This window comes from Calliopsis andreniformis, chromosome 3, assembly GCF_051401765.1.
Source record: "Calliopsis andreniformis isolate RMS-2024a chromosome 3, iyCalAndr_principal, whole genome shotgun sequence".
NCBI classification, from domain to species: domain Eukaryota; kingdom Metazoa; phylum Arthropoda; class Insecta; order Hymenoptera; family Andrenidae; genus Calliopsis; species Calliopsis andreniformis.
The window spans coordinates 2,148,747-2,292,925 of NC_135064.1; the positions used below are offsets into that span (position 1 = coordinate 2,148,747).

Here is a 144,179-nt window from a genome sequence, read left to right on the forward strand (position 1 = left end):
TAAACTTTGGGAGAGAGCCATATATTTATGGAACCTGGCAATATTTGTACGTTATCCAAATGCTCGATCGAAGAACAAAAACTTATAACTTATAACCAAATCTAAATCTAGAATTGAAGATAATCTTAATACAGGCCCAAACCTGATCCTAAACAAAAACCTGAAATAATTGTTAAACCTAAAGCTGACCTCAAACTTGGGCTAAATCATAAACATAGACACGTTAGAAAAATAAAAGAAATAATGTATCCCGTCACGAGATTCTGGGGTAAGTACCGTGGGGTTCATCGCAATCCTCTTACCAAAAGACATAGCCTTTCCAATTCCGTGGCTAGATGTTCCAAGAACAGAGTCCCTATTCTTTAACAATATAGTGTCGGGCTACTTGCCATCTCCAAACACAATTTCCAAACATAGACAATCAATGCAACGACATTCGATGTCGACCGAACGTGGTCACCAGCCGTCGTCTGCTGCCAGGGCTGTTTAGTCTCTATTATTTTCCAAAAGCCACGTGTAGACTAACTTCCTATCATAAATTCATCAAAGACCAGACATCGTTCAGGCATCTGTCCCAAACTCTCTCAAATACGTTAACGCTAATAGGCATAAGCATAGTGTAACGATCTGACTTCGTCGTACATAGAATGTTTACGGATAGCGCGGCTTACTCGTGAACAGGGAGTAGGATTCGTGTTGCGTGCGGTTAAGAAATAAATTTTATAGACTAGGATTTCTCTCAAATTAACATATAACATAATTTATTAAACTAAAATCTCTACAGTTGATAGCTAAACTTAAGATAATTAATTCTAGTATTATCGCTAATTCAATCTTTAGATCAATAGCAAACAAAAAGGAACAATAGTCTGTTATGTATTTTCAAACTTATTTGGTAACTAGCAATGCTTATTTACCGACCGAATACTTTTCGGTTTAAGATGACTTATGAAATCTGATTCGGGCAGATGGCAGTGTTGAATTATGGACGATAGGAATCAAGGATAAGTCAAAGAGATGGTTAAAGCTGTCTTGATGTTGAGGATCCAACGAGCTGGTTTAAGTTGCCTCGAAGTGGTAATCAAGGAGCTGGTTAAAGCTGTTTCGATATGGAGGAACCAAGGAGCTGCTTAAAGTTGTCTTGATGTAAAGGAACCAAGGAGCTGGTTGAAGCTGCCTCGGAATAGTTTAGAATTAGTGGGACTGCATGATCTTCAGAATCTCGATCTCCAAAACCAGCTGCTGTCATTGGCAACGTCGTATTTATCTTCGCAGATTGTCTTCTTCCTTTGAACCCAGTGATTCCCCTCAATGGAGGAAAAGTGTTGTATTGCACATGCGTGCTCGAGAACCGTTGCAGGATACTCGCGCCTAATAGGCTACAATGCTTAGCGCATGCGTATGATAATGCTCTCGCATGCGTACCGAGAGGCTTGCTTGCTAATAGATCCATGGTGCCATCATCCTGTTGCCATCCTGTCGTCAGGGCATGGGAAGAAGTACGCCATAGGATATTGCTTGGATGATGTCCTGATGTACGTATGCGTGGATGGAAGAGTTCTATCATTTGTGCGCATGCATGTTGCGCGTCGCTGGCGCGATTGTTGGAATTAAGTAATTGAGGTTAGGGTATGATTCTAGGTTAGGGTTACTGCCAACTATACATATCTATTCTAGTACTTATTTTATTCTTAATACTTTCAATGGAAATTGTCTATATAACTAATTAGAGTTTGAGATTATTGGCAAAATCGTCGCTGGTTGTTACAATAGCATAAACGTAGACATAAACATAGACATAAACAAAACATAAACATATTTGTAAACTTAAAGGTAAATTTAAACATAAACATAAACGTAACCCTACACCTGAGCCTACCTGAACTTAAGCCTACATTTAAACAGAAACGTACACATACATGTATGCATAAACCTAAACCTACACCTATCTTTAAACATAAACCTAAATCGACATTTACATCTAAACATAAATCTAATTATGAATCTATGAATTCGGTCAAATGTGTATTCAGGCAAATGTGCATTCGGTCAAATGTGTATTCAGTCAATTGTATGTTCCGTCAAATATGTATTTTGGACAAATTCGGCCAAATTTGTTCGATTAAACGTGTTTCGATCACTTAAAGCAGTAACAAGTAACCTTTGTTCCACAAAGTGCTAAAATTGAAAATCTATAATTCCACGCGGACTGCATCACAAGCATAACATCAAATACTTAAATATATCAATAAAACAATATAATTCATAGGGTGGTTATTGGTTATTTTCAGTGAAATTTCAATGAAACTCTTTTTTTAGTTTGATTTATTTCTTTTAATAATATTTTTAATATCTACATACACAGGTATATGTACATATGTGTATTTTATTTATTGAAACACACTGAATGTGTAGCCGCTGCTTTACTACAGAGACATTTGGTTTTATTTCTCACAAACAAACTTCCTAATATTTAGAGATACATTTGAAACTGCAACTATAATGCAGTTTTTCAATCGTTCATCATCCAGGCGATTTCGACGACCATTTTTGAGAATTTTTATTTTGTTCAACAGTTGTTCACATAAATATGTGCTATCGAATAAACACATTATTTGTTTGGAGTAGTTTTGGAGCAATGGAAATGTAATCGGAAAATAACTCTTATAAGAATCAATACATAACACTAACATTTTGGAAATTTTTATGTATATTCTCCAGTAGTAGTTCCCTTTAATGGGACTAAAGGTGCTAATTTTTCTGCGATGTTGAAACTAGAATGCGTTCCTCTCAAAAAGACGGCAAGTTGTGCCGTGTCACTGATATCACAACTGTCGTCCATAACCAAAGAAATCCACTCTAACTTGGAAGTATGCCCCTGCAAATTTTCCTGAATACTTTGCAAAAAATCATCAATCCCTTTTGCGATTGTAAATCGCGATAAACTAATTATCCTAATCATATCCTTTTTATCAGGGAAATCTGTTATTGTCGGTAAATTTTTCTTTTACTATTTCTCTATCACAGAATAGTTTCTGTTTAGTTTCTAATCATAATTGTACAGCCAGCCAACATCTGGTTTGGCTTAGCCACGTAAACTTAAGGACAAACACTCTTTATAGCGCGACGCGTTAATAACTGCTATAAAACAGGACCCCTCGAATGGTCGTGCCGCTCGGACTTTCCGTTAGGTCAAATTTTTTCATCCGCCATCAACCTACCGATTACCTTTTAAGGGTGCAAAAATCATTGGTAGCAGCACACCAATAGGAAAATTTCTGTTTTCTGATTGGTTACCGAAAAACTTCGCCAACAAGTATAAAGGACGACAAACTTTGTGCAGACAAGAGAACTCAATAAACTCTCGCAAGGAACGAAACTCTGTTTAACTTTTTTTTCGTCGGCACAATTTGTGCATCACACATTCCGTGCAAATCTTTTTGGGAGCACAAACCGTGCAACGTTGGTCCTTCGAGGCATCGTCGGTACATTACGTGCAAACTTACAAAGCTTGAACGATATTTGGATCAATCACAAGCCCAACCAGTGTCATTCTTTTTGGTAAAATTTGACTAATGAAGCAACTCTGAATATATTCTACTATTATTTCAAATCTTTTTGTATTCGATTCAGCTTTTCCTTTCGCAACTGTCTTAGAAAACTGTCAAATTTTGAAGAATGTTTAGTTTTATAATGCCTCTTAATATTATATTCCTTAAGAACAGATATTCTTTCGTAACATATGTTACTATCTTTTATGTAAGATAGTATGATACATATGATACTATCTTTTATGATAATATATGATATTATCTTTATGTAAGTAAAAAAATAGTCGTGTCCATTTTTCGTTAAACTAACGACATTCCTCTTCAACTTTGTGTTTCCTAGATTTTGAATTCATGATTAGACATAAGGGATGACGCAAATTTCTGTTCGCTTTCTTCAGTTTATCTCTCCTTTCACACTTTTAATTACATACTATACTCAGAATCTCTTTCTCTCGAATTCAACTCCATTACCGTATTGTCAAACTGATTCACACTGTTTCTTTAATTTGCTCTCGATCATTCCTCGATTATCAAATTTTCTGTGGTTTTTTCTCTCACTCTCAGTCACTCACTCTTTCTCTTTCGTTCGTTCGCTATGTTGCCTTCGCTACTCATACATGCTTTGACATATTGTTTCATATCCATGGCAATTTTTGTTCGACATTCTATCATCTTTCTGCTCTTTTTCTTCTATCTTTCGTTCGCTCCTGCAACATTTTGCTTAAGTTTTGAGGGAATTCGTATCGAATATATCTTTCACTAAGATTTTTACATTTTAATCAAATGAAGTGTCAACGTGTCGACAGACCGCAGGTAAGTAATTAGTGGGCCGCGGGTTGCTCATCACTACCTTAAAGTACTGAAACGTATACATGTTACACCCTGTACATGCTAAAATAAGAGGATAATGAAGATAAATGAAATCGCACGTCGGGCTTCATTTTCGAGTTATTAAGTGTTGAGAGAAAACATAAAGTATGTGTGAAATGTATCTGATTCGGGACTTATACTACTGATTTCACTGTGTCTGTTCTCACTAATGCACATCGGCCAATACATAAGTTCCAAGTCAGGCACATTGCATGCGAATTTTGGATGTTTTTGCAGCAATTAAAAATTCTGAACTAAAGCTGCAAACGCAATTTCTTCATTATTGATTTTTGCTCTATTTTGACATGTTGAATCACCTCTTAAAATTTCTATCACTTGTCGTACACCCTGTATACACGTAGGAAAGAGAGGGGACAAAAGCAATATTTTTTACATTTGGTTTAGCTGTCAATTGTCAATTACATTTTAAAGTTATAAAAACAAAATGTATGTCTTAAGAAAGTATATTTATTGGTCTATCATTTGACCTATGTTCTAGCCTCATGTGATAAGCAGTCAAAGAGCTATGGCAGTTTGTCCTAGTTACAATCATTGTTACTTTCATCCTGGAGGGTGGGGACGAAAGTAACTCTAATTGTTTTGTCGTTGAAAAATATGCAATCGCTTCATTTACACCATTTCGGTACACACAATAATTTATGAGATATGCTAAATATGTTTTCCACCCCCAACTTTGAGAAAGGTTTTCATCCCTTTGACAAGAATACAATTGATAAAAGAATTACATGTCTAATATTTTTGGCTACCTTGCAAGCATGCCAAATTTTATTAAAATCGGACGTTTACACTTCGGAATGTTCCCTTGTAAGAATTAGAAAGTACTGTATATTTCACAACACATGTATTCATTAAAGACGAAAGGGAAAAAGAAAAGCATTCGCAGTGAGGCGTGATTTAATTCAAAGGCAAACAGTCACGTACATATTTTTAGCACAATGGCAGCTTCGACTAAGGACAATGAAGTATAATTCAAAATGGAGATCTATAGGATAGAGGTCTCGGTGTCCCCTTCAATCCCTGACCAGCGTCAACAATGGTTGAAGAAACGTATTAATAAGGTGATGCGTCGTACACAATGAATAACGTCGCTCCTCTTCGATGTAATTAACGTCACAAGAGTCCAATAATCATTTCATGAACAGCAATTACGAAGACAATGACGGCTCGCGATTAAACACAGGTCATCAATATTCTCTGCATTTCAAAATAATTAGCTAGTATCGAGATAGTAAGTGTTGCTCGTACATCTCTAAAAAAATTGACTTGAAAACTTTCTTCACCTCGTGGACTAAAAGCTGGAAAACATTGATAATATTTGAAACATACTACATTTTTTTGTTAAATTGAGATATACATTTGTGGAAAAGATGCCTATTTATTGAATTATAGAAAAGTTACCACACAGTAGTGATAATTTAGTCATATTTAGTAATAATCCAATTTAACGTAAGATTTACTACCAGTAACGAAAAATATTTTGTAATTATACAGATTAAAGCACACCACACTGTTTCCAATGATCTTGAACTCTTTCTAGGGTCAGTATCCCTAGTAATTTCATTATAGGATAATAGGTGTATACAACCACCACTCGGCCTTATTTTCAAAAATACATACACAAAAATAGTTTCTGTATGGTCGTATTTTTAAAATTTAGTAAAACATTGAAATAGTTTTCAGGCATGTCTGGATTAGATGGGTCTGGATCAGGTCTGGCTAAAGTCTGATTCAGGTTTAGATTAGGTTTGCATGTCCGTGTACATTGAAAAGAAACACGATTTAGAGTGAGTTTGAGTCAGATGTCTTGAAGAGATTTGTTCATATTTCAACCGCTACAGCAACTACCACAAGTTGACCTTCCGGATAGAAAGGACTCTGCAACTTCTTATGGAAAAACGGTTTCTGCCAAATGTACTGTTTTTCATATGTTGCTGCTTTCATGATACTGATCAAAAGTTTCCATGCATATGACCTTAAAAAAGCTCCACCTTTTTAGTTATAGAGCTTTAGACTACACAAATTTGGTACTTATTTAACAGAAATCATGTTTTTCAGTATAACACCACTCACAGATATCCGCATATAGGAAGACACATATATCGTATCTGTGTGTGTGTATGCTCAAAAGTGCGTTTCAGCATCCTATGTCAACGACATAGAAAAAGTTAATCGGCGACAATATCCAAGAATTACCAAAATCACCAAACTTTAAATGATAAGTACTTCTTCGTTGTTCCTTATTAAGATATCAATCAACGAGACTTCTTTAGCGATTTTTAGCGTTATAGCATATTATACTAGTAATACATTTAGTTAAGCAAAGAATGCATACTGTTCAGAGCTGGTAAACTCGTGTCTGGAAAGTATGCGGGTCTAATTGGTCGCAGTAGATAATCCCCGGCTGATCTCACTTGTACTTTCAGCTGAATAGTAGTGTTATTGATCGAAGTGGTCAAAACATCTGAGAAAAGGCGAGGTCAATTGGTGCTAGCGAGGGATCCATCTTGCCCTTACCGAATGCAAATTTACCAACTTTGAACTCTACCTTGGTCTCAAACACAAATGTATAGTCAATTCAACTAATCACAGAAGTATTAAATACGTACAGAATCAGTTATAATACATTATTGGTAATGTATTTGTATAGAGCGCAAAATATTTTTTAATTGATCGTATGCATCAAATATTTAAATATGAAGTAAATGTACATACTGCGTACCGTCGTTTGTAATTTTTAATAAATTGTGTATTTTTAGCCCAGTGACATAATCTTAATCATTTCGCATAATGTATAATGTAAAAGTATACAATCAGTTTTCATCAAGAAGTTTAGGTGCATGCAACAGTCTAATAATACACATCTAAACATTTACATGTATGTTAGTGTAAGGACTAAAATACGTTTTACTTAAAGAAATATTATGTGAACTAAATAATATACATGTGTTTTTCATTTGATTTTATTCAATCAACATTGTATAAAAATTATCTGACTTCTGTTTCTGGTATAGCTGTATCCAAACAAGTGAAGTTATGACATAAAACAAATTTAGACTTTATTCATTTACTTACTTCAATATCAGATTAGCTAATATCAAATAGTACATTCTAGGGAGTGGCAAAAATACAAGTTACGACATTGCTCTAAAACTTAGATTCTAAAAGCTGACAGAGACCATTAAATTAGGATTTCGCATCGATCAACAGTACAGTAAAATGGAGTTGTGCAACGATTCATTACGTTACATTGCGATTATTGCCTGCATGCTGATATGCAGTTACCCGTTTTTCTCAGAAATAGATACTTGGGATGAATAAATTGCAAACCTTGCATCATAATGTTCAAAGGCATTGCTGGCATCATAAGTATTAATACTTAATAATCTGCTTATTAACGGTACGTGTTTGTGCGAACACTATAAATGGACTGCATCGATATATTCATTATCTCCTAAATGGTGTTCAAATACATTTCATTGCGAAACTTTATTTATAAGCGTTAAAATAAGTTTTAATTAATTGACTAAACTAAAGTAGTTTTAACGAATGATCTTTGACTACTTACAATTAGTCGTGGGTCCTTTCTGACCTTCACTTATTTATCTCTATCTACCATTTATCGGTTTTCTTTCTCAGCGGAGATACCTAACGCTATTTTCAGTGCAGTTAACAAGAATGTTGGATCGAGAGAAAATAGCAGTAGTTGTCTAACGTTCTTCACTACAAAACGTGAATTTGGAAGGCTTGGGTTGTTTTCAGAAAAAGTTGAATTAGTTGCGTTCTCTGCAAAAGGGTACGTTCCCTTTGTCACTTATTGTTAGTCATTGGAGAAAGAGCCTTTCCCTTCTTGATAAAGTAGGGAAGAAATATACAACCGTTTAAATAGTTCTCAATTAGAGGGTGATCAGCTAGGGCGTCTTGTTGAAGTCGCGGTTTATGATTGTATTGTTCTCTGAGTCGGCGATGGACAATGGTAGGTACGACTCGGTTGGAAGTTATCCTGTATTCTACTTGCCGAGGGAGTAGTACATAAATTAACTTACAGCGAATGAAGCTAAAGCAAATTCATGAAGAAGGTAGGTTTCCGATTGTCTTCGAAAAATACGGAAAATACGGTAGAACCTCAATTAATGAAACTCAGAATATTAAAAATTTCTGCCATTTAAGGTCGCCCATACTGAATGTAATAATAATAAGAGTACAATAGAACATCAATTAAGGCTCAACAATGAAATAATAGTAGTCAATCGAAAAAAATAAAGCTAGTTATCAAAAGAATGCTTCGGATAATAAAGATCTTACTGTACATGATCAGAAAAAAAAAAACGATCTCCAAAACCTCGGAGAAATTGATTGCTATATCTAAATCTTGGATTATCTTCGCTCTTGATCTTATGTTTATTCTACGAGACGAAACAAATTGTTACTTAAAAAGTGTTTACTTTTGTTAAAAAACAATAAGTACAGTATGAATGATTGTGTTAGACAAAATTATCGGAATATAAAAGATGTATGATTATAAATCGCATTATGGGATACGTAACTCTGGATTACAATTTTAAAAATTTTTCAATAATAACTGTTATTATTTCTTCATTGATCATGGTATCGTATAAATAAGAATTTGTAATGGGATTGCAATATTTTCTTAACACCAGACAAGTAGATACCTACTTGTAGATACCTACTTGTCTGGTCATTATAAGAACCCAAACACAAAACGAGAACCACAAATTTTTTGTTCTTGATGTTGGGGGCAGTAAATGAAAAAATATACTATACATATATATATGTGTCAATACAATTTTTAATAATTAGCTTGTAACACGACGGGACGTGAGCAGCGCGAGGTCGGTGAAAATCCAAAGAATACAGTAATTGAGGTGTTACTTGGTATACAAACGAAGCTGATGCAAGGTCAGTGAGCCGTTGGGATTATTGTAGATGAGGACGAAACTGATGTAAAATCAGGAAGCCTCTGAATGGATATGCTTGCGGACGAAACTGACCGCAATCGGGTGAGTTTCGTGAACGCACCTGATGCGAAATCAGGGAGTCACTAGGATAAGTTTCACAGATGAACTCGAAATACATTGAGGTGTTGTTGAGGAGGTTGGCGAATTCAAACAGCCGAACCTGATGCAAAATCAGGGTGCTGTAAGGAAGTTGGATAATATATAGACGAGCGGTGTTATCAAGTAGCTGTAAGAAACAGACGAATCTGATGTAAAATCAAGTAGTTGGTGGATGGGTTAGTTTTCGTGGACGAACTCAAATAATCGAGGAGCCACGGGCTTGGATATAGTTTCTTTGGAAGTAAGGACATACGGATGAATCTGATGGGGAATCACAGAGCCGCAGGAAGTGTTAGTAAGCCTCGTAATTTGTTAATTTTCGCGAATTCTAGGAGGTTAAACTGTAAACTTAAAGGGAAACGTTAGCCCGATCTAACTAAATAGCAACCAACTCTGACGAACTTAACTATCAACGTGACAGTACTGTTCTGAATCTGTTAAGGCTAAAATCTTGGGGTTTATATAGGCCGAAAAATGAGTGGGGATTCGTCAGAAGTTTCCTTATATGGAAATATAACAACCCTGCAACTGGTGCAGGGTCATGGTTGCTACCCGGCTGTTCAGAGTCACGCTCCCATTAAGATAAACGGAAAAAACGAGTGATAAGGCGTTTTCTTTTAACGAACGGAGACTCAAATGTTTGGTAGAGTAACGGAAAATATTCTCCGTATATAACAAGGTAAAAACTTGTAAGAGTAAAATTTTCTGTAACTTTAACCCGTTTTAAGATATGATTTCAGTACTCCTATATCTCCTTTTCTCGTTGAAGAATTTTTTTGAAAATTAAATAGCATCAATGTTCTATATACAGACGGTAGTATGTATGTACCTACACTAATAAGGGAACTACCCAAAGTAATAATTTCTGATTTTGATGGAATTTGGCAGGTTTGTAGACTAGCCGAAAATATTGGACGTATAATTTTTTTTATATCAGCTTATATTTATGTTAAGGGGACGAAAATCGCCCCCAAAGTGAAAAGTGGAAGCCATATTTCGCCTAAAACCTTGAAAGCCATTCGATATAAAAGAATACCTCGAACTCATGTGTGTAAATGATTTTTGAAACCATTTTAAACAAATAGATAATTTAACAAACTGTTTGCACATATGGATTCGATGTTCAAAAATACACAATCAAGTGATTTAAAGTTTTTTGTTTTACATCCAATGGCTCTCGAAATATTAGGCGAAAGATGGTTTTCACCTCTAACTTGGGGGGGAGGGGGGGGGGGGGGGCGGGGGGGGCGGTTTTCACCTCCTTGACGTAGATATGAACTGGTATGAATAAGTATACGTCGAATATTTTCGGCTGCTCTACAAACCCACCAAGTTTCATTAAAGTCGAAAACTATCACTTTGGACAGTGCCTTTGTCAACTTTATGAAATATCGATAACCAAATCCAAAGATATAAGGCAAAATAGACGTCAATACTCACACAGAATTTAGTCATTGGTTTTTAGTATTTTTGGGTCCAGGGAATATCAGAACGTCCAGAAACTCAAAACGACAGTAGGGGGAGAGGTTAAAATTTGACTGATAACAACGCTTTTCCTCCCCTTATTCGTATTCCATACAACAGTCAGGAAAATAAAACTGTGGTGTATACTGTTAATACGATGTCTAATTTGTGAAGCGAAAAAGAATGTATCAAATATTAAATTTTTCAAATGTGATGTTTTAACTACTGTATGAACTGTTACTATATACGTAGAGTGAATTGTTAATAGTAATAACAGTAATTCATACCGTTGGTTTATGAAATAAAAATTTATTAAACCATGATTAAGTTTAATATTCATCAAAAACTATTAAACTCGCAGGTAGTTAAATTATTAATTAACGTTGCGAAAATTGTTCTTCCACGGATAGAAAGAAATGTTAATGCGAATCTTTTAGGTTGAAAGAACATAGCGTTACGCGATGAAATTAATCAAATACCATAGCATTGATGTAATCGTTTTATCGAGTGAAACGAGTTTAGATTAGGACACCAGAGCTTTGATTCTGAGGAATTTATGCACGTTATACAAATGTTCCGGAGTTCCCCCACCCTCGGTTTTATTGTAGACTACTAAATAACGATGTAGCAACTTATACATGTTAATTATGCCGAGTAGCTTATACATAATACACGATTGTTAATTAGACCGCAACCGCTGTAATTATAGTATGCTATTTGCAATGATTTGATGATAAGCAAGATAGTATTTAAAGCTTATTATGGTATCCTCACACAATGATCCTTACATAAATGTTAAACATGAATAGTTTGTCGATGTGGTCAAAATTTGAAGGCACTGAAATTTACAGAATTATATCATATCATAAATATGTATATCCTAATAATATGTAATACTGATTTATCCGGAATACTGATTTCCTATAGGCAGCGTTTGGATTAGTCGAAATTTGGTATCACTAGCTTTCCCTCCTTCGATCGGTGAAATTCGTTAAAATTTTTCAAATAGTTCAGTACTATCTGTCCAAGAGCAAAGAAATAAGACATACCTACTCTCAACATTTTTGATAATTATTGTGAATTTTGTGATACTAATAAAAGAATAGGCGAGTGGATTTAAGACACTGATTAATATTAGAGAAGTTAAAATAATTAACACTAAATAAAAATTTTTTACGAAATTTAGCTCTTTTCTTTTACTTTAAGTACAAAATACAAGGAAAACTCTATCTTGAAAAAGTTAGTGAATGTTAGAAGATGCTATTCAAATGTTAGATGTAAGTGTAAGTAGGTGGTTTTAATAGATTTCTGGATGTTTTTAGATGATTTTATAATAGTTGAATTAGATTATAGGTACATTGGCAAGGTTTCCAAGAATATTTGAACCTTTTTATCAACCATGGCCTAAGGCTAGAGTTTTGTGAGAAACTTTCTAAAAGCTACTAAAAGAAAAAGACAACATTTTAAATATCACCTGCCAACAACGCAAAGACTCTTCGTACAATCGATCCATATAACATAAATTTTATTTTTTTAGAATCAATTCTACAATTTTTCCCACTTAAAAATCTAAAGATTAAGATACTCCTAATAACTTCCATATCGGATCAATTACTGCAATTAAGACTCTTAAAATAGCGCTAGTAGCAATAAATTAATACTACTCAGCAAAGAAAGAGGTCGATCCTCTGAAGAGGGTTAACCTTTTGGAAAATCCAGTTAGAGTATGGTTGGATACTCAGAGTAATTGTGAGAGAAGGAACAATGTGTTTGCCTGATAATAGGAGTTTATTTTTACCAAAATTTTATATAAAAAAGACGTTTACATAAAATATTTCTTATTTATTTACAGTATTTTAAAAACTGAAAATTCAATTGGCAACATTATTTATTGAAAGCTTAATATTTCCTAAACATCTTGAGTGTAGAGCCACGTAACATACAACCTGTCAACCATTACAATGTAATAGGAAAACAGTTTGAGTATCCTTACTTTCATTTTGTACTCTATTTTTCCCACCTCTGATTAGCCATTAGAACGCAAAAACACGTAGGATCTTTGTTATGCAATGGAAACGCGTCCGCGCAATCACTATATTTACAATTCAACATTACTCAGGCTGGATGAGAGAAAAATCGGCGGAAGAGCGTGGAAGAGGGCGCAGCGGGAAATCTCGCACGGAACCGGAAGCGTGTATGCGCTGCCGCGGGAAAAGTATCCTCCGGAAGTCGAATAGAAAGGGAGTGAAGAGAAAAGGCTCGAGAGGATCCTCATAGACCTTTCCTCATACCTTCCTCCCCGCGAGTCTGCGCGATACAGTTTATTTGAAGCAGTCGAAGTGGGGATACGAACGGCGCTGAGTCCGCGGTGCGTCTTCGCGGATGGCGCGAGCCTTAGTCGCACGATCTCGTTCAGAGCGTCGTGGTACTCCGCGTCGCGCTCGAAGTAAACCCTGAGTCGATCGATGAATCGATCGGGCCGCGTCTCTCCTCTGAGATATCGATCGTTCGAGTGCAATCGAACTGTGAACGCGGCCAGGATCGTCCTTTGCCAGTGAAAGTTCGCCAGGAAAACCCGATCGCGGTCATGGTTGCGAGTTCGGTGCAGGTGAGCCGCGTGCGTGTACGCGCGTTCCGTGGATTCCGAGATATCACTGGCAGCTGCAAGGATCAGTGAAAAAGGTGGGTGCGCGTGAATACGCAGCTGTGTGCTTGTTTTTATACCCTTAGTCATTGATGCAATCGATTTGGAAACCATAACGTGGTGCCACCATAACGTGCGATTTAACGAGCCTTGGTTCCCTGTTGGGACTGCAATCAGTGGTATTCGCTGTTCGCGTTGGTAAGGTAAGGGACCTATTTCGATGAATGTGTGGGTTTGTCAAGGTAAATTCGAAGATTGCGTTCATACTGATCTATCATTCAAGTGATTTCGCCAAAAAAGTGTTATCGTTTTTACAGTGAGATGATGGTAAATATTCGAGTTGAGTTGACAGGAGAACTGGAGTAGTTCCTGTAATTACAAAAGTATTTGTTATAATGTAGACTTGAAAGATAATAAAGACTGAAAGAATTTTACAGTGCAGTGATGTGTATCTATCAGGAAATTGTAAAGGAAATTGATGTGATTCTTAATTTGAATAAAGATTTGTGTTTCCGTATGAATAGTGTCTGGCATTTAAACTGAGAATAAAAGGATAGGGATATGAGACAAAGTAAAACTCATTGTGTACTTTACTAATAAGAGAAAAAAATAAGATAAGTATAATCCACGAAGGATAATGCGTAAAGGAATGAACGTAAAAAAAGCGGAACGAAGTTGAAAACCGAAACAAGTGAAGAATACTAATGAGGATAAATGGAAGGGTCGTTTAAGGATCCATTATGACTACGATGCATTGGTGAAAAATTAGCAATGCTTGTCGGTAAAAGAAAAGTAAACAAGTAACTCTGTGTGTATATTTATATACAAGAAAAATGTTGCACGACAGCTTTCAACTCCACAGCCCAGGAAAACGAGTTAAGTCATCCTTTACGAGAACCGCTTGAAGTTTGCACTTTTATGAGGGTAACAGTTTACCAAAGCCTGTTGTAGAGTCTATTTTGAATTGCTTGGTTTTGTAGAATAAAGCCAAGGAGTGTTTGGCATAATATCAATTTCGAAAAATACTCTAGATTGTGTGATAATATCTTTTATTTGGTTACAATTATGCTAATGATAATGTGACCATTATTTAAATGTTGTTCCAGTAGAAAATTATACACAACTCAGTTTATAAATTAATCTTTTTTACATTCGACATGCTAAATTTAGTCGCTAATTTTCTTGTATAAATAGCTAGTTATTATTTTGATTTGTCTCATGTTTTGAAAAGATTAAAATTAAATAATTTGGAATTTTAAATTTAAATCAAATTATTTAAATTAATTAACAATATTGTATTCACGCTAAAGATCAATCGCGTGTTTTTGTAATTTACATTCATTACCAGTTTAAAAATAAATTTAGGCTAAGCTTTAAGAAGCGTTTGGATAAATTCTGATGCTCTATAAATTAGGTAGTTTATATTTCTTTTTTTTTCTTTACTTCAAATTTTATACAATTTTTTATTGCAACTCCTTCACCAATTTAATTTTTAAAAACTACATATTGGCAACTACTACGCATATGAAATAAGGAATGTATTTACTTGAGTTGTTCCTAAACATCAGTTTAGATAGAATACACGTTTATTTGCATTGATGTATGTATAATTTTAGATTTCTTCTTATAAAAATATACTTTATCTTTTATAGTTCTTAATTTACATACATTCTGGGAAAAGTCACTAAAACTCCTTATTTTTAACATTTAATTGTAAAATAGTAAAAAAATCTTTAAGTGTACATAAAACCTTATTCAAAAAACTTAAACAATCTTGAGATTAGGATATCAACCTTTTGCTTATTGTTTCTAAATTTCAAGCAACTTAGAATAATACTAAATATATCATTGTAACAAGTATTCCGCAAATGAAGTACAAATTCAGTTATTTGTGCTAATTAATGGATATTTTGATGGATTTGCTTAAAATAACAAGACACATACTATAATTAAAAATTGCATACAATTCATTTAAACGATTACTTCAATAAACGTCTACGTTACATAAGTATTGTTTGAACTTTTTGGCCTTGTTTTATTATAACCATTGTATTTCTGCCTTTGATAAGAGGAAAATAACTCATTAATGCAAAAATTAGCTTCAGCAAAATGCTAATTATTTTTGTACGGTTGTTAAATTCTTTAGAAATGTTGATGTCTATGGGAATGTGAAGAGTTAAAACCCCTGTTAACGTAAGAAATGTAAAAAAGAGTGGCAGTAATAGCAAACTCAGCTGATTGTGAGTCCTGTGTGTAGGCTGCGCCCGCGATCGGTTGGTCTTGTTCTCACGGAACTGGTTGCAAAATACTGAACGCATCGCAATCATAAATTCAGACATACTCAAGCCCTAAAAATAACGTACCGTTTTCTTTCACGCTCGTTAATTACATTTGCTCGCGACTTGCAAGAAAGTAAGACGCTGAGTGTCGAGTTTCCTGTGCTTAATTAAATCCGCTCGAGCGTTCCGCGTGGTTCTGCGCGGACGCGTTCCACGTCAAATTACGTCAGGGACGCAATGGAATACATACCGTCACGCGGAAAGCATCGAGCGTTTCCAGGCCGCTGTGTGCGCCACTAATGGGCAAATTGCTAAATCTGGAACTTTCACTTCACTCGATCTATTATGTGCTTGCCGTTGCAGAACCCTTTTTCTCATCGACGGAGTTAAGTATCGAAAATGTTTGATAATTTGATATCGTACATTTGATACGATATATAATACTTATGGGATTATGACATTTCCGTTGTACTTTTGTTTATTTATAACTATTCAATTATTAAGGGCGATACAGGAAAGACATAATGGCTGCAACAATCCGTGGTCTATTTAATGGATAAGGCGACAGTTGATATGTAAAATTTTGGACAATTGTATTCCATACTGTTAGTACTGACCTATATGTCGCATTAGACGCTATTAGGTACTAAAGTTATAGATAATCACGAATTGCGATACATTCAGAAATATAAAATGCTGTTAAAAATTGTAATAAAAACAATCAATTGCATTGTTTGAATTTATACGGATTAAAATTAAACTAATTTGCATTATTTGGAATTTAAAATCGTACTGAACTTTTAACAGTGAATAGAGATATTTGGACTTATATCTTTAAATACTTCTTATATCCCCAACTCCCAAGAGGTTGAACATGAGCTGGGCACGGGATTAATAGTTAGGGGTGTGCGGGCATCTGAAGTGTGAGATTCTGGTTGATCAGGTCTTGGGATCGTCTCAAGTCCCGAAAGTTCACAAATTCCGAGTACCCGTCAAATTGGGTAGCTGAAAGTGTAGTCGAGTCAGAATGTACACTCAGGATATACACTACTAATAACGCATTTGATGTTTGAATAGGTAAATTTTTCCAAATCGTATTTTGATGTAAACCAAGAACTGTTTATTTTGGAGTATTTTATAATTATTAATGTTTTATGCCACAGAAAAGATGTTAGAATACTCTTATAACAATTTCTATTGTTGAGGTTTTGGGATATCTTCCTGGAAAAGGTATCCCATGTTTCGTAACCTTTATAGCTAGCGTTGCCAATGGTTAAGTGATATATAATACATATAAAGTGAGTGTATCCATATACTCGATAATTAAAAATATTTTTAATTGATCAGTTGAACAGTTCCTCATTAATGAAAATTGCCTCAATGTAAGAATGATATGATACCGATCTGGAAACCCTTAAACCCTTCAAATCTTAGCCACATTGTATGTAACATCTGGAAACTACAGTGATGCCTTGAAAATTATCCGGGATTTTGTCTTTAGAATTAACTGTCGCTATCTCCACCAGGTTTTGGAACTTGCTTCATGGAGTGAGGTTGCAGCGTTATGTATCTAAAATATACATACAAGTGTGCCTAAGGCTTATTATTTCACAGCCGAAAATGTTGATTTCAACAAATTACTGTGATTTCAACAAACTGTGTATTTTACTATCACCTATAAGACGTCTAAGATTCCTCTCTATTTTAGCCGTACCTAATAGAGAAAAAACAAACTCGGCATTTCTTAAAGGATCTACCACACTTCAAAATTGGCCAGATACGTTACAGAGTCTTAGTCAATTTCGAAGGCAGTACTGTATTTAGGCTTGTCAAGCAATGGAACTAAGAATCGTTCGCTCCGATTCTTGCCGCTAGAGACGTAGAACAATACAGTCATGAAAGTCTTACCTTTAGGAAACTCCTGAAAAATCAAGCGAGATGACGTGCCTGAAGGAGAGGCTACTACACCATTGCGACATAGCACATCTTAAGTCGTTCCTTTTCTTTTTTATGTCACAAACCAATACTTACAACGTACTAAATTCAGAAGGAACACGTAAACGTCCCGAGAAGGGAGAGAGAGAATCATGACAGTATTCGGGAAATCAGATTCATACGAGTATTCCTAGTAGTGAGGTGATAGGCAGTGCAAATGATGAAGCAGAATTAGTATCAAAGTATCAACACTCAATTTATTAACAAGTAGAAGAATCGAAACATGTACATAAAATGGATATGACTCATTCGACGATTCCAGCGTAAGTGACTTCTATGCGCGTTTTTTCAATAAAAAAGAAATAGGAAAGAGAAGAGGAGAAGACGAAGAAAGCGGAAAATCAGAAAAGTATAGAGAAAGTTTTAGCGAACGAGGATTGTTCTCAGGACTGCTCGGCTCAGATTGTCAAATGTGTCTGACGTTTACCTTTACCCATACAAGCCTTGAGAACAGTAAAGAAAAGACAGGAAATTGGAAAAGTGAAAGTTAGAAGAAGGAAAGTCAGGGTACAGAATAGATAGAAATGTAAGACACTGAAAGCATAAGGAATAAGAAAGAAAACGAATATCGAAACAACAAAGGCATGGTGGCAGTGTTATATGGCTGCAGTAGAATTGTTCAAACTTTTAAAAATATTCAACATTTGGAACACCACATAGAATATTATAATGCTCATTACACTCAGTGCTGAACCATCCACTAATTTGTAGCCAACTTCTCTGATTCAGCTGAATTTTTTTTAACTGACTTTAAAAAAGTATGAAATTCTCATTTCCATGCCTTATTTGTCCAATAATTCATCCAAATAAAAATTGATGGCATAGTAAGCTAACGAGAGAAATTATAGGTTATTAAAGATGTTCTAAAGTTTTCGCTTCATTTATCCTTAATGGCAAAGAAGTGTCATAAATAGCAGAATTTCTAACGGACAAATTAGATAAGTTTAATGACCCTAGGAATCAATATGTAACACACAGATTTGCAATATGAACGTGAACGAATTAAAGAACGTACACATACATATAGTGTCACATTACATTGCCTCACTAGTGTTAATTGCCGGTGAATGGACGTCCACATGCAATTAATTTTTTTTGAGCTTCATGGCAATTTCGTCGTATAAAGTGGCACACGCGCACTAGCGATTACGCGTGTTACGGATGACAGAGGACGGCCGATTATACTGGTCTTGGCGGTACTAAAAAAGGAATGAGTTGGAAAGTGAAATGACTCGTACCAGGGCGATTTCGCGAGAACGAAAGCGTTTCGAAAGTTTTGTCTGTCTCTCGAATTTTGCTTGTTATTTCAACGAAAAGGGATTCGTTAGGTGTGCTGAACTTTAAACCACTGTTGTCTTTTAAAAGTTACGCAACTGGAACTAAAGTTAGACAGATATTTCCCAAAGTGACAGGAGCCCTATAATTCGATTAACAATTAAGTTGTTTTATCTCCAGTGAGAAAATTTATCTCTAGTAAGAAAAATTCAATTTTTAAAAGATAATAAAAGTATAATATACATATAACCAAAGCATTTTATCTTTTTATATTTTGTTTTCTTGTTTAAGAAAATCTTATTTAAGACTGGTTTAAGACAGAACGACATGAAATAACATTTCAAGTATTCCACCATGATATAAAACGAGTACTAGATGTCCATTTAGTTCAAATAATAACAAATTTGCTCTTACAATTATCTATTTTGATAGCTAAATAGTGTTGTACATTTGGCATTAGATCGAATGAAACTTTTAAAATCTTCAATTACTTATAAAATAAATTCTTTTCTATTCGAATCAAACGATTATAAAATAAAATACATACATTTATTGCTATTTTTATTTTATAAATTTGTGTACAACAGGGAAATCTTTATTTTCTTGGAAGTAAAAAAGAATTCCAGTTAAACAGGAACAACTTTCTTATTTCTGGCGAACACTTTCCTGTGATGAGGCATATATAGGTTTGATACTGAAACCTTGAAATGAGTTTTTCTTTAAACTAAGCCATTTGTTCATTTGTCATCTTGTAATATTTCGTTTTATGCATAGTGAAAATATTATTCTTTTCATCTGTTGTTTTTGAAGTCCACATGCAATGTTTAAAGTACACCCAGTTTAGACGAATCTAGCTGCATTGATAGTCTCTATCTCTTTTTTACATGGGAGTCATTGAACAAGAGCGAGAGCGAGAGCGAGAACGAGAGAGAGAGAGAGAGAGAGAGAGAGAATCATTCGGTTTGGCCGCACTTGTTTGACATTAAAAAAAATGTTAATAAAATGTTTTTATATATCGCATATGTACTTCAAAAGTGACACAACTTCAACAGCTATGGGGGGGGGGGGGGGGGGGGGGGGGGGGGCAAAAAACTATGAGTATGGGAGAAAGTTATTTACCAAATATATAATACTGACATAAAGAATAGTTTTACTTAATAAAAGTTGTCTTGAATAATTAGTCGGAAAAATAGTTACTTGTTACATGCATTGAATGATTTTCTTATTACTATTTAAGTAATTAATAATTTATGTTTCGAGAATTCTGTAAATACCTCGTGTAATTTTTATGTTGAACTAATAACCTTTGTGTAATGAATGCAGATGTATTTACCAAACTAATTTATAACAACAATTAAGAAATCACGGTCTCTGAGTTGTTGCTTTTGAAGTACACGTGCGATATGCATACAGGAGGATCGTTCAGTGCTAACCCCTCGGTTTTCTGTAATTTTTTGAACTTGAATCGGTAGAATTTACATTTTCAAAAAGTAATTTGTCGTACTGGTAGAATTTAATGGAAAGAGAGAAAAGGATTTTCTGAAATTTATTAATAAGATTTGATAATTCGCGAAATAAAAAAGTTATTTGTAGGGAACGAAAAGTTGTCTTGCAGTATCGACCAGCTATTGAATTAGTTTTGTAGGTCTAAGTAATTAATAATATTAATAAAGAGACATTTAAATGTTATAATAGCATTCAAGCTTTATTTTTATATATGATACAAATAAAATAATGTTTTCTTGGTTGATGCAGTTAACTTGTGCATGATCCACTGCAACCAATTTCGATCAAACAATTTCTTAGAAATAATACATTGGCTAACTTCTTCATTGCAGTCTAATTTCGTGTTTGTTTTATTATCACACCTTTTTTATGTATATCTCTCCCTAATTTCTTTCTTTTGTTTTTTGACATTTTCTTATCTGTCTCTCAACTTTTCTATTTTCTCCTCGTTTTTTCGTTTCTTTCATTTTTCCTTAATTCTCTCTCAGCTTCGCTTTAATTTGTATCTGCCTTCTTGGCTTCAATCAGTTTCTGTTTTTCTTCAAATTCATCTTTAAGTGCTGTTGAAATTAAAATTTCAGATTGGTGTCTTCGTTTGTTCCTTTTTTGTCTTCACTTTTAGAATCTCATTTGTAGGAAATTAAAGGACCATCCTGAATATTAATTTCAGTTACCAATAGATTGAACTTACAGATAAAAAACAATTTGATGTATATTAAGCAACAATCAGTTGGTCGATACTGTACGACAAACAAGTGGAAACATTTTAAATCATGATGTATTAATATACAAAGAAAATTGAAAAGAAAAAGCAATTTATTGTACTCAATATATCTACTATTAGTAGGTATATATTAAATTATTAAAGAACAAAATCATCTGTTTACCTGAGATATGCAAGATGAAGTCTAAAAAATAACATTCGACACGCTAAATATTATTGTAAACGTTTGATGTCTCACAAAATAGAGACCAATCAAGTCAACAATATGGCCACGAACTATGTTCACTATATCGGCTAAATGTATATTTATCTTTTTCTTTAAACTTTTTTCTTGTGTTCACTTCTTCTCTGTGCAATCTATCAATAAAAGAAGATATTAAGCACTGACTTTGTTATACTTGGTATGACATTGAATGTGCACAGCGCCTAGTGGCGTGTCACAAATCGTTGCAGTTGTATAACCTAGTTTATTTTAGTTTCTCTAAACGAAAATGCTATTCTCTGTTGAAAAAAAAAACGATAGTTAATTTTGATCGGTATGTATTATAATCATATAAAGTTTGAAAATACTATGATATTTTGATACGGTATTAAATTATACTGTCAACAAAGTTAAAAAGTACGTATCTATATTAGCGAAAAAAGTTAACATTTTCGCTAGGGATATTTCTGAAAATACATATAGGTAACTTTTCAACTTACTTTTAGTTAGCTGTTACTCCTCCATGCACAAATTCCTCTATAATATTATAATTGGTGTTTTCACATATTCGCATATCTACTTAAACTTCATGAGTATAGAAATATGATATTAAAGTACTTGCTTCTCCGCTACGTATATTCGCTGGAATTGCTACGTATCATTGTCTTTAACATTGGTATATTATCATTACTGAAAGTACATGTGGGAATAACTGTAGCTATTACCGCAATGGTAATGTATGTTATAAATTTATAGAAAAAGTAATTATTGTTACCATACAAAACAGAAACTATTACGATTTGACGCACTGTTGAAGTTATGACCTGGAGTTTGATATTGTTCTACATATATCTACTGCTGTTTTGTTAGCTTTTCAAATATCTACCAAGGGAACATCATGAAAAAAGACCTCAAAATTGGGGGTGGAAAACATATTTCGTTTAATATCTCGAAAACTATTGCATGTAGCAAAATAGTGTAAGTGGGGCGATTGCGTATTTTTGAACGACGAATCCATCTGTGTAAACAATTTTTGAAAATATCAATTTACTATCAATAAACCATCTTGTTCAGATTTCCGTCTGTGCAAGGGTCACTGACTCTAGACGAGTGCGAGACGTTGTGAGTACTTATTATCGACGTATTATTTATACATTTAGTGAACAAAAAGTAACGTGTATGATAATATAATGACGAAACCATTATAAGGATATGTTTTTCTTAAAGCCACTCGTTTCAATTTTAGGGAAAATATAATCTAACTAGGAATGTCATTATTTTGTTTATAACGTTAAAATACAGCATTCTATTTTATACATATTTTGTGTTTTGGTTCATAGTATTCATATACAAATTTATGAAAAGATAGATCAATATTTAGTCAGTGAAAACAACGAAAATATACTATTTCTTAATATATTTTTTAGATAAATTAATATTTTTAAAAATTGTTTACATAGATGGATTCGTCGTTCAAGAAGACGCAATCGCTCAATTTACACTATTTTCCTGTACGCAATAGTTCTTGAGATATTAAACGAAGTATGTTTTCCATTCCCATCTTGGACGTGGTTTTTACCCGCTTAATATGAATTAGAGCTGATAAAAAAATACGTGTCACATACTTTGGGCTACTCTACCATCCTGCTAAGTTTCATAAAAATCGGAAATTTACACTTCGCGATGTTCTTTGTAAGGTAAAGTTTCTAGAAAATTTGTATACAATTCTTTGTTTTCATTAACATTTACGAAAAAACTACGTTATGAGTTTTATAGAAATTAATAAGTGTATTCACTTCATAACATTTCGATATAATTCTATGCTAATTTTGGTAAGGTTTAAAAAAAGTAGGAAAGAACCTGTTTTCTTTTGATTCCGACTCTATATGTTACGATGTTAAAATGTATTAACTTTTATTAAAGCCTGCTTCAGATTACTCAAGTTTCTTGAATTCAAATGAGTTGAATGCAAATGATTTGAGGCAATTTTGACCAATATAAACGTGTTATTTTACTTAAGTTGAAATATCCTTCGAAGCTTCAAGTGAAGTTCAGATTCCTTTAACCCTTTGCACTCCGAGGTTCTTATTTTCCATTCATTTTGTCCCCTTAGAAGGGACAACGGAGTGCAAAGGGTTAACTTTTCTTTGCTTCAAAATACAGATTGATTGATGTGTATTGTACTAAGTAGCAGTAGAAATTTCAAGCAAATCGACTAACATGTGAATGTTGAGGAAACTGTCGAAAGTGCATGTTTGGTTTGAGAAATACGTAATTAAATAACCATTTAATAGCACATAAATATTAAATAGCACTTTGAATACAAATTACTTTTGGATTTAAACCACTTGAATGCAAGTAATTCGAGCCATTTGAACGAGACTTTGATAACTATGAATAAATTGATTCTATATTCTGCACAAGGGTTACTTGTGTTCAAAATTAGTTATATTCATAATTTGTACAAAGTCTTAGATTTTGACGTTTAGCTAAGAAGAGAAAATCTGATCTTTTTGACATATAATAATGTATTAAGTTCGCATATGTTTACTAGTTCGGATATTTCTTACATTTTTTACAAATGTGATTGTTTGTGTCACATCTATGCACCTTAACCTTTTCGCTGCTCACTATAAAATCGAAAAACGGTTAAAAAATGTTTGACTTCTTCTGTGATGGAAACGACTTCTATTTGTGATAGAAAAACTAAAAAAAAGTTTTACTTGTGTAATCAAATACAAGCATCGCTCTTTGCATTGCCCGCACGTCGCGTCGTATGGACTAAATAGAAACCGAGTTACAATTTTTAACTTAAAACTAGCTTATTTCAGTTTGTTAAGAAAAAGAGACCAGTCATTGCTCTTGATGAACCATGGGATGTTTCACCTTCCGAAACGAAAAGTAATATATGTACATAAGCATTTCACTGTATCGTCAAGAAAAGTAATACCTACCTACGTGTTAAGTCCTTACGACGAAAATCATTTATTTCCACAAAGAATAACAGACATGGACATTTATAGCAAAAATTAGTACATTATATTAACTATTAAAAGTATTACCGCTAATAAGAGTATAAAATTGTCCAAGTAATGTTTGGACGAAGATAGCTACAAGTGAATTGTATTACTTTCTATTGAAAATTATTGGAATGTATTAGTTTTCGTAACGTAACTGGAAATATATTTCTTTGTAGTTAAACATCTAAATGTGCTTTTCTTAGCAGAGAAAAATAAAACATGAGACTTTTCTAACAAAGGATGAAAGTATAGTTTTTAATATATACGAATGCAGAGATGGATATATTTAAAAATGAGGAATGTTCAATTTACAATTAAATCACTTTCATAATTTTTGGTTTTATACACACCATGTTCTACAGAATTATATTGTGTCACTTGAATTTGAACATAAGTAATGTTTCTCTCTCGAATACTACCGTTTCATATGAGTAATAATATTTAAAACAAAATAAACGGATAATTGTTTGGGATGCAAAACATTCAATAAACAATAAAAATATTACTCATATAAAGTAATGTGAAATTCTACATTATATTATTCATTCTTCTGAATAAACCAGGCGGAGCAAAAACAGCATAGCCTTGTAATTAAGGCAAAAGTATTGACTTATAATATAATAAATAAAAAAACCCAATACACTCTCTTTAAATTATTAAAAGAATTTCTACAACTGATTCTGGTCGAGGGCATGTGGAAAAATGAAAGGATGACTATTTGGAAAAATGTTACCTGGATTTATATTTCCTAGATCTAAAATACCCTACGCAAACATTTCCCATATTAACAATTTTCAGCTTTTCATTAAATATTAATAATCGCACTACTGAATCTAATCTAAATTCCAACGAAACAGCTTCGAATATGCTTCTCGCACGAAAACGCTAAATTTCCCTAGGTGACTTGCACCTGTAGCATCCTTCAACGACGCGTTCACAGCAACACATCGCCCGCATCGCATACGAATGACAAGAATTAATATTCCAGCTGTGTAAGATATGATGTGCAGAGACTCCGGGCATTATCTACGGTTCCGGTCATGAATACGCATACGCACTGGCCTTTTTCTCTTCCCTTTTCCTCGTAAAACCCAACAGAGAGGCCTCTGCCTCCGACTTCGACCCCCTCGATTGCTCGCCTTGGAACTCCTGCAATTGCAGCGTGACGCGCGTTTAATTGCCTTCGACCAAGGTAGCCGCAAACGTATCGCGAATTAGTGCAAGCAGAATACTGTAGCTCCGAGTTTACCGCTTATATTTCACTGCGTTGTACTTTAATACATTCACGCCAGCGTGTACCACCGGTGGCTCACACTTAAATATCCCATCGGGCGGCGTGTACTATCAATCGATAAAGCAAAGCGTTCTTAAAGCAGCCGCCCATTGACGAGAAATTCGAATTGCAGCGCCGGTGTGAACGTGTTAAACGATTCTGCAGAAGTCCAGGCTTTGTTAAGAGTTTCTTATGATTTGGTATGCCGTTTGGGTACGTCTAAACGGCTTGGTAGTCTGTTAAGGAAGGCAAACTTCATTCTCTCATACGAGATTCTTTGTTTGAAAAATTTAAGTTTTGTGTTTATGCTTTGTACTTGTAGTACTGTATCTCTGAATGTATTCAACTCTATTTTAAGAAAGTGTAGGAGTTTGTAAGGTGGTACAATCTACACTGGGATAAGAAAATGGCAGCAAATTTATGAAAGCATATTTAACAGCAGTAACGTTCTATGATAACCTAAAGTACTCATAGATAAATTTGAGTCAATATTTCATTTCAATCTTATACACAAGTGTTTTCTGAATCTCCTTTTACGGACTACAATATCATAACTTTTACGATGGAACAATGGTAGTTCAAAATGTTTTCAACTAATTAAGGTCTCTTTGTTTAAGGAGGGAAAACTCCGTGACGGCTAAAAACAAGACTACTTTTAGGAATTTTTTTCGGGCTTTAAAGTTTTTTCTGAAAAGTCTTTAATACTTTTATAAAGTGCATTTCTTGAGCTACTTTTTTTAAATTTTAGAGCTCTTCAAAAATTTATTGAAAGTGAGCGGACATGTAACTTTTCACCGGAAGTTTTAAAAAAGAAATCATTTCATTTTCTTAAGCTATAAGGTAGTTGCTTCAGTTGCACGAACAGATTAGAAAAAATTTGTTATAAAATGGTAAAGCTTTGAAGATAAAATTTCGAAAAAGTGTGAAAGGTCAGCATTGCTTTTATTTTATTTAATATAGAATATTATTAATATATTATAATTTAAAAAGTTGAAATTGTTAGTTTTATATCAAATAACTTTAAATATTTAAGAATCTCTATTTATGGAAAGAAAACGAATGTGTTCACAAGAAGGGCACTACAATTTCCATTTATCTAAGGCGAAGACAACATTCGCACCGTGCATGATACTTTTTGACCAACTCTCGGTACAAAGCTAACAATTTAGGGTTAAATACCATACGTTATTGCAAGATAATTGGGTCAGAACAGTGAAAATGTCGCCTATACGCCGTTAAGACGACGTTTGTTCCTGCTCCAATGGCTTTTCAAGATCACTTTAGAGGTAAAAATATTAGAGAGAAGTGAGGAAGATTTAGGAAAGTGTATGCAGGTTGTAAAAAGCTCTGCAACAAAAAAGAAAAGGAACAGGTTCAACAAGAGGAAAGAGAATTAAAGGATATAAGAACGGAACAAGTATGGGCATAAACGAATAAATTTAGAAGGAGGGAAGTGATAAGTAAGAACATCTTTACGCAGGAGTAGTGAATGAAAGATTAATAACAGACCTCGAGGGAAGGAAGGATTAAAAGGGTCGCAAACGGAATTTAGGACAGGAAAAGGAACGATAGACTATATGTGCAATATTTTGAATCATGTGATACAGAAGAAGTTAAGCAAAGAGAGGAGAAAAACTTAATGTGACATTCGTAGATCTAACAGCAATGTTCATCGGCTAAATAGGAAAGAGTTATGGAAATCAATGGAAAAAGTAGGAACAAAGGACACAATGATAGAGAGAATCAAAAGGATAATATAGATAGTTTGTATTGTTATTGCATAAGTAATAAATGAGAGTTCATTAAACATTTCTTTATTCTGGATTTTCTTCTAATTTTGACGTTCAATGTCTCACCTTAAATTTTTGCACATTTATAGTTATCAACACACTATAATAATGTTATACGTTATACAAACGGCTACAATTATTTTTTTTTCATGAAAATTCCAGTTTAACAAATATGTAAAAGTAAATGATGGAAATAAGTTTGATAAAATAGTTCGATACATGAAAAGTGATCATTAGCGTCGTCTCCCATTCTTTTACGTAAGGTGTCAAGAAAAATTCCTTCCTTTCAGACGCTTGCTGTCAAGCAAGATGAAATATTACGTGGTGATGTGCGTCAAATTGACAAGTAATATGGGGCTTGATTTATAACTACATACTTTAAAACTCACATGGTAAATTATTGTATTGTTGAGACGTCGAGACAAAAATCTTATTTGCCAGGACGAAGCATAAATCGGAAGATGTAATTTGTACTATTTTTTTGTCATTTAAGGAGGAAAAGGAGTAGAACAAATTATACTTCTCTTATTTTCTCTTTGAATTTATGCGAATAAAATTTATCTATTTTACGTAGAAAAGTTTCTACAAAAAAGAAAGAAATAAATTATTTTTAGTGTGTCTAGAGTAGGTATATAATTTTTTAATGTATGTATTATAAAAAGTAGAAATTAATGTCAATGCTTTGAATATTTACTCGAATTATTGATGGTTTCTTTTAATGTTATACATAATCAAAATTATACTTTCTAATTTTCCCACGTGTGACATAACTTCATAAGTGAATTTCTGTACAATATAGAAAGGTAATTAGAGATTCTAATTTGTATTTGTCGCTACCTGAATTGGTTCTTCAATTATGATTAATTCACGACAAATTTCTAGATATGTTTTATTTTATATTATATTGTTTTACTTTATGAATTTCAAATAGAAATTCAGATCTTTGTAATCAAATACTTACGGAAGTCAGTTAAACTGATGTAAATATGTGTTAACTTGCGGACATTTTTTAAATTGAATTTTAAAGCTAAATTTTCCTCGTATATTTCGTACTTAAGAATAACGAGTTTGTTCTGATAACTTGGCTTGCTTTTGGTTGAATAATTATCCTGGTTTCTTCGAAAAAAAGGTACTCTTTAAACAATTAATATTAAGTGATATCTTTCTGCAAATTTATTTATTTACTGTACAGGATGTTCAATGATAGATGCTAAATATTTTACGAGGTGTTTCTACCTGTTAAAATAGGATCAAAATCATGAATGACAAAATTACGATTGGGACTTCATTTCCGAGTTGTTAATTGTTGAGAAAACGTTTACAATTCGAGTGGAATGTGTCTGACTTGGGATTTATTTTAATCAAGTACGTGTACATATTACTCAAATCAGACGCAGCAAAATCAAAAGGATAAGTTCTTAGTCAGATACATTTCACATGCATTTTCTAGGCGCTCTTTAAATAACTAATAACTTGAAAATGAAGCTTGAAATGCACTTTCGTCCATGTTTATTTTCACCTTACTTTAGTATATGGAATCATCCCTTCAAATTTATAATACCTGTTATCGAACATCTTGTGTGTATACAGATCGTTTAATTAATGTTAAGAGTAAAAGAAGCTTGTAAATACCAAAAAATTCAAATAGTTTTCAAAACTTCAGAAGACATCGCTATCTAAACACGTGTAAGAAACAAGTTGAAAGCTTCAATGTGATTTCGCTTTCGGTTTTAAAGTAGCTTTAATTGTGCACAGTTAATCTTAACCAATTAGCCTTAATTTGTCAATGAAGGATCGCTTTGCTCGAAAAACTTATTCCACCGTTTTACGTTTTTTTACGCGACTGCCTCTACAACTGAAGGGTGAACACCGGTGGCGATACAGCGATACACCACCAGAGATAATCATCGTCATAAATTCATCATCATCACCATCATCGTCAAGCCGGTCTGGGGCATAATCAGTCGTTAGTTGAGGCGCGTTCTGCCGCAAGCGAATCACTGTCAAGGCTGCCACGCTTCGTAGAGTAACAAATTCTAGGGAGAAGAATTCCATCGTTTCGCACATCTCCCTGATATTGTTCAATTCAAAATACAGGGTTTTCCCACTTCGGTAGAACTCATATTAGAATTAACGCTTCGTCAACAATAATTTTGTACTAATACTGTCACCAATCTGGGTTGTTGAATCTACCAACGATTTCTTTTAGTTGTTCTAAACTTTTAAAAAATCCACAAAAATTCCGTGTTACTTCTCAATATCTTTATAATATCATCTAGTAGTGTTTTGTCCGTGAATGTTACACAGTTGTTTAGTTTCTTTTTAGTTTCCATGAAGAACTTCGAGAGAGTAATAAGGCATGTGCATTAAAATACTCAGATTGCTGACGAAAAGTTAAATAAACACACATGACATAATATTTCCAACAACAGTTTTAACGCAATTTTAACTCTATAAAGTTTGTATGTTAGTCAAAATATTTAGTGGAAAGGGCTTTGAAACCAAATAGTTAAAAGACAGTGTTCCTAATACATAATATTGACCCATGTGCTGCATTTCACTATCTTTTCGTTTCAAGCAACATGTCGTTTGACATTTCGAATCCTAAATTAGTTATTGTTTTATGATCAACATTGATAATGACATGGTATTCTAAAACATCTGACCTAATATTGATATATTGTATATTTCTATACATACACGGTATAACATAATATATGAGGTCTACGTTAGAAGTTGATTGTACATTCGAAAAAAAATGAAAGAAGTTTATATAAACACATATCCTATTTGTCCTTGCTTTTAACGAATTTTAAATTTTGTCAATTATCTAATTACCCTCACAGAAGTTGCTTAAAATGACCACTTATTATTCAAAATCAAGAGATTTTATGCATCACATCGGGTATTTCTAAAATAGAGCAGCACTCCATTATCACTATCAGTTGTCACGAAATGTTAATTATTAACTATGTATACTCGACAATTCGGATTACGATTATTTTAATCCTTGAGGCATAAACTTTTTATCAAAATATGACACAATATGACACCATGTGTTCGTTATCCTTATAATTAAAGCAGAGTCGATTTTGTTAATAAAATGAATTGAATTTATTTATAGTGTATTATGATAAAATTTACAAAATTATCAAATTATTATAGAAATGACGTCAAACACTACGTAAACAGAGCAATTTCTCGCTTATCTGACATGCCGTTTTTTACGGAGATTTCCGCTCTGTTGTACCAAGCTCGTTATTATATCTCATAAACTAGGATAAATAGAAGATGCGTGTACATCAACCTTTTTCATTACTTTCGAGTGTAGAATTAACTCCTGAAGTGTGTTCCACATACTACGTTACGTCCCGTATAATAAATATATAAAGCCTTTAATATGGAGGATGTTCGACAATAAATGTTAGAAGTCTTAAGGGATGATTGTACATGCCAAAATGAGGCGAAAATCAAGGCAGACGAAGTTGCGTTTCAAGCTTCGTTCTCGAGCTATTAATTGCAGAGGAGACACTTCACGAGAACTTTAGACATTTTTGGAATAATTAATAATTTTGAAACCGAAGTTCGAAATGCAATTTCATCACTCTTGATTTTCATTATATTTTGACATATAGAATCACCCTTTAAAATTTCTGACATCTGTTGCTGAACATGTATTGCGTAGCAAAACCAGCACACTAGGCTACTCTAGTAATTAGATATAACAAAGGAATACGCATTCAAGACGTGCCTTAATATTAACTTTATTTTATTACATTAATCAAATTTATAAATCGAAAGATAAAGTTCTTTTATAATTAAATTATGTACTTCAATGTTTTGTATTGTTTCAGGACGAAGAAATTCCCGTGGATGGAACGCAAACCGTGTCGTTCATCATTGTCAATCGCGAAAAGTGTCAATGAAACCGTGAAAGCTAGGTCGTACGTAACGATGTCGTCGAGTGGTGAATTTTCAACATTATCGAGTGGCGAAGCGATTGGAACTGGTGATGATTCGTTACCTAGTTCCAGAGAGGCAACCGCGGAAGCCGCGAATTCTGGGGGTGGATTCATGCCGCTACGCGAATTCTTAGATCGATTTTCATTACCCAGGGTTGTTAGGGTGGAAGGTGCCGGTGGAAGACCTATACTATTATATAAACAGCAACAGAGATCTCTTAGAGTGACAGCCACCTTGCTGATGCACCGTTACCGTCACGACGTCAAGGTTGGCCCAGAAATTGTGATCCCAGAGGGGTACCCTGGTGAGTGTCAAGTTATACTGTCTTTTTATTGATAAATCCTATGTCTCAAATTTGAATGAATGCGGAGAAAGCATAGAACATACATCGATTAAATTTAAGTAACACGGAAACTATTTAGTTGGTCTTATTTTAATTCTTACTAATAATTTTTATTCACAAATATTGTAGATTAATCTCACGTAGCCTTCATATGTACCTATGTATCGTCATACGATATACATAGTTATCTTTATTTATATTACGTAGAGTTCAAATTATTACGAATGACATTTTCTCTCATTTTGAATAAGAGAAAATTAAGGATGGAAAGGATAAACAAAACCGTATTAATTTGTGACACAACTTAAAAGCGTAAACGATTTGTGAAGACCTAGTCATTTCTGCAGTCCTGAAATATACTGGATGTAAACAGTATATCAAACGCTTTGAATGTCGAAGTGTACAAATTTTCCGTTCCTGACGCAACATAATTGGCTAATATCCTTTCTCGAATATCACTCCAATTACTGCATAAAAATTCGTCGTGAGTGATAGTCGCCTTTCAAGTATAAAGGGTTAAGACGAGCGTAACAGATAATGGGGGTGTGAGAAATGATGTAAGAGTTAGCAAATGTGGAAAGAGAAAGGAGAAAAAAGGAGAGAAAAGCGTGCTGGGCCTGCTAATGAACTTTGCCTTAGGGGTAGGGAGAGTCAGGTTGTTAACTTAACAGAATCAAACTAACCAGGAATACTCTTACAGTTTTTCTTTGATCGACCAAAGTCGTGATCGTATCCTGTTCTGTCCAACGTAATGTGTTTCTTTATTAATTATGTTCTTGGTCTACCGAAGGTTGACTCCTCCTATTGAAATTTTAAGTTTTTTGACATTTTTGGAGGCTCGATATTTATACCAATATCAAGGAGTTATGTCGTATGTATACGTTGCAACCAAAGTCAAAGTTCTTGTGTATCTCAATATTTGTGTCGGTTATGTCGATTTGTGAGATTGGACTATGTGAGATTCTTGAAAGATTTCAAAATAACTGCAAAACTTTTGTTCTATATTGGTTACATATAATGCCCAACGCAAATTCACTGCATTCAACTTCAGGTAAATCGGCACACATGCGGTGCTCGTGTTCTTAGGACGAGGAAAGTCCGAGTAACGGTACCGATGTACGACTCGAGTTAATACGGGGTTTTATGATATGTCCATTAGCTATTGAGAGACCAGAAGAAACTCCGAATTCTCCGTCATTTAAGAGAGTTTAATGCTCTCTTGGTAATAAATAAACGTTATGGAAGTAAACTACTAAACGCGTACGTCCATTTCATCTCTTGAAGCCAGTCAGTATATTTTAACTTTGCTCAAAATCCTTTAGCGTTGTCGCAATTAAAATCTTTGTTAGTCCTCCATCGAGACTATACAAACTATGCACGAATTTAATTTACTATTCCTATTGGGGAAATATTCTATCTGTGTCATCAGAATAAACCACTGACTCACAGATAGCCTTAATATGTATTCGCGTTCGGGCGCAAATTGACAAAATTTTGTTAAAGAAGCTGCATTTCACAGAGAATGTGTTTTCTTGTCGCAATAACTTCATTTCCTTGTATAGAATTTGAACCAGCATTTGGCTATACGAAACGTCCGACGAATTTACGCCTATTGCACCATCTTCACTGCTTCTGGTTTTTGTGCCTTGAGTTGATCGAGAAATAGACCCTTCTAGGAAACTAAACAACTTGGCTACTATAGTTTTGCCTTCGCTCCCATTGCAGTCAGTTCAGCTCATTCACCAACTACTTCGGTAATAGTCTTCATAGCGATAATAAATCCGTATGGCGAATGTTAATATGTACACTTAAGCAATTATAGCATCTTTAATAAATACACATGCCGATTGTTAATTTTCAACCACTTGAATAACATAAATAATTTACTAAAACATGTAACTTATATAAACTGACTACCTGACTACCAGGTTACCCGAGTTCGCTAATGTCCCTAATTTGCACTAATGTAAATTTGCACTCAACACGATTTCGCACATTTTTACACAGAACATATAAAATTCTAATCTCTGTATAAACCATAATTGTATTCCACGACATAAGGTACCTTATCTCAATTCTGAGATTGTAAGAGGTTCAAGAATTCTGGATCGTTTTCAGCAAAAGTAAACTTTATTGACACGTTTATACGGCACGCGAAATACAAGAGAGGACAATGTTATCTTTTTTACTATAACTTCAAATTGTAGTAAGTATGAGTTTAGATGTTCGGTATACAAGGTTAGATCTAAGATGCCCAAGTAGCTTCGATGCGAGTGCGAGCGCCCGAATATGCCCTCGAGCGTTTACGAGTTCACTCAAGGTCATCTGACTTCGGCCATAGAGTAGGGTGCAGCTGAGACAGTGTAAGCGGGTTATTTGTGTGTGTAATACATTACAACAGCTGCGAAGATACGACTTGCTCTGACAGAATAATGCTGATATACAGTCCCAAGTAGATTTTACAACCTGACATACAGCTTGACATACAGCCTGACATACAAGATGACAGACAGTCTGACAGGCAAACTATTTGATATTCGCCCCCTGATTATTTTATAGAGGTTTGTAATATCCATATCCATGTTTAATTTGTTTTATATAATTCTTTCTCCATCTGAGTCGAAGGTATTAAATAAAAATTAGTTTTTTCCAGAAAGTAAAACCTCCTTTTATGTATATTTTTGGCAAAATCATAACTATTTCTTTTATTGTGCATATTTTGCATATTTATGAATGATTTCTAAGTAATAGTGTCTTGTCTCGAGCATCGCAGGGCGTCAGCAGGTACAGTTATTGAACATCCCTGAGTTAAACTAATCCAAGCCTATCCCCAGGGATTTATCTGTAGGTGCAGCAAAGTCTTTGCTGTTGCTCTCACTCTAAGAGCAGAAGGATGAGGAAATCTGTGAATGTAGATTGTAGGTAGTTCTATCTACTTACAAAACACTACATTTCACGATCCCACTCTTTTACGGCTGCTATAGCAGCGGTCGCATCGGCTGTTGTTCGCGGCCAATGACCACCTAAAGTTGCCCTTTGCAATAGAAGCAATTTTTGGACCATTTTGTAGTAGGTATGTGAAGTTAATGATCAGACTTTGTTTCTCTTAAAAGGTATTTAAAACTGTACGGTGATACACTCGTATCCCATAAAAACTCAAACTTGAATTTCGCAAAAGACAAAGGGTGGTATCAGAACATTGTACTCTGTCACATACACAAATTCTTTTTTATGTAGACCTAGGTACTATCTTACTCTAGGGTTTTCAACTTTTTGATGTTTCTGTTTGTATCGCTAGTTCTTAAACACCTTGTATATCTGTGATTATCAGGCAAAGCAGCATAGGTCATATATCCTTATTTTCGAAATATTGGCATTCGAAGTTTAGAACTTGAATTCTTCACTGTGGATTTATATTTGATTATATTTTTGTTTGTTAATAGAAAAGTTCCTTTAATTCAACTTTTAGCTAAAAATACAAACTTATCCTTATTGTTTAGGCTCATGGCATAAATTGAAATTGATGAGAAATATGACTTATATTGTTATGTATAAACTATTGTCGTTCTATCTCTAAATACGTTATTAAATACAAGTGTTTACAAAATAAGTGCACTATAGACTGAATCTTATTAATTGTACGTTATAATTCATTATACTTAACTAATTGAACCTGTATGAAAATGCTTCATTTTTTCCCACAATTTTTTCAAAATTTTTCTCACAACATTCTGTTTTACAATTTTGTACATGTTCGTGGACAAAATTGAGTAGATATAACAATAATTTTAAAAAATTCTCTGTTTCATTATGATGTACATAGATTTCAAATTTTCAGTATAAGATATATTTTTAGATATTTGTAAGCATTTATTTAGCACATAAAGTATAACAATTTCATTTCTATAAATATACATATATGTCTATTTACTGACTTAGGTAGCATTTAGATGTTGGTCAGAATTGAGTGGACAAACAGAGAAGTCTGCATTGAGAGCTAAATGTTGTTTACAAACGTTTACCTCTTTGATGTATGATATTATTGTGTATTTAGTGGACGTTGAGCTTTTGTTTACGTAAGACTTACAAATGTGAACAAACATGTCCAATAAAAGGAAATAGTTTTCTATTCAAGTGTGAAATCTTATCACTTCGAACTGCAAGAATAAGGAAAATTATCGTGAAATAGCGGAAAAATGTAAAGTATCGAAAACCGTAGTTTCTAAAATTTATGAAAAATATTTGCAACATAATATTGTAAAAAATTTAATTAATGAAGAATAGAAATAAAGCGCAGATACTTACGATAACCGAACAGTTAGAGAAGTTCGACGTAAACCATCTATAACATCTCGAAACATTGTTGTACAAGTAAAATTAAACGGTCTTCTAGAACTGTGAGAGGAAGATTTAAAAAAGTAAATTTACGGAGTTGTGCAGCTAGCCGCAAACCGCACATTAGTAAAGTGCATAAAAAGGAACGATTAAATTTTGCAAAAAAAAGTATATTAATAAATCCTTCTGGAAAATTATTATTTGAAGTGATGAAAGTAAATTTGAGTTATTAAATAAAAAGAAGAGAATACGTGTGTAGAGGAAGCCGAATGAGGCTTTGAAAAGACAGTATGTTTTGCCTACTGTCAAATATGGAGGGGGCTCCATAATGACATGGGCTTGCTTTTCATGGTATGGAGTCCGAAATTTAGTACCTATAGATGGAATTATGGCGACAGATAAATTTATTGATATCTTAAATGAAATTTTAAAAGAATCGACTTTAAAAATGGATCTTGATGATAAATGGAAACAAATCAATAACAATCCTAAACACACTGCCAAGAAAACAAAACAATTTTTACAAAATTGTAACATAGAAGTTCTTGAATGGCCTTCACAAAGTGCGGATCTTAATCTCGTAGAAAAGTGGAGTTTATGGGATGCAGAAATTTCTTTAGAAAAGCGCTATAGTAAAGCAGAATTTTTATCTGAATTAAAATTTGAACAAATGTACAAAAACTATTTTGAAAAACTTATAAAAAGTATGCCACGACATTTGGAAGCGGTAATAAAAGCAAGAGGTTACAATACCAAGTAGTAAAAATTATTTATTTGGTAAATATTTATAGCGTCCACTTAATTATGACCACGTATAATTTTGTGTTATTAAGGTGTGGATCTACTGAGGTGACAACAAGCAACATTTTGTCGCGTCTTGTTGCTGTATATTCTAGAAGGTTTCCAGCTAACTGTAACTTAAGGGGAAATTTTTTGCTCACACTGGAGCAACACAATCTGAACATTTGCATTTCCTAGGCTACATTTGTTGCCTAAAAAAGTTGTTCACATACAAGTCAGCTTGTTACAAGCTGTAAACGATGACTGAAGAAAACTTACTTCTTGTGGCTGCAGCATTTATCGTTATCAGTGCTAAAGTAAAGAAGAAATGAAAAGTGTGGGTTTCACGATTTCATGATGACATATGTACTAACAGATGGGCGACACCTTCAGAACATTTTACGCTTATCAAATGTGGATCTAGAATATCTCCTGTAGAACGCTGATCTTATTATAAGTAAAGTGACAAAACATACAGATTGAAGGAACATTTATTTGTGTTGCGACTGGAAACCATTTCAAATGGAAACAAGCAACGAGATTGTCACCAGTAACAGAAACATGAAGAAATTACAGCAAAAAGTGGCGACTTTCTTAAGAAACACGGAACGGCAACAGAATGTTGCTCCTTATTGTCTCAGTGAAGATGCACCTTTATGATTAAATTTAGAAAAAAAAAAATAGTTTATTATTTGTTACAATTGTTTTTCTTATATATTTGACGAAACGATATTTTGTTAATATACATATGCAATCAAGTTTAAATCTTCATGCTTGTCATCGATAAATTAAATTGATTTCTTTTATTACACTTGTTCACTTAAATTTGTTTACGACTATATGTAGGTAGATCTACCTATCCCCTACATTGATTGACTTTTCTAATCCTAGTTCGAACTTGATTCGACATAAAAGATTCTACGATTTGATGACAAAAATATATTTGTTTATGTACGACATTTAGATCACATCAAAATATTGCTCAGTTAGTCGGTGTCATAAAATAAAAATTTGTAATTAACTTTACAACAAATATATGAGGAATTACAAGAAAATTAAATTGAAATCACAAGGAAACATTTTCGGAACACATGTTATCTTATATGTTAGTCTAAATGAAGTTGTAAAAACTCAGAAATAACGTTCCAGTGTGTAATAGCATAGAAACATGTACTTTTTGCATCCCGCTTTCTCATGCTATGAAATTCATTAGCAGTTACTATTTATTAGCATACAGATTCATCATTAACTAAAATTTAGGTATAACCTACAAAATTTTTTCTCAAGTCATATCAACGTTTCAGAATTTTGTGGTAACGTGTCTTAAATACAGAATTAAATTGAAATCGCTCCGGCGCAGTATAGAAATGCATAAACTATACCCTATAAGATGTTTTCAAGTAACATCGAAGATCGAATAAAAAGATATCGCAACACTTAATGCTTGACCTGAACGTTATCGGTGAAATTATACACTTAGAGTTAAAAATGATAGTCGTGCGTACGTAATATATCGATATGTAAAGACTATACAAGTTAATATGCACGGTCTATAAATAATAAGAGCAACAAGAAAAAGTACTTAAAGAGATTCGTATCGTCCTCTCAAATTGCACCTCCATGCTTTAATATTCGAGGTAGCTGGAACTTTTCTCCGACCGATAAATCAAGTCAAGGAGAACCGTCGAAACGCCGTGTGAGAGAAAAAGCGAAAGCCAATGATTGTGTAGTCAGAAATTCATTAAACTACAGCGCGCTGGCCGGTGACGTTTAATGGACCGAAAGGTATCCGTAACTGCATAGAATTGACCAACCGTACGTAATGTCGATATATCGATCACGCCGATGCCGATGATCGATCGAGCGCGTGAAACCTATCGGGAATTTGATCTTGGATTAAAGGCATTGAAGTTGCTTGCACAAGATCGCGTCCAAGAAAGTGGCCGATTAATAAGCCGCTCCTTTGATCGATGAAAACGTTTACATTTTCTTCTTTTTTCTTCCTTAACGAGTTGACAAACTTCGTTGCAGATATCTGATATCTCGAAACTTGTTTTCCTGAGTTGCCACGATCTCTCGAACTAGTTGTTAACTTATTTGAAAACAAAGGAAAGTTGAAACTTGCAGCGAGTATTGGACCTCGCTTTGCTTGGTCTTTATTGGTGCAGTTATGTGAGATACGTTACTTGAAATTCACAGTACTATTCTTTTCTAGTTGTATGCCGTTTTATATAACAAAAATTCGATACTCATTTTTTATAGGAGGAGTAATTGGTAGCAGGTAATTTTAAATTTTTAATCTATGGGATATCATAGACCTTATTTAGTGTATTAGTTAATAGGTTTAATATGGTTCCTCAGTCTTTGTATTTTAATCAGTAAAACCAAACCAAAACTTATCTAGCCATATCCTACAAAACTACAATTAATGTTAGTTTTATCATCGTAAAACACTGCTTAGAATTGATCTGTTCTTTTCCTTCATCAACAATTATTCTTTGAAGTGTATTTAGAATATAAACTGAAGGAGGAATGTAAGACTTGTGCAATTCTGAGAAAAAGTTAGTTAGTCCACGAGTATGTAGCTCGCGTTCAAAGCAACCAGGTTTATCATTGTTGTAACAATAATGTCTATTTAATAAATTATTATCTAACTGTATTGTCTTTTACTTACATTTTAATAAACATGTTTTTTTTAAACATTTTTTAAACTTTTGTGTAGTTTTTTTGTTTGTAGAACGAGGAGCGTATTTCTATTGTAGTGTTACAATCTTGTCTGTACATGTGCATATCAATGAAATACTCGGTTGTAAAAATAGTCTGTCGTGTGAAAGATAAATTGGATGTTAAGATTATGACTCTTGTTTAAATTAATAGATACTACCAGTTCAGTGAACTGTACTAGAAATATGCTTTTATAGAAATACTGTGCATTAGTGTTATAAATAAAATATAATAAATTGTTCTAGTAATATTTTTTCGGTTTATCCTCCAATAATTAGATGACAGTTTCTACTAAATTAACAGACTTTTCATTTTAGGTACCTATACATTGTACTGTATATCATAAAGTTTTATTTATGGTCCTTTTAAATGACTAAGCAATGATAAATCTGTTGATTTATTGATTGAATACTAAATGATAAACTAAAGGAAAATGATTTTAATTTTGTAAGAATATTCGAGTGTATCACAAATGTATGTCACAAAACTAAAGTAAATATTTTTCATAGGAGGACCAAAGAACATCGATAAACACTAAAGAAAAATGATAAAATTGTTTCACAGAGAAACAAGAAACAGCGTCTATCACTAACAAAAAATAATTGTTAACAATTCAAAGTGTAAGTTATTCATAAAAATCAAAATATTCATTTGCATTTATAATAATTAATATTTGTATATTAACATAAAATAATTATTAAATTGTTATACATACAAACAAGGACTATGTGTGTCGAATTAGTGAATTGGAGTAGGTATATATATGTTTTATTATGAGTTTACATGCATATCAAGTCACGCTAATGTTAGAGTGAGAAAGTATATCTTATTCTGTTCTTTTTTCCGATAAATGATGCTGCGGCGGAACCGAGTGAAATTTATGACTTGTACATAGCTGTCAAAACCTTCTTGCTCGCTCCGTACACTTCTGTCTCGTGGCGGTAAACTACAAAGAAAGCGATGGCAGACAGCGACGATCTTCTTTAGAAGTATCCAAATGATTTTTGTTGGAGACAATATTATATTTAATTTGTTAGGTGTGTAAGAGTTACTATTACTATATAATATTGATTGTTTAAGTCTTTTAACTAATCCTTGATTAAACCTAGATAACTACCTAATTACCTTTTAATCCTTCGCCATTTTAAGGCATATGCCTTTGTTACTCTGTTGAAGTTCTCCATGGAAACTATACTGAAACTATAAGAAACGGTGTAACATTCACGAATGAAACTTATTAGACGATATTTTGGAGATATTGAAAAATAGCATAGAATTTTTCTAGATTTCTTCAAAGCCTAGGACATAAAAAAGTCTTTGGTGGACATAAACAACCCAGATTGCTGACAGTGTTAGTAAAAAAGACGATTGCTGATAAAGAGGTAGATACGATAATATGAAATAAAAAATGTTAAATAACATGTTCTTGAAATAAAATATTTACATTTGCATAGGACCTTTACCGAAATTTCAATCTCCTGCAGATAATATTTAGAAATTATAGATAAAATTATACAGGCTGTTCTAGAAAATTAGTACAAAACTTCAGGAGTATACAGGGTGTAACAAAAATGTCGCAGTTCCTTAAAAGGGGTGATTCAGGGGGTGATTTGAAACAACTTTTTCCTTAGCGAAAATGTAAGATGAGGCTTCGTTAACGAGTTATTAATGAAAAACACCGGCCAATGAGAGCGCGAGTTTGCCGTTCGAGCGACTGCGGTAGCGTTGGGTACGTGCTGGGCACTACGGTTGTACTCCGAACAAGAAAGTCGACATGCGTCGAAGGAAATAGCATTAGTGTGAAAATATTTGCATAACGTATAAACGAAAAAGCAATGCAACAAAAGAAATGAACGGAGAATTGGAGAATTAACGTTGAAGATAGAAACGTTGAAAGTAGTCTGCGTTAGATTTAAAAAATAATAATCATTAATGAATTAAATGCAATTCATCTGTAGTTTGTAAATCTGTGTCACTGGGTCACTGTACCGATACTGGTCATCGACCTTTGGAGTGGTTTATGGCAGGGTAGAATTTTTCCAAAGAAGCTCCTTGTACCCCCCACGTAGTTTAAGCACCTCAGACCTTCTTTGTTCGGACACTCCGAGATCATGTCTTCTTCGAAACCAAAGCAATAAAGCCATAAATTACCTAAACGCGTGCCCTAGCATAAACCATTTCGACAGTCGATGACCAGGATCGGTACAGTGACCCAGTGACACAGGTTTACAAACTACAGGTGAAGTTTGTTCTCTTCTTCCTTTATTTTTCGTTGTATTGCTTTTTCGTTTATACGTTATGCGAATAAGAGATTTACATATTCGTATTTTTACGTTGCACGTAGTTTTCCTCGATTTTAAGTAATTATTCACTTCAAGTGATAAACAAAAAAAGGACTCGGTGTTATTTATTATGTCGCTTTCAGTTTTCATACTAATGCTATTTTCTTCGATGTATGACGACTTTCTTGTTCGGAGTACAACTGTAGCATCTAGCGCGCGTACCCAACGCTACCGCGGTCGCTCGGGCGGCAAACTCGCGCTCTCATTGGCCGGTGTTTTTCGTTAATAACTCGTTAACGAAGCCTCATCTTACATTTTCGCTAAGGAAAAAGTTGTTTCAAATCACCCCCTAAATCACCCCTTTTAAGGAACTGCGACATTTTTGTTACACCCTGTATAGTATTTATCAATACTACTACGTAGGTCTAAGTTGGTTTCGAAGTTATGAGATGTTTTCTACTTCGAGTTCTGAACAGTATAAGAGACTATTATTGCAAGTCTATCTACAAATTATTCAGTAAATTGTTAGATCAAGCAAAGTAAACGTAATGCACACTAGTGCTACGTAGTTACCCTAATTTTACCCATTATTTGAACTGTTACAATTCTTAACTGTAGATATTTTCTTTACCTTCTTTCTTACCTCTCGAAAATTATTTTGTGATTTGTGTTATCACTACATAAGAACTAGAAAAAATGTTGAATACAATGTTAGTAAATAATTTACAATTAGGCACATTTCGGGTGTGTTTCGTCAAAGATCGAAAATTTTTCACAAGGGAACATCGCGAGGTGTAAATCTCCGATTTTGATGCAACTTGGCAGGATTGTAAAATAGCCGAAAATATTCGACACGTATTTTTTTATCGGCTCTAATTCATGTTAAGGACATGAAAACCACTCCTAAAGTGGGAGTGGAAAACATATTTTGCTTAATATCTCGAAAACTATTGTGTGCAGCAAAATTATGTAAATGGGGCGATTGCGTATTTTTAAATGACGAATCCACCTATGTAAATAGTTTTCAAGAATATCAATTTATTTAACAAAATATTAAAAATAGTATATTTTCGTTGTTTTCACTGATTGAATGTCGATCGATCGTTTCATAAATTTGTATGTGAATAGAATGGACCAAAATACAAAATACGAATAGAATAGAATTTTGAATTTTTACGATATAAACAAAATAATAACGTTCCTAATTAAATAACATTTGAGCCCTCAAACGCGTGGCCTTAAGAAAAACATATATCCTAAATAGTATTTTCGTCATTATATTATGATACATGTTGTTTATTGGGTACTAAATGTTTAATAACATCGCTAATGAATACATTTCGCACTCGTTACGAACAGTACGAGAGGTTCAATGTCAGTGATCATGATCCTTCCATAGATGAAAATGTAGCCAATAAAGATGGTTTATAAATCATTTTCCATTAATAATTATTATTTACTACATGCAAACAATTGTAGTTCCTCCTGAAGAGGAATTATACAAGAAATTCCGATAGTCATATTTATTACATATTACATATTACATATTGAAATATTACATACTTACATAGAAGTAAACACCGTGTACATATGTTATTGTTTATGTTAAAGTAATTATTATTAGTAACTGTAATAATTAATATTAAAACTCAATACGAGGCATATAACAGCGATTTAAATTAGAGCGTATTTCGCAAATATACTCCTCTGCATGGACAGTGAAAGTAAAGGTCAGAGTGAGCAGAATTATCTTAATTCTGACTCTTTTCTGACATGGGATATCCGGGCTGCGCTAAACGAAATTTATGATTTGTCACTTGTTACTCTCTCGGGTTGATGGTCAAGGTTCTGTTTATCTGTGATGACCAGAAACAGAGTGGTAAGGATTACTTAATAGTGGTGGCTACTGAAGACAGATATCACAGTACTTGGCATTAGGTTGGAAATAGACATTGCCTAGCGATGGAGCGAATGCTTTATGCCTCCCTGCAACGTTCATTGCAAAAGTCATTCTCTCTTCCTTTATCATCCTCTGAATAAATCATTATTCTTATAAAATTTATATTCGAGATGACTGGATAATTGTGAAAAGATTTAAGAATTGATTAAATTGTTTATGTATTTATCGAGACGTTTTCAAAACACAGTCTATACATATTTTTAGGTGCTTAGAACCAAAGAGACGCAAGTGAAATTTTTTAGTCCAAGAGAAATGATTAGTTAAATCGTTGTGTAAAGGTATCATTTAAAGACCAAAAAAATTAACTGATAAGCAAATTATAAAAATAAGTTGACAAAGAAGTAATGCAAGTAATTTATTATCTCTTATGCTGTACAATGATTACCAATTTAACCACACAAAATAGCTCGTGTTACCAAAACCATTGTAGACGATAATGAAAATTTTTCTTAAATGCAATAAGTAAACATAAATTGAATATAGTTTTTATAATATTTTTAGCTTCTTGGTATTCATGATAAAAGCATTTACTAACATTAACATGTCTTTACAATATGACGTTGTATTTCTTTTCATTTTTTTACCATTAATTATAACTTGAGGGTACGTGAGAAATTCGGTCTATTTGTTTGGAATTTATGGCAAACCCTACAGTACTACTATTCAATGAGTGAAAAAGATAACTCCTCAAAATTATTCATTGAAACTGATTGCTGAAATTATCTTATACAAAGTTATACTGTGCTAACTCTATAACAAAGCTTTTACTATTGAAATTACTAAAAATTTCATTCATATGGGTATACATGCATCAAATTGTGTAAGTAAAGGTTTGCGGAAGATACGACGCAAATTTTCCCCTGAGGGGAATGGGTGCGAAATTACGCACGTAATATAAAACGTTTAAGACATCGTTCGTTCGAAGGAATTTCACTTGAAAAGCGATTCCTTCTGCCAGGAAGGCACTCCCACAGTTTCGTAGAGTCACGAGCGCACTTTCACGCGATACCTATACAGCCGTTCTTCTAAAGGTGGGCCTTTCTTCTCGCCTTCTACCAAGAACATCGCTGCATTACATAGACACGCCGACCGTGCTTGAGGTTGATAACTTTTTGTGGGCACCAAAGAATGTGGTACCATGCAGCTTCCTCGAAAAAGGAGCGTGGGTATCACAATGTAAGTACTGTCACGAGCTAAGATGATATTAATGAGTCTGACTGGCTTCACAGAAAAATATAACGATAGAATACACGCATTTTTTTTATTGGCCGAATTGATCACATCTACGTATTTCTAGCGAGACGAGCAATCCTCTTGCCCCTGTGCCGTCCGACTGACATTTTTTGAGTTTTCAACAGTACGCAGAGCAATCACAATTGAGTAATCTACTGCAAACTCGTTTTACATAAACGAACTTTTGCAATACCATAACAAGTTTCTATTGTAAGCTTCTAGCACAGACTACAACTGGAAAGTTCCTGTCGTGTACAGGCTGTAGATTTAAAATAATCAATCTGAAAGAACTGAATTTATGAATATGTCAAACACATATCTAGTAAAAGAAATACAGTACAAAGGAATGAATTAAATTTTTTTAGAATTACGAGCGGGAAGGGGGTGACTCTACATGAAAAAATGAGACGAAAATGTTTTGATATTATGCTCTGTTTTCGAGAAAATTGACTTTGAATTTTAACCGAATGCAAATCTACTGGAGTACGAGTTTAGGTATTTGAGGTAGGGATGGTATTTGGTCTCAAAATCGAAATTCATTTTGATTTTACTATACTTTTTTAAATAGAACGTATTTAACTCGGTCTTTCTTTATGATGCCGTTTTAAAAACCTTATTTACTGCTTTTACAGAGCGGTCTCATTTTAAAAACCGAAATGCTTTTCAGTTTCTTAACTCATGTCTTAAAAGATAACCAAATTAAATTTCAGTTTTATAAATATCATCGAAATAGATGTTATTTGGCCCTGAAATCGAAGTTGTTTTTAGGTCCGGGAACTTTCTTTACATATGGGAAATTCGGAAATTCTTTACATATGGGGGGTAATAAGTATACGTTTCAATATTCTAAGAGGTGGTAGGATAACTCAATTACATCATAAAATATCCTATAATAATATCCTGTATCCTATAATGTCCTATAATATATCCTATAATGTCCAATCTGTTTTCGTTTTTCGGTAATGATGCCTTAAAGTTAGCACTATGTTCTGAAATGAAGAATAGCTCGTGCATTTCGGTGAAATAAACATACCGAAAGAGTTCGTTGACCTAGAGAATTCAGTTGCTTGAGAAGATTGTGTTGGTTTCGGAAGGTCCTAAACATGTGTTAGTTTCGGAAGGTCCTAAACATGTGTTGAGACCCTCATAGACCAAAGTCCTTCAATGGGTTTCCTATTGCAAACTATCCTTAGGAACCGAATACCATCGCTGATAATAATTTTGATTTCACATAGAAACCCAAAATAAATTTCATGTGCTTAATGAGAGCAAAAATAATTCTTCATTTCGGTTCTAATTTAGTTACTTAATATTAAGAACCGTATTTTATCCGTACCTATTATTCAATTCGGTATCAAAATAAATATGTTGCCGAATTCACAAAAAATTCGGTTTCGAGACCGAATACCACCCCTAATTTGAGGGATAAACGAGTAAGGGCAGCGTTTCTAGTACACCGTAGAGACAGTCAATTGTCAGGCTGAGAGTGTTCCTCTTACCCCGTATAGCCTTCAAGCATCCAAACCTGGACATTCGTACGTTTATACCTGATCATAATTTAAACTCAATTTCTCGAAAACGAAGCACGATATCAAACAAATTTGTTCTGTATTTTCGACTTATTTTGTCATGCAATATCACTGGTTTTCACTTGTGCTACTAGTTTTGGGACACTCTCTATAATACGTACTATATCCTCCTTCTTTGATTCTTTGAATCAACCTCGTCGCTCCACATACATTTTTGCTTTCAGTATTTTGTTTCCGTGTGTTATTATCATATTCGGATGATATAAATACAATCTACGTTCAATAGATGATGCTATTTCTGTGCAAAACCTCTGATAATGAGTCTTGCTTCTCGAAGTTTAACTGATCCATTTGCATTGTATTTAGTCTTCAAAATCTAATTACATTTGATAATATGTTTGATCTTGTCTTCTGAGAATGGAAAAGAACTACTGTACTAATTTCTTGAGATGTAGAAGTGTAACTCGATATAATAGTAAGACGGTAAACGCTTATACAACAAGTACACCCTCGGGCGTAAGCTAGTATTCGGCAGCTTTCCACTTTCTATTCTTCTGATTTACAACCAGTAACGCGTTCTATACGCAGATTTTCAACTAACTGACCATTTTCAACTGCCTAACCAAGAGTGACGAAAACCTTCAAAACGTAAGAGAGCTACGAAGTCGAAAGTGTGTGCCACCACTATACCAAATGCCGTTAAGGGTACATCCTTCCTCGTTGTGTTTATGATCAAAGTTGCTTCAAAGACGTTTTCAGTTCTTCGGAGCTATCGAACGCATTGCAGACACGAGATTTATGACAGACCAAGTGCGTAGAATTTCTTGTTTTATTTATTACTCGATGTACGGACGATAATTGGCTACGAATATGTAGTAGTATGACTAAAAACAGGTGTTACTAACTTATAGTTTCAGAGTAATTTGATACACTTGATTCAATCTATTTCAGAAGACAACCCGTGATTTGGGACTTATTGGTAGTAATACATAACAGGGACTCATGAAATTGATCAAAAAATAGGCTGAAACATTGCCAATTTCTAAATTATCGTCACTTCGTGGAAAGAAATCGTACATTACCCTTTCTAGAATGATTTTAAGTTGAATTAAGTTGAATTTCCACAAAGGTGTTTCAACATTAAGAAGCAGATGGGAAAGTGAAGATAGTTTCGGTCTAAACAATTGTAAAAATTCAAACGGCTTCAGTTTAAAAAAAATTTTTTCACTGTCGAAATCGTCATGTACTTAAAGGTTGGAGCCTCGTAGTTAGAATACCCTGTATGAAAGTTGGTGTGCGATTTTTTGTTGCCGAATTATTCCATTTTAAATGAAGTCTATATTACCGACATACATAGTAGTGCCTAATCTAAATGACGAGAAAATACGATCGAATAAACACAAAATGCAAGTTTAACTATGTAACTATAAACTCGTCATAATGAACAGAGACGAGTATATTGCCATTTGCATATTGTAGTTATACTTTAAATAGTGATTTGGAACACGAAAAAAAATTTGGCAATGAACTGAAATCGTTTAACAAATTTGTTAACTTGTTTACAAATTTTTAGAGAAATTTTTCTATCTGCTTCTTAGTGTAGAAATATAGTGGAAATTTTTTGAAATGACTCCAGTAAGGTTAGTATACGACTTCTTTTTATGAACTGACAGTGGTTAAAAAGTTAACAATGTTTCGGCCTAGTATTTGATCAATTTTGTGAGTCACTGTAATTGTAGTGTCAATACGTATTAATTTCTCTGAGTTCGACATTTACATCAAACACTTTCATAATTTATAAATCATTTATCTAATGACACATAACTACCAAAAACCTATTCATGTTAATGCTGTCCATGTATCAGTTGTTACTCCAACTTTATCAATACTTTTTAATTCACAAATTTATATCTTTCAATCGCAAAATAAGTAACTTCAATTCTTTTTCTAAGGAGGCATACATGCAAGTTAATTCTTTATCTATGACCACAGTCTAAACCGGTGACATGCGTGTGTGCTTATGTGCCGTTGTCACTAGCCCGCGGTTAGAGTACGTGTCAGCTCAGCTTCCATCTCAGAATCTGAGTTAACATTCATAAAACAAGAAGAGTGTCCAGTGACAGACAGCAAGGTCCCCTACGTTCAATCCTGCCATGGCAAGAAATAACAGGTTTTCTATCTGGTAATAAACTTCCCCAGCTGGGGCAGCAACTAAGTGGTTCGAAGGGTAGTTTAACTTGATTCGCCTAAAAGGAAATTTTTTTATCTGATAGGTCCAAACGCGGAAAAAACCACTAAATAGTTGCTGCAACTGTTGTAGCCATTGGAGTGTACGAGTAGAAAGGCTCAAGTCTCTCTACAATGAGTTTTAGCGTTTTCTATCTCCAATTGCCTCTGGGGTGTAAAGGAGAACGATTGTGTCGGTAACCTGAGGATATTAGGTCCTTGGATGATTGAAGAGTTAGAACTCATCGTAAACTTTTACAAGTTTTATTTTAAAAACTTTAGAGATCTGATACAGTTGTAATGTGTATGGTAAGATGGGTTTCGCTTAAGTTTATCGAGATTAATAGATTTTCCATGGACCAGCATTCAGATATTCGTCAACGTTCAGATGTTTCTTCTTTTTTCGTATAAAATAAAAATCTGTAAATAAAAATATAGGTTTCCGTTTAAAAAATGCAAAGCTACCCTTTAAATAACCTTAAAAACCTTCAACAACAAAAACTAATTAGAATAGTTGTATTTCCCCCTTGAAACTAAGTAACTTTTGTATTTAACGTTTTTCCTGAAAATGTGTTGCTTTCAAGATATTTTGATTTAAAGTTTTCAAATGAACATCCTGTATATCAGTTTTCGTATAAATCAAATTATATTTTCATATTTAAACCACGATTTCTGGCAAACTCGTTAGTGTACGTCGCAGTTTGACTAATGTCAACTCTAACACTTTTAACTCTGACATATTATTTTTAAACAACTTATTTTTAACTATTTATTTCAATTGTGTGTATACCTTGAATTCATGCAACTATTGCTTTATACAGTGCATATTTTACTAGTAACTTTAACATGTCATATTAAGCGAACTGCGTATACGTTGTACAAGACCAAAGCGCTATCTTTAAGTAGTTAAACTGACAATTACATAATATATAGCAACAATTGTCTAGTTGCATAGATCATTTATTTAATGGTCAGCAGTAAGGTAAATGTCTCACTAACCCATTATGTTCTGATACCTGATCACTAACGCTAATTTTATTTGAATCTTAAAGTCTACTATATGTATCTACTTAAAAAGAAAAAATGGTTTCAGAAAATTATGTATTTAGCTATGAAGACGCAGTCCAAGTGTCGAGACATGCATTTCTAGGTGGTCGACTTACTGGGATTTGGCATCTTAATCGTCCCGTTACAGTTACGACATTCACCTTACCTGCTGATAGGCTAGTTCGAATTCTCATCCGATCGTTTCCCATTATCCAATTCTTAAAATTCAGATGTAGTTTTTTAAAAGCAAATGAAACGCTGATTGTAGCATTGTTCAACGACACAAATTATGTAATGTCTACAACATGCATATGGAATCCTTTTAGTTGCAGTTCGATTTCAAGAAACAATTAATGAACGAGCATTATAAATATCAATGCTTTATTTCAATTTCCATGAAGATGTTCGTACATTAATTACCATTCACGCATATATTGCGGTAGCGTTAAAATGAACTTTAAGCATGTTTGACCTTTTTTGATTCCAACGAGAGGAAGGAGAAAAAGAAAAGCTGCAACACCATCATGGCATAAAGCTTTTAAGGGCTACTTTATACATCGATATCTGTTTCGTTGCTTTCACTTTTTAAATCGTTGTTTTGTATCGATTCGTGATTTTTTAATGGATTCGTTATATTCTGGTTTCCACCCAGAGACTTCAGCTTGTGATTAAGGTATAAAGAAATCCTCTACCTTTCGGACAGATTATTTTACAAATTCACAAACGTTAAAGGAGCATTGCTTTAGCAATTAGATATGCGATTTTCTGTTACCACACTTATAATTTTTCTTACCTATCTTTAGTTCTTACAATTACAAATAGAAGTAGTATGTGGCTTATTTTATATTGCTTTACTTGTATATTTTTATTAAAAATACAGGATGATTTATTTATTTTAAGTGGTATATATGAAAGGAAAAGATCATGATTTTTGTAAATGAATTGTCATTTTGAAGAAAAACGATTTCATGTTGTGAATGAGATGCTGGAATATAGTTTATAGTAATGCACGTAATTTAACAAAAAATTTGGAATTAAATATATATATATAATTTTATATATAATATATCAGAATTTTATGGATGAATAAAATATTGAAATGATTATATATATAACAACATTTGATTTTAATTTTTCAAGTTTTCATATAGATTTTGATGTATACACAAGAGTGTAAAACAAGTTTTATATGTAATATGATTCATACTAAAAGCAGACTTTCAGCTTGCAATATAAGTTTAATAGTTACAATGTGGCACAAAAGACCATCATATTTTTTGAAAAATTTGAATCTATTACCTAATTGTTATAACAATTTTTCAGGCTCATCTCGTTATACCCAATAATATAAGTGATTCTGACGAACAGCACCCTTTAAAAAATATTAAATTCTATGTCTTTCGTTCGTCTTCTGTTTTTATTTCACGTTATTCGTTCTAAGATCAAAGTATCTCACATAGACCTAATATTATCGTGGTTAATTGTCTATTATAAGGGCTCCACCTCCGATTTTGATGATTTTATGATGTGTTATAAAGGGTATCATTTTTCATTTGATGGTTTTAATTTCCGAGATATTTGCAAAAAATTACTGTTACTTGTTACGAGTCCAGACGAGTTAGGTAAAGTAACTATGAAAGGGCTCGATTCAAAACTCCTTCCGAGACCTTTGACTTTGCCTGGAAGTCACCATGGAAGGGGCCGATGGGCATTTCCATTGCACTCAATTAATAGAATTCTCTGAAACTAATATCATCGAACTTTTCTCGGAAACTCTGCAATACAGTCAAGTCCTCACCATTTTTCCCATAGACTTTTGAGTATCAAAAAGGCCAAGAAATTTGGTCTAGCGGGCTCATTTCCAATCCAGTTCGTGTTTAGTACGCGGCTTAGACTGGAAGCAAGATCAAGCATTAGTTCTCCTTCGAGCAGAATCTTAGAGTACAGTACGTAAAGTAAAGTCACTGTAACGTAGTCTTAACGACGTGTCCCCCGCATACCTCTGTGCGTAATCTAGAGAGAGAGGACTTAGTTCCGCGACACTTGAATTCATAAATACTTGTATTCCTTTGAGTCAAACTTGAAGTCGTAATAATACATATTTTTATGAGGTTTGTTAAATTGGACTTAGTTCAATCGAAACCTGTCCTAAATCCAATAAGAAGCGAACGCGTAACGATCCCACAATATTATATCTTTGCCGCTCGAGATATATTATAAATTTGAAAGTTACGAGGCTATACTAACATCTTCGCAATCCTTGCGAAGGTTCCCTTTCCTAACCTACAAGTGGCTCCCGGTGTTGGCCATTGCGTACTGCTTCGTCCACATCCGTGAAGTGGCTCCCAAAGAGTGCAAAGTTATTTGTTGGTTCGTCTACGAAACAATAACAAAATTCCAAAAACCCTGACCCTCGGTCAGACTATCTAGCCCTCGGCCCGTAACATACTACTGCAGTGACTTCTGCTTGTATGTGCATGTCCGTAGCAGCGTATGCATGAACCCGATGCCATCGCTTCTCTATTGTTTCTATGAATATAAAAGATTAAATTTGGTTAATTCCAATGTTGAATTTTAACAAAATGTTCATTCCATATTTTCCATAATGTTTTCGTACATGTCAATATTCTTGTAACAGGTAAAAAAAGACGAATCAGAGTTGGTCCCGATTAGGTGCTTTTCCGGCTGGGGGTGTAGGGAATTCTGTCCCTCCACCGCCCACGCTCCGAAATGTTGAGTCACCAAAGATAACGTATTTGGTGAGTGCACGTATAAACAGAATATAATATAATAGCAGCAATAGTTGTTGAATATAATGCCCTTTATAACATATTTGAAAATCATCAAAAATGGAGGTGGAGTCCTTGCAACAGATAATTACCATTATTTGGAGAAAAGAATTATCGATGTTTTACTTAAAATGTTATGAAATATGAATAAAATGTTAAAATGAGAAAGTAACCTAGCAAATCGAAAGAAATCATGATATTTTTAAACTGCTTGACTACCTTTAGCCAGAACATCCTGTAAGAGATCGAGATTTGTTCATAGATTATGGTTTACATTCATGCGCATTTCAAGTTTTCTGAATCAGACATTCAGTAGCAATCTAAAGGTTAACAGGACTTTGGTTAGGATTTCTGTAAGATCGTTCCAATTTTAGTTGTTAAATATATGATACCATAGAATTGTACCAAACTTATTTATAAACAACAATGTATCATTCTTATATTTCATATACAAATACTGTGTCGTACGCAATCGTTTATCCGTAATCAACAAATTAACGCAGTTGAACAACTTACTTATTATTAGTTTCGGAGACAAACTTTTTGAAATGTGTTGCTGCTTTTTAAAAGAAATGTTGTAATAAAGAACCAAGCTTCTAAACATAATTTCAATTCACTCCAACATAGTCACAAATTAGATATGATTCGAAATATCTCATGCATGTCTGAACATGGTTCGCCTTTTACTTGATGCGCAGAATTCAAAGCTTGCAACTTAGTAACAAAACATTTGCATATCTGTGTTCTTTATTATTTAAAAAATGGTGCCTAAATTTGTTTCAGTGAATAATGCTTTATTGCAGATTTATTTCTTAAAACACGAACACAAAATTAAGGATGTCTTTCCGAAATATTTAGATGCACAACACTATTTGCAAAAATTACCATGAAAAAATATATGTGACACCTTGAAAGACAATTATACAATGCTCAAGGATGAAAAGGTAAAAGAACAGAGATTTGTTGCTAGTCTTTTGGCGCAATTTCATAATTAGTACTTCTGTTCAGTGTTCGAAGCGAAGAAAGGATCCATTCAGGTGCCCATTTTACATAAGCATGAATTTTAATCGCCACAACAAAAAGAATAAATGACGGAGGTGTCATTGTGACTAGATGAGTAATTTAGTAAATAATTGCAAATGTATTCGAATGAAAGGGGATTGGCTGTTATTCAAATATACGTCGTAAAAGTTAAGGCATTTTTTTCAACATTTATGTATGAAGCGTTTTAATAAATCTTGCGTCGAGAATGACATCTGTTGGACGTTACAAAAATTAAAATAAAACATCTATATCTGAAAAATCTAGATTGAAAGTTTAATATATACAGGATTGTGGTTTACTTATAAAGGAAGTATAAAATAAACTAATTTTCTGACATTCGAGTATCTTTGACGGTATACTGTAATTAACCCGTGATCGATATTTCGCATACAGAAAAAGCCGTCGTATGAAGTTTATAAGTATGAAGTTTAATCTTCAAGTGGTTGCCATTTAAATGAAAACACCTATAAACGCGTTTCTTCCAGATGTAATAATTATTACATCTGGAATTAATTCTTGACTTTTTTTGTTAACACTTCTATTGTCGACATTTTTTTTTAAAATCTTTCTTTATTTTTGTTACTGCTACGCTTTGCAACAAACATTGTTCATGCTAAGTCTTTCATGCTACAAGACTAAACATACACATTAAACTACATTATTTAGTTTAATTTCATTAGTATGAATCATTTTAAATATAAATAGAAAATCAAATGAAACAAGACTTTTAAATATTTTTATAGAAAACACAAAACCGTGATGATACTTGCCAATTTATACATTATGGATAAGAATATGTATACATATACAGAGTGGAAATTATGAAGCGTTCCAGACGATCTCCAAAAATATTGATTATATGTAAAAATGTTTCAGATAAAAGTTGTTCAGCACCGAAGGGAATATCATGCGGTGCGACTTTTATTTTTTCCGGTGGACGCGCAAAGGTGAGGTGAAGGTCACGACCATTTTTCTAAATGGAATCATACTTTTATTTTTTGCTAGTATTGTAGCTTACCTTAAGACGAATTTGAAAACTGTCTACAAAAGGTCACTCAAGGTCATTCAAACTTGCAGCGAAATGCCGAAAAGGTGACTTCACACGTTTCAAATGTATGAAACTCAATAATCAATATTTAAAATAATCAATAGTTTTGTAGATATTCGTCTGTAACGCTTTATAATTCTCACCCTATATACACGGAGATGGTGAAAACAGCATTCACCATCGTGTTTTTCTTAAGCATTAATTCAGTGTTAGGATTATGGACCGAAAAACAGTCCTTGCAGGTTTTAATGTAAGTTTAATATTCATACATACATGTGTAACTCTGTACACGCACCAGCGTCGCATTGAAGTGAGCCACGAGAGTGTGACGTCACAAAGTAACAAAATATAATCAGGTTTTAAATGCTCGCCGTTCTTACAAATACGAGTATTTGATTAAATTTCTCATGACTTTGTTATGTTAAACATTACTTACTCTGAAATAGGAAATGTAAATTTAATATATTACAACTTGAAAGTAACAGATCAGTGTACATCGATATACAAATCTGTTTTGACCTTTCTAGAAGATTCTACAATGAAACAGTCCATTATTCCTGTGAATAACTTCAAAAAGAGCTAGTATCAATATTTGGTTGTCTTGAGGTAAAAGCAGCAATCTCTCTAATTTAATGCTATCTTACATTCCTAAAAATACGTTACTTACAAAACTGACTACAGTATTCTAGAGATAGTAGCACTAGTTTTGGGACTGGTCCGGTTCCACTACTCAGTAAGTACTACGAATTTTGGCTTTACATTACCTCGGAATGAAGGCTGGCGGCTTGCTTTTCTTACAGAAAAGGACAGTGATTGAAAGAGAGAGGTAGTGAGAGTCGAGGTTCCGAAGAGGTTTAAATGCCTGCGTATCAGTGAGACAACACAAACATAATGTCATTAGAAAGTATAAACTTTTTCATTTTTTTTTCGTGAATAAATATTTCATTATCATATTGGGAAGAATTTTCTGATCAAAATGATACTAAACATGATATGATTTGAATTATGTGTACCGGCTTAATGAATATTTCTTTCATTACGTACATATCACTCTTTATAATTTACAAATGGTCAAAACTATGTCGTGCTTAGTTTCATTTTCACTTGCTGTAACATTTGAACTAAAGAATTTCTAAATGATAGTGGAAACGAAAAGTAAAACGGTTCAAAGTATATAAAATCGGTTTTATAAAGTATTATAAATATAATTATATGTCATAAGAATATCAACATATTGTTAAAACTGAATATGTACTGAAGTGTCAGGCGAGTTTGTGCCTGCATATTATTTTATACTCATAAAATACTATATATATTTAGTATGTATCTGCAATTGAAGGATCTACGAAGGATAGAAAACGATCCCGAAAAGATTTACAGTGCATCATATTACAAATAATATTGAAACAGAATGAATTATTAGCATTTATTGAAAAGTAAATATGATCGAAATTATATCGTATTTGACATCATTTTAATCAGAAAAGTTTCACTAATCAATTTGTGAAGCTTTCATTGATGAAGAACTAAAAATAAAGAAATTTGACCAATATATTAATATTGTCTCACTTATACGGAACCTAGATAGATTAACACAGGCAAGCTACCACCAAAATTCCATCCATTTCAAGTGGTCCCTTTGTTGGAGTGCAGATAGACGTGGTACCACTAACATGTAGCTCCAGAGGCCCGCTATTGCGAGAATACTGTACTTAGTTTTTGTATGTGGAGTTACTCAATTTGTTGTTTAAAAGATTCGCGGATAAGGATATTATCGTTACTCCTTGTCGGACTTTTAAATCTATACGAAACTGACAGTGCCTTTACACGCCATATTAGCAAAGCTTGCCAAACCACGTAACAGTTTTGCTACAAAATTGTTACAAAGAAGTTACTTGTTGCTTGTAAAACATAGTTTAAGCATATTCAATCAGCTCGTTAAGGCATTCTTACAGAGAACACTCGAACTTGTGCAAATAATCCCAGTAACGATTGAGATCAGACCAAATTCCGTAATCTAACAATGACACTCGATGATCCACATGCGAATGTCTGCGCCTCGTAATCCCAAGATAATTCCCGACGTTCCACGTTACGATCACGATATTCGCTACAGATGTAAATACCCGTGGGCCCGGAGAAGTCCTGGGGTTATTAAATATATGCTCCCTGTGGTACTCGACAAATTGCTCTCATGAGCCACAATAATTAGCATCGCCAGCCTCCGGTGGTGGTTCTCTGCTGGCTGGAACAACGGCTCGAGGCTGGCCTGAAAACGCTCAGGAATGCTCAGAAGAGTGACTCCTTCTCCTTTCACTCTCTGTTCCGCCCCTGTTCCACCGCGCTTGGTCTCGTTGCTTGATTCCAGCTGGCTCGGCTGCATTTAGTCAGACCCGTTGACTTGATGCGCTCTTGGCCGTTTCGGTGCGCGGTCAGCCGCTGCTTAAGAATGTAATTTAATATGCAACGTTACCGCGGGCCCCAGCGCGTCATATTTATAGGTGCTTATGCATCAGCTTCATGGGCACATTTACGCCAAGATGCACTGGGGGATCATTGAAATTATCCGCCGCAGACCAGCATACGTCCCACTCGCTGCGTGGGAGGAATTCAGCGATGTTTAGTACTCGTTAGCTACGCCTTAAGGTTCGCTATACCCGGACCAGATTTACCTCAGGCATCTACGATGCTTACCAGCACTTTAGACTATGATGCACACAACTTTGCACCTGTCACTGGTTATCATTCGTTTCAGAGTCGTTTGAGTTTCGCATTTATTAGTTAGCTTTCTCCAAATTAAGAGAAAGTGCAAAAGAGGGAATAGTATAAATTGATCGATTATATAGTTCTTACTGTTGAGATTTCCGTTCGTTTGGAAGAATTATTCCAACATTTCGCTAGTATTGCAGCTAATTTTATCAGAGGTCAAGAGACACATTGCATTGGTACTAATGTTGAAGCCAGCTGCAATGAAAGCGAAACATTGGGCTAGTTCTTGCAAAAGAATTTATGAGAATTGTATAACACCAGACTGTGAAAATCTCAGACCGAATATACGCACTGGTTAACAGTTTTTAATTGTAATTGTCATTATGGCGCTTCTGAAACGTTCTACTCATACATACTGTATAGAACTGGTAAGTTTGCATCTGGAAAAAAATGCGGATCTCTGTAGTCATAGTAGATAAAACTGCTTGATTTCACGCGCACTTTCAAACGTAGCATATTTTTGATCGAAGTGATCATAATTACTAATTAAATCGACGTATCTCCTATGTACTGAAAATGACACTATGTCAACGTGTGTAGCGGGTGGAACTTTACGAGCTCTACGTAATAGGTATCATCTTAAGTATTAATTGAGAGTAAAACTATCGGATGTTGTTCTCGAGAGTGAAATTTATTAGCGTATATGATAATGAGAGTGCTAGAAAGCTGCTCGTAAAACTCTCGGAGTGTGAGCAACAATATGGAAATTGCAGGTAGGCATTTTGAATTTCTGATTTTTCAGATAGTAACTATCAGCTTTACTAACACAGTTCATACAGCTAAGAATTCATATTTGTTGATTTTATTCGTCAACGCGTCATATAAATATTTAGTATGCAAAAACATGAATGTAAAAGTGTAGTCAGATACACAAATTGAGCAATTAATTGCAATTTACCAAAAAAAGAGTGTTTGTGAAACATTAAGCGTCATGATTATAAAAATTGAAAAAATATTGTATCATAAATGAGTCAAAAATATTGTATCAAAAATGCAATTTTCAAGTGATATAAAGGAAATTATAAAATTTAAGTAAAGATGTAAATAGGTTAGATCTGGACTTAGTGTATTCCTACTGTAGATTGTACACTTCGTTCTATAACTTTAAAAATACAACTCAAGCAAATATTATTTAGCTACGATATATAACAGTCGATACATTAATAGTATATTAAAGTGCAATGGCATCGTGCGTTTTGAATATAAAGCATAAGAAATACTGCAAAATTAGACAAAATTGCAATAAAAGTCGTATACTCATCACAGCCATTTTTAAATAAACGTATGTTTACATCTTAATTTAAAGTGTTTTTAGATGCATTCACAAAGCAAACTATTGATTGGTGTCTGGATTCACATTGGGCGGTTTTACTTGCTTCACCTTCTATTACCTGCTTCTGTATTATTATCATCGCATAATTTTCTTTCTCCATATATTTATAATTCACATAGAACGATTGTATTCATCATTTAAGTATAGGAAACATTACTTTTATTTACACTTTTTCATGTTTATAGATCGTTTTAATTTCCGCCAAAGTTAAATAAATAAATGAATTAAGTTTGATTAACAGAAGAGTTTCATATAATCAAGATGATTAACGGCAATATTTGATAAACGTTGCACCTTATCGATTCCTTATGAAGTCATCGGATACTCAAAGACAGTGGACGCAACGTATTATTACGGTATTTTGCTTCCGGCAAAACGCTTTATATTGACCTGAGCCGAAGAATGCGTGGAAAATATGGAAAATTATAACCTAACAGTATAGAACAAAAGAAATCATTTGGTAAATAACTCTCTCACGAAGCAGTTTCAAATTACCATAACCTCATTTTATAACACATTGTATTTTTTAAACTTTTGTTATTCTCTTAATATGTATTCTAAAATTTCGATAGGGGTATAAATAAAATTAAGTTAAAGGTATGCAAACTTATTGTTAAAAACGAATTTGGTGCTATGTATATTTCTGGTTATACTGAAACAGTTTGTATTTTCATTTTACGCTAAACTTGAATGACTGTTTGATCTTAGCTTATCAGCCTGATAATGTAATAGTCTTGAAGCACAGTTGCAGAAGTCTTGAAGAACTTTAAAATATTAACAAAATTAATCACAAACATTAATATATGTTTCATCAATATTTAAATTTCAAGACAAGCTATTAGGAAAACTCAAAATTACACTAAAAACGGATAACTATGTGTTTGAAAATATTCTGATTAAGAGTTACTTTCTTTGGCTGTACACATCTAGTCAAATCTACAGCTATTTACATACAGTTGAACAATAGACAATGTTTTGCAGTCACGCATTACTGTTAAATACAAAAGAACAGGAGCAAAGTGAAACTGCAAAAAAACTGAGTATTTTTGTGCTTTGAAATAGTATATGCAACTGCGTGAGCTTAATACCTTGTAGTCGGTAAGATAGAAGGGATGCAATAACTAGATGTAAACCGCGTCTGAAACATACGTTCAATAGAAGATAGCGATGGTGAGGCCTGAAGGCGTAACCATAATTCACAATTGATAATCAGCGTTAAGAATCTAGATCTCTCTATCAAGAATAAAAAATTACTCCCCAGGAATATTAAAAAGCGACAATGATAACTTCATATTGCAGTATCGAGGCGTTCTCTTTCTGTTATTCTCATATATTTCATTTAGAAATACATATTCATTTAAGGTCCTATCAGACTTGAGCGATCTGCAATTAGCGTTAAGACCGATACAGACTGGGATTGTCGCATGCACGCCATAATATTTAGATTTATCACGTTGCACATAAACGTATTGGTCATCAACTTAATTTTGAGCAATTATTTGCTTTTTGTTCTTACTGGTTTCAATCTTATGTACACAAATGTTCGAAAAAAGAAAGTAAGACTGTACCGTCCGGATCTGTCTCGCTCGAACGCTCGAAAGAATTTGTTTTGTCCAAAAAATCTGTAACAATTCTATGCCTTGTATTTTTTTCTCATTGGAGAATCTTCTTTAAAGAGGTATTGCGGAAAAACGACATTGATTGGTTTAGCCTTGAAGGAGGAGAAGAAGTTTAGGTTTCCTATGTTGAGGTGATAAAGAAAGCTCTCCCTCAGGAGTTGCGCAAAATTTGGTGGACACGTGGTCAACACCTGACGTGTCACTGTCGAAGTCGCAACAATGAAGTTTTATGGCCGTTTTGTTGTACGGCAGTAAAAAACGGAACGCACGATCGCCTGCTCCACCGCTCGGACAACACCGACTGTTGACTAAATTACCAAATGTGCAGGGAAACGTGAAAATTTCAACAACAATGAAACATCTGGAAACCATATCTGCCAAATTGAAACGAATTCTTGAATGCTTGCAGATTTTCAAATGAAAGACTGAACGAAAACTTTATTTGTTTGGCTAATGTCGGTATTCCGAAACGGAACAGGAATATAATCGGTATAGACACATAATTGCATTCTTTTCCTGTCTAGTGGATATAAAGACAGTCGATGCACAAAATTTGCAATGATTGTATTCCAATCTGCACCAGTCTACAAGTAAGACGTCTTACAGTGTTGAAATTACGACTATAAGATATTCAGACAAAGAAATAAATTTTGGAAGACGTACACTGTCGGATGTTTTTAATTTTTGTCTGATGGATGTCGATCCATTCGGATCCAACATCCGCCCTGCACGTCTATAAAATAGACGTTTTAAAAATGTCGTATGCTCCCTGGAATATAATGTTCTTACATTCATGATTTTTCCGACATGTAGGTATGTGCGAATCTTGGATTCTATTGTGCAATAATATGTACATGTAAATCTTATAATTGGCATGAGTGTGTGAATACCTATTGCATGGGAGTCTCGAGGCTGGAAACGGAGATGGACACATATATATGCGCACCAATCACGAATGAGCGTAAAAAACGTCATAAGCCAAAAACGCATTCTCATTAGCTAATGAGAAATAACAATACAGCCCAGCCTTTTTCGAGTGGATACACTGAACCTCTTCGAGATGCAAAGTTGCGTCATTATACGACGTATAATCGCGAGGTGCGTGCCGTCGCGTCCGTAAAGTAATTTTAAGACAGAGTTTAACTAACTAAGTTAATAACTTTATTTATTTTAACTACCTAATAACTAAGAATTACCTTCTTAGCTCTGGGTTAAGCTTTTTAACTAGCTAATAACTAAGAATTAACTTCTTACATTAGTTATTAGTGACTAAGAATTAACTTCTTAGTTATTAGCGACTGAAGTCATTTACATTATTTTTGATGTTTGGCTTGTTTTAAAAACTTGATAAAATTTCCTGTATTCTCTTTTTGTAGATTGTCTGTTAGTAGAGGTTTAATCTTAAAACAATTCTGGTAATTATTGTATTTGGGGCAGTGGAGTAGTCTGTAACCTATTGTAATTGCTGAGTTGCAGTCAGAACAAATAGGTGCCGGTTACTTAGATAGCATGTATGAACGACTGATTTTTGTATGGGCGATTCTGACTCTAAATACTTGTTCTCTTCTTAATAGCTTAAAAGAATTAATTTGGAAAATAGATTTTGGTACAGCTCTATAATGGGAGCGGGAGAGAAGGAGGTAAAATTAATTTACTGTTTCACGTCGACATTAGCTTTTTCTCAACATAATTTTGTAACCTTTGTAGTAACGATTCGAGAGAGTGTCTGAAGGAGAATCTGTTGTAGCTTTTTTGGCTGGTTGGTCGACTCTTTCATTTCCTGTTAATAGGAACATTGAAAATGCCTGTAATGTTAAAACCTTCCTCCTTAGCTATATATAATGCATGTTTAATTGCCATAATTTCTACCATGAAAACTAATGTCGCTTCTGGGAGACTGATTTTTTAGGTAGATTGTGGGGAAATTACCGCATATTCTATGTCTAGTTAATTTTTGTAATCGTCAGTACAAATATGAGTACATTCAGTGGTTCATTAGTTAAGGCAGTGAATACTTGAGGGCTTATATTTGATTTTAAGTAGATTAAAATATCTGGATTGACTTCGATATATGGAATCGTCCATGAACATTGGCTTCAGTTATCTTCTACGACTTGCAATCAAAGAGTTTAATACGTATTTAGTTCCTGTTCTATTTTTTCTCAAAACAGAGTTTGCTCAGCTGTTAATAAGTGAACAAAGTCTTTACTTCATGTAACAATTTATTTCATTTATTATATTCAATTATTACTATTACCATTAGAAATGCATCACTGTAAAAATGTCACTCTTAACTCTAGGAATTCATCCGTTAGAAAGTTATGCACATGTAAAACCTGATGATTTTGGTGTATTTGACAGGTAATTTTAACGGTATATTGGCTTTTATTCGTACTTCGCTCAGGCTGCGTAGTCACTGGCTGTAAACAAATCATAGAGTGAGTACCGGAATAGATTGTTCTTAGAACATTAGTTCTTAGATAGTTTTGTATGCAACCGGTTCCATCGATAAATATATCGATTTCCTTTCCTTTCCTTTCTGATTTAGGTTACCTTTATCGATTGCAGGGTTTTATCAATCTTTAACAATCGTTCTTCCACAAAACACTCCTTTATCAAATATTTTTAAATATCAAATTTAATTTGAATCTATGTAGCTCAAATCGTCTCATAATGAAAGGTTTAATAACTCAATTATAATAAAATCACTTTTTTATTCATTTTCCTAACAAAGAAATTATACTTATGTGTAAAAGTCAAATAATTATATATCTCAGACTGCAATTCTTAATGCTCAGATCACGTGAATTTGTGCAGGATGAAAGAAGGGTTGTTGAACCCTTGGTACAATCTCGTCAACTAGAAAATGTTGAGTGCTGTAAAAAACTTTGAACGCTCCTCGTTTCAACAGTCATAATTTTCAAGATTCTCGATGCAGCGCTATAAAACAAAAGACTGGCCTGGGTAGTGCTCGGTTTTGTGACGGCCCTAAAGATATCGTTGAACGGTGACGCTGTGAAAAACGACGCTTCGCGTCGTTCTCCTCTTTGTTCAGCATAGCACGTAGGTGTTATCGAAGCGAGCAACGTCGTGTATACCAAGTCTCTTAGGGTGTTCAGCCTCGACTCAAGAAAAAATCTTTGCTCGTTCAATTCCCTCCCCTCCCTTTCCATGCGACTTGACTGAAAAAAACATAAACGTCCCGCTGCAGACCATTGTTTTTTTCGAAACTTATTCCGAACGCCCATATGGAAATGGAACCAGTTTGCAACATTGTGGCCTTTCAACTTGGCTCCATGGAAGAACACTGTTTGCAGAAATTATTGCTTGCGTTTCATAAAATAGCTGTTTTCAAGAAATGACATAGGCTGACAATTGCTGCTTGCGAGAACACGGTTTGTTTGCCTAGGAAGCTTGACATTGCTGCAAGTTTCGCTTGTACATGGTAGGTAGACGCGGACATGTTTTACGATATTATAATATTAGGATATATAATATTACGATATTATAATATATTATATCATTTGCACGTGATTGCGGCTGTTTTCAGAATAATCGAGATATTAAACTGTGTTACTGTTTTTTAAAAACTATTCAAGTAATTACGAATTAACAATGAACCGTCGTTATGTGATAACTGGTGATCAATTATTCGGATAAATAAAAATGCTCAATTTTCACTTATAAATCATTCATACCCAAGTTGCATGTAGTGTCATTTATTACAATAAAAAAGAAATAACAGATGTCTTAGTAGCTTAAACAAGGAATGCAAATTGCAAATTGCAAACATTTAACATTTCTTTTTTATCTTTCACGTTTTATTTTTCAAGAATGCTTATTTGTCTTTAGAGTATTGTTTCCTGTTTTATATATTTCAGTTGTATATGAAGGAATCATGAAATCGATTGTGTAAAATAGGGAATTCTATTTTGTTCGTCTGTTCGGTACCTTGCTTTGTCCGACTATAGTTCTATGAAAAAACATCTAGCATTATTTATTTTAAAAAGCCAGATAAAATCTGATTAAAGCACACTGTTTACTTTTTGTATATTTTTCATCAAACACTCATAAATTCTATTTCTAAACTGTAAAAATGCGATCATACAAAATTGGTATTATAAATGATTATTTACTACGCGTCCTTTATACATAATTTACAGTTTTCGATTGTTTTCCATATATTTCCACTGTCAATAACAAGATAGCAACACCTACAAAAGCTACAGCAAAGAGTACGCTATTTTATCCAACTTTTATTATATACATATTTTTTATTTGAAATATTTCATATTCTTTATGACACCTATAAGCCATAAATTACGTTCCACACAAACACGCTCAATTACGTGTAATTTATGGGTTGAGCTTAAAATGACTGTAATGTTGAAGCATGAGACAATAGTCTTTAATTTTCACCACTGTAGCGTCCGATGCTAGGCTTTACTTTTTGATGATTCGTCACACAAAATAACATAGATCAATTTCATATACATAGTCTTTGCTTCATATTTTTTACTGTGTGGGTAGTTGATGTCCCTAAAGGTAGATAGAAACACACTAATATCACGCTATGTAAAAACATGATTTTTCAAGTGACATCCATAGTGTGAGCAGACGTTTTTCCCTTGTTTTAAATCTATTTTGTTATAGTATGAGGCTAATTTGCTATAATATGCAACGTCATATCATGTGATTATAGGTGACATGATATTAGTGTGTTTCTACCTCATATTATTCGAGGTTCTTGGCAATTGAGCATCTATGTAACTTATAAGGTGATTGGCTAGCAATGGTTGCTGACTGAAAGTTGCAAAATTATTAGATATTAGACATAAATTGACAGGATTATGCGTTAAGCATATTGTAGGTATAGGGTGTAAAAATATTAATAGTCATGGCTAAAGGGGGTGAATCTATACCTCTGGATTGATGGATATTTGTAAAAAAAACTCGTCCACAAAATTGTTTATAATATCAGAAATTAGTGTTATTTTTTTTTATTATGTAATCATATTAGATCGTTTAGTGGAAAAAATGTTTGGAAGAAACCATATTGCCGCAAACGAACCGTTTAGTCGAACAATATTGTTAAAGATTTGGCATCGGTTTAATTCTGTAGAGTCACATAGGAGCTTGGCTTACCACTATTCTGCTATACGACAACGTCTACCTTGGGCCATGAGGCCCAGCATAGTGTTATGTGTACCCCAATATAAGAGGTTTAGCAAGGTACATTCACCTAACAAGTATAACTCGACTAGCTTTTCTTTCTTTCCAATATTTCCAATATCGTATGGCAAAATTAACAATCGTGAACTACAATATTAGATATAATGATAATGTATTTAATTTACTTATCTGATGTTTAAACCTTTTGTCTCCTGTTGTTTTATCCTATTTTTTGGAACACGTTCTATTCAGCATAAAAATTACAAATTCACTAATAATGAAAACCCTCTAAATAACACTTATAGTTAAATATTAACGATCAAACACGGAAACACTAATAACAGATAGCACAGTATCACTCTTGACTGTAGTTTAAATCATAATAACTGCACATACACATATAATACTAATACAGTAAATTTAAACTAATTTAATAGACAAAAAACTAAAAATTTTAAATAAGACTGCAAGGAAATCAAAAGTCGCTTAGACATGCTTTCAGTGCCGTTGTTAAAACGGTTCTGGCATTTTGGAGCTCTTTGTACAGTTTTCCGAAAACTCCGAACTCGGAGTTGGCAATAACCTGTTAGCAATTTTGAGTGTCCTTCCGGAGACATTCTTAAGAAAAGGGGAGGAAAATGGAGAAAGTAACCCTGACTTTAACTGGACATCTGCGTTGACAATGATTCAGATGTTGCGATGGGCCTTACAGAACTCAGGCCAAATCTGAATCGTTTTAACACCGACATCGAAAGCACGTCTAAGCGACCGTTGATTTCCTTCATGCGTTATTTAAAGTTCTTGTCTTTGAGTTTACAGTGGAGCGATGGTATTTGTTATTAGTGTTTCAGTGCATAATCGTTAGTGTTTGCCCTATTGTGAACATTCAATTTTCGCTGAATGGAACGTGTTCCAAAAAATAGGATAAAACAACAGAAGACAGAAGGTTTAAACATCGAATATGTAAGTAAATGTATTATAATTACATATAATATTGTAGTTTACGATTGTTGATTTTGCTGTATCATACTGGAAGTATTGACAAGAAAGAAAAGTTAGTCGAATTAGACCTATTAGGGCAATGCACCTTACTAGGATTTCTGTATTGGGGCACGCGCGCCACTATGCTGGACCTCACGATCAGGGTCTTAGACCATATACACTCATAGACATGGCGTCAGATAATTTCCCCAAAGCAAAGATAAAACATCTACATGACGTCACATGTGGAGAAGATGTATAAGTCATGTTAGTACGATATAACTGCCTATACAGTTTCAAAAGAGCGATATATCAATGTTTCAAACATGTAAAACTATTTTAACCTGACTATGTTGTTAATTTTTGTAAGAAATAAATAAATGTACATATATATTCTTTTTAAAGTATACTAGATAATAGACAAAAAAGTGTACTAGATAAAAGTATACTAGATAAGATAATATTTTTTATAGATATATCTTTTAATCATTAATTTTTACTTTACTTTTACATTTTGCAAAATTTATTTAAATTTGATATTGAGATAGTGATAACATTCTGTAAAAGGTGTTTGATTAATTATTTTTTTAAAACTTATTGTAGCTTAAACAAGTAATAAAAATACGAATAGTGCACAAGTGTTGGGAGGAAAATTATTTATTTCTAATTGTAAATTGTAAAATAAAAGTTTTAGTCAGCCTGCTGCGTATTGTATTTTTATCATAAACTAATTTGTTGTCTATATATTGTTGTGTATTTCCTTGCAATCTTGAACACAGCATATTTGCACCATTTTGAATCATTTATAATGTAAGTTAATGCCGTGTCAACCAATTTGGATCATCTTTTGCCCATATTTGACGTCACATTGTCCACGTTACCTTTGTTTCACTCGATTCCTGAAGTTCCTAAACGTGCGCTATGTACAGACCATGTTTATAAGTGTATATGGTCTAAGATCAAAGTAGACCTTAGACCAGCGATGTTCAAGTACCTACGAGACGAGTACGAGTGACCGAAAATGCCCGGAATTACTCGTGAGCTGTTTCAAGGTCGATTTCAACAGTAGAGAGGGAGCCATTGAAACTACTCTAAGGTCGTTCCTCAAGGAGTCGAAGATCTGCTCGAGCTAGGTCGCTCGCTCGCGATTCCAGGCATTGCCAGACGCCCGCGGGCACTCTTCCTGAGCACCACTGCCTTAGACCATATATACTACTAGACAGGGCATGTATATAGTGCATGTATAGACAATCCACGATCTTGGTTAAGCAAAGATAACTGTCTAAGTGTGACGGCACACTGAGCAAAAGATAATCATTCCAAATGGCTGACACGGCATCAGATGCTGAGACGCTACTGAACGTTACCTACCCTCGTAATCTACGTGAAGCTAAGAGCAGCTGGTGTGAATATAGTTTCGAAATAATTATTAATATTGGTCGGAATCTGTTGGTTTAAAGACTGCAAAAGAAGCAAAAGAGTGGAAAGAGAAACCAGATGCAATAAATATGTCATATTTAATCAATTCAATGTGTTTTCTAAGAATTAAACATTTTCACATTCTCATTAATGTTTAACAGTAAAACACAAAGTTTAACACATCCGGAACATCGGTTTGTTACTCATACATTATACATTTTGCCAGTGTGTGGCGTCACGTAGATGATTTTATCTTTGCCTATAGAAAGTTATCTGAAGCCGTGTCTATAAACATGTATGGTCTAAGGCAGGACTGGCTAACTGAAGGCTTGCGAGTCATATGCGGCTTTTTCCCCCACTTACTTGCTCCTTACTTCATCCCCACTATTCAACATCAGACATCACTCACACTTACAGTATCACTCATGGAGTAGTAGTAGTGATTACGGAACCCAAGTAGTAAGGAAAAAAAGGGACTGGTGGTGGAAGCATCTGGTTCGCGGACGAAAGAAGTTAGCCAGCCCTGGCTAAGGGGTAGACGTTGCCGCGTATCATAGTAGTGGTAGATCCATGCTCCTATGTGTGACTTTACACGGTCAAACTGATACCAAATCTTCAACAATTTTTCCTGATTATACGGTTCGTTTATGGCATGTTTCCTTTCAAACATTTTCTCTACTAAACGATCTGAACACGATTAGGTAACAAAAAAGTTAACAGTAGTTTTCAATGTTATAAACAATTTTGCGGGCTATTTTTTCTTTTAAATATCTACCGATTCAGAGCTGTAGGTTCACTTTTGAAAGTCACGATCATTAATTTGTTCACACCCTGTACATACAAATGATATCAATAACTGACTATTATGAATAATGAAATGTTCCAAATAGCAACAAATATTAGGTCATCTTATACATAGTGTTTCCAAGAATCATTTTAGTCAGAAAGAAATTAATGCGTTCTGTTATTTTTAGTTACAATTTTGTTGAATATTGCATTCTACCATCACTTCCTACCTATCAAATCATTTTTTAGGCTCTTCTTCATAGGATTCTTCACTTTTTGATTTAAGATATAACACAGGAAGCTGCATTACTTAGAGCTGTTTCACACTACGATACTTGTATCATATACGCGGATGATTGATCGAGGATATCGAACATCAGTATTACGATTCTGTATTTCACGATAATCACCGTCTGATCGGTTTGTATCATACATCTATGCCTATGCGATACTAGTATCGTAATGTGAAACAGCTCTTGTGGGATAATCTAATACAATGAAATCCTAGTAAAACTAATCAAAGAGCATCCGAAAGTTTTAGTTTCCGATTTTGATGAAACTTGGTAGAATTGTAAGATAATTGACAGTATTTTACGCGTATTTTGTTTATCGGCTGACATTTACGTTTAACAGACAAAAATTAGTTAGTGGTGGAAAACAGATTTGGATTATCTTGAAAACTATTCCGTGTAGGAACATGATGTACATGGGGTGATTGCATATTTTTAAATGACGAATCCATCTATGTAAACTATTTTTGAAAATATCAGTCTTTCAAAAATATATTTTACAAATAGCGTATCTACGTTGTTTTCTCTGGTAAAAAATTGATGGCTGACGGTAGCTTTAACGTTCTGTTTGAACGGTACCTCCGATCACGTGATCTGACTAATCGCTTCCGGTTTCGTGGACTTGCTTCCAGTATTATGGCCACGTAAACTAATATTGAGCCGTGATTTAAATGCTGATGATACAACTATCACATGATTCCTGTCCACGGGATATTGCGGTGGATCACAAGTGATCAATAAAGGGAGATATAACTTCGACCAGTTGATGGAAAGAAGCACGATAGTTACGGTAAAGTCTGTTGAACTGAATAGGTGCATAAAATATGTTAGAGTTTGGTGCAGTGTTTTGCTAAACGGTTTAATTGTAATCATTAAGGCCAATTTCAGATGAGCGGTTTTTTCTCGCAAAAACGTATGTCTTTCCGTATTTTCTCAGTTAAATATAATGAAGACAGACGTCCAATTTTGCGGCGTAAAGACGTTCTTATGAAGTCGACCTAATATTGCAATGTATGAGTATAACTGTTAGAAAGCTAGTAAACATAATTTACCTCGATGGTAGAATTTAGTTCTTAGATCGGTAAGATCGACGACTGATTTGATTTTTAGATTGACAATCTAATGAAATTGTTGCAAATTTTCTTAATTGTACTTGATAAGAATGAGGGCTTTTGGGGATCAGTTTTCTTCACAAGTTTTCTTAACAAGTTTATAAATTATATTATGTAGGTGTCAGCATACTTAATTTGCAAAATCTCATAGTAAAGGTCAAGAATCTAAGCAATAATTTTCTCTACACGGTGTATAAACCCAAGTGCACCATTTTATGCACTTTATTGTATTTTCATCAATGATTTCATTACATAAGGTACAAAACGACTTAGGTTCCTTTCTTTTTGCTTTTTGATATGATATTGCTTTTATAACGTTCTACCATTGCATATATTGACCTGGTTCAATGTAAGCAACTAGTTTTGGTCGAATTTAGCCAACTTGACCAAATAATTGAAAATATTTTACCTAATCTTAATTTTACGTAAAAGTTTAAAAACAAATACAGTAAATTGTAGCTTAATAGATGTACTTTCTACATATATAGTTGAAAGTCCTGCTAATTACTTAAGAAAAATTAGAGAACTTATAGTCGGATGCTAAAATGTTAGTTTCTTACTTTTTAAAATTGACTGTATTTGTTTACTTAAATATCAAAATGTACTGTATGATAGTGATTATTGCATTAACTAACTTAGTACACATATAAGCAATAAATATTGCCTGTCAGAAAATGCAAATTGTTTATAGATTACAAGATACCTTGGTGGATCAACTTAAGCGCTGGTCCAAATTCAGGAACTTTTACCTATTAGGCACTGATCATCAATTTTTATTATATTATTCACAAATTAACGTTCTAGAGAAGAGTTAGAGTACCCAGTCAACAATTCTAAATCTAAATAAACATTATAATGTTGTTACAGTGAGGATACACGAAACAGGTAGATGATTTATACCATGTATATACTCTATTCAAAGTGCTCTATTGTATCCTTACTTTTTGCCCATTTGTATTGGTTTGAGGCCGCTTATCATAATCCATTTAACATGAAACATGCAGCTGATCAAAGTAGTTCATTTTTTTAATTTGCTTCGAATTATCGTTATGTCATTTAAAATCGTAACTTATACAGGGTGTTGAAGAATTATAGGATACTGTATAAAGATTATAGTGCGGAATGTACTGCTTAAGATTCAAAACTAGAGACAAGATTTGTTCGATCTAATGCAGCTTAATTACATTCGAGAGGGAACGACAGTAGGGCCCGATGTAACACTACGAGCAACGTATGGTATCAGGCTTTTTCACACGATCGTGACTTGCAGTATCGCGTCATCGGCCAGCTTCCTGGGTCTTTGCGGGTCTTTAAACTCGTTGCATCGATAGTGGCGTGCGCTGAAAGACCTTGACCTGCGGTAAAGGAAACAGAGGTGATGGTAAAGGAAGTAATAGCGGTCTAGCTGCTGGCTGAACGATAATGGGGGGACCTGGCGAGTCTACAGGGTCCCCTGCGCGTTAATTACAGGTTGTGTTGTTCGTTACCCCGTTTTTTAATTTCCTCATGATCACTGCCCGGGATGGTTGATCGACTTTTTAGAAGAAGGAATTGCTTGCTACAGTTGCTACCTGCTGGTCAGTGAGATCAGCAACGCGATGCGGTGCGCGCCGCGCTGCCATAGTTTTATTAACTGTTCATTAGAGAACAACTTGCAATTATGTAAATATGTACCGGTAAAGCGTATTTAGATAGAGGTTTTCCTGTTACGACAGTGGACCTGATAGATTTTGACCTGCTAAATTTAATTCTTTGCGTGTCAATTTCTTCACATATCGATCAATTATTAACTATAACATAAAGGGTGTTCGATGACATGTGTTAAAAATTTTAAGGGGTGATTCTACACGCTAAAACAAAATGAAAATCAAGTAGTTACGAAAATGCATCTGAGAGTTCGATTCAGTGTTATTAATTAACGAGAAGACGTCTAAAAGTCGTGTGAAATGCATCTGACTCGAGACTTATTCTACTGCCGATGTGTAATAACCAGGTCAGATACAGCGAAGTCAGTAGAATAAATCCCAAATCGGATATATTTCATGTAAATTTTAGGTACTGCGTTAACAATTAATAACTTTGAAATGAACCTGAAAAGCAATTTTGTTATTCTTAATTTTTGTCCTACCTTGAAATGTAGTCACCCCCTTAAAATTACTGACACCTGTTGTTGAACACACTGTATATTGTATTTTATTTCAATCGTCTATATACTTTGCTACGAAGCGTAATAAAATCACCACTTCGTTGGCATGTATGGTCTTATAGTCATAAAACCTGAGGTCTGTTCAAACACCTGTAGTTTAAACTCTTCTAATTCTTGTTAATGTTGTTATACTTACTGTGGTTTAATATTGTGTTTAACATTTATAAATTATAATGGATTTATCTAAAGTTATTAATATTTGTATTCTTTTTGAATAATTTCGACTAATTTTTTGAATTTCAGTAGCATTTCAGCAAAATAAGGTATGCGGCGCGTACGTTCAATACGAACATTTGAGCAGTAGGTACGAAACTAGAGATTTTACTCTTTAAAATAATTCTAGGAAGATTACAGTACGACTTCTTTTCACGAAGTTACACTAATTCAAAAATTGACAATGTTTCGGTCCAGCGTTCGAACACTTTCATGAGCCTATACATGTATACGTATATAAGTAATCTTAAATTCAATTTATTTATATTTCATAACATTCTATAAACAATTGTTAATCTGAAAAAATGTAGGTTCTCATTTAAAAAGTTCACGGAGCTTTCTAAGGTCACTGCAAAGACAAATAAATGGTAATTTCATACATATATTCTTCTTAATGTCCTACAGCCTTCGTATGAAACATTTTCTCTGTCATCTGTGTTTTTTGAGATATTAACACGTTTCCAGATAAACCAATAAGACGCACTTCCAATTCAGATTTTTGTCCTATGTGATATATAAACTGCGAATCTTTATATATTTATCCATATGGTTCTTAAAAATGTTAAAAATATAGAAAGTGAAATAAATTTCATAATGTGTGGAAGGTGAAACAAATCTTTAATTAAGTTCTATTTCCCAAATTGTATTTTCGATACTAAAAGTTTATCTCTTATCTTTCTAGTGCAACTAGAATTGTTTAAATATTCGTTTCTGATAGAACTAGTAAACTTTCTGCATGTACAACTAATTGTTATCGATAGTAGAATGCTAGAAGAACGGTAATAAATGTCTGGTATGTCAGCGGGTATTGTTAATGTATAACTGTTATTACTTTTTTTCCTTTCGATGGAATATGCAACCGTATACATCTTTGAGATGTTGCAAAATGATGAAACTGTAAAAGGTCCTTGTAATCGATTTCTCCGAAAGGATCGTACTGTTTTCGTCTGATTATTGCTATAACTTTGCGTTTACCGACCAAGAAAAAATATCTGATTTGTGAAAATTGCTAGGATCACGGTTTTAAAGCTACAAGGCGCTCAGAATAGGAGAAGATATAAATGTTTTGACATACATATTTCCAGAATAATGACCCCTACAAATTTGAAGCGCAACTATTGTTGAAATATTGTAGAGGGAAAAATGTATTGAAAATTAGAAATGCTAAAAATATAAGGTCATGTATGTATAAAGGAACGTGTTGAAGGTTTGCTAACATTGAATATAAAGAAAAATTAGAATATCAGCGCTGATCAGCCAGCATATTGGAACATTACTTGACCTGGTAACCTCTATTAAATGCATGAATAAGTTCAATATAACTTAACCTCCGCAACTTGATTGTTCATAATTAATCTTTTATACATTCTACTTTGAGTTAGAATTTTTTTTATTCAAAGGAAGAAAGAAAAAAACTTGCAATGATTTCCAGTTAAAGTATAAACTTTATGTGGCGGACCGAACACATGGAAAAGTAGATATGTTTAGAACCGTATAACTTTAAAAATTAATTTTTTGATCTAGATTTATTAGGACGTTTTTCTTCCATGAAATGAATATCTATTTTAAAAATTTTGAATTTTTATAAGCGAAACGATTCTAAAAAAAGTAATTTGAAACATAGGTTGTTCCGTATATCTCTAGCTGAAAAACCAAAAAATTACTTCAAATAGTAATTTAATGAACATAGAAACCACTTAGTTTTTTTTCATATTAGCTTCCATAATCTGGTAATAACCTGGATTTTTTATTTCAAATGCCACTTTACCCGTACAGAACTTCTTGCAAATCGTTCGAACGTGGAAAAAATTGCGTGATGTCTATTACCGGAGTAACCGTTCGTAAATTAACAATCGCAGGCTGAAATTCGCTTCGATTACGAAATGAGCCTGATCAGGTCGAGATCGGGTGAGATAGAGACTGTGAAAAACGTATCAGATTAGTCACTGGACACCGTTGTGTCTGACCAGGCCGGAAGAAATCGAGAGTGGCTCGACAGGGGAGCTAGGACAAGGTCGTAATCCTGAGGTTGGAAAGGAGAGAAAGCATTTAACTGTCTGGCGCTCAAGCACCTCTCGAAAGTATCAAGAAAGGAGGCTTGATTGCATAAGCAACGATTCTGACCCCTGGGGCTATGGGCGAGGATCGATTTAATTTTTCGTCCCAGCCTACTTTTTGCGGTTTACGATCGGATTTACGACGATCGTGAATACAACCGTAGGTCTCGTGCAATGATCTCGAAGATAGAAAGCGGAGATACTACGACCCACGTCTATGATATATAATTCGATATTTATTAGAACAAGCCGATCGTGAGCTTGATTAATGACTGGCTCGAATCGATGGTATTCAGATGCGGTCACATTGCAAAACTATTCTGCGGCAACTTATGAAACTTTGTCTTTGAGTTTGGTACAAAGTTATCGTGTTCTTTGATAGTACTTAGTAAGCAATAATTCTAAGTGTAAAACCGCAGGACGTTATTCGGAAACTTTCATAGTGTTTTATGGTCTTTGTCTTAGTTTGGATTTGCAGCTCGAATTTTTTCCACAAGAAACTGAATTTGTTTATACATATTGGAGTAATATTCTAACTAAATAGAAAAGGGTCGTCTTAAGCGGGGAAAGACGTTCCCTTTTTTGGGTTTTGCCCTTATTAAAATGACAAAGCTCACCTTGACTACTCTTTACAATATGCGATACGAGAATAGGAACGGCGGAGGTTGAACAGAAACTAGGCTGAAACAGTGTCCATTTTTAATTCTGTGTCATTTTCTGAAAAGGAGTCGTACGTTAATCTTTCTGGAATTATGTTAAAGGGTTCGCTACCTTCACCTTCTTAAGTTGAATTTCAGCGAAGGTGTTTCTACAAGGGGTATGGTAGTCACGTGACTTTTCAAGATTGACAGATCAGTATTTGCTGTTACTGTTTCACTCACTCTTCAGGTATAAATGGGTTCATTAAGACTGATACGCGACCTGTCGATATTGTTTTTACACCTCAGTCAAATAATATAGGGTGCGAGAGGTCCAATCGAGTGACCGTAATTTTCGGGCGTGCTGGTCGCTTACTTGAAGCAACGCACACCACTACTTGTAACTGCTCACTGCGCAGTTAGTTTTTCGAGTTCCATTTTCGTCTATAACTTGTTTTGTAGGCTAAAGTTCAAGGAATATGGTCATATTTTTTAAAAATTTTGGATCCCCGACCCTCTAAGGAAAATTTTCAAAAGAAAAATTTGTTTATAATTTTCCATATTATAAAAAAAGTTTCCAATTAAGAAATATATTATTAAAATAGAACAAACCTTCCTGATTAAAATAAAAAAAGATTCAACTCAATATTACAAATAGTTCCCGAGATAAAAATTCCTAAGTACACCCCGGTTTCACGAAAATAGGCAAAAATTGAAAACTTTGACTGCCTGTTTTTAAACAAGGAAATAGACGAATCCCTGAGATAGGGACAAACTGTAAACTATGCAGATTTAAATAACGGTCATATAAAACAAATGTATTTTTATCACATACAATAATATAATATTCACTAGAATTCATTTGAGTGCATACAGTATTGCATCGTGATCATAATTCGTTGCATTGAAAAAGTGAGTAATAGCCATAATTCAAATTTCATAAAAGTGAAATAGTCGATTTCACACTGGCACCATTATATTGAGTTATTTGTAGATAGAGAAATCTGTTTTATCAGGACTGTGAGAGAGATGAATTTGCTCTTAAAAACGACAAGAGAGATCCAATCATCTACAATCTACACAGTCTGGCAACGTTGTGGGAAATGCGCATCTGGCGTTGGGTCCCTTCCGAGCCGGGCGCTGGTCGCTTGGCACGTCTCAGGGATCTTCTTTTGAAATACAGACAATAGGTTGGCTTATTGTTGTAGATGTAGTTAGGCTCAGGAAAGTTATCGCTGTCTGTCGATAGATACGGTTTGTTCCCGCAATTCTCAACGTTGAAGTTCGATGCATAACAGATTTTATATGCGACTTCCTCGCAATGCGAACACACTCCCAGTTTCTACCGTTAATAGACTTTACCGTTTTGCGTAGAAGAGTTTGAAAACGCATGATCATCAAGAACCACGCGTTGAATGATACTTACGAACTCTAAAGTCATTGATTCCTCATGAGTTAATAACGGAAAATTTCGATTGAATATATCAGATTAATGAGGAAGTGTTGCTGGATTTTTTTGTTGAAAGAATTAGCTACATTTTATTACTTATACAAAAAAGGAAATTGCCAGACAAATGGAACTGACAAAATGATTTTTCATAAAAATCTGTAACCTTTTGTTTACAAAACAATCACAGTAGAAACTAAGAAGATTTTACAGTAAGTATAATGAAATATAGTAACTATCATGAATAGCAGAATTAATATTATACAGTTTGTTATTATTTTAACTACTATGCCACCTACCCCGTATAAAAAAGTTTAGTGTTTATTCTTTACTTGTTTTTCATGTAAAATCACTGTCTTCTTATCTGAACCATCGGTAACAGGGCACTACATCAATCTATGACAAAAATATTGAAATAGTATTTAATTTACAGTGTTGCACTAAACTGTAATGTCGGGTCCACACTGCTGTTAGCGAACAGGTCGCGAACTAAGTTCGTCAGTAATGTAGACATTTTTGCAAATAGCGAACACTGTTCGCTCGGGAATCGATACATCAAAGGGTTTGTTCTCGAACTCACAGACTACAATTGTTCGAAAGCAATTCGCAAACTGTTCAAGAGCTTAAATGTGGACACGATGCTGTTTTTGTTCGTAAACTGCTTACAAGCTGATCGCGGACAGTTCTCTGTGGTATGGACCCAGCATAAGACTAATAATACTAAATTTATAAATTAAAAATTTTCGATGTATATAACAATTAGTTAGGTCGGATTAAGTACTGTAATATAAATGAGCTTAATTATGAAATGTTATATAGAAAAAAATATAATATTAGTTCGTTAATTATGATTATATTTCTTACATATCTGACAATGTAAAATATAATAAAATAGAAATAAATAATTTCGTTACATTTTTAGTTGAACTCAAATATCGAAATTTAATTACCTTCTTTTCTTGTTAAAAGTACACTATGGAACAGGGCTGTCTAACTTGCGACTTGCGGGCCGCGCACGGCTCATTTTCCGACTTGTCTGTGTCGTTGAACGAACCCCACCATCTCTATTTAGCTTATAGTTTACAATAGAGCAAGGCTAGGTAGTTGTCTTTCTTCAGTGGAAGAGAGCCGTATATGCATAGCTCCTGCTCCTACACTAGCTAACTGCTAATAAGTAGGAGAACCGCCTAACTGATGGTGGGGGACAAACAGTACTGGATGGGGAAGAAGTTTGACAGTCCTGCTATAGAATATACTATAATTCTATACTTATCGCAAATAATATCAGAAGGATACTAAAGACACAAAATCATTGGCAGAAGAATATACAAAAATATTAAATTAAGCTGGTATTTCTAATATACTCATTATTACATCTAAGCTTCTCTAACAAAATACTAGGTTATAGAATAATTTAACGTGTAAGACCGTGTGCCAGTCTATTTGAAAACAGAAGTAAGTGGACAAATTGACTGGAGTACAGAAAGGGGGGGGCATCAATGCTCAGACATGCGTTGACCAACATGTTTGAATTGAATCTAGTATCTATTTTCTAGTAAATTCAATAATTTAAACTTTAAGTAAAAATACATAAGCTTTAAAGGAAGCATTAGAATTTGCTTTTCTGTATTGTAAATGAAAGTTTATAGGTCACTTATAACTTTCTATAAATATAAATATACCCCGCAGAATAAAAATAAATTACAATCATTGAAGGCATTAAAACATTGTTTAAATTAATAATTGTTGAGATAAACTCGTTCCAGCTTGAATGATATCTTCCATGTGAATAACTGTCGCAAACCAGTGTATTACGTTTGAAAAACAAACCAACCATTTCAGTCGGTAATTATTACGTGGAACTATTCAACCGGGAGTTTGAAGTGACGGAAACTATGGCAAAGATATACGAGTGAACGGAATCGCTGAATGCAAGGAGATTGCACGTAAGCGGTCAGTCAGACCGCTAGCCTTTGGATTGATTAATTTGCTTTTAATTATAAATGGATCCCCTTAACGGGGAACTGCTTTGCGGTACTTAGGTTCTGCTTCCGTCGACATCCATGGATTTTGTTGACGACTTAACGGTCAGTTCGTAAGGTCAAAAAAACTGTGGCTATTCCTGCTATAGAAAATCAGAATTTTCATTGCCCTGTACTACAAAGGCTTCTCGTTAGGTGGCAATTCTCTACGTTCAAGTGCGTGTTTCACGAGTTTTATAAGATAAATGAGGAATGGCTATGTATATTTTATACAGAATCTTGCATAGTTGGTAAGTACAGACCGTAAAATTAGGTTAACGGAGGTAGAAGAGTGTGGAGAAGACTATCAAATGTAATCGTTTTTGTGACTAATGATCTATTAATAAATACAGTCTTCAGATTTTTACGTTTGCTTGACTTTACAATGATTTAAGTAGTAAGTACTTGAAGATTTACTGTGAAGTAGGAATTATAATCAACTTGTTGAATTTCTGTTAGTAATCTAACAATAAAAGTTGTAATCGACAAAAATTTAGGTAATAAGGAGGCGTCAAGAATCTTCGAAGGTTTTTCAAAGGAAAACAAGATTGCTTCTTCCTGTCAGTCATCTCTACTGTTCAATAGTCTAGAGCTGATGGTCTAATATTCATATAATACTTTATTCGTAATACTCGCATCCACACTTCGTAACAAACTTTGAACTGTTTTATTTAATAAGAGTTCGCCTATTACCTGATAGTGGTATTTGAAATAGAGAATCAGTAACGGTTACCGAACGTCAATACTGGGAAAATTGGGGTGAAGATAAAACAAACGGTGTACGGATATCGGCACGTTCTAGTCGCACATGCATAAAGAAGTGAATTCATTGTTGTAGGATGTTATACTTTCCAGAGTTGTATGATTAAAAATATGTGAGAGGCGTTATTATATACTTTCATAAGTACTTTTTCAATTACTTTTGAAACGAAGAGTTTTAAAATTGTTCTCACAATCGGAGATTTCTTTGACAGGTTAACTGTTTCGTAATTTCAAGCAGCATATCTTTCCCTATTACCGGACAAGGTTATCTGTATTAATTTAATCCTTAAGCATTATTGGGATATCTGTTACGTACTCGTATTTGCAGTAAATGTATCTCTATTGCACAAAATCGCATAAGTCGTACTGTCTTAAATCAATATAAATAACACACTGTTATTGATTTGTATTACACTTTAGTAATAAAAAAAAACAAATTGTAGTAAGCAACAAATAACAAAAAAGGTGGAAGTCGAAATATCTCTGAAACAATGAGGCACAAAGTTTCGTACATTTATATCACTGTTACATAAAAGAAATATGTTTTTATTATATAAAATAGCAGAATATCATCTGATCATTTCTGTATATTTACTTCCGAGAAAATATATTTTTTCCACTGCTTTTACCGCGAAAAAATTGTTTCTTTTTTTACTTTAACATGGAAAGTCTATCCTATTGTCTAATAATTCCTATTTGACCAGTTTTACATTGTTGACAAGTATTGTACTCGATTAAATAGAAAAGCAGAAATATCATGTTTCAGTGCCTTCTATGTAGTAACTAAATGTAAAATAAGCTAAACAGTGTCTTCAACTATCTTGAAATTTTATTTAGATCCATTTAGGATTGCGTTGTGATCTAACCCTCGCCATTACTTGGAGTTACCTACAGACGAAGAAATCTGCTTTAGCGAGTCTATGAGAGAGACGAATTTTCTTTAAAAGTTAAAAAGAGAGATCCAATCTACTACACAATGGGTCTCTCTCATAGTCAAGCGCCGATCGCCTTCAGGCCCAGGGTTCAAGTTTAGAAACTCAGACAGTAACATGCGATGTTGTGGCTCGTCTAACTCGTGAATGGCGCTTCTCTCACACGACGCGTGCCTTACTCATTAGGACTTAACCAATTACACTGTTCAACAAATTTTGACTTTTTTTCGATTTTGTAAACGTGAATAAACATTTCTTATAGATTTCGACGTGCTGATTACGAATCTGCAAACCGTTTTTTTCCAGAACGTACAGTTTTTGAAAAAATCAATTTTGAAAAAAATGACAAATTTTCAACTTTGGGATTTTTCTGTGCTTTTGCCGTAGTAGTTATTTAGTTGCTCTTTGCACGAAATGATTCTGTGAACTCTCCCGAATAAAACAATATAAATAGTTATTAGATTATAAACATCGAAATAGGTTTAAATAACAATTAAAGTGAAAAGGACACCCAAAACGCACCCATTTTTGCTGATATTTTTCACTTTATTTCAAAAAGTAAGGGTCTAGGAGAAAATTTGACTATAACACGCGATAGAGCAAACCTTTCTACTAAGGAAAGCATCAAGCGAATGTTCAAAATTATTTTTGTTTTCAATATAGAAATAAAATAGTTTGGCGAAACGCGCGGCGACGACAGTGGTACTCAATGACGTCAATGCGTATAGGGTCCGCGGAACGGCAGGCGATAGGCGAGGCGTCCACCAGCGCGCGCCGCCGTCATTGAGTACCACTGTCGCCGCCGCGCGTTTCGTCAAACTATTTTATTTCTATATTGAAAACAAAAATAATTTTGAACATTCGCTTGATGCTTTCCTTAGTGGAAAGGTTTGCTCTATCGCGTGGTATAGTCAAATTTTCTCCTAGACCCTTACTTTTTGAAATAAAGTGAAAAATATCAGCAAAAATGGGTGCGTTTTGGGTGTCCTTTTCACTTTAATTGTTATTTAAACCTATTTCGATGTTTATAATCTAATAACTATTTATATTATTTTATTCGGGATAGTCCACAGAATTATTTCGTGCAAAGAGCAACTAAATAACTACTACGGTAAAAGCAGAAAAAAATCCCAAAGTTGAAAATTTGTCATTTTTTTCAAAATTGATTTTTTCAAAAACTGTACGTTCTGGAAAAAAACGGTTTGCAGATTCGTAATCAGCACATCGAAATCTATAAGAAATGTTTATTCACGCTTACAAAATCAGACCCGTGTTGAACAGTGTTATCTACGAATACTTAGTCGTGAGCCCTCATAGGTCTTTCCTTATTCCCTATCTTTGTCTGGTGTCTGTTGTCTTTCCTTCTTTGTGGAGCCACCTAGCGCTATCTCAGTGGCGGTTGACAAAGGTGTCGAGTCTCACTGGCAATTTAGGAAGGTTCATACTCAAAATAGGTTAAACAGTGTCTTAAACTACCTCGTAATTTCTTTGTAGGTCCGTATAATATTAAATCGGTATCAAAATCCCTTAGATTGATAAGTGAATACGAGAAAAGTAATCAATTTAGCATGGAGTATCTTGCAGATCAAGGAATCTGCTTTATCGAATCACTGAGATTCCTGTCGGGCCATGTGCCGGCTGCTTGGTATGCTCAGGGTTCAACTTTGGAAAATCGCATTGTAGACGCTATTGGACGCTACCGACTCTCGCAATCCATGTGAAGCTACAAGCAGCTTGTGTGAATCTAGTTTTGAAATAATTGTTAATAATGGTGGGAATCTGTTGTTTTAAAGACTGCAGAAAGAAGCAAAGGAGCGGTGCGAACATATGCATATTTCATAATTAATCAATTCAGTATGTTTTATGAAAGTTAAACACTTTCACATTCTCATTAATGTCGAACAATAAAACAGCTGAACATGGTCGGAACATCGGTGTGTCACTCTTTCGAAATTGCAGATATGTCATACTAGCATAGCTTATATATTTTGTCCGTGTGTGACGTCGCGTAGATGATTTTATCTTTGCGTAAAGGAAATTAACTAAAGCCATGTCTATAAGTATATATGGCCTAAGTATCGATCATACCAGTGAAAATCATATTAAATTTTCAAACAGATTCACATCGCGAAACGTTGATTCAGTTCGAACACGGCAATCTGTTCAGTATCCGCAGTCAGGAACCACAATAAAGGTGTGTTACTTTATCTCGCCCGCAATCCAAGAAAACTGTTTCTCCGTCATGGTTCGCAGACCAGAAACGAGAAGTCGGTTACCTCGAACACCGCAATACTTTTCTAGCTGAACAGCTGTCATCGTGCAGAGTGTATCGCTGAACACCTACACTACAGTTGCTAACTACCAGCAACGGATGATAGTGTTCTATAAGGATTAAATAAATAAAAGAATTTAACGATATTTAAAAACTTCCTACTTATACACAGTATAATACAAATATAAATAGTTTTAAACATTGACATAATGTCATTTCATATCTTATAAGGCAAAATGCAGGTTTTCTGTATTCTAATCTTCATTAATTTGTCTGCAAGCAGTAAGTAGATATAGTGCACGTATTGATCATGTCGGAGATGCCTTCATTGTCGATCATAAATTACAAGTACGAACGTAATTATACGTTTTGAATGCTATAACATTGTTAAATGCGTGCATTACTTCGAAGAACGTAGTCTCAAAGTAGTTTCACCAGCTTACTATCCAGTATGATTTGCTATAACGAAAATTATAATTATAGCCTGCTATGGAAACAGTTGGAATTCTTCTATTACATGAAACTAATATGTATAATTATTAGGCCCGCTGCAGACAAGTATTTTCTTGCCGCCGTACATTGTAGTAAGACGGACAATTCCCAATTTTCAATTGTGGAAAATAAAGGAAGACATTTGAACGCGACAACTGGGCAGCACGTTTGCGGCAAATTCATGCAAACTGGCAAAACATGATCTGTGTTCTTTTGAAAATATGCAATCGTGCCGATAAGTTGCGGCGTTTGTATGTTTTTTCTTGTTTTCCACAATTGAAAAATTTAAGTCGTCCTTATTACCACAAGACGTACAGTATATTTGTTTCATGCTCTTCACTTATTTCTTTTATGTAGAGTCATTGTCTTTCTGCTTGGGACATCAGTTCTAGGATATCCTCTATATTAATTAAAAGTAAATAACGATAGTAGAACTAGAGCAATTTGCCTACCTAATATCTTTTAAGAATAACAGTTATTGTATTTAACCAGTAGTTCATTTTTAAGTACTGCATAATTTGATTACAAATTGTATCATTTACTTTATACTAACTATTTGAAAACAAAAGTTCCTCTAGAAAGTGCACACAATAATACAGTTCATAGTGCTATTGCGAAGTATAACATTATAAATTCTTTGTCCCACTTTCGGAGGTAGAAACTTTTATTGCTTCCTATTACTCATTAATCAGACAGCGTAAAAACTGAATTGCTGACTTTACAATAAAAATATTTTATGTTTTTGTCAGGATATGGCGAATAAAAATATTTTCTGTTAATTTATTTTCCACATAATACTGTCATAATTATTGACGTTTACGTTGGCTTTGCAGTACCACTTTCTAAAGTGCATTTCTCGTAATATGAACGCAGGATCGTTGCAGAATATTCGTATTACGTGACTCTGAGGTTATGTAAACATTGACTAAAATTAACTTGAGAAATTAACTATTGTAACTGTATGTTAAATGCTTTATCCACTTAAGAACCAAAACATTAGTCATGAAATAACGATTCTGTTCCATTGTATACATAATTTCAAAATTAAAGAATAGGTTCTAGTATTTGAATTTATCGATGTAGTTTCAGGTACTAATGTAAGGATAATGTAAACTATTTGAACACTCACAGAAAGTTTTACAGTAGTATATGTCCCAGTCTTTTTCAGCAAAACGATGTCAGTATATTCTACGAATATACATAAGTGAAAAATGTTATTCAAAAATAGGCTCAAAAATGTTTTATTAAAAAATTAGATTAAAAATACGAATATAATAGCGGACAATTTTTTTACCCACTCTCATAAATATAGGACTAAGAAATTGAATGTATTAGGTTCTCCTTCTTGATTTTCTTTAATTTTAGTGAATGCACTACGAATTAACTTTTGTATGGTAAATCTTTTCTTTTAATGTTCCCCGTAAGTAAAAATCAAGTGGCGCGATGTTTGATCTTGGATAACTATCTCTTCATATTTAATGACCGCACACACTTCTTAAGGAAAAAGGGCGTTACAAAGTAGCTGAATTTTTTATATGCTATTGTTTTCATGGTGCTGACCGCAAGTGTCCATGAGCACAGACTAAGAGTTTAACCTTTTTCATTACAAAGCACTAAACTGCTGTAATTATGTATTTAACAGAAATAGTACTTTTACAGTATAATACCACCCACACACATTCACACGTAGAAAGAAATACATTCATGTAATTGATCTATTTTATTTATAAACTTGTCCAAAATTTGTTCGAATAAACCTTTATCTGACTGTTTGCTTCAATATTAAAAATTTTAAATTGATGGCTGCTATTTCACATTTTAATAGATATTTACTTTTAATTTGTTCAGGTACTGTAACTTATAGTATTAAATAAGGAATATTTACATATGTACATGTTAGAATAATGTACACATTCAATATATGTTTAATCTTTAGACGGCGTGTTCTAAAAGGTGGTTTGCGTAAAAACTCTGCGAACTACTAGCGAAGGGTAATGTTACCAGCAAATATGAGCTCATAATGCGCCAAACTAAAATCATGAACGATAAATAGAAATATGTTACCTTGAATATTTTATAATTGTTATGTACAGAGAATATTTTCTATTACTCTACCAAACATTCAAGTCTCTGCCTCTTAAACGAAAACGCCCTATTACTCTCGTTTTTTTCGTTTACATTAACGAAAACGCGACCCCCTGCAGCTGAATAGCAACTACGACGCTGTATCAATCGTGATATATTTCTTTATATGAAAATTTTTAACGAATCTCCACTCATTTTTTCGGCCTATATTTAGTTTTATTAATCAAATCAGCCTGCTGACCTAGATTAGGGAACTTGGTCATTACATCTTTTTTCGCGCTGTCATTCATTCTTTCTCATTCGCTCCTTCTGTTTGCTTTTCACACTCCTCATCCATTTTATCGCTCTGTTATTGCCATCCTCATTCAATAATTCGCTCACCTGTATTGTCACTCTCTCACACTTCTTGCATTCATTTATCAGGTGTTGAAAATTCTCTTCTTTCGTACCGCATAACACGCATTTCCCACTTTCCTCGTCCAACCACTATCTATTCCTTTCTTCTTCATTCCCACATCTCATTCTAGCAATTGTTCTTATATTCACGCCTCTCTTTTCTCTCTTTAAATATCCAGGAGTACCTACAGTCATACAATCCTTATACCTGACTTTTTCGGCCTATACAAACCCTGAGATTTTAAACCTTAACGGGTCCAACACAGTACCGTCACGTTGATAGTCAAGTCAGAGTTGGTTGCTATTCAGTTAGATCGGGTTAAAGTTCCCTTTCGAGTCTATGTTTAACCTCATAGAATCCGCGAGTCGGCATAAGTGCGGTGCGTTAACACCGTGGATTAAAATCATACACTTCACGCGACAACATACTGTCTGTGAATAATCACACACATATGGCCTGACCAGATTACTGTATGTAGGCAGGAGGATAGGTCCCAAGTCAGACACATTCATGCGAATTTTAGGCGATTTTTCAACAATTAATGACTGTAAAATGTTGCCTTAAACACTTTTTCCTCATTCTTGGTTTTTGTTTTGCTTTACTATACAAAACCGACCAGCTTCTTTAAAGCTTAATCGTAGAGTCATATAGTGTGTCCCATAACTGGCAGTATAAGCGGAAAGGAGATGATTTTACGTGGAAAAATATGTTAAAAAAGTAGAATAGTACAGTAATGTTGCGGACGAGAGCCGTTTCGTCTACACGGACGAGAGCCGTGGTTTATCCCCACTACCTCGTTTGACACGTGCCGCCGAGAAACCAATTCTTGGAACCATCGCGTTCGAGCTCGACGCCCGAGAACAAGGACGTCATAAAAAACAACGATAGCATTAGGGATTTAAATAGGAAAAATTGAAGTTTCTTATTCGCAAACGGATTTTCACGCAAGTAACACCAATCGATTCCTTGTGCTCTCCCGATTAAAATGATGTCAAACACGACATGATTCCGATTATTTTTAACAAAGATACATAAAACTTGGTTTGTAGAACGAAAGGTCATGCTCGTAAACAGACCCGGGCGCGACTCTCGTCCGCGAGTGGTAGTCGATTTTAAGCACGACCAGTCCCGAGCGCTGCTCTCGTCCGTGAATGGTAGTCGATTCTAAGGCACGACTAGACCCGAGCGCGACTCTCGCTCGCGAGTGGTAGTCGATTCGACGAACGCGGCTCTCGTCGTAGGGCTAACTCCCTATTATGTATTCCCTCATATTTTTGTGTTTAATTATTTAATGACTGAAATTATTAAGAAAATGAAAGCGTAATACAAAAAGTATGTATATAAGTTCCGTTTTAAATGTTTAGAAATTTTTATTTTTTTATTTTTAATATCTTCTTTCCGACATCGATTAAATATAATATACATAAATTCTGTTTATGTCATTTTTAGCTCGTAAAGAACTGATAGAAAAGTAAATTTGACGATTCTCCGTAACCGTCGCAGGGTTCCAACGTTTATTATTTAAATATCTTTATTATAAATAATAGGAATCATATCGTATTTGATATCATTTTTATCGGGAGAACACAAGGAATCGATTGGTGTTACTTACGTGAAAATCTGTTTGCAAATAAGGAACTTCAATTTTTCCTATTAAATTCCTAATGCTATCCTTGTCTTTTCTGACGTCATTGATTTCGGGCATCGAGCTCGAGCGAGACCCTTTTTTTTGCTTCCCCGGTCGTGTACCAATTATCTCGGCGACCGAGAGCAAAGGAAGCCGAATCGACTACCAGTCGCGGACGAGAGCCGCGACCAGACCCGAGAGCGGCTCTCGTCCGCAACATTACTGTATTTTTTAAGTGTTACGTTTCATTTTCGAGAAAATTGACTCTGAATTTTAATCAAGTACGAGTGTACCAACGTACAGTTTTAACCACTGGGGGTGGCGGGAAAATGGGGAAAAAGGAGTGCTTCTAGCTTGCGATAGAGAAACTCAGTAGTGAGACCGTGAGAGTTCCTTGTACCCCATGTACCCTTCAAGCACCCAAAACTGTTTCTCCGTACGCTTGTATTCGATGGACTTCCTGTACAAGTAATCCTCTATTAAACTTCTTGTATTTCTTTTTGAAAAATATTATTTCTTATAGTTTATTCCTGAAGTTTATTTTTGTTCCATATTTGAATATTCAAACATTCTACTAAGTTATTTGGAACCTTCCGGTACATTATATGAGCGTTACCGAAATATTGAAACGCAGAAATATCCCAGGCTTTCTCTAAAGTACAGCTAATGTAAAATGCACATCAGGTCATCCAGATAACAAGTACAAGAATTAAAAACTTTGTTATTATGACACAAAGGTGTTGGCACATCATCAATCTTGATAACTCTGCGGGTATACACTGAAACACTTGAATTATGTGTAATCGTCTCTTCTTAAACTATGCTGGTTTCCTAGTCCCACAGCCATTGTGAAGCAAAAATCACCTTTCACGCGGTAATATTACATTCTTACGTGACGATACTCATTCGAGTCCCCAGGAGTAGAGCGTCCCCACGTTACCGTTTGAATTCCTTCACTCACAATCAGTGGAAAGGGACGGAAACTCCTTTCGCAGTGCAACACATTTATCAGATACGCTGTAACATTAAGGACTATGAATGGTCCTGGGAACTTGTAGAAAAAGTATAGCTAGAAAGTTCTAGTTATGTAGACGACTTATCCTAGGGTTGCTTCTCTAAGATCCTATAGATATTATGTCATCGACTTTTAGTGCACCTAAAATTGCGTCCATTTATTAGAGGAGAAGGTTGGAATATGGACTAGGATTGTATCTAGGGACCAGGTTCTTATTTTTTAAATAACTTCTGGGATGTTTACTAAAATAAGGACATTAATTAGTGTCCTTTAATGCCACCATGTAGAACTGGCACGACTCACATACTTGCCTTTGTTAAAAAGTGATAGCATTTATTTTAGTGCGTCTAAAAAGTTTCTCGTGGTAAGATTAAGGAGGTAGAGTAGTTACGTGAGTTTATGAGATTGCCAGGTCGGTATCTGCTGTTATAGTTTTCGTTACAGGAATAGTATTACCTACAAACACGTAACTATCTAATAAAGGCGAGATGGAGACACTGTATGATTCTGAATTGGGAACGCGATTTAGAAAATTTCCCCCTTCACTATACATACGATTACTCGAGCCACGCATACACGAGCTCAGTGCATCGACCAGTTGAGAAAAGTTGAGAGAAAAGGGAGATGTGACGCTTACTCTCTCGCTCTCGAAATGCTGAGATTGAACTGTTTAAGTTGTCGGCAAGCGACACAAGTCACGCATGATCTTTTCAATTTCCCAAATATTTTCATTTCTCGATTTATTAAAAGGTGGCAATGGCGAACCTACTTTTCAAGAGGCTCGAGACTTCTTTCTTTGGAACTTCAAAGATTTGGAGCCACATTATAATACATAAATTACGGACAATACATATTGTTTTATTTTTATACAAAATTAAATACACATAAAATTAAGAATATTTGGATGAAGTATTTGGAAAGACATCTATTTTACATTTATTGCGATAATAATATAGCTGTATAATCCACATTCTCGGTGCTAAAAGCTAACAATAACTTAGTAGAATTTTATCCAATTTGCTACAAATTTTTGGTAGTTATTGCTAATGCTATTCTGTTCAATTACACTGTTGCATGTATGGAATTTCTGGTGAAATACTGCATACGTACATGTTTTTCGGGACTTTGTTTAAGGTGACCGCCAGTGCGTAAATCCGCTACTGGTGAGACCCTCAGAAATTTCTATGAAATTTTTAGGGATGGGTTTAGGAGTAATGACATTTAGTGGAATATTTTTATGCGTATTTTTTATGAACAATCAAAACAAGTCTCTATATACATCTTTGGAAACTAATAACAGTATTATTACGAGACGGGACACGAGCAGCGCGAGAAGGCAGCGAGGATAGACCAAAGAATATAGTGACTGAAGTGTTAGTTGGTACAACGGACGAAATTGATGTGTGATCAGTGAACCGCAGGAGTGTGAGTTTCGTGAACGCAGTTGATGCGAAATCAGAGAATCACTAGGATCAGTTTCACAGACAAACTCAAACTAAATCGAGGTGCTGTTAAGGAGGTTGACGAGTTCAAACAGACGAATTTGATGCAAAATCAGGATGGTATAAGGAGGTTGAATGATATACAGACGAACCTGATGTTATAGATAGCTATAGGATGCAGACGAGTCTGATGTAAAATCAGATAACTGCTGGATAGGTTAACTTTCATGGACGAACTCGAATAAATCGAGGAACCATTAGGTTGAATACAGTTTTCTTTGGATGTAAGCGGATGCAGACGAATCTGATGTGTAATTTGTTAATTACTAATTGATACAACTTGAGCGGCTAAGCTGTATCGTGAGGGATCTGTAAACTTCGAATAGGATCTCTTAAGATAATTATGAGTTTGAAAGCAATCTAGAAAAATTGAAATGAATACTTTAGTATATTTTAAAATCAGCCTTTACGCACAAGTGTATATATATAACACATAACACACATAATGTAGTGTTGTCGCGAAAAGTGTACGATTTTAATGCTCCATGTTAATACTGGTGTTAATATCTACTCGCAGATTTTATGAGGTTAAACTGTAGACTCGAAAGGGAACTTTAGGCCGATCTAACTGAGTAGCAACTAATTCTCGAACTTGACTGTTAAGTAGTAGAAAAGTAGAAAAGTACAAAAGTAGAAAAGAGTTAAAATATATCCATGTGTAAAATATGTAATATATTTGTAAAATACTGTTATATGCAATTTAATTATTTAAAAAAAGGGAGCAGAAGTTCTTTCCAGACGAGGTATCGAATTTGAAGATGTGTCACTTAGAATCAAACTATGTATCATTCGCAATTTCCTAACCGCTTATTTTGAAGATATTATTAACTTCTCAACGTATGTGATGTGACAGAGCGTGTGGTACAATTGAGAAAAAGGTGATTGGGTTAAACTGAAAGTAAAAAATATAATCTTTTTATATGCTGCTTGGTTTTTGGGAAAATTAAATTTAAAGATTCATCTGATATATGTGTATTTGACTATCCCCGGGCTTCATACATATATGGAAGCATAAGCGGTGCTAATGCCATTATTTTATATGTATTATATATATGTATACGATGGATTACGAAGCATGATTAGTTTAGATTAATCTGCTGCTGGTGGTTCAATTGGAAATTTTTTTGGTTAATATAGCATGGTTCAAAGAGAGGTTTAAAATTATTATAACAAATTGTTTCTCAACCTTTTTTGCGGATTTTTTAGGATCACCTTCAGTTTTTTATAGGTAAACCTATAATTTTTTACAGCCATCTTTTAGCAGACACTGGGACGAATTCAGCAAGCATCTTAACAAATATTTTTTTCATTTAAAATAAAGAAACATTAAAAAAGTATCATTTACCTTAATTGGAGCGATGTTCAAAATGGTGTTCACTAGTTGCAATACACTCGCGCAAATGGTTAAGGAATAACTGCTTAGATCTTTCTATGATGTTTGCACTGATAGTTAAACATGTATCTACAATTCTCTGTTGCATATCTTCCGGTGTTATTGGAGGTTCGTTATAAACTTTTTCTTTCAGTGTATCCTATAAAAAGAAATCTAACGGAGTAAGTTCGGGAGAACGAGTTGGTCAATTGACTACCCCGTGACGACCAATCCAATGTCTAGAAAATTTCCTGTCGAGTACTTGTAATGTACTGTGCTGGGTAACCGTCATGTTGGTATCACATCTCATTACGATACAATATCGGCACTTCATCAAAAAAGAAATTGTAATTTATTCTCAAGGAATGCAGCGTATTTCTGGCCATTTAGTGTACTGTCAATAAAATAAGGTCCAATTATCTAGTTCCCGATCATTCTGCACCAGACATTTACGCTCCATGGATGTTGTCTTCCCACTTGTCGTAGCCAATGAGGACTTTCTATCAACCAGTAATGCAAGTTTCTGGTGTTTACTTCACCATGATTTGTAAATGTCGATTCGCCCGTAAACAGCACTTCATAAGCAAATAAAACATCAGTTTGTACTTGTTCTAATGCCCATCGACAAAACACTACATGATTATGAAAATCATTTCCATGAAGTTCTTGATATAATGACACATGAAGAGGATGAAAACGGTTACGATGCAGAATACGTCTTTTGCGGGTTGTTTGCCACTGCAGCTAAAACAGCACGTGCATTTGGATCATTCGTTTTAGTTTTTGGATAGACTTTCTATCGTGGATTTAAATTGTGGATTTAAATTATTCGTTCGAATATGCAAGTGAAGGATGTCGCCTAGTAGCATATCGTACAGCGTACTTTTCATGAGCCAACACAGAATTACTCCCGCACTCTCCGTAGATTAGGAGTATCTCGATCTTTTCGTTGGTACTATAAATCATCATGAAATGCAGTGCACGTACACGTACATCGCGAAAGACTAGTAACTGTTCACGTTCGATATTCATATCGATTCATTCAATTAGTACAGAACGTAATGTTTATAAACAGTACACGAAAAATCGAGTCAATAACGACAAATACTAATCTATCAACAGTTCTGGAAAGTGTACAACAGCGTGGCTTGCGATTCCTCTTTAGTACAATCTTGCAAAAATCTTCCAAATGAGAATTTTCTTTCGTCCCTTTAAGTTAAAAAAAAATTTGGTATGATGTTTGCTGAATTCGTCCCAGCACCCGCTAAAAGATAGCTGTAAAAAATTACAGGTTTATCTATAAAAAACTGAAGATGATATTATAAAAACTCTGAAAAAAATGGTTCAGGAAAAATTTGATACAATCAATTTGGTACGATCCAGATATGTACATCCTTCAGTTGTCGTAAAAATCTTCTTAAATAATTTCGAAATTATTAAAATAATGGCTTAACCCAACCTTAATTGCACATGGACTGCAATATATTTCAATATTATAACAATCCATGGCATTGATATATAAAAGTGACGTGGAATGACCCGGTTAGACTACTAACTGTCTATGGTAGGCTAGGAGCTTCCCCTTTCCTCTTTTAGCTCTCAAATACCTAAAACTGTACACTTGTTTGGCACACTTATACTCGGTTAAAATTCAAGATTAATTTTCTTGAAAACGAAGCATTTTCATGCAGAATAATTCCCTTTCCGCTTGTGCCACCAGTTCTCAGATATCCTGTAGAGAGAAACATTGTTATGTGTACAGAGCAATATTGAAAGGTACAAATAAAAAAAGCAGCGCATCATTTATTGTATGAGATAGTCGATTAGGCACGCATGCGTTTCAAGGTATGCAGGCTTACTTGGATGAGAAACACACGAACACAAATTAAATCGAGTTGTTAAATCAAGCTCCTACCGAGAATTCAGTTTTATTTAAAGATACACATTCCAAAAATACACGTGATCATTAAGGAAGCCGAAGAAGCCGAAGAAGCAAAAGCACAATGCACTACCTAGCATTTTCTCAACGTTGACCACTGAAAAATTGCACGGTTCTGTTCGATCCACTTGCAAGAACCATTAATTCCAAGTAATCACGCGTGCAAGTAACGAGCAGCACGAACGGCCACGCGATATCGAGAGGAAAAAGTCGGCGTGAACTTTTAAAGAAGCGGCAATTTGCTTATGTCGATCGTTCGTTATTGTGATCTCAGGCTTTCGGAGGGAAGCGGATGGAATTTGCATGCGAAATTGTCGGTAATGGCGAGCATTCTTGAGCGTACCGTTGAAAACAAGACTGGTCACGACACGAGAACGTTGCCTTGCACAACAGTTCGTTGAACAGTGGTCAGGGATCCATTATCCTTCTTTATAACTTGTTTGACATTTGAGTATATGATTTTGAGCTTTGAGTAGTGGATACTACATGAGATATCTACAAACATAAAGGCACTGGGTTATGACTGTAGGATATTTAATTATGAGTACAGTAGACCATGTATCTTTGTAGTCAACAGCTTGGTTAGTAATCATAATAAATCACTTTGTTTTCACTCATGAAGCAATTCTAACCCATATTTATAGCAATATTGTAATAGTGGTGAAAATAAGAATAAAACACCTTGATGTCGAGATCGATGTTTCGCACATTTTTATCAGTAGCATCTTACGAAAAAGAACATGTACCTACTTTATTCTTTATTTAGTTATTTGGTTTTTCTCTCTTATAAATTCTTATTTGAAATAAAATATTCGAAAAAATGTCTTTTAATATCATTCTGAATAAAGTATATTTTCTTTAAAGGTCAATAATTTTGGTTATTGACATAAGATTTAATACAGCAAGTAGTTGAAACAACATTGAATTTTAATAAAAGCAACTTGAATTCTTGTTTTTCAATTAGTTGATACTATAGTGAATGCGTTTGTTAGATCTTTTTCAATTTCAACCCAAATTTTTATTATTATCAGAAATTTTTTAATTTTGCGAAACATATAATAAAGTGTTCTATGTGCAATCTTCAAAAGAAACATACCTATATAACCTGTTCAAACGACCAAGAAGTAATTTAACACTGATGTACCGCCAATTCGGCCAATCACAGATGTAGACGAAACGCATAGTAGCATACGTATATATGTATTTAAATAAAGCTTGGAATTCATGAACACCCTATAGAGTAACTCACGGTATAAACAATTCTACAGAATCAATTATATGCTACTTTTTCGCGAAATTCATTTGCCTATAAGGTAGTATCTATCACATGCTTGATGCACGTTCGTGCGTACACTCATGTGCACGGAATGAAAGACAAGACACGCGTTACGCAACGTGAAAGTTACCCGCTGGAATTCATTTCTACTTCCAGTTTGCCCTGACCTCCGAGATAATGAGAGTGATCTGAATAATCTGGATCGGTATGTATTTGGCAACGTTCGCGGTCCTAATGAGCGTGCGCCTAATTTCTTTTCATTTCGCGCAATGAACGATTAGCATACGACTCTACATTCCTTCTTGCGCAATTCTGGACCAACGTAATTGGTTACATGGTTACTCTCCCTCTTCGTATTTGTGAAAGGTTAAGCGATACAATCGAATTAGCGACGTTACAAGCACATTATTCCGTTGAATATCGTATCGAAAAAAAAGTTATACCTATAGACCTTTTAATGTGAACGATTGTTCTACATCGAACTCCATTGATCTCGAATTCAAATTTTTGCTTTCATTGTTGAACTACTTTGTAATATATGAATCGTTTAAACCTGTATAACTCATTTGTAAGCTATATTGATAAATTGTGCTTAATTTTCCACGAAGCCAGTTAAGGAGATGGTAAAGGAAAAATTGATTTCGTTAAGTATGTGTTGTATTCAAATGATGAGCCGGTAACTAGTTTAGAATAGTGTCACAAAACAATGGAATTACATGCGTTCATTTGTTATTCAACATTAGTAAGTGACGTGTGTAATTCCATGTTTGTGATTTGTAAGGTTGTTTTATTGTGTCCTCTCTTCGACATAATTTGATTTCCAAATTGTTAAGTACTAAATTGTATTAGTTTTTCACTTTTAATTTGTACTGATAGGGTAGAAATAACAAAAATTATATGCGTCCAAAATCAATCTATTTTCCTAAAGTGCGGACTTACATGCACTTTTAAGTGATTAATTAAGTTTCAAATGACCAATAATGCCATATCCTATACGTTTTGTGAAGGACTTTGGTCCTGGAACTAACAAAGAAAGTATTAAAGTTTATCGTAAATAAAACATACTAATACACAACGAAAGTCTATTTTTATTTTTTGCACAAAAGAATTTACATTAGGCAGTCTTAATATGAGAGAAATAGGGGGTCCGACTTTAGATCCTTTTTTCTAAACCATGATTTTGAACACTTGAAAATGCTCTCCACTGTCATTTTTTACATGAGTTGTATCAAAGCAGGTTTGTAGACACTTAATCAAAGGATTTTTTGTCATAAAAAAAGTTATACAAGAGGAACCAATTGGTGGTCTGACTTCGGTCACTCTCCTTTAAATAATTTTGTCATATTTATAATGTTAAATCTCGAAGTATCTGAGATTACGGAAGAAGACTCGAGTCTGTCCTCATATGTTATTAACATAAACATGAATCGACGTCTTTCGCTCTTGAAGAAGTAATGATAGTAGACGTGAATCGATATTTGTTGTTTTCAAAGCGTTGATAATGTGCAGAAAATAAAGCCAAGAATCCATTAGCAAGCTAAGGTAAGATGTGCTATGCTATGCTATACTATTGTATGTATGGATATTGTATTGAAACAAATATTTTTAAGCTTAGCATAGCATAGTTTGTTGGTAACTTCCCGGATTAAAGCTGTGTATTTGTGTATGACAGCATGCCGTCAGTAATGTGTTAAATAACGTAAAAAAGGCGATAATAGAGTGTTTACAATGAGGTGGAGGATTATTTGAACATTCATTATAGTGAAAACTGTTATTAAAAAATACACAGGTATGTATATACCCTCCTTTCGAAATTTAAATTTTCGAATTTAACCTCTCGAATTTAAATTTTCATTCCAAAAACATGAAAACGGAACATCCTGTAACATATACTACAGACTACAGAGATAATAATTAACCCTGTGATAATCATTTCAAATGTTTCTGTTTCCAAAATCGAGACTTCAATTTCCATATAACCATATTCCTTTTCTGATGCTCAAACCGTGATTTGAGATGGTTCAGAAACGGAAAAGAGTTGAATGAAATACTGGGTCCTCGGGCACGAACCAAGATGGAGACCATGTCTCTCTCGACTGCATTGTTCATGACGTTTATGGAATGCAGATTATTCGAATATTAATCATGAAACAGTACCGAATATTCCTAATAGAATGAACCTCGACTGTGGTTGGTACATTAACATATACGATCGTACGGTGGCCTATTCTTATTTTCATATTATACTTGAGTAACAGACTGTAGCGTGAAGTACGTATACTACTGATCAAAAGTGTCCGAATATTTAATAATGTGAAGTAACAGCCCACAAAAGAATGATAAAAAGTAATTTGCATCACTAGACAGTGGATTTTGATGCATTTATCGAAAATTCAAATATGTAAAAAAATATACTCTATATACAAGAATATTATACATAAAATGTCAAAAGTAAAGTAGTTTCTTAGGTCTAGTAGTTTCTTAGTAGTTTCTTAAGTCACATTACTTAAGAACAGAAATTAGTTTTTACTCAGATTCTGTTTATTAAAATGTATCTATAAAAAGTTGATTTTGCATAAAAATCTAGTCTATTCATCAGTTTCTTCCGGAATAAACAAGTTAAGGATGCAGAACTACTGATTTTGAAACATATCAATAATAGGTTAAAATTAAATATGTGATACATCGATACTCCTCCATGATTGAGTATTATCGCTTGAACTAATCTTTCTATGGGTCTTTTAATTATTTATGAACTAGTTTTGTTCTAAATTTCTTGTATGCATTTCGACATGTTTCTATAATTTAATAAGATAGTTTCACTAAATTTGGCATTTATGGAAATTAAACAAACTTTTTTATACATTTTGTTATTAAAATTTTGTTCATTACAAATTTGTAGGAACTTAAATAAACTAATTTATCTATATAAAAAACAATCTTATCGCGTGATACCTAAATATACATAGTATTAAAGTAACAAATTATAAAGTCATCGTAACTTCTTCTAACATTTGAAATGTAAGTTATATGCAGTTAAATATAAACAAATATCCGGATACTGTTGGTTACCAATGTAGATAAGTACGTGGTATGCTAATATGAACCGATTATAGAATTCGAACATACCAGAATATAAATTATTTTAAATGAGAAGACTAAATACAATAATATAATAATATTGCATGAAATAATTGCACAGTACAAATATCAGTTTAAAGTGCATTAACTTCGTGCTTGTACGGCAAAACGATGTACGACATATTTTCCAAAAATCTGAATCAAGGCCTTAATTGAGATCCTGAAATATAGAATTTATATTTTCAGAAAGAAGACGGGGCATTAAAATAAGTCTTTTACATAAAAATAAGGGTTTGAGACGACACAAATTCATAAAATAGTATTAAAGTTGAAAATTTAACTTTGATAGATCATACTGTTTTACTAACTACAGAATTTAAGCAAAAAATTGATATCGACATCGAAAACATAAATTTGAATGTTTTTTGTTTTTTTTCCTCTTATACGTATACACTGTAGTATATTTTTTACATGGTACAAATTTCTGCGCAAGTTAATGTAAAAAATTGTAGCTCAATGACACAATGTTCAAATCAACTGTTATATTAGTGTTAGAAACATAAATTATATGTAAATTGAAATATTTAATTATCTATTGTTCTATATTTTTTTGCAAAAGTGTAGTTTGTACTTGTACCATTTTACGATTTTATTTATTTCATGTGCTTACTATAAAAGAAGATCCTTTGGAGTCAAGAATAAAATTAATAAGATAAAATTATGAATTGACTAAAATCCACTTACTGTATTCGGCATAATGTGGTATACTTTCCAGTGTTTAATTTTGCACAAATCCCTTGCTATTAGTAATTATAATTTCCTTGACGATCTTCTAATTCACGGTTAGTGCTATTGTAAGAATTTCAACGTTTTAAAGTGTGGGCGCTAAAACGATCCTTCTATCACCGTAAGGACATTTACTGCTGTAACTCACAGCACTTTTATCTTTGAAAACGAGATTATAATTTAATCTAGGTAAAGCGAACGAAGCCGATAGCTAATACCCACACATATTCGCGTCTCTCATAAAGTGAAATGCATTGTATCATAGATAAAACACCTACGTTAATACATTCGTGGAAAAGACGTTTCGTTGAGAAGACAGTAACAATAATTGAAAATGGGTAAATTTTTTATTATACGTTTATGACTTGTTGATCTTTAAGAGTTTTAGTGAAGTATAAATAATGCTGCACTAGAGCCAAGACAAGACAATACTTGTAAAAATATTGAATAGACAGAGACACACAATGCTGCGTACAGTTTCTATCGAGTCCAAAATTGGACACTCGCAGTGTTGCTATTTTTCATTCAGCATGGTTAGTATTAGAGTCGGCTGTGCTTACGTATCGAACGTATTTTCGTTACAAGCAAAATGTAAACATTGCGAAAATAGGAGTCTGCTTATTATGTAAAATATAGAACGTCGCAAAAGAAATTAAAATGAAAAATAGTAATATATCAGGTCTTAAATTTGACATGAATAAAGATAAGGCGTTATTACTAGAGATATTTTATATTTAATATACATTTATGTCCTGTGTTAATTTACATAAAGTCAATTGGGCCAAGATTGTTTTTCTATATTGGATTCAATTAATATTAAGCCTTAACTATTGACACAAAGTCTGATAAACTTCTGAACGAAATTTTACTTAAAATTTAAAAATGCAGGTTTTATTTCTCTTGTAGATTTTTGCATTCTCTTTCTGTAAGTGTAATATATTTTTTAATAAAAAATAGTACTATATGTTACGACTAATTTTTATAGTGTAGAATAATTAATGTCATAATAATTTTCCGTAGTTAAGAATTAAAGTAATTAATGGATTTATATACATAAACAACATAGATCGAATTGATCGATTGAAAATTACCTTATATATTCGAATACTGTAATAAAGGCATGTCGATAAATGTCGCGGTGCGAATGGGTTCAGGAAGGAGCTAACAATTAGTTATTAATAAGTAATAATTATTTTTAAATAAATCATAAAGAATTTTTAAAACTTTTACTATTTGTAATTAATTTAGGTACAAAAATGTTCATTTAGGTGTATATTTATACATCATTTTATATATGGGTCATTCCACGCGAAATCGGGCACGTTTCGGAGCAAGTTCTTGTAATTTGCTCAAATTTGAATATGTTGTAGTCTTTAACGATATTTAAACGTACCCTAAAGGATTTTTCAAAATTTTAAAAATTGTCGATTTTACAGCTGTTTGAAGTTAAGTGCTACCTTTTTTTTAAAAAATTATAGCTATTGAACTAGTAAGCAGATGGAGATGAGCTTTATGGTGCTTATAGAGAAAACATTGAAGTTTGTAAAAAAAATTATTTCATTCAAAAAAACTTGTTTTTTAATCATCTTTTTTGCAATTATTTTAAACAAATGCAGGTTTTTAAGATGATGCGCGATTTTAAAAATCTGAAAAAAAAGGAGAATATAGTTTGATCCTTCCCCTTGATGGACAAACTTTCAAAAAGATGGACATTTTAAAATTGGCCCTGTGAAAATTGCCGAAAGTTGACGCTGCGTCGAGTCGCACTGCTGTGGCGGGCATGTCGTCGCTAGCAGCCTACTCGACTCCAGCGGACGAACGTGCGTTATTATTTGCGATCAAGGCGGCAAATATTGGTAACTCACTCTTTGTCAATGATTCTTATTGACAAGTTCACATTCATTTTTGCCATGTGAAGTTGCAAAAAAGTGCCATTCTGCATTAATACCAAAATCTTCGAAATGAAAGCTAGGATTTAAGAGATTATATTTATGTTTTCAAGAATAAGACGAAGATTGAGTTACCAATATTTATTGATTGCATTAAACCTTGCAAATGCTCGGACATAATGTAGAGTAATGTTGGGTGAAGTCGCCTTGATTCCAAATAATAACGCACGTTCGCCCGCTGGAGTCGAGTAGGCTGCCAGCGACGACGTGCCGGCCACAGCAGTGCTACTCGACGCAGCGTCAACTTTCGGCAATTTTCACAGGGCCAATTTTAAAATGTCCATCTTTTTGAAAGTTTGTCCATCAAGGGGAAGGATCAAACTATATTCTCCTTTTTTTTCAGATTTTTAAAATCGCGCATCATCTTAAAAACCTGCATTTGTTTAAAATAATTGCAAAAAAGATGATTAAAAAACAAGTTTTTTTAAATGAAATAATTTTTTTTACAAACTTCAATGTTTTCTCTATAAGCACCGTAAAGCTCATCTCCATCCGCTTACTAGTTCAATAGCTATAATTTTTTAAAAAAAAGGTAGCACTTAACTTCAAACAGCTGTAAAATCGACAATTTTCAAAATTTTGAAAAATCCTTTAGGGCACGTTTAAATATCGTTAAAGACTACAACATATTCAAATTTGAGCAAATTACAAGAACTTGCTCCGAAACGTGCCCGATTTCGCGTGGAATGACCCATATTTCTTAAAATGAAGAAAAAACTTGAATTATTGTAAAAAGTATTGTCTAGGCCAAGATTATTGACAATTTTGTCTTGTATTGTCTTATATATTGTATAAAGTAGTCTTGTCTCGTTATTGTCTTGAAATTCGAGACAAGACAAGACAATATCAAGATTAATCTTAAAATCTCGTGTAGCACTAAGTATAGAGTAAATCCCAACAAAAACACTGTTATTGTAAAAATGTTCGCCATGCATTCGCAGAAATCGTGGTTATTTCGATCTTATAAAATAACGAAGTCAAATAAAGCCAAGTAAATCAGCGAATAGTTTAATGTATCAGCGATATAAACATTATGTTAGGAGTCATAAACAAATTGAAAAATTACACCTGGAATATACTTGGTGGGCCCTTTTTCATCGGAATCATTATTCATAATGATGTAATTAATAACAAGCAAGTCTTTGAGCAAGTTTTCTATATTTTTATATCAGTTATATTTTTTTAGAAAGAAGTATGTATGCACCGATCACACACATAGCGTGTGTAGAATGTTTCGGTTTTCATATTGCAATTAAGTAAATTACAATCTCAACATAAACTCAGTAAGTGTAAAAACATTCGTTTAATACATTTGCTCAATTGTATTACATCGCAATCGTAAGTTTCAATGATAGTTTTTCATTCATTTGTTTTGCAAAAGAATCCAATAAGTTAAACTTTTAGTTTAATCTTTTAATTTGTCTATGACTCCTAAAATGATGCTAATCGCTAATGTACATAACCTAATTTGATTTTGTGAGAAAATAATCATCACCTTCGGCTTAGATTGGCACACCTGAGCCGGTTGGATGTTATTGGTAACGTGTGGCGTTGGGTGGTTTTGTTAACTGACGACGAATGGTTGAATGTAACGGTCATGAATGCGTGATTTATACATATTAGCTTACATTTATAATTATTATATAAATAAATAAGTGTTTCAATATATATATATAGTATACGCCATTTTAAACGATACAGCGTAAGTACACCACTTAAATTCTAACAAATTTGACTGTAAGACTGGAATAACCACGATTACTGCTAATGTATTTGGCAAATATTTTTGTACCAACAGCGTTTTTGTTGAGATTTAATTAGTTTTTGCAAAGTTTACCCTTTTGTTTCTAATTGATACGAATGAAATATACATACACACACAAAAATTTCTAAACATGTGGAACATTTTTGGAGAATATATTCTAGATACGAAGACAAGGAAAAGGTTCGTGTGCACGTGTGTTCGGAAACGCTTGGTTTTTTAGTTATACGCTATTTTATAATGTGTGCAATATGACACTTTCTTTAAGATTCATGACCGTACACTGCTTATGTGAAAGCTTGAAAGTAAGACCTTAGCTGATAGGACCTTAAAGAGGATAACATACCGTGTAGACAAAAATTATGCCAGCATTTTACGTAATATAAAATAATATGTAACTAAAGCACTATGCGTTTTCGAGTATATATGCATTTGACCTTTTTTCATTGCTTTTTATCTAAATCTTATCCTTCAAAGGTGTCACGTGTTTTTTATTCTTTACGGCGTTTGAGTCAGCATTTTACGCAACACAACATAGCGTAGGTATAACTAAAAGAATTAAGCATTTCCGGACATATGTTAATATGAACTTCTTTTGTTGTCTATGTATGTGAAACCTATTCTCAAAAAATATCCCACATGTTTGGAAACACCCTGCATGTAGAGTTTCAGCGAAATCTTTCGCCAGTCATCCCCACCACATGGTGCGCATGTATTTATGGTGTGAGTCTCTACCAAGCTTGATATGTAACTAACAGCAGTATTCTTAGGTAAATGTATTTGATATGCATTAACGAGATAAATAAATAAACAGAAAATACATACATACATAGATTCAATTATAACTATACTCAATTTGAATAGAAAATGTTGATTTGAAAGCATTGGGTAATACCCAATAATGACAGTTACAAAATTCGAAAAATATGAAAAAATTCGTGTTTAATGATACTACTGTTAATGTAAACTATAAAATTTTTTAATTTTTTTATTTCGGTAAATCGAGGTACTTAAACACATTATAATTTTTACACAAACTGCAATTAATTGTAAAACGAATACATTTTTAGTACATTTGTAATTTATTATGCTTACCTAGATATGCTTACTTTCAGACTTTAGTAATATTTCATCCTTGCTTCCAAAATATGTTTTCGAAAATTGACATGTTATGGAACTCGCCACTTTAGCAGAATCTCATAACACACCGCGATCCAAGCATATACAAACAATTATAACTTGTTAACACAATGATTTTTTAGATGTATCTTTATGTATAATTGCTCAAAAAATATCTTATTTACGACCAACCATAATTCATGTTATTGATAATACTATTTTGTTATGAGGCGCTTATTTGCCAAATCGGTTAACATCACAAAACAAAAATATGTATATTTATTTTATATATAAAATGTTAAGCATCAATCAAGTAATTTTGTGTTAAAATTTTTAAAAATTCAAAAAGTGGAATTTAATCACTTTGGCCTGTGAACGCCTTGTATAAATTGTGCAATGCAGTTATTTAATAATAAAATTATATAAGTATAATATTAATCTAATAGCATAATATATAATGTTTCTTGTTATTCTGTAATGCAAAACGGTGCTCAGGAAAATACTTGAGTATTTTAATCTCTTCTTGCTACATGCACGTGCTGTGTTCATGTTACGCGGGTGCAACGCAACAGTTTTTCATATTCAGATCCTATCTGGTACTCGTAAAGCTTACATCAGTTACGTAGCACGTAACAGAATTAGATTTAAATTACCTGCATGAAAGTAAACCCTAGAATCTCGTTAAAGGAACCCATAAACATCGTCATTCATTTCACTAGAATGTTGAATCGTTCTCGAAGTAGGTCGATTTGAGAGTGTGACTTCGCAAAAAGTTATTAGCTGACAGAGGGTAGTGCTGCACGAGATTCCAAGATTAATTTTGATATTGTCTTGTCTTGTCTTGAATTTCAAGGCAATAACAAGACAAGCTTATTTTGTACAATATATGCATAAGACAATACAAAACAAAGTTGTCAATAATCTTGGCCTAGACAATATTTTTTACAATAATTCAAGTTTTTTCTTCATTTTAAGATATATATGAAATAACGTATAAATATACACTTAAAAGAACATTTTTGTACCTAAATTAATTACAAATTTTTAAAAATTTTTTACGATTTATTTAGAAATAATTATTACTTATTTATATATAAGTTAATTTTCAATTATTCGCTCTATGTTATTTATGTATATAAATCTATTAATTACTTTAATTCTTAACAATGGAAAATTATTCTGACATTAATTATTCTATACTATAAGAATTAGACATAACACATAGTACAAATTTTTATTAAAAAATATATTACACTTACAGAAAGAGAATGCAAAAATCTACACGGAAAATAAAACCTGCATTTTTTAAATTTTAAGTAAAATTTCGTTCAGGAGTTTGCCAGACTTTGTGTCAATAGTTAAGGGTTAATATTCATTGAATCCAATATAAAACAAAATTTTGGCCCAATTGACTTTATGTAAATTAACACAGATAAATGTGAATTCATGTCAAACTTAAGACCCGATATGTTACTGTTTTTCATTTTAATTTCTTTTGTGACATTCTATTCTTTACAGAGTAAGCAGACTCCTATTTTCGCAATATTTACATTTTGTTTGTAACAAAAATACACTTGTATAGTACTAATCATGCTGAGTGAAAAACAGCATACACTGTAAAAGTTCGATTTTGCACTTGATAGAAACAGTACGCAGCACTGTGTGCCTCCATCTATCCTGTGGAAAATAGGACTCTCGCTGTGTTACTACTTTTCATTCAGCATGGCTAGTACTAGAGTTGGCTGTGACGTAGACAAGGCATTAGATGCGTTTCCTTCATCACTGTTGTTTCTTGCTATTTTGTTGCTCAAAAAACATCAGCGCTGCACTAGATTGGGATATATACAATCCGCTGTTGCAGAACATCAAAAGGCAATAGAACACAGGATACTCTTCAACGAAACGAAAGTCCTAGCCAAGATCAAAGGCTACTTCCCCAGAAACACCAGAAAACGTTGGAGATAATGAAGCATCCCAATAACATCAACAGGGATACTGGTTACCACCTGAACCCAATCTGGAGCTCCTTCCTCCCAGTTTTTTAATTGTTCAGCTGTACAATTAAAAACATCACCATTGGTGTCCAATGAACCGGAACACCTTATCATTGGTGCTCAGTGATGCATAAACCACACTTAAGTAGTGCACCGTCCCAGGCACACGTCAGTTTCAGTGTGTCTTTCGACCCCCTAAAGAAGCCAGCTGCAATGCTAGCGAAACTTTGCATGTTCTTCTTTTCATGTGAAAGTGACTTCATTACAACTAAATAGAAAGATTAGACTTTTACCATAGACGATACAAACAGGAACTGTATTGTTGTGAAGTAAATGAAAAAAGTGACAGAATAACGATTAGTTGCTTGATTAAAATGTTTCTAGTTACAAATAACACATAAACAGGGCTGAAAAATTTCCAAAAATAATTATTAATAATTATTATATGTAGAGCAATGTTTTCGAATTTGGATCACTAAAATATTTGTTACTTTAAGCTGGTAGTATACTATCTCTCTTGTGCAAAGACATAATTATTAGGGAACTACATGTTTTTACGAAACTTACTAACAGTTCATACGACTGTCTGATTTCACATCAGATTCGTCCGCCTTCCAAAGAAAAATGTATCCAACCTAGTGGCTCCTCGACTTATTCGAGTTCGTCCACGAAAGTTGACCTATCCAGCAGCTATTTGATTTTACATCAGATTCGTTTGCATCCTGTAGTTATAACACTAGATTCGTCTGTATAGAACCTTCTTACAGCACTCTAATTTTGCATCAAGTTCATTTGTTTGAACTTACCAACCTCTTCAACAGCACCTCAATTTATTTTGAGTTCGTCTGTGAAACTGATCCTAGTGATTCCTTGATTTTGTATCGAGTGCGTTCACGAAACTCACATTCCTGCGGCTCACTGATTACACATCAATTTCGTCCGCAAGGCCATCTATCCTCAGAGGCTCCCTGATTTTACGTCGGGTCTGTCCTCGTCTACAATAATTCCAACGGCTCATTGATTTCGCGTCAGTTTCGTCCCTTGTATCAACCCTTCAACCATTGTATTCTTTGGAAATATATTTATCCTGAACGGTCTGGCAACAATGTTAAGGATTTTGATAATATTGAAATATGTTGTTCATGTACAATGGGAAGGAGGGCATGATTTTGATAAGGTCGAAATTATTTAAAGAATACAAGCCCCCAAAGTTTACAATTTTTGTCAATTTTGACAACTATCTTCACGTTTAAATTTATATCTCCGAATCTATTAAAGACATAAAATTCAGCTTTTTCTCTGTTAATATTGAAAGGAATACATATGTGAATAAATTTTTTTCGTATTCCGAAGAATACAAAAAAGAATTTTTCCAATACAAAAAAAATCAAAATATTTTTATTTTACAAAATTGCACCACAGTTCCGGCATTAAAAAATTTGAAAGAGATATGTCCATACTCTTTGATCTTTCATCTTTCGATTCCAATTTTTTAATTCGGGGATGTTCGAATACTATAATAAAGGCATGCCGATAAATGTCGCGGTGCGCATGGGTTCAGGAAGGAGCTAACAATTAGTTATTAATAAGTAATAATTGTTTCTGAATAAATCATAAAAAATTAAGAAAACTGTTACTTTTGTAATTAATATAAGTTTAAAAATGTTGTATTTAATTTTAGATACATATTTATATGTAATTTCACATATTCCTTAAAATGATGAACAGACTTAAATTATAGAAAAAATATGGTCTATATCAAGATTATTGACAACTTTGTCTTGTATTGTTTTGCTTAGTGTATAAAGTAGTTCTGTCTTGTTATCGTCTCGAAATTCGAAATAAGACAAAATAATATCAAGATTAGTCTTAGAATCTCGTATAGCACTACTTTGAATCCGAGCTAATCTTACTACTGAATCATAAGAGAGAGAGGAAATGAAAGGAAGACTTTCTGTATGTCCGTGGATTACATTGGTCACTCAAAATAATCAGAAAATCTTCTTTTTGACATAAGATAAAAATTAGAAAGATTTTATTCGTAATAATTGATTTATTGTTTAATAAACAGAAAGAGAAAACTTTGTGCTTTATCCTGGACAATTAAAAAGTTAGTCCTATCCCATCCAATATTGCTAATACACGTCTAGTGTTAACTACTTTTTTATAAAAGTCCTTCGACCAAATGGCTGTTTAATGGTGCTAATGTTAGGATGGTTATAGACGATAAATGAATGATAGGAAGTAATTTATCGCTTTTCGATAGTGAAAGTAACAGCTATAATAAATGTGAGTATAGAAAGCAAATGCTAACAATTCTGTATAATTATTCGAATTTCTTTTATTTAATTGGTAAAATGAAATGAAAGCAGTATTTGTGTCATAATTTTAGGCAGATTAAATTTAAGTAACAAGGTGACCAGGAAATGTGTACTGTCAAAATCATCTAGCACTAAAACTAAAATCAGAGAAGCAGTTGACTGAACGTTATAAAAATACAATAAACAATAAAAAATCAATAGTTGCCTATCAATAATATCTGCAAAGCTAGATTTTATACGATTGTAATTAACAATCAATGAAATTTTGTTACAGGCTGGTTCTCCGTTGTTTCGAACAACAGTAGTAGTGGCAGTGCCAGAGTATACAGAAGAGTAGGAGCTTTGGTTCGAGCTGGTGTACCAGCGTTTCTGCTTGCTAAACCTCTTAGAGCTTATACATTGACGCATTCAAAAATGGGTAAGTTTGATAGCATTTATCTTAACTGAACCATTATTGGATGTGAGAATTGAAATGTTCCAACTTCGTAAGAATACTTCGTACACAACACTACTACCTATGTATCGGTAGTAGTATACATATATATATATATGCTTTTACTACAAGCGGTAAAGAAAGCTACTAATTTTTCTCCGCCCTCCACTTTGAATTAAACCTTAATGGATACCCTAACTATAACTAATTTTGGTCTATACCAAAAGTGCGTCAATGTTACAAATTAAGGACGCTTCTAATTTCGGCTAATGACCTGAATTTTTTAAGTTTTATTTATGTTGGATCTTGAATAAAATTGTTAAACATAGTTTCAACGATAATTTCAATCGATTGCAAAATTTTTTCACGTTTCGTAAATAGTACCGTAAAACGAGGTAAATAAAAATAACTCTAGTGACAGTAAATGCTATTATAATAGTAAATAGTATTAAATAGTCTACTATTTAAATAGTATTTACTATTACTAATACTATTAATTAATATTATTAATGTTACCTATAGTTATATTCCTATTCACACCATTGTTTCTATTCACCCCGTTTTACCGTAGTGGTTATATTTTATAAAATGCAATTTTCAATTTGTAAATTATTTACTTAATACAATTGACTTTATTAAGAAACGACTGTATTCATATTCTGACAACCCTGAAGCGATTCTATGTCCTTGCACATCGTACATTACTTCATTATGATACACACACTATTACCAAAAGATTATTAAATACTTATCCAAAGAATTCTCATTTTAAACTGAACCACTTAGAATTCCAAATACGCTTTCATGTCTCAATAAAATGTAAAACCCACTTCCCTGCTATTTTAAATTCTATTTTATCCGTGTTTGTATATTTTCTATTTATAGAAATAACAGATCGTTTACAACCATGTCATCGGCTTAATTTCTTAGTTCTCATTTGACATGCATATCCTAACCAAAAAAATCTAAAATTCAAATTCTAAGAAATCCGTTAAGCCGTTTATTTTCATCTGATCATATCTCCGATACGAAACACAATCGGTTGCCTAATCAATCTTACAAAGAACTACATGATAGAGTACATGAACGTACAACTGTATTGAAGGCAAGATCGTTGTGGTGTACATCACTAGTCTGGGACGTGACAATACATTTCGTCCTGTGCGTGCATAGAGATACGCAAGTGTTCACGCACAGACCACGCTTCAGATTGTTCCCTTGGGTGCAGCGACTGGCCGTGACACGAATGTCAATGTATCTGTTAATGCAACTCTCTGGCGCGCGTTTGTCCGCACGTTTAACCATAGGCGAGGCGGAGTAACGTAATAGGCACGCGACTTGGTGAAAGCCGTCGGGGTTCTTACGATATACATATACGAGGGTTATGTTATTATACTCCATAACGATTATGGTCGCGTACGCGTGAAAGGAGATATCTAGGGACATCGCGCTGTTCACGTCTTTCTCCAGCTGGTTATGCTTCAAGAGGAATCAGGAGTTTTTCTACTACGTGGATGATATTAAAGTAATATCTAATAAACTTACAACTTCATAATTATTCGTCAGTTCCTGTAAATATTGAGCCATCCACCCAGGGAACAAGCTCATACATACTGTTGCATGAGTAACTCTTATTTTGTCCTATATAATAATGTATAGAAATACCAACTCACGTCTCCCATTAATGCTATGTTAAGTTTTGGAAAAAATAGTCAAACTCCAGCGAAAGTCACTCTCAAACCAGTCAGTCATAATGTTAAGACCAACAGAATCATTCCTAACTATGTAAGCCTATCTCTTTTTACCACCTTCCTTCTTCACCAACTTTAGGTAGAATAGTCGTATTTGCGCAGTGTTCTTAATAAAATCTCTTGCCCAATTTTATGATTGGTGAACGAGCTCAGATAATTCACAATCACTAAGTATTTCTCGTATTAAAGAATGTTCTTTCAGGGAAACGTTTGCTACGGAAAACCGTTACAATCTTCTTAAAAAAAAAATAATGCCTCAGAAACGAAATGCAAATATTTTTTAAAGATTTAGTCTGCAATTAAAAATCATTTTAATCGTTTTCATTTCCTTGTTATACTTCTATTAAGATTATTCTTCATTCGATTTTATCGAAAATCTGTAGAAGAAAAAACATAAATTTCTGTTACAGAAAATGGCAATCTAAGAGCTCACTACACGAAAACGGTCGTTCGCGCAGGGGAAGTTCTGCGATTAGCAGCGGTTTTCCAAGACACGCGAAGAGTGCCAGTTTCCAGTGGCATTTCTAGCGTCGTTAGCGGTGTTCCAGAGAGCAAGAGTTCAAGGACGTCAGAAAGAGATCAGTACGCCCAGTGTCTAGATTCCCACGGACACGAGTTATTTGCACCGCTTTCAACGAGAGGAGAATTCTATGCTACCTGCCAAAGTGGAAGTCTTGATACGGGAAGTGATGCCGTACTCTACAGAGTTCATCAACTTGCCAGAAGGGATCTTCCACTGAGGGTAAATTTAAAGTAGCATTTATTTTCAGTATGTATTTATTATATAACAATACTTTAGTGTATAGAATCTAACTAATCAATTTACTTCGATCAAAATAATGCAATCTGATCAGTGATTTACAAGTAGACTATAGTTTAAATTAATTAAAGTATAACTGATAAATACTAGGTTTACTGCATTACAGGAAGTATTGCTTAAATAATTTATGTCTACCTAAAGTTAATCCTGTGTTTAATTCTCTTGATTAGACATTTTGATTCAAAGCTCAAATACTGTAAAATTAGAGAAAATAACAATCTGCGAAACTACCAAAAATATCCTATCGGTTTAAATATAATAACAACAAATTATTAAATTTCTTGTATCTTACGGACTTCGCAATACTTTTTGAGTAAAATTTGAAATCATAGAGTAAGTGAAAAATCATTCTATAATCCAATGTTTAAAGAATTAAAGGATAATACGAATTCCCATGCTGCTTCAAAAGGTATAAAAAAGAAGAGTCAGGCGTAAATCTTAACTGGACATATGATTGATTGATTCTTTTTTTCCTGTCGTATTATTAGGTCTCATAATGTAAAATTTGTCATCATCTCCCAGAATCAATAAAACATAGACGGTTTCAAAATATTGATGAACCAGTCCAAAATTCGATTAACAGGTACGACTAGTGGCTGGACCTCTACCCATACCATTGCCACGAGATTACAGCGGGCTAATGCAATTAGAAGGTGCGACAAGAGGTCCCATAGTCCTAGGCTGCGCAGTGCCACTGTTACCCGAGAGACCTTTACCAAATTCCACTATCCCAGAACTCCTTGAACTGGTTGCCACAGGACCAACAGCGCCTCGAGTAAAAAGGGCGCGGTTAGGTTGTCCCTCTGAAGCACGGCTGCTGGCGTCACCGAAAATGCAACGATTACTTTCAGCTTGCAGGTAGAGGAATACATAAATTCGATTCTGAAAATGTACTTAACCCATGCGTATCACCAAACTGACCTATATGTATATTATTTCATACTACAAATGCAATAAAGTTCTGAAACACTTTCTTGATGAAACGTCCCAACTTAAATATTTCAGTTTTAAACAACCTACATGTTCAAAATACTGTTTAAATAATGCGTACTTAATTGCTAGTTTTCTACAAAAATTTCATTTTCAAAGTAAAATAACGAATTGCATTTACAAGGTTTCAAACTGTTTAATTTCTCTGATCAAAGACTTTAAACTAATGTCATAAAAAGTCATAATTAGACTAATTTACTGATATTGTGTTGAATATTATGGAATTCCGTTAAAATTGCATAAGCAATTATTCTGTAACTACCTTCTTACCTTACGTATACGATAAGTATTTCCAACTCACTTAACGACTGTTCACCTTCATTTCCATTTTAGAAGAGCTCTGGATCAGAGGGCAACGGAGCCTCGTGTTGCGCCACCAAAACCGCCCACTCCAACTGGGCAGACAAAGGAACTACATTTAAAAGAGATTAAATCCAAAACAGAAGCGAAACCAATCCTTCAAAGTCTAAAAGAAGGGTTAGAGCATATCAAGAAGACAACTATCAGGGATCGCAGTAACAGTCGAACCAGCAGTACCAACCATAGCTTCCTCGACAAGATTTCGAGGATAGCTCAGGGTGGCAAAAGCAGGAATCCAGCCAAAAAGTCAGCTTCGTTCACATTTGCTGTTCGTCCAGAAATTGGCATGAGGTCCGAGAGATACGCGAGTCTGGAATCGGAGACGAATTTGTTGCAAGCATCTCCTTCTTCTAGGCAACAGGTTCAACGATCGGTTTCAACTAGTGTGCTAGAAGTGCAGACTCAGCAAGACCCAGACCCACCTTATTCTAAGGTCAGAGACAGCCTAACACCGTTGCCATCAACACCACCATTGAAAACGGAGGAAATCTATGCCGAAATTTGTGAGCCGACGAATGTTAGTTCATTTGAAGACAAACCACCACCTCAGAGCAAAAATGGCACTAGAGAGAAAGACAGGGGCTATGTGAAGTTGGCATTGTCACACTCTGAAATTCCTAACACGACCAGTGGTGAAGATGAAGAAGGAATTTATAATACTGTTTGCTGATCATAGTCTGTAGTTGACCAAGTGGGACTTGCTGTATTTTATAGCAAGGTGATATGAGACAAACGAAAACTAATGGAAAATTGTAAAGAAATGAATTTAGGAAATTTAATACAGAAGAATGAAGAGAGAAATACAAGAATAAACTACCCTACGATAGGTCTCCAAAAGGTTGCTATAAATTCCTCAAAATGTTGCAATTTTTTACTTTCGTATATTTAATGATCACTATAAAACAAATTTAAATTTTAACTAAATTTATAGTTTATGATAATTACTTTCAAAATACAGCTGGAAGAATATGTAAATGTTACATGCGTTCCTCAAGATTACGACACAAACCAAATATTGCAAAATTCCTATAAATGAATAAACAAATGAATTAGATTATTTAAGGTTTGTTACTTACTATTCTGGTACATACATAATCCAAAAATTAACAAACTAATTTTTGAAACATTCTAGAGTACAGACTACACGTACTAAAGTATATTTTAAATTAAAGATTCAGCTTATTCGAAACAATTTTCGCGTTATTTTGAATAATGCAGATTGGCACTCAATAAGATATTCTTGTGGTCACGTGGTTAATTATGAATTATCGTCATTGGATTCGCCAACATCATTGAGCACAAGCGTGTAAATGCATCGAGGAGAGTCCTCGTGGGTTCATTGAAGGAAATAACGCACGACTTCCTGGGTCGAACTGAAGAACCGTTCAGGTAGAAACGGCGCACCAGTGGAATTTACAACGCCATTCGCCCGAGAAATTATTCTCCCTACTCTTTCTCTCCTTTTTTTCCAACCAGAGAGCGGCGGCGTCCTTCACGGGGAACCGGGCGGAAGATTTACAAGGCTGTTGACCGAGGAAAATGATCGCGTAATTACGGTCTCGTGCGTATACAGAGGATGTAGCGGACCTCTACGGGATGTCGAGCGACTTCCGGTACCCCAAGAATCTGTGCTGTGACTGCTCGATATTATTAGAATCAACCGACGACGGCTTATGTGTGATGCACGATACAAAGTTCGTTGGTTTGCTAGAAATAGGACACATTGGAAAAACTAATGCTCCAAAGAATTAATTCATTCTTGTATGGATTCTGTATAGATCTACGATTTATTCAGATATCGTCGGTCTTCTGAAAAAAATATCTTAATCCTAAAAAAAGGATAGCATGTTCACCATTTTGTAAATTTTCTCGTAGATTTAATACAGCTACTAATGCAATGTTTAGACATTTTGTACATTTGTTAATATTTTCATACTGTGTATCGATTATGCGCGTTTGTAAGGAAAGATTTATAATTTTATCACTGTATAGTTACTATTATAAATACATACATTTTTAAATATTTTAAGAGTAATTCAACTATTATTACCGCCTTTAAAGTCACTGAAAACACTAGTTTATATTTGGCCATCCCAAATAAAAGACGTTTAGTGAGTGAAAGTTGTTTGATTTTCAAATTTCATTTTTTTTATTAGGAAATTATGGTGGAAGGGTATACAAATTTATTTAGAGTATTCAAGATTTCCAAGTTTATTATTTTGTAATATTTTGTATACGTTTTTACTACCAGAAAAGACATCAATAGATTAGTGTTTAATCACTACACTACGGATATTTATGCTAATGCATATTTTTATAGAAAACTGGTAAAGCAATGAGACTTGAACAAAAATGTTTTATAATTCAAAAATTCTAAAAATATGTTTTTTATTTTGCACTTTTTGCATAATGCATACATTTTACATATTTAGGTTTAGAAACGTATGCAGTAGTATATTGCATACGTTATTTACGTGCATATGCACATATCGTATTCATATGAAACACCTATTTCGTTAAATTTAGTCTATCAGTAAATTATTGCAATCAGTAAGTTTATTGCAATTCGAACTACAACAAATCATACAATTCTATCATAAATTTCGTTATTTAATTCTTGATACTGAAATAAATATAATGTAAGCGAACTCTAAAATTACTCTATTAAATTTCAATATTGTAAAAGAAAATCCAAGAACTGAATGCAAAATTCAAATTTCAAAGTTGCAACAAATTCGAATTATATACTATAATATATGAACAGCAAATGAATAATTTATATCAACGTAGTTCTAAGGCGAATGTCGACATTCCAGACTTCGCTTTAATTATTAGGAAAACTAATTTGGATCGCAACAAACCCTTCTACAAAATGTGAGATCAATTTATTATAGTTCTTGAGAAATTATCAATAAAAATTAATGCATTTTTAATACTGTGACACATGACAGAGTCAAAAGAAGATTACTTTTATTTTACTTTTTTCTGTTTGAAACAAGAAAACTACATTTAAGAACATTACCGAAATTGACATGAAATTGTATCTAAATGTCCTCATAATAACGGTCCTCATTGTTCTGTCGTAATTGTTAATAGAAAAAGAGATTTACGGAAAAATTTGTCAAAAGTCTTGCAGAGTAGCCACCTTCAATTATTTACACTAAACTATGCTATTTTTGTCTTGCTATAATTTATGTCAATATTTAACTTTTTTAAATATATCTAAATAATGTTAAAAAGTGTTATTATAATTTATACATTATCATACCACTTTTATATTTGTTGTTTATTAACAGACTCTGATTTGACATAGTTGATTAAGAATTAGTTTAGAACGTTTGATTAAGCATTATTTACTGATTATCGATTTAGCGAGTACTATCAAATTTAGCTCAACATCTTTTAAGTCAGGTTTGTTCAGCTTTTAACTCATTCACTGCCAGGCAAAAGAGGGGTTTGCCCGGGACGCCAAGAGTTTATTTTAAAGAAAACGTGAAATTTCACAAAATTTAATACTAGTTAGTTTCAGATATAGTACTAAAACGGTACCTACAGTAAGTTGAAAATGAAAAAACACTACGAGATATCTTGTAGCAGGCGTCACCGAATAAAATTCATGTACTGAGTGTCGCTTACGAGATATCTCGTTGTATTTTTGTTCTAATGAAATTTTTGATGTACAGGGTGTAGAAAAATTAATGGTCGTGGTTTTCAGGGGTGAATCTACAGCTCTGAATCAGTGGATATTTGCAGGAAAATCCGTCCGCAAAATTCTTTATAACATTAAAAATTAACATTAATTTTTTTTATTACGTAATCGTATTCAGATCGTTTAGTAGAGAAAATATTTGAAAGAAACCATATTGGCATCGGTTTGATTGTGTAAAATCACACATAAGAGCATAAACCTACTCTTGTACGCAACAACAAGTACTCTGAACGTGAGGCCCAGCATAGTGGTATGCGTACCCCAATTCAGGAGGCCTAGCAAGGTGCATTGATCTAATAGGCCCAATTTGAATAACTTTTTTTTCTTCTCAAAATCTCCAATATGATATGGGCAAAATCAACAATCGTGAACTACAATATTATATGTAATTATAATATATTTACTTACATATTCGATGTTTAAACCTCCTGTCTCCTGTTGTATTTTTTGGAACACGTTCCATTTAGCACAAATTTAGTGATCACAATAGCATGAAGCGCTGATCAAGCGCTGAAGCGCTAATGGCTTATTCCATGGGAAATCGGACACCTTTTAGAATAGCATCTCTGATATTGTTCAAATTTGAATATGTTCTAGCCTTCCGTGATATTTAAACGTATGGCAAAGGATTTTTCAAAAATTTGGATGTTATTGATTTTACAGGTGCAAGACGTTGTGAATATCCATTAGCGATGTTATTATTTATACATTTAGTGAACAATAAACAACTTGTATCATAACATAATGACGAAACCATTATAAGGATATATTTTTTTCATAAAGCCACTCGTTTCAAAGCCCAATTTCGCACAGAATGTAGTCTAACTAAGAATGGTATTATTTTGTTTATAAGGTAAAAATTAAAAATTCTATTTTATCTGTATTTTATGTTTTGGTCCATAGTATTTGCATACAAATTTGCGAAACGATCGATCAACATTTAGTCTGTGAAAACAACGAAAATATATTATTTTTAATATATTTTTTAAACAAATTGATATTTTCAAAAACTATTTACATAGGTGGATTCGTCGTTCAAAAAGACATAATCGCTTCGTTTATACCGTTTTCTGCAAGCAATAGTTTTCGAGATATTAGGCAAAATATGCTTTCCATATGATTTTCGCCCCCTTAACATGAATTACAGCAGGTAAAAAAAATACGTGTCGAACATTTGCGGCTACTCTACAATCCTGCAAAGTTTCATAAAAATCGGAGATTTCCACCTAGCGATATTCTTTTGTGACAATCGAATAGTTCTTACTGTCAATCAAGCTATTGAGAGTTGTTTCAGAACAATCTGTAAAGATAAAACTCTATAATACTTGTAACCACACTTACACTTACTTACATTGTGGAGTTATCGGTCACTCCAAATCGCAAATTTGCTAGTTTAACAGTTCGGTTCTCGATGGATTACTATTCTAAAGTTTTGTCTGCATAGAATGAATCCCAGAAATCGTTCTACTGGAAGGTTTTTCTAAACATTTAATGAAGACAAGCATCGTGAAGTCATGGTTCCGAGGCGCATGGTCCTGGAGAAATCCCGGACAGAATGTAAATGATCGTGAATATTCTGAAAACAGGAAATTATTAGCGTTCTTGGAAGGTCCAGACCATCAAGATTGCTCCTGACTGGTAAAATTTTGATCTAGACTTCCCGTTTCGGATGATTAGTCTATTAAGTTGTACCACGGGAACCAGCTTCTTCCTACATGTAAGGGCTGACTGTAGTTACGCGCCCCCTTACGTGACTCGATCATTTACTTGACGTATGATTGCTCGCATTGAAATACTTCGAGGAAACTAGTAAAGCACATTACGATGCAACTTGGATTATGAACAGTGAAAAAGTGGTGGGAAGGAAATAGTGGAGGATTCAGGCAGAACTATACTGCGTTCACTGAGAGAACGCAGTCGTTTCACGCAGATGGCTTCCATTGCCCCGACTGACTTTTCCACTGAGATTGGTGAAGGATTCAAGAGCCTAAAAGGACACGCCTTGCTTCTTTCTACTCTGTAAACCTAGTGTCCAAATGAAACAAATGTTTCTATCTATTAAGAAACAATATTTATTGAGATATAAATGTATAAGAATCCACAGCTTATTTGATTATAAAGAAACAGCAACGGTAGAACTGTTTCCTGGATTTCCTACAAAATGTTCGATGCGACCAGGTAGTTTATGACACGGGAAATCTAGGGTCGTTTATGGTATTGCAACGCAGTAAGAATTCTGACTAGTACCAGTACGTTTTCGGTCGACAGAGACGATATTCAAGAAGATTTTTATTTGCTAACAGAGCCGCATTAATACTTTCGGAGAAAACTAAAATCTAAAAGAATATCGTTTGCTTGCTCAAAATTTCTTTCACACCGTTTATGCGCTAACACTTGAAGAAGTGACTTTCTTTAGAAATGGTAGGACCTCCAAGGGCCCAACAAGGGGTTCATGGGTAGGGATGTGTTCGGGAGTGACAGAGCCAATAACTAATGAGCGTAGGCGTGAACTGCGCAAAGGGTACGAAAACTCGTCAACCGACAACTGCGTTCTCCCAGTGAACGAAGTATAGATCCTGTCACGTTTAAAAATGCCTGAAAAACATGATTCTGTGTCTGAGGGAAACGTTTTCTTATGTTGTACGCATTATAGTAATAGGAGAAACTAGTGTAAAATCAGGTATTACTGTTTTTCTAAGATAAAAGCTGCACATTACATCCAGTGCTTTGTATTATATTGTATTTGTATCCATATGTAACAATATACTAAATTTATTATTAACTCAATATTATCATCAAGTAGTTTCAAACTAAATTTCCTCCGTGAGCTTTTCTCTGATAGTTAATAAAGAAATGACGAAATAAGCGACAAAATAATAATAATAAAGTAACAAAAAATAATCAATTTTCTCGTGAAATGTGCCTGACGATGAACAAGTCAGTGCGAATCTATGAGAAAGAGTAATAAAGCCGCAGATTGAAAGCTTGAAAAAGAGAATGTTAGAAAAGTGAAAGTTAACGAAAAACAGGACAATCAAAAATATAGAAAACGGAAAGAATGAAAGTAAAGATAGAAATTGAATGAGTGTGGTGACAATCTTGTAGTCGCTATATCAATGATATCAAGTAGGTACCCCAAGGTACATTGGTGCCGAGATATCTGCTGTTAAGACAATCATGACTATTTGACATCTGGTAGACCAGGTTTACGATGCGCATGAGTTGGGCCTGCTGTTTTTGCGGAGGTACAATATTAGTTTCTTTGTTAATTTGCTTTGAAGATTAAGGACCCTAGACCCGTTTTATGATTCTGATGAAGACGTGCTCTTTGGTGTCCCGAGTCCCTGCTCGAGAGCGATTGACGCATCGTAAACTTCGAAACCGAGCGTGTTCTGTTAGCTTGCTACTCTTGGGGTCCTTCAGCCCTTGGGTCTTTTTGAGGTGATGTCACCCCACGAAACTTAGCTACCGTATCCCACGCGCTTTCCGCATCTGAATTATCCCCGTGTGCTGTCCACAACGACTTCTTTCCCATGTCTGTGGTGGGAGTTGGACATAACCTATCCCAAAGAGGCCTCTCTCGAAGCAGTAACGAGGGCTCCTATTTGTTAATATTTCCTCTGCCCTCTGAGGGCATTCTGGTATAAAGGAAGGTTTACTAAAATAAAGTTCAGATACAACTAGGCTCCATGGGTATTTCTGGTTTTTCGGAACAAACTAGTAGTATCTGAACTTTATTTTAGTAAACCTTCTTAGTCAGCGCATCACATGCAAAACTCAATAAAGCCAGAACGATCTATTGATCAACTGCTGGTATAAGCATCTGTGTTATTGCATTTTTGTCGGGTTAGCTACAGCATTTTAGCCCCACCAGTTCTTGGAATTTAAATGTCTATCATTTCACTTGTTTCGGCAACCTACTGAGTTAAAGAGGTAGGGTAGAGACATGATAAGTCGGTATCTGCTGTTATACTCTTCATTACAGGAATAGTATTATCTATAGACACGTAATTGTCTAATAAAGGCGAGATGGAAACAGTCTATGATTCTGAATTGGGAGCGCGACTTACATACTACTGCACGAGCTACGTGTACGTGAGCTCAGTGCTTCGAACAGCTGTGAAAAGTCGAAAGAGAAGGTAATTGTGACCCTTACTTTCTCACTCTTGAAGTATCACCATTCTGAGACTCCCTGTATAATCCATGTTCTATACATTTAAAGATAAATAGTGTATGCAAATACATAATGTATATATTTGAGAACCCTGTCTTACGGATTCCGAGAGGACCATCTGTGCGTAAATCTGGTACTAGTAAGACCCCAGAGATATTTATGAAATTTTGAAGGAAGAATCTAGAAGTGATGACGTTTTATGGAATATCCCTATACGTATTTTTTATGAACAATTAAAGCAAGTCTATATATATCTTTATCAATTAACAGCAGCATTCTGAGTGAAGGCTGTTGAATAGCTGGGGATGATGATTTCCTTTTAAGTGACAGATCTTGCGCTCAACGCCCAGTATGAGAAAAAACTTTTTTAACTTTTTGAAATACTTAGATTGCATGTAGCATTATTTCACAAATACTGCAGTTGTTTCATACAAAGTTTCTTTCATAAATACATATTTACAAAATATATTTGAATTTTTTTCTATAATAACTACGCATTACCTGGATATACATGTACATGTAATATGGTTTAAAAATTATTAGTTCGTAAGATATTTTGAAAGAGTATCTCAACATGACACCATGTAAGATCGCAACCTGAATTCGATCTCAGTACTCGAGTAAGCTTCACTTGGCAGTCGACAGTACAAAGACAACGTATTATAAACTCAGTCCCGTTTTATGGACACAGTCAGGCAAACAGCTCTCACCATCATTACACTTCGGTTCTTGCTGCGTACGGGCCGGTTCACCCACGATCATGAAAATTGAAAACGTAGAGATAAACACACCGGCCGACTCTCCACTTAGGGGAATAATAATGCGAAACGATCGTCAGCAGCTATAGGTCATTAATGTTTTACGAGCACGTAGTACGCACAGCTGTGTCTATTCAATTACAGCTAACAGAGAGGAGCCACGGGGCCGTCTCCTTCTCTCATTTCCTCCACCAGACCGTTTCCATTGCCAGTTACAGCGATACACGTTTATGTCCATTAATATTAACGGCTCGAAACAACGATAATAACGGAGGGCTACAGGGGATGTAGAGGTGTTTTCCTTGACGTTGCCGACTGGTGGCAGTGGTAGCTCCTGTAGCTCTGTAGAGTGTGAGACAAGTTCTTCCACGTTTAGGCAAGCTACTCATATTTAAGTGCAATGAAGGATTTGCATATAAGATATGGCTAAGTAATGGCAAACCTACGAATAATCGGTTGGAAACATAAAATGAAATTTCTTCGTACTTTTCAGACACATAAAATTTGGACGATATAATTTGTCAGCTATGTATATATTTAATAATGAGACTAAGTGATGAAAGTATTGAAATACTTATTGCCTTTTTCTAAATTTTGATATGGACATTATTATTGTTTGTAAATGCAAACAAACATAACGATATTATGCTACAATTTAATATACTGGGTGTTTGATAACAAGTGTCAGAAATTGTAAGGGGTGATTCTAAATGTTAAAATAAGACAAAAATGAAGATAGACAAAATTATGTTTGAAATTTTGTTTTCGAGTTATTAATTTTTAAGAAAACGCCTAAAATACATGTAAGTAGCAGTAGAATAAGTCTCAAGTCAAATACATCTCATTTTTAGACATTTTTCAGAGACATCAAACGCAATTTCGTCATTCTTGACTTTTGTTTTATTTTAACAGTTATGTAGAACATCCCTTTAAAATTTCTAACACCTGTTGTTGAACATTTTGTAAATGTATATTTTAAACGTTACTTGCATATTTCAAGCATATTTTATTTAACTATTTTAATATCTTAAATGAACCCAGTAGAATAAAAATAATCTAAATCTGTTTCAACATTAGACTTCAATTTTATTGAATGATGTTTAAATCACTCGTATCGCCAGGTAGAAGCGGGACAAAACTGGTATGTCTGTAAAACTATCCTGTATTTTTCTGGACGGATAGGTACTGAACGTTGAGTGTCAATCATGGTGTAAACTGCTACATTGAAAAACAAGAGAACGATACTTTAGTCGAGGGTACAAATAGGAACTGATCACACTTGTGTAAATAAACGATTCTTTTTCATCACTTTAAAAAATATTAAATTTACTTTTGTCTGCAAATATGAGTTTAGATCTGCAAATATATTCACCCACTCACTTTTTTCGAAACGAGTTCCTTGGCTAACATCAATCTCTTCTTTTGATTAACATGTAGTTTTTTTCGTGCAATACGTCCATTATATCCACCTTCTTTATCTTATTTTACAGTTCTAGATCACATCCGCCTGCTGGGTTGGTAGTGACTACATTATTTTAGCGATTTGGTATACAGTAGAGTGGAAAATTGCTATATTGTACTGTACAAATTTGTATCTTTTAAAAAATCTGTGACTCTTTTACAGTATTGATTGTCCTGTAATACTTTCAGTGAATTTAAAATATTGTATTCTTTTCTTTTATCGTTTACCTGGAATAAATAATTAGAAAGTGTTCCACAGTCACTTGCACCCCACATAGATTGCAGATATGTTTGTTTGACTTTACGATAGTGCAAGTGAATTAGATTTATGTGACTAATTCCTAACCTTGTTATGGCGGTTTGATCCTTTTTGTCCAATGAGGCTATTGGATTTGTATCTGTAACGTTGCTGCGGACTTTATGCCTGTAAGCTTTGGAGTCTCCCATTTTTTGTTCCACAATTTTATAATGACTTTAGTTATGCTTTTTTGAAGATCGTTATGATAAAGGGTGATATAGTTTGTATTGATTGTGCTGCTTGTTGCCTATTTTACTAGCATATCTGCTTCTTCATTTTCGGCAATACCAAGGTGTGAAGCGGCCCAGGCGTATAGAATATGTTTTAGGTTACCTGTGAATGTTCCGATTAGTTTTATTATTCTGTATATTAGTGTGTGTTCTGTTTCTAAATTGCCTGCCGCTATTACTACACTCTTCGAGTCAGTAAAAATAACAAATTTGTTATGGATCGACTTCTTTATATACTTAAGGACTTGCACGGTAGCTGAAAGATGTTCGGAAGTTTCGACAGTAGTTTTTCTTCTGGAGTACAAGGTGCACATGTTGTTCCTACATTTGATTTTAAGACGACGATAAAGATGCGTTTTTAATCTGGAAATTTATTTATTAGTTCATGAAAAAGTGCTCTAAGTGTGTTTGGTTCTATGCTTTGTTTGAAAATTCATAGATGATAGTGAGAACTATACTCATCCATGGTGGAAGTTTAGTACATTTTTAGTAACAAATAGGAGATATGTTCATCTGCCGGTCCTGTAGGCAGTTATGTACTCAGAAGCATAAGGGCTTAGAGTGTTTGAGATTTATTATGAAATGGTTGAGATGATTGTTTGCTGTGAGCATTTTACTGATAGGATTAACGGGTGCTGATATTTTTGGGATTGTGTAATTTAGACACAGCTGTTCTTTTCTGACTTCAAAAAGTGCTAACTTGTCTTCACTTACAAGGGAAGTTCGGTGAGTGTTAATCGCCGATTTTAATGAAACTTTGTACAATTATTCTATGGTCCTACCTAAGAATTTTGCCGTACAAAGTAGCTGCCCATACGCACATTTATGGAAGAAACTACCCCTTTAATCCAAGTCGCCCTTTTCATTTCGGTGTTTATTGCTCATAAAGTATAAGTGTTACAAAAAAATGTTGCACACAAAAGTTCTACTGTTCTTCAAGACCTATAAGATGGCTTTAAAAAAATTTCGAAAAAACGAATTATTTATAAAAATTCAATTCTACTCCCGTTTTTTCAAAATTCTTTGAAAGCCATCTTATAGGTCTTGAAAAACAGTACAATTTTTGTATGCAACATTTTTTTGTAACTAGCTATATATCAAGATAGCGACATTACTGACAAAATTAATCAAAAACGCGACTTTATGGGAATCGACTTGTCGTTCTTATATGAGAAGATTTTGAGACAGAAAAAGGGTTCATTCGAAAAAAAAAGAGTTCAATGCAGCGTAGTCTGGTCATGATTTAAAAGAATTATAACCGATATTTTTGGAGATATTCGTCTGTAACGCATTATAATTTTCACCCTGTATATGTATCGTTTCCGACTCACATTTCATGTACTGGACTTGAGAGTCAGGTATTTATTCATTCTACGACTTCGACTGCGTTTCATCATTGCATGTGTCATGTGTCATGTACTCTGTCAGGAAACTATCGCAGGTTATATAAATACTTATATAAGAAAATAAAATTGTAGAATCAATTACATTCCCATTAAATTAGTTGAATTTGTTGAATTTAGGAATAAATGAAAGAACCAGAAAGGATGTTGAAAAGAAATCTGATAGAAGAGGAAAAGAAGAGATTTCGATGAGTGACAACAATGAGCATCCTATTACTCACTAAACAAAAAAGAGATGCGACATAGAGCTGGGATTACTTTATGTAATTAAACTATAAGGAATCGTTCTGTAATTTGTTCTATTGAATGCATTTCTTTTCTAGCTTCTCTTCGTTCTGCATTTCAAACTGTGTCGTACGTGTCACGTGCTATGCCAGAGAAATGAAACACGAAAAAGACTGTTTTAAAGCATTTTAAATACAATTCATTAAATTTTATTTAAGTCAAAATGAATTTTTTTAACAAGTATGTGCGTAGCTCTTCTTTTGCTTAATTAAGTTATGGCAGTTTTCAACATGCAAATGAAATGGTTTTGAATTTGTAACTGTCTTCCATTAGAAAATTACGATTGAAATTTGAGGTCCAATGTTACGGGAGGCTATCATCTTTATGAAGATTATATATATGATAAGGATAAGTTATAACATATCCTATAAGGACACGAACTCTCCACTCCGGCGAACCGCAAAACTGCGATTACTTATCGCCACGGCCGCCAGGCGGCCACCACGCGAAGCGCGATCTCGCTATAAGAGTTGCTGGCTGTCTAACTAATAAGCACCCCACCGAAGGTGCATCGTTTTCTCGTCGCGGTGGGGGCTGAGCCCAGGTGATCTTTCAGGATGTGCTGGCGGGGACGTGTAGTGTCTGGTAGGTATTTTACAGGGTGTTCCAAAAATATTAGAGTTCCTTAAAAGGGGTGATTCGGGGGTTGATTTGAAACAACTTTTTCCTTCGCGAAAATGTTCTTCGAGGCTCCGTTAACGAGATATTAATAGAAAACCCTGACCAATCAGAAAGCGAGTATGGCGGTGGAGCGCCCGCGGTAGAGTAGGAACAGTTGTGCAGTATATATAAAGCAACTAGAAATTTACAATTCTAAGGTAGACTGGACATAAAAATCAGTCAACGGCTCCAGCAAGTCTTCTAAAAACTATTCAGCAGGGATTAATAGATATCTTATGCATTCAGGAACCTTATGTGTTCAAAGGAAGAGTCAGAGGATATACGTCAGGACTCACAGTTTTGCAACCAAATGCAGAGGTACCTTGGGTGGCTGCAGTCATTAATAAGGACATTGAAGTTTTACATGTCAAAGTAGCGGAAACTCCACATAGTGTTGTCTTTCAGATTATAAACAAATTCGGGGAGATGTATATAGTAAACATGTATTGCCAATGCTTCCTGGACTTGGAACCGTTTCTAAGAAACTTGGAAATGATTTTAAATGTCCTAAGGGGGAAGAAAATCCTGATCACCATGGATGCTAATGCACATTCTGAGACTTGGTTCTCTAAGAGAACGGACAAAAGGGGCAAAATGCTGGAAGAGTTTATATGTTCGAACAATTTGCACGTTCTAAACAATGAAGACGAACAAGCAACATTCTTCACAAGTAGAGGACAGGAAAACATAGACATCACCTTAATAACATTAAACATGGTGCGTAGAAATATTAAATGGTCGGTAGCGACAGAGTGCAATGTCAGTGATCGTAGTCTTATCCAAATAGAGATCAAAGGCGCAAAGGACGTACAAGATTATAGAAAATCTCAGGGGCTGACAGATTACAATATAAAAAAAGCCAACTGTGACAAGATGCTGGAGTTGGCAAAGGAAAAGTTGAACGGGGGCTTCGTGGAATCACTCAGTAAAGAAAAACCAAATAAAGCAGCAAAGTTGTTCACGAAAAAAATGCAAAGTCTCTGCAAAAGGTCAATGCTGAAAATCAAAAGCAGGCCAGTACGAGTACCTTGGTGGTGTGGGGAACTGGTAACGCAGAGGAAAGAGATGAACACTTGCAAGAAACAGCTGTCGAGGGCAAGAAGACATCCTGGAGGAACTACAACACCTCAAGGAGAAATTTCGAGTAGAAAGGAACAAGTATATAAAAATGATACGAAGAAAGAAAAAGAAGTCCTGGATGAACTTTGTCTCGACAGCTGGAAACGAAGATCCATGAGGAATAGTTTATAAGGTGCTCAGAGACAAATTAAGAACAGACGAACCGGCGACAACGCTGGTAAATCCGGGAGGAGAAGTAACATTATCATGGAGAGATACAATGAGAGTGGTGCTGGATAAAGTGGTTCCACGAAGTAGTCCTAGTCATGAAGAAGATGTGGGGCAGAGACAATTAAGAAGAAGGATAACGGAGTATAGAAATTGTAACCTAGAGAGCCCAATTAATTATGACGAAATTAAAAGAGTAGTCAAAAGGTGCAAGAACAGAAAAGCACCAGGATTGACGGAATAAAATCTGAGGTCATTCAATGGATGCAAGGAAATTGCTCCCAAGCGCTGCCAATTGCTGCCAGCACTGTTCAATAATTGCCTGTATGCGGCGGTATTTCCAAAAAGTTGGAAAGAGGCCAAGCTGAAAATTATACTGAAAAGCAAGGACAGGGACAAAGGGGAGGTTGGTTCATACAGACCAATCGCCCTGCTGCCCTCAATCAGTAAAGTATTCGAAAGAGTTGGGGTGGATCCTATAGATCAATACTACGTGGAGAAGGGCATGGAACATCAAAATCAGTTTGGCTTCAAAAAAGGAATGTCAACGGAGGATGCTCTGTTGAAATTGAATAGTGGAATAAAACGTGCCAAGTGTAACGACCCACAGTCTTTCCTCTCACTCTATCCATATCTATCTCACTCTATCTATTACCATCTCTCTCTATATTTGTATTCTTCTAATACTTTATTATTATATTACCGCGTATTCTATTATCTTAATACTAATTAATATTTTTGTACCTTATTTTTATATCATATATTATAAGTTCCAATTATATTTTAACATAAACACAACGTATATTGTACGTTTTCATTTACGATTAGAATAAGACCGCCATTAGAAAGTAAGACATTACGCATGCACGAATTCCGATTAGCGGGTATATAAGGAGCTGCGAAAGCAGCAGGAGACACACTTCCTTCTGGCATCGGGTTCCGAATAGACGAAGATCTTGAAGGTAGCTGATATACTCGTCCAGTGAGATCGAGACCGCTCTTTTAGAGGTAGCGACCGTTCTAACAAATAGTAATTGATGTTCCTTTAATATAGAGTTCGTGCTCGTTACAAGCAGACGAATCGCCTGCCAACAAGCGCTAGAAGCCATTCCTAGTCGGACACATTTCTAAGACCGCTCCCGAAGAGTCTTTTCTCCAGGGGAGCGACTGATGTAGAAAAGACAACGAAGGGCTTACGGATGTTTAGGCAATTAAGGCAAAGATTATATGTTTCATGGAACCTTGAGACCGCTTTGAGGATATAGCCTCCTATAACTTTGGCAGCGACCAGGGCATACGAGACAAGATCTATTGCAGACACACACACACAATACACTTCACTTTGTATAGAGAATCCTCTACCGCGAATAATATAAATAATCACATAACCTAACTCTCGTTCAACGACATATATATGGTATTTGCATAACTCTTGTGTTATCAAGATAATTGATAGATAATTATAATATAACCTCACACATAATATAACCTCATATCATCTTATGATTTTATTTAACCAGATTAGAATAGTTATCAATGTTGTATTAAAGTTAGGATTAGAATGAATATTATTGAATAAATTATTGTTAAGAAAGATATAAGCCTTGGATTTCAACTCCTTAGCCGCACGACACACGAACCCCCACATTTTCGTCCATTGGCAAGCCGCTCTTCCATGGACAACGTAGCATCGTTTTAGGGACGTTACAGACTACGTATACACTTTTTGATGACAGCGGTAGGATATACGAAGTGTAGAACCGCGTGTAATTTCGATAGAATCAACCCACGATAAGCTTAATATCTTAGGATAATAAGCTTGTGAAATCTACTCCAAAATCTAAGTGAGTACTATCGAATAAGTTGTGGCAACGAGAACTAGTTCTCCGCGGGGATTATATCTGACTTAGCATAATTGCATCAACTAACAATCCTGGTGTAGATAACGTAGCGAACGATTTGGAACAATTACAATTAAACACTGACAATGCGACGCCTGTCCATACTACTCCTCCTTTTCCATATATGAGCATCAGAGATGCTGCAGATGCAGTTCCTTCCTTTGCTGAATACGGTTTGGTACAGCTAATAAAAAATAAACTCTTCGGACAAGCTTCACGAGTAGTTTTAAGTGGTGATTATAACACCATTGAAGATCTCATCTCCGTACTAAGCTCGCGATTTGCTCCATTACACTTGTCGATACAGTTATATGGCGACATGTCTAAAATTGCTCAGATGCCAAATGAAGCTGTCGTAGACTATAGCAGTCGTGTCTCTAACTTTTTATTACAGATAAGAAATTGTAACGAGATCGAAGTACCTTATTATACCGCGCAATACAATATAACTGCGGAACACAATGCTATCAAAGCTTTCTTAACAGGGTTAAAACACGAGATATTTTTTCGTATGCGATATTGTGACTATAGTACTCTCGACGCAACTATTAGTGCAGCTATTAGGGCAGAGGCCGAGCACTACGAGAATCAAATGCGTATTCGATTGGCGGAAGGTCTTATTCAGAACACTCAATGTACAAATTGTTTTGGCTACGGCCACAATACAAATACTTGTAGTAGTCAACCTATGGAAACCCGACAACGAGTCTCTAGGGTAGATTGGCAGATGAAACACTGCCAATTCTGCCAGAGGAAAGGTCATACTATCTAAGAATGCTGATGTCTAAACAGTCCTAGAAAAAACGCTCAACCAGCAGACGTTCCTACATATCAATTCTGCAAATTCAAGGGACACACAATTGAACAATGCAGATAAAAGAAATACTTCGACCAACAAGAAGCAACAAAAAACTCTAATCAACATTACAACTAATGCATCCGGCTTTTGCTGTAGGTGCTGTTCTTAGCCAAGAAGAAATCGGCAAGGACCTTCCCATAGCATATGCATCCAGAGTCCTGAACGATGCCGAAACAAGATACTCCCCAACAGAGCGAGAATTACTTCCAGTAGTATATGCCGTACATCACTTTAGGCCTTATGTATATGGCAAGAAAGTTCGCCTTATCACAGACCACAAGCCGCTAGAATGGTTACAAAACCCAGCTAACCCAACGTCACGACTAATGCGTTGGAAATTAAAATTAGCCGAGTACGATGTCAAAATCATCTATAAACCCGGCAAATATAATACAAACGCCGACGCCTTATCCAGAAATCCGACCTCACTTCCTGTATATGCAAAACAAGCAGTTACTCACTCTACCTCAGATTCAGATAAATGCAAAAGGAAAAAAGAATTTCACCAGTATAGAACTCGTCAGAGATCAACATCTCGTTCTAGCTCTGACCCTGAAGACTACAAGAGGAAAAAAGAATTTCACCAGTATAGAACACGTCGGAGATCAACATCCCGTTCTAGCTCTAACCCTGAAGACCACAAGAGGAAAAAGGAATATCACCAATTCCCAACAAGCCAAAGAAGCACTACAACCTCAGCATCTGGAAATCCAGCCCCAAGGAAACAAGCAAGAATGGATTCAAGTGATACAGATATGCAGACAGAAGCAGAAGTCAAAGGGAAAGAGAAACAAAAAAGGAAAAAGGAACACAAAACTTCCTTCTCCAACCAACCTGAACCAAAGAAACGCACTATTCAAGCAGAAGTGCATGAACCGCCAAAATCACCTGCTGCCCAACCTTCTGCTAAACCAACCCCCCTTAAACAAAAACCAGAACCTACACACTGGAATAAGATTATGGAAGTTGACGAGGAAACAATAGTTCCTAAACATCAATTTAGAGACCCACCAAAAATAGATTCTTGCTCAAAAACTAGTAGCAGTACAAGTTCCAGCGAAGCAACACTTACCGCACCTAAAATGGAACGAATGTCAGACTCTAGTGGTACATTGACAGCCCCCATAACCCCTATAAGAATCAACAAAAAGGAACAAAGAATACTTACCCCTCAGATTTATGTACCAGCACAGGAAGAGAAGCCAACAAGGGAAGCGCACAAGAAACCAAAAATTGTTAGTAATGTTCCTATAGGAGTTAACATTCAGGAATCCAATGATCACCTATGGATGAGGAAGGAAACAATAATAATATTTATTAATGAGGATGGTAAACCATTACGAACATTAGGAGAAGAAATAATAAAACAAAAAAAAAATCAAACCATGCAAACCACTGCAAGCAGGACAAATAGTAGAATTAAGAAAAGGTAGGAACACTGTCTTTAGTACAGTCACTACCAGCAATCCTTCAGAAGAAACCCTCCATAAAGTGTTGAAGTCACTAAGAATTAAGCTGCAACAAGAAAATATAATGCAAGCATGCATATCAGGAGAGAAAGGGAAAATCCCATGGAATAAATTACTAAATTTAATCCGGTTAAATTTTTTGCAAACAAATATGAAGTTTATTCTCTGTAAGGGCACCATCCAGATTCCACCACAGCAAGATCGTCTACAAATCATGAAAGAAAACCATGAATCACCAATACGAGGTCATAAAGGCATTAGGAAGACTTACCATCGTATCAGAAGTCGATACTACTGAAAAAGTATGAAACACGATGGCACAAATTTCATCAAAACTTGCCTACAATGTCAAAGAAACAAATTAGTTAGAGTAAAAAACAGGGAACCAATGGTAATAGCAGATACACCTATGGATGCATTTGACAAAATTTCCATGGATATCTTAGGACCACTCCCCTACACTGAAAGGAATCACAGTCATATACTGACAATCCAAGATAACCTCACAAAATACTCCCTTGCAGTCCCGTTAGTGGCGACTACATCTGAAGATGTTGCCAAAACGTTTACTGAACACTTCATATACAGATTCGGTAGTCCAAAGGCAATATTAACGGATCAAGGCACTAATTTTACAGGATCCCTTATGAGAAAATTCCCACAAGCGTTTCACATCAAACAATATCGAACATCCGCTTTCCACCCTCAATCAAATGGATCCATTGAAAGAAGTCATCATGTTCTCATCGAGTATTTGAAACATTATGTATTCAAGGAGAAACAATGGGATCTATGGTTACCTCAAGTAATGTTCTCCTATAACACAAGCACACACGAAGGAACAAGATTCATGCCACACGAACTTGTTTTCGGCAGAAAAGCGCGCTTACCCTCAAACATTCCTTCAAATGACAGTCTAGGCACTTATACAGACTATGTAGACAATTTAATTTCCAAACTACATTCACTCCAAGAACTAGCACGAGCTAATCTTGAACAATCAAAGCACATACAAAAGTATTATTACGATAAGAAAATTCACCCTAAAAATTATAGGATTGGAGATTATGTAATGCTCCTTAATCCACGACGCGACAAACTAAGCAGTGAATACAGAGGGCCTTACCGGATGATTGAAATCCTAGAGAATAATAATGTAAAAATCTCTATAGGACCAAGAAAACTTAAGGTTGTCCATATGGACAGAATTAAAAAAGCCCATCTATCATAAAATACATACATTAAGATAAAATCAGCAGCCATTATCGACGCCAATAGAGTGCAACAAGGTGCAGCAAGACGAAACAAAAGAACGGCAAAACCGTAAGTAAAATATACAAAAAATAGAAAAGAATAAAAAAAGAAAGAAAATGGGATATAGAGTACATTATTTTCTGGAAAATGGAACAGTACACCTGCCTCAAAAAAATAGCCCCGGTGGGGGTCTGTTTTATAAAAGACTTCGTCAAAATGGCCTGCGATCCTGCACAAATCAGAAGAAAGGGGAGATTGCGGACTGCCCCGACACCCATTTAATGGTATCTACATATAACAATGGTATCTACACCCATATCATCCGAAAGTCGTCTTGCGGCGTGTACATTTGTGCCTCGAGATTGCTAACTGACTATAATAACGGATATTTCTGTAATTTGTTTTAGTATTAACCACATGACGGTACACCAAATTTTGAAGGAAATTCCTTCAAATAGGAATACAGGGAAATACCCGTGTAAGTACATACGGGTGCAACATTTACACCCAGGGAATTATGACCAGCGACTTCAGTATTCCAGGTGGCTGTTGGGACAAGTAGCGCGGGACCCGTCGTTCTGCAGATACATTTTGTGGACTGCTGAAGCCCTTTTCACTAGGGAAGGGTGCTTTAACTCCCACAATTTGCATGTGTGGAGTGACGGGAATCTACTGGCGCTTCGCTCACGCGTAGCACAAGCCCGTTCGTCGATTAATGTATGGGCCTGCATTTGTGACGAATTTATCATTGGGCCGTACATTTTGTCAGACCGGCTGGACGGCCAGGTGTATAAAGTTTTCTTAGAACATGTTCTCCCGAATCTCATGGACGATATTCCATACGAGATCCGACGGAACATGTTCTATCAGCATGACGATGCTCCAGCACATTACGCCGCGAATGTCCGCGCCTAGATAAATGAAACCTTTCCGGACAGGTGTATCGGACGCGGCTTGGCTGTTGCGTGGCCCTCACGGTCACCGCATCTGAATCTGCTGGACTCTTTGTTCTGGGGCTACTTGAAGGTAATTTCATTCTTGCTGTTACTTCTTACTTATTTTCGTTACCTTCTTTACTTATGTTTTGTATCTGTTTGTACAACAATTATTTCAGACTGAGGTGTACCGTGACCCGGTGGAATCGCCGGAGGAGGCGGTTGCAAGAATTCACGGAGCAGTAGCTAAAATTATTAATACGCAGCGAGTGCAGCGGCAAATTGTTCTACGCGCTGAAGCATGCGTTGCCAGTGGTGGCGGCTACGTGGAACACTTTTTAAATTAAAAACAATCGACCCCTTTCGGTGCCACCAATTTCTTACAACGTAGGAACAACAGGTTCCATTGGAAATAAATTCAGTGATTGTGTCAGGTGATCAGTGTTAGTGGCCGTGCAGAGAAGTGAATACATCTTCGACACAGCAGTAACTTGGATACACTTGACATCGCGACCCTTTATTTCGGGCAGTGGCGTATACCGTGTGCACCGGGCGCTGACCTACTATAAAACTATTTCGTCCACAGATGGTCCGGCTCGATACAGTGACCTAGTGGCACAGGTCTCTGAAAAGGAAGGAAAGGAATTACCGAAAGGGTGAGTTTTAGTCAATTTGTCGGTGATCAGTATTTTTTAAACTTAACGCTGGCTGTGACTTATTTTCGGCGATATTTTTCCAACTTTCCGTACGTAAATTTCCCGTCGGGCACCCAAAAAAACTTATTCAGTGTCAGCAACAGTGTTGGCCGTTATTGAACTACGGATGATTACTTCAATAACGAACTACGATCGCTTGTCATTCATTTCATGTTACAATACCTTTCCGTTTAAGTGCTATTTGAAAATGAAATTTATGTATTTCTTCTCCTCTCCCTTCAAATTTCGGTTCTGCCTAAAGAAAACTGTGAATTCGTCTTTCTACGTTACAAGTGATTTTTCTCGATTTATTTTTCGTTCATTATTCACTTTAAATGCCAACAAAAGATGGCAAAAGTTCAATTTTATTTGTTACATCTTTTTCGTTTACTATGCTGCACAATTTCCTTCGATACATGCCGACTAGCGGTGGGAAGTTGATTTTCACAACAACGGAGCGAGATATCGAAAAATGCCACTCTTACTTTTCGACTCCTTTACCCATAGCAAGTAAAAAAGCAAGAGTATCATTTTTCGATATTTCGCACTATTTTCGATAAAATCGACTCCGAAGTTCTCGATATCCCACCACTGGTGCTGACCCGCTTGTTCGCGTACGAGCGCGGCCGCCTAGTGCGCAGTCTACGCTACCGCGGGCGCTCCACCGGCATTCTCGCGCTCTGATTGGTCGGAGTTTTTTGTTAATATCTCGTTAACGAAGCCTGCGGATAACATTTTCGCTAAGGAAAAAGTTGTTTCAAATCACCACCGGAATCACCCCTTTTAAGGAAGAGTGACATTTTTGTTACCCCCTGTATATGTAGAGCAATAAAAGTGATTTTGGCAACGTGTGTGAATCAGTTGAAGTTTTTAGTAATCCAAGGATTTTCTCCCGAAACTTGAACGTCAAATTATATAAAATTAGGGGAGAAAAGGTAAGTTAATGGAAATGTTAATATTTTAGGTAAATTTGTTTAACTTATAATTCTGATTTCAGTTTATTTCTATCGTGAAGTCATAACATAAAATTATGAGTTCATTAAAATCTGCAGTATTGGGATTTGAAGGGTGTCGTCTAGTCGCGAGTCGCTGCTCACGTTAGCGACTTACGACGGTAACAGCGATCGGCGATTCATTCTGCCTTCCTCTATGCCTCTGCTCGAGCTTTCGCCTCTGGCAACGTGAAACATGGAACATTGCCTGAAAGCAACAAGTAACGCGGAACATTGCCTGAAAGCAACGAGTAACCGCGGATCGCACACATACAGAGGACGCATAGCTTGTGTGCGCGTCGATGGAAGCAAAGTGGGGGACGCTGGTAGGTCATAGTGAGGGAACCGTCGAGCGCCCAGCGCCCACGATTCTGGCATCACAGAACACCACCAGGATGGCCATCCATACTCTTTACCTTTCCGTCCCTCGCCAAGTTGTGCTGCGAAGCCTGCCTTTGGTTGCCCCTTCCTCTCACTGAGGAGCAGGTAGGGAACCTAAAGGTTGCTTCTCATTGCTATAACGGGCTCGTTCGGTCATAAATTGTGCGTGCTCGGCGAATTTTGTTCGATAAGACGTTCCCACTAGGCGAGCATAGGTGCATGGTCGCTTTGGGTCTGCCGGGCACGTTTGATGATTAAGCAGATCACGGTGCAGGCTCGCTGGGTACTTCAGGCCCTCTTGCTCGTAGAGTTGACAGTTTCAAGTGGACGACGAACGCGCTCACGGCCCGAACTTACAGCAATGGGAAGCGACCTTAACGGGTGTTCTTTTGTGTTACGCGACCGTACGGACAGCTTTAGCTTGCATAAGTATATGGTTCTTTCGGAACACCTGCTGGTATGCCCCACGCGGCACGCATCAGCGTCAGTGAGAGGAGTGGAGCAACTGAAGCTAGGCTCCGCAGCACAGCTAGGTGAGGGACTAGAAGGTATAGGGAATCGAGAGTCTCTCGGATGGCAACGCTGATCACCACCACGAAACGTTTGCCGGAAAGCCTTGGACAGGGGTGTCCTTCAATTAAAGGTCTAAGCAGGTAGGTGCATATCATCAGGGACCCGTTCGACCACCGTTCCATTACGTTTCGCGAACCACTCGATGTAAGCGAGGAATAATCCAGCAGTCCCCAGCTCCAGCAGAACAACCAGCGGCGACTACACAGGCACAGCGGCTCCAAAACGGACTAGCAGGGACAGAAGTCCTTGCCGCGCGATTAGACTCCGCCGAGAAAGGATCGCCGTGCGCAGCGAATCGCCTAATACTGCCTAATTACTCCTTTAAGGATTTTCGGGTACTTTTGGTCATCCACGGAGTGTTCTAACCTTGTCTACAGCATGTCTTCTCCATTTATCTATTCTCTCAGGGTGTTTATTAGCTCTGCCACGTTCACAGCAAACCTGTGTGGACGGAGCCATAGGTCACCCGGAGATCGATCCGTCCGTTGAGGTTCTTCGCTGTAGGACTTAGCTTATAAGAATTAGCTACAAGCTGCAATGATAAAGCATAGAGATTATGTCGTTAACAACAAGTTGTGTTTATTACTACATCTCACCTCTGTCCTGCCAGACTATACGCAAATATTGAGAATTACCCTCTCCACTACACATACTAATGCATGGGCCGAGTATTCGTGAGCTCGGTGCTGCAGGCAACTTCCGGTAGCTCCAGGAGGTCGAGAAAAAAGGTGGAACGTGATGCGCACTCTCTCGCTCTTTAAAATGTTAAAATCCCAATCGTTAGCAAGCGGTACGCATCTTGCGCGAACCTTTCAATTGTCCGGATATTTTGTTTCCAACTTAGAAAACTATTCTATTGAAAAAAAATTTCGAATAATTTTTGTTTCAGAAAAACTCATTTAAAGACCCCCTGATTACGTTTTATCTGTTGAAAAGAGCTTTTTAAACACCTCGTATGTTTATTAACCCAATTGCATTCGAACGGCAGAATGAATTCCAATAAAACTTTATACCTAAATTTTATATTCTCATCTCAAGATCTTATTAGATTTAGAGCAGAATTGGTGCATGTATTATGATACTCCCCTCTTATAGTTACCTGAATTTTCTCAGATGCATTCGTTGTTCGTAACAATTTAAAAAAATGTTTCAAATTAGTTTTACAGAGAATTAGATTTTATAGAGAGACAGTGTGCATTACGTTCCACCTCCTTTCTCGACGTCCCAAAACTGTCCGAAGCAACGATCTCACGGATAAGCAACCCGTGCATTAGCAGGCATAATAGTGCGAGTAATTCTCAATATTTGCGTCCTCAGTCTATCAGTACAGCCCCGCCTCGTTCATTCGTCAACGCGAATCAGACGTACCGATTAAGTCGGCACCTTCTTCTCTGCCCTCCAGTGATCACGGTGAACGTGATTACAAAGTACGAAATATAGTTAGTAATCAGATACATTTTGCATAACTGTAGCATGAACGTTTAGAGCAAACTAAAATAGTTTGAACTAAACTTAGCGATGGATTGAACATGGTAGGCAACCTAACACCGTCATAGTTTTATTGGAACATATTAAAATAGTACCAACATAATTAGAAATAATCAGTTTTGCATGAAAATGACAGCGACCAATCACAAAAATGACCCGCTGATGTCCAGACTCTACTTTGTGCAAAAACGCAGCGTCAAAACATGCACAACATTTGCGTGTGTACGTGATCTACTGCATTTGTTTTCTCATATGTTATGTGTGTTGGGTGAAAGTTTGACTGCAATGTCAGAGACCTTATTTTAATTCTCTGTAAATTGTTTCGCGATATCGACCAACCTGACGCGAAATTACAAAGAAACAGTAATCATATCTATAGCCGATTTGAATAAACATTCAAACTTTCTCGGCTACATTGGCTCTGTACATTCACATGACTTTTTCTCCTCCATGTCCTAAGCGAACCTCATGTGGTGCACGAATCTAAAAGATCAGAGCCAAACCCCATCAGGGGTTCCAAGCCATCTAACGTTACCATACCCTAGGTACCACCGGTCACCATGACTACATATCTCAAAGATATGACCCATCGTAGGGTTCTCTGAGCCAAACATGGCTCGTGCCTGGGGTATTGCCGGCTCGCTCTGATCAAATACTCAAAAAGCACGCTCAAACATGAGAATTGAAGTCGTCAACGTTGACGACTCATGCGTGCACCACAGCTGCTGGGGTTTTCGGCTAGCCTACATGGAAAATGTCCAGCGAGCTGATTTGCTGAACAATTCAGTATATTTCCATTAGATAAACCCCAAACGTTTACTAATTGGTCACTTAGGTCAAGGCCTACCTCGCTGGACTATGCTCTGCGGCTCTTGCTGACGGTTTGATATGGAAGGAGAAAGGCGAAGTTATTCTAAAAGGATACTTCAGAGTATTCATTCAGTTATTATTCGGGATCATTCTGGAATCGACATCGTTGAAGTCGCGAGACGTCCTCAGTTTTCAGTCCCAGTAAATTCTGCATAATAAGCCTTCTGAGCCTTGTAAACAGAACTACAAACCCAATTGTACAATACAGTGAATTGAAATTATATACATTTTGTAATTAATAATCGTGTTATAACAATTTAACATCCTTATAACCCTAACCGGGAATAAGGAATTTACGCAACTTCACGGTGGTGGTAACTCGCGTTACAATTTAAATAACGTGAAGTTCAACGTGAAATTGTGCTAAAAAACAGTAAATATATGCATACGTATACGTCTATATACTATTGTATGTAAAATTCGTATACAAAAACCGCAGTATTTGTGAAATAATATTATATACAATTTAAATATTAAAAATAAAAAACAGAAAAATTCTTTCTATACTACTGTTGCGGGTATGTCTCCATGGCCTGCTGTGCTCGGAACGAAGAATAGGAAGACGTTCAAGGAAGATGTCTTCGTAATCAATACAAAGAAGACAGAATTCTGACAGCTGTCAGATAACTCGAACATACGGCAGAAACCGAACCTGAATATAACGAGCATTGTGAATAGAACGAAATACGCATAAGTGTAGTAAATAAAACCACATAAGTGTAGTAGATAAAATTATTAAACTAAATAAGCGTGTTAAGTGATGTCCCGGCGTTTAAGAGTTTAATCGCCAGCGGCTCCCCGAAATCGTAACACTGGTGTCAGTAGTGCGATCTGGGCCCCTTCTGCACACCCACGCGAGGGGACGGTCGACAAGGCATCCTCTACGAGAGACAAGGGACGGCTAGCAAGGCATCTCCCAACGCGGGGTCCGGGACGGCCAACCAAGGCATTCCCCTACGAGGGACAGGGGAGCCCTGCCGACACTCCTCAGAAGATTTCAGAGGGCGCTCGCCGAGCAATTAGAAGAACAGTGGGAGCACTCGGAGCGTCGTTGGACCAAGGAGCGGGCACGATGGCAGGCGGACAAGACGGCGCACAGTGCGGCAAAATGGCCAAAAAGTGGAAAAAAATCAATATCTCTGCAAATAATGATTATATCGACTTGAAATTTTCAGGTATATCACTACTCTTATACCAGAAAATATTTGCCAAATTTCAAGTCGTTCGGTCAATAGGGAGCCAAGAAAAAAATTACGGAAGTTGTCAGTTAAAGTACATGTTGTAATAACTTAGTCTTAGAGTGAAATTTTTTCAATTTTTTTTTGTGTATTGTTTGTGAATAATTAATATATAAAGTAATTAATTTTAAAATTATTAAAGATACTAATTACTTAGATTAACAATTTTAAGACTTCCGTACTGGCTTGGATATGTTTTTTTTTTCATTTCTGGTCGCAAATGAGGTATGTACGGGTTGGATAATTCCAATATTCGATGAAATACATCTTCATTCGTTGTTAAAGGAGAAACTTTTCCGGCATGGTTTAATCTAAATGTTTTATAATCTTTATTTCTGTTTTCTTGCGCTTCTTCAGACAAAGGAAAAAAAAGGGAAAAAAGGATGCCTATATTAGGGGGCAATTTCGCTCACAATCGTTTTATATGGTAAGAATTGATTGTGCAGAAAATCAGTTAATTTGGCATGATAATTAAAGAAATTTGCTTCAATCTGTTGTATCTATTACACATAAATGATCATAACTGCCCAATAGGCAAGTATAGGCAAATGAAATTTTGGGAATATATTCTTGGATGAATTCTACTCCTAGATCAACAACTTTCAGCTTAAAGCGGCGTAACGCTCTTTTTGCAAACCAGTTTGAATTTAATAATTTTGAATGCTATATTATGGGTTATTGGAGGGGTTTATTGGATAGTTATTGTTGTAATGTTAGACGTTAATATAGGTAAAATTTTATTAGGCTAAGCGGCGCTGAGTCTCACGTCAGGGTGAGGGAGGGACACGGGGCAACCGCACAGGGAGAGGTCAGTAGTGTACCCCCTTGGCTACCCTGGGACTTTCGTCCTCCGCGAACCGTGGAGTGGTGTAGCGAACACCGCGTGCCCTTGGGTTTGGGATACGCGGTGAAGCCGAAGGCTGTAAATGGGGAGTCTTGGGAGGAATGTCGAGTGCAGTTTGTGTATCTCGGGCGAATGGGTGAGACGGGGCGAGGAAGGCTATGGACTTGGTCGCCTTGTTGGAGTGTTCGGCGCGGGGTATTCTGACTGCTCTGTCCACTGCTGAGGTAGCAGATTATGAAGTTCTAGTTGTAAGGATGGCACTAAAGGTGGATTATGAGGAGACAATAATAAGAATGGATTGATCAAGAAAGACGCAATCCCGCGATTACCTGCGGCTACGTTTGGCGAGGCACTGCCGCGGATCGGCACGAGCCTGAAGTTGTCCGATGTTTTACGAAAATAGTCGTCGCCTAATGACGGGTCGCAACGGTTTCGACCGTTATTGAAATGCGTATGACTCGAGAGTCACACACACATACAAACATGCATACACTCTTACAATATTGACTGTGTGAGTTTGGGAAGGGTCGGGTTGGTGGAATATAGTTAAAAACAAGTAAAAACCAATATAATGCGCGGAGCGGCGGGCTGCGCGTTGGTGACGGTAAACACCGCTTAGCTAACCAGGTATCGGAGCCGTATGCGCCGATTTCAATGAAGTGAGAGATATCTTTTATCGCGACGTACGCGTAACCCAGGTACACCCCCGTCGACTACGGCATTGAATTCATCGATGTTTTTCGTAAACTTCGTTAATTTACTCTTCATCGCGGCACGTTTCCTAATTAGATCTCTTTCGATGATTGCGTCTCCCTCACAAGCCATGGTTATTAGGGAATGGTAAATAGGAACACGGAAAGGATAGCGCTTTTAACGAGTATGAAAGACTCACCGTCCTACAGTACCACCGGGTGAAGTTTAGTTCTGATTCTGCGTGAAGTCTTCTGGTCAGCTATGCGAAGGTGACCTGCTGCTTAACAGTATCCCAGTGTTAGAAGTTCCAACCTCTTAATGATCTGCAGTCGTGATGACGTGATGTCCAAGGGTGATGCACTACCTGCCCAGCTGAATCTACCCTTGATGTCGTGATGAAATTGGACCCAAGTTTTCTACAGACACGAAATCCGGCTCGAAGGACCAAATGTTGCATCCCTTATGTACCGCAATTCTTCTTTATGAATCTATCGGGGTCGTAAGGCCCAATACACTTGCCCGTGACGATGCACGGATCGCTGGATTGCATCGATCGTCTAATGCAATCCTCGTTGAAATTGGCAAGTCGAATTGAACGAATCGATTAGTTAACAAATTATAACAGTTTAATAGTCACAATTCTACAGATCAAGTTCCGAGTTCGAGTATTAGTTGTTCACGAGTGTCTTTTTTACAAAGTTCTGTCGCTCCGGCTGTGTTCGGGTTTTCATCAAACTTTTCTGGGGAATGGAAACGTTGGTGGTGGGTGAACTGTACGTAGATTGGTCGTCGTCTTTCTGCGTAGGTTGGCCTAAGGACTACGGTAAAGTGGGGGTTTTGGTAGCAACAATTTCTTTTTGTAGTTTTCGGAAACAATGTTTTATGAGGGGCATTGTTCCTTTAGAACGGTTCGTCACATCTAGTGTTCGGATGGCGCGGTACGCGAGGTCGAGGTAATGGTCGTAAAGTAACACTGTTCAACAAATTTTGACTTTTTTTCGATTTTGTAAACGTGAATAAACATTTCTTATAGATTTCGACGTGCTGATTACGAATCTGCAAACCGTTTTTTCCAGAACGTACAGTTTTTGAAAAAATCAATTTTGAAAAAAATGACAAATTTTCAACTTTGGGATTTTTCTGTGCTTTTGCCGTAGTAGTTACTTAGTTGCTCTTTGCACGAAATGATTCTGTGGACTCTCCCGAATAAAATAATATAAATATTTATTAAATTATAAACATCGAAATAGGTTTAAATAACAGTTAAAGTGAAAAGGACACCCAAAACGCACTCATTTTTGCTGATATTTTTCACTTTATTTCAAAAAGTAAGGGTCTAGGAGAAAATTTGACTATAACACGCGATAGAGCAAACCTTTCCACTAAGGAAAGCATCAAGCGAATGTTCAAAATTATTTTTGTTTTCAATATAGAAATAAAATAGTTTGGCGAAACGCGCGGCGGCGACAGTGGTACTCAATGACGTCAATGCGTGTAGGGTCCGCGGAACGGCAGGCGATAGGCGAGGCGTCCACTAGCGCGCGCCGCCGTCATTGAGTACCACTGTCGCCGCCACGCGTTTCGCCAAACTATTTTATTTCTATATTGAAAACAAAAATAATTTTGAACATTCGCTTGATGCTTTCCTTAGTGGAAAGGTTTGCTCTACCGCGTGGTATAGTCAAATTTTCTTCTAGACCCTTACTTTTTGAAATAAAGTGAAAAATATCAGCAAAAATGGGTGCGTTTTGGATGTCCTTTTCACTTTAATTGTTATTTAAACCTATTTCGATGTTTATAATCTAATAAATATTTATATTATTTTATTCGGGAGAGTCCACAGAATCATTTCGTGCAAAGAGCAACTAAGTAACTACTACGGCAAAAGCACAGAAAAATCCCAAAGTTGAAAATTTGTCATTTTTTTCAAAATTGATTTTTTCAAAAACTGTACGTTCTGGAAAAAAACGGTTTGCAGATTCGTAATCAGCACGTCAAAATCTATAAGAAATGTTTATTCACGCTTACAAAATCAGACCCCTGTTGAACAGTGTAATCGAAGGTCACTGGAGATATCGGTCTGATGGTCTACGATTAATTCGCAAATTAATATTTGGTTTTTACAACGCTCTTATATGTCTAGAGATTAGTATGAGTTTCAATACAGTTCTTGGGACTGGGCAAGATCAGACTCTCAAGATAGATTATCTGAAATGCAAAAACTAAAGACTTTAAATTAATAACCAAAATAAAGGATACACGTTCTAGTTTTGTCCTTTCATAATAATTGTTATATGTATAATTTTCATTTCACTTCGCGTGAAGAGAAATATTTGGACTTGTTTTGCAGAAGATGTCAGGAATCTTTATTAAGTTTATCATAGTGTAACGTACCTAAAGCGATACTACGCTGTCCATGAAAGAGCGGCTTTCCAACGGACGAAAAAGTGGGGGTTCGTGTGGCGTGCGGTTAAGGAGTTGAAATCCAAGGCTTATATCTCTTTTAACAATAATTTATTCAATAAAATCATAAGATAATAAATTTAATAAAAAATGTAATAAAATCATAAGATAATATGAGATTATATTATCTGTGATTATATAAATGTGAGGTTATATTGAACGTGATCATAATTATCTATCAGTTATCTCGATAACACAAGGGTTATGCAAATACGTTACATATCGTTGAACGAGAGTTAGGTTATGTGATATTATTCGCGGTAGAGGATCCTCTGTACAGAGCGCAGTGTGTTGTGTACGTGTCTGCAATAGATCCTGTTCCGCATGCCTTGGTCGCTGCCAAAGCTATAGGTGGCTATAACCTCAGAGCGGTCACAAGATTCCATGAAACATATAATCTTTGCCTGATTGCCTAAGCATCCGTAAGCCCGTCGTTGTCTTTTCTACATCAGTCGCTACCCTGGAGAAAAGACTCTTCGGGAGCGGTCTTAGAAATGTGTCCGATTAGGAATGGCTTCTAGCCTAGCTTCTTGTTGGCAGGCGATTCGTCTGCTTCTGGCAAACGCGAACTCTATATTAAAGGAGCATCAATTACTATTTGCTTGAACTGTCGCTACCTCTACAGAAGCGGTCTCGATCTTTTAGTATATCAGCTTCCTTCAAGATGTCGCCCGTACTGCACTTTTATAGCTTGAACTCAGCCTTGACAGCTTTAAGTTTGTCGGGTGCCAGACGGCGGGCTCGCTGCGCTAAGGGTGGGCCCTTAGTTTTTATGTGATGAAACACCCCGCGTTCATGAATGGGGTTAGGCTGCTCTATCCCGATCACTCGTGGAAAACCCACCAGAATATGCGCGTATTTATGGTATGGATCGACGACAGTAATGGAAAATCCGCGACTGACTTAGGAACTGCCGGGGTAGACATGAATGTACTTCCATTGATTAGCCTGCGCATTTTCAAATCAGGAAATTCCTCATCAGGTTCCAATACCTGTTCTCATCATCGACAATACTCCTAACCTCGAACTGGGCTTCGAGAATGGAAAATCACGCGGGAGGTTCACTTTTCCAAAACGGTTGGAATTTTATCTCATGAAACGTCTTGCTAGGGAATGGAACATAAGAGCGAGCGAAGGGATCGCTTGTCTGCGACCGCTGAACTGCGG

The 144,179-nt window shown here is 34.9% G+C and overlaps 1 protein-coding gene across 2 annotated transcripts; it reads left to right on the forward strand.

Annotated features, from left to right (window-relative positions):
- Window positions 1-13,454: 13,454 nt before the first annotated feature.
- On the forward strand, window positions 13,455-114,048 carry LOC143188845 (uncharacterized). 2 transcript variants are annotated; one of them, XR_013003578.1, is made up of 7 exons: window positions 13,455-13,663; window positions 31,544-31,956; window positions 108,013-108,156; window positions 110,333-110,664; window positions 111,326-111,600; window positions 112,066-113,481; window positions 113,569-114,048. XR_013003578.1 is itself a non-coding variant. In XM_076393319.1 (6 exons), exons 2-6 carry the CDS (start codon window positions 31,563-31,565, stop codon window positions 112,760-112,762), a joined length of 1,842 nt encoding a protein of 613 aa, XP_076249434.1. In that variant the 5' UTR covers window positions 13,455-13,663; window positions 31,544-31,562; the 3' UTR covers window positions 112,763-114,048. The 2 variants fall into 2 exon arrangements, 1 of the variants encoding a protein (XP_076249434.1); XM_076393319.1 differs by having other exon boundaries at window positions 112,066-114,048.
- The last annotated feature ends 30,131 nt before the right edge of the window (window positions 114,049-144,179 follow it).

Excerpts from the sequence above, each read along its gene's own strand:
- LOC143188845 (XM_076393319.1), top strand. The coding sequence starts at position 31,563 with ATGGAACGCAAACCGTGTCGTTCATCATTGTCAATCGCGAAAAGTGTC. Across the intron at positions 108,157-110,332 it reads ATTGACGCATTCAAAAATGG|AAAATGGCAATCTAAGAGCT; the intron begins GTAAGTTTGATA and ends TTTCTGTTACAG. Across the intron at positions 111,601-112,065 it reads CGATTACTTTCAGCTTGCAG|AAGAGCTCTGGATCAGAGGG; the intron begins GTAGAGGAATAC and ends TTTCCATTTTAG.